Source organism: Pagrus pagrus, assembly GCF_965226575.1.
Source record: "Pagrus pagrus genome assembly, chromosome: 19".
NCBI classification, from domain to species: Eukaryota; Metazoa; Chordata; class Actinopteri; order Spariformes; family Sparidae; genus Pagrus; species Pagrus pagrus.
In genome coordinates, this window is record NC_140203.1 from 5,335,545 (window position 1) to 5,479,723 (window position 144,179).

Here is a 144,179-nt window from a genome sequence, read left to right on the forward strand (position 1 = left end):
GAGTAACATGCACAGCGGCAGAGAGCAGAGAGATTGAGACTCTTGTTCGTATGTTGCATATTGAGTCATAAAATGCAGCTTGGCATTTGCAATTCAAACACAATGATGCCTCCCCTGGTTTATTTCTAAATCAATACTTCCTTTCAGCAGCGCTTTTTGCTGACGAGTCAGAGGGCTGGTCGCGCCGAACCACAGCATCAAATGATGATAAATATCATGACGGATACATATCTGTGCATCTACCTGATTAGCACAAGCGTCAATTCCTTTTTTACTAATGACATTCATTCACATAATTTTCCCCTCAGTAACCGGAGGAAAGAGAGTGTTTGTTCCCATGGCAACAGCAGCTTAAACATCAGCTCTTCTCGGTGGTCAGATGATGAGAGTTTTCATCATTCCAGCACAGACACTCCCATGTTTACATCGGGGAAACGTCACACAACACGTCTGAAGTAATGACAGGGGAGGCCACTTTGCTCCCTTTATGAGCCGCAGCAACAGGCCCGTAACAGAGAGCGGCATTAAATGAAACATGAAAATACTTTTTTTATGGTTTCCTGGCACAAAGCAGAAAATGCCTGACTAGTTGGGCTGACCACATCGCAGCTTGAATGAGTTACAGAAAGTGAACAAAAGACAAAGGAGCATTTTTGAAGGTTGGTTCTGTATACATTTCTGTAATTTAAAAAACGAGCTAGCGCTACCTGACGACAACACAGCAAACCCGAGACAAAACACTTTTTACTCAATTTCAAGATCAAGGGCAACAAGTACAGGTGTGGAGACGCGTCGAGGGATGCATTTGAGATCTGATCACACAGACCACATTCGGAGGTGGTCTTGGCCCGATTGACCACATTCTTTTAGCCGTGTGTGTCCCGGGCCACACTGAAGGACCGCCTGCTCAACTGACGTCCTCCATGAAACAGCATGAAAAAGCCACAACAGGCAGAGTGGATTACACACTGTCTGGCTTTCATGTGGTTCACTGTAATGTCAATTATGTGTTTAGGGTCTCTTAACCTGCAGATGTTAGCAGCAGATGTTTGTGAACGCACTGTCCGTTTTAAACCGATCAAACCACTGAGCTAGTAACCACAACATCCCAGACTCCCTTAACAGATCGCATCATTTTAGGAGTTATCTTAGCAGAAACTTTAAGCGGCTATTTCTAAGTCATTCATGCCGTTCTGTTAATTTGACAGTTTTTACAAAGACAGAAACAACTTAATGTATTGTGTTTAATGTCAGATTGTCGCTGTACTAGTCTGTCTGCTCCTTACCTGCCAACATTAAGCAGCTGTTTGAACACAGTTTCAGTTGATTTCACCACTAAATTTATAAAGGAAGAAGAAATTTTATCGACACTAAACCTGTCAAATCTAAGGAGTAACCAATAAAGACAACTTCTTTGACTCCCCTTCTTTGGGATGGCTGTAGCTCAGGAGGTAGAGCGGGTCGTCTAGTAATCTCAAGGTCGCTGGCTTGTATCCCGGATCCCCCCAGCCGCATGTCCAAGTGTCCTTGAGCAAGATACTAAACTCCAAGTTGCTCCTGAGGAGCAGTTGGCACCTTGCATCGCCAAGGTGCCAACTGCCATCAGTGTATGAATGTGTGTGTGAATGGGTGAACGTGACAAGTGTTGTAAAGTGCTTTAGAAATGCAAGTCCATTTCAAAGTCCCCAGACTCCCTAAAAAAAGAGACTTTATACATGAAATACTTTGTTCTCTGTGTGAAAAACATTGTGTACGTGTGCCCCAGTGATGTACATATTTATTTGCGTACAGAGCAGGAAATGTTAATGCCTTGTGATCAGATCACTCAGGACGGATGTTATTATCAGATCTGAATTGTGTGAATGTGGACGACAGACTGTCAGAAACTGATGCAAAATGTAGGGAAGAGGTGTCAAACCCCACAAGTCTGAGACATTCCTGAGGACCCAAGCGTGAGAGTGTGTGTCTGTGTGTGTTTGCATGTTTATACACATGGTCTTACAAGTGTCTTTGACTGTTTGTGTGAGTGAATCTCTGCTATTGAGTTTACCCCTGTCTCTGTTGTGGCATCCTGGGTTGTGTTTGTCTGCGTGATGGGAGGAGACAGAAGAAGAGAGTGAACGCAGTGTGTTGTGTTTGTGGGTTCGATGGAGGCGTCGAACCACCCAGGGCTAATGGCGGCACAGCTGCAGCAATCTACCCAAACACCTCTCAGGAATTCTCAGGGTGGATTACGAGGAAGGATGAAAGAAGAGGAGAACAACACCATCGAAAGCAGCGGGGGAGATATATTCCTGGCTTCCTCAGCTATTTTGTACAAAAGTGCTGGCTTTGTGTTCACTTCATTTTCAGTCGCGCTGCAAGTCTGCGGCGTTTGTACCTCTGTCTGTGCTGGATCATTATCATGTGCCTCTAACTCGTTTCAGGATGAAGTTAAGGAATTCAGAACCCTGATGTGATATTTAGCCGGGCTGTGTTAAACCAGCACAAAGTGGTTCCCGTAACAGCTACGAGAGGGTGTGTTTGATTGAACAGAACAGGTGGTATGTCTGGACAAATGTTCAAAAATAAGATCTTTTGAAAATGTTGCCTATAGTGCACGAAAAACAAACATGGCTATATGTGCCCAGATCACAAAAACAGATTTTTATTTTACACTTATCAATGATTCCTGAGTGTAAAGCAGGGCTGAAATGTCTAAAAACTACTTTTCTTGACCCTTAATATAAAAGGTTAGTTTAATAAAAGTTAAGTAAAAAGATTGATACCACTCATGTTTGTGAGAGTACGAGCAAGGAAGCGATCAGTACGGCCCAGCATAAAGAGAAGCTCAGGTTAACAGCTAGACAGGCTGTTTCCAAAGTTCAGAAATATGCATCCCAACACACACTGCACCTCTTTTGTTGAATTCGTAAAGTTACAGAATTTAATTTAACATTTTTACAAAACCTTACACCCCCTGCTTTTTCTTAACTAAAGCTAATAGCCTCCTGGATCTATAGCTGCAGTCTTAATGCAAAATCAATCATCTTACCTAACTATCCAAGCTTCCTAAATGTTTCTAAACTATTCTTTTACCCCAACTTTATTAGACTCTGCTTCTTTGTTTTTGGATATTTCCCTGTTTTACCATCAGCAACACAGAAACACAGCCAAAAGCATGTATGATAACACAACATATTATATTAGTACAAGAATTAAAAAACAAAAACACAATAGATTAATATAAAAAACGTGTAAAAAGGAGTAAATGCTGACATCATAGCATTTAACAGAATTACAAAAAAGATGAGATACATTTGGGAAAATGAGCAAACTAGAACAGAACAAACAAATAGGTAGCCTCATATATACAATGATATTCAGAAGTAATAATAGATAATATTATACATGATATTGGAAATATTGCACCTTGTGCACATCGATGGTCTCAGTCGCCGGCTGACGGTGCTCTGATACGACTCTAGTGTGGCATGCAGGGAATGAATGGCATTCTCCACATTACTGAGCAGTTTCCTCAGCATCTCGTTCTGATTTCAGAGTGAAAACCACGTCTCACACCAGGTGTTACAAATCCTTGACTCAAACTCAGCCAGTGTATCTCACAAATAAAACACATTTTTCCATACATGTGTGTCTCAGTGCATAGTCGTGAGGGACTGGCTGCAATAATCATGTGGCATTCCTCCTCTAACCCCATATTGACTGCTGGAAGTTTATTATTCACCAAATGTACCACTTGAAGGTAAAATATAGCCACAGGTATATTTGTGGCTGATCAATGATGGATTACTGTGTGTGTGCACGTTGTTGGGATAGTGTGCACGCGAATAAGAGACAGAGACTTTTACACCAAGCTGTAAAATTGTGCATATAGAATTAATTCAAGGTCAGTCGTGAACATGAAAATGTACTGCAAGATCTGTGATGTCACTACCTCTGTGGTCAGCCAGTTAAAGGGTCCCTCGTGGGTCAGCTTTGTGCTGGGAAACGCAGGTCTTCAGTGCAGAAAAGGGCATTACGTCTGCTCTCCTGCTCGGTAAAACTGTTTACTGGATTTGTAGCGAAACCAGCTCCCACTCTCATTTGTCCTCATTTATTTAGTTTTATTTTCCAATCACATAATTGATTGATTTAAGAACAATTCCCACTGCCCGGGCTACCTCCCAGGCAGCTGCTGTGCCGCAGGCTTCACTAATGAATGTAATTTAAGCGTTATAGAGGATGGGGTTTCATATTGGTGATGGATGATGGTGTTTGGAGGCCTATTTTGTGTTGCGCTGGAGGTGTATTAATCATTATTAAAGACGGCTTAAATGGTTTCCCTATATGCCCAGGTGATTTAGACTCTGGGCTGGACAGTGTGCGTAACACTGAGGGACCTGCTGCTGCTGGTTTTCATAATGAAGCACTCACTCAACCTGCTGCCAAGAGACTGCAAGGTCACGATAAGCTGTTATAGTCAGGCTGACGCAGTTTACGGGCACACTGAAGGGCAAACACAAGTGTGCAGGACTACAAGCACATGCAAAGATCTATGACAACACCATGATAATGCACAATCACACAGGGGTCAGTAACATAAATAACACAATGATTATTTATATTTTGGGAAATACAGAGTTTGAAATGCATAGACTGTGGACGGGGCTACTGTGATATTACCCATTGGCTTGTGGACTGCCATTTTGAACCCTCAAGTTCATTAAGGGCATTATGGCCGTCGCCATCTTGTGTTTTTGGAGCCAGAAGTCACCATATTTGGATGTGAGGGTGGAGCTGAGGAAGGTATCCTGATGTGATCTGAGGAAACGTCGTGGTTTGACCAGAACTTACAAAATGAACCTCATGCTGGATTCAAGAATACATGAAACAAGCAACTGAGACAATAAACTCATTAGGAAACTGATTACTGAGGTAATGAATGAAGTGACAAGTAGGGTCATTTTCTGATAAGCTTACATACAAATGGAGCCCAGTTGAGTCGCCCCCCTGCTGGCCATTACAAAAAACACAGGTGTGAGGCATTTCCACATTTTCAGATTTGGAAGCTCTGTCCACTTATTATACTGATTATATTTCAGAGGAGCCTCCAGCCAATCACACTCCAGGAAGCTACTGCCAAGAAATAGTCTGGCACATAACTCACTGTAAAATATCTCATCGTCTTTGGTGTTTGTATGGTTTTAACAAATAATATATAACATGGTTTGTGAGCTACAGATGTGCTGGTAGGTGGATTTTGTTACCCTCAGCCTTTTCCTCCTGTTGGCAATCTTTGTGCTAAGCAAAGCTAACTGTCTACTGGCTCGCTTCTCATAACTTTTAACATTTTTTAAACTCAAGTTTATTTACTTAGTGTTACGCAACAAAAACTCTCGGTTAATGTGGGGACGTTCTTGTGATTAGGTTAAAAAGAAACCAATGCTGACTGCTAGGAAACAAGAGGTGAGCAGCACTTGTCTTTCCAGAGTGCCTTGAAAGCTGATATACTCAATATTTGTTATCATAGCATTAGCGATGTAACAAATGTTGATGTGAGAGCAATATGATGAACATACAGAGAATAATTACCCAGCTTACTACAGCGTAATGGAGCTTTATAGCACCTCTAAAGTACCTTTTATAAAGAACAACTTCATTATGAGTATGTTTGTTTCACTCTCACTACTCTCACAGCTTCATTTAAGGCTGCAGCAGTTGTCAGGAAACCTGCTGTACTCAGCATGAAACAGCAGATAAAGAAAGTTAGCGACTAGCATGGGAATACAGTGGAGCATTTAGCAGCTAAAGAGCCAGATGTTTTCCTCATTTCATTTAATGCTAATGTTTCTTTGCATGTACTGAATGTGAGAATAAGGAACTATTTGCAAACAAGTTCTCCGCTGATGATATGCTGTTGTGTTCACAGCAATTTACCAATCATGGTAAGTAAATATTTACCAGTTTGGCCAATAAAATTGTTTGTCATTGTGAATTCTTGTGGCTTTAAGTATTGTTGAGAAACCAAGTTGGATATAAGAGCTCTCAGGAAAATCTGAGTTTCTGAGGTAACTGTGGTCACCTCAACCTGACATGAACGTTAGCCAATTTCCAGACGTTCTGTTTTTAAGTATCTAATCTGTATTCCCATTTCAATCGGACCTCTGAATCCATTTCCTTCCATCTAAGTTGAATAAGGCACACTGCGATGCTCCAGCACCGGATGCAGTCAGTGTTAACGAGGGTCTCAGCCTCGTGACCTCCAAGGTCACCGAGGAGTGCTTGTACGTGCAACAGCTATTTTTCAGTCTCCCCTCTTGCCCCGTTGCTAAGCAGTCACAGGCTGTTTCCATCCACGGCGCTGGGACTCTTTGTTTATCAGGAAATGTAATTCATTTGAGGAGGCAGACGGTGGTCCGATGTGTGGGGGCGAGGCAGCTTAGTGGGCCTGATGGATGGAGGGCCACGGGGACGCTGACAGGGTGGCACTACGAACAGATAAAACCTCCAAAGGTCTCATACGGAGATCCGATTTATAAGAACTCTCACTCGATTATTTCCATTTTTACAGTTTTTCAAGTTGAGCGGTGAGAGATTTTAACCACGCACTGATTTCATGTTCATAAATTCAGTATAAGTCTACAAAAATACAAATCACAGTGTTGCGGCTGTTCTGCTCCGTTGCTCAACACTCGCACCATGTTTACAAGAGAGCATCCACTTAGCTCTCTTTGTTAGCTTTCAGAGAACAGTTTTCTGTGTGGTGAATGAGCTGCAGTGCACTAAGAGGGAAATAATGAAGGAGGCACACTGAGCAGTGAACACGAGTACACTTGGCAGCGTTAATGTATTTTAAATCCCGTCTCTTCTCCCTCAATGCATTAATCATCCACTCTATGATGTTTTTTTGAATCGGCTTCTTACCTTCCTGATGGGATCCAACATGAAATCACTTTTCTACAGTTTTGTTTACTTCACATTTCACTCTTTTCACTGTCTTGCTCCTGTCAGAAGGTTTGAAGTGGACTTTGTTGGAAACAGATGATGTTACATACTTAATCCAGCAGCGCAGTCCAAATTAAACAGATTCATTTAGTTTCTTTGTGTTAAAATTTTAATAGAAAATACCTGAAAGTGTTTTTCTACTTGTATTGCTTATTTAGCCATTATTGTTAAAGTTATAGAGACATTTACAGGGGTTGTAGATCATTTAGTTTTTTGTGTGACTTGATGGCCGGCTATTTACTACTGTGAAAAGTGGCTCCCATCTTCACTGCAGCATGAAGCAGCCTGCTGTTACAGCCTGGGCCTATTTTCAAATGAATAGTCACAGGATAGATAGATATAAGGAACCCCATGATCTGAGTTACAATATCCATTTTGGACCTCTCTCATTATGTTTCCAACAGTTCCTGGAAAAAGTTTTTGTGGTGGAAAATGGCCGTAAGGCTGCAGGTTATAGTCTCAAAGGTCAGAGCATGAAAGAACAACAAACTAGGACTTGTAAACAGGAAGTAGTCGATGTTATCGCAGCTATGTTGTCCTGACTTTAATGACACAGCATCACTGTTTGTCTGATCTGGCTTGCAAAGCTAATTACAGATTTCAGGCAGCTTCATTGTGTAGAATTATATTTGTAATGTATTTTTTATATATTTATCTTTAACACTTTATTACTTTGCACCTCTGTTGGTGAGTGGAAGAAGATGAAGTACAAATACTTGGTTACTTAAGTACAGATACCTTAAAAATCTACTTTTATAACAAATATCTGTACTTTCTCCTCCTGTCATTTTCAAAACAGGCTCGTTAATTTCTTATTATCTCACTTTGTCGCTGCTCGGGACGCTTTACCAACCCGAAATGTGGCTGTTTGACGTCCTGGGAATGAGACTCAACAATCAACTATTGTGGTGCATTCAGGAACAGTTCGGACAAATCCTGCTGATTCTACCTTTTCAGTTTAATAGTCATTGAATTATATCAACAAGATGTGAGGTTCAGTTAGCTTTGCACAGAAACAACAGCCGGTAGAAATGTCCTTCTGAGGGACACTTTTTACTTTTATACTTGGAGTACATTTCAGAGCCTGTACTTTATTACTTTGGCAAAAGTAGAAGTACTGATTCAACTTCTTTACTCAAGTCAGTCTTTTTTTTTGCACAAGTATCTGTACCTTCTGCTTGAGAAGAGAGTGTGTTTTTGCCGGCTCTTCTTTACAACTCTTAACAACACACAGGTGGCATCAGTCTGCAGTCACCTACAGTCTAATTATGCAAATGTTAGTTTGACTGTGTCTGCTGATACGATCACAGTATTGGAAATTGATTACAGATACAAATCTGGTGCCAAAGTACAATATGAAGTGTATAGCTAATGGATATAGCTAATCATCAACCTTGGGAAACTTTAATCATTGCCTTCAATTAATTTCAAACCTTGGAATCCATCTCTTTTTTTCTTTCTTCTGTGGTATATATCTCTGTGAAATCAAAAAAAGATATTTTGGAGAGGTGCTGCAGTGTTTTTTTTGGCATTTCAAACCAAAACCCATACGGCTCCTTGCGAGAGGACAGATTGATGGCGCCTTTCAAGTCGAGGTAATTACATTTTTTGCACAAACGCACCATTCTCTCGCTTTGCATTAACGACAGAGGAAGTCGCTGATGTGTCTGTTGATTGGGTTCAAATCAAACAGTCTTTCATGACGCTTCTAGCTGTGTTTGGGTCCGACGCTTGTGTCTGCGTGAATAAAATTGCGCGCCTCATTGACTTGAGGGAAGCTAATAAAGTGACACTCTGTGTGAATGCTCACTTTGAAGATGCCACTATCTTCTTATTATGGGAACTGCTTCACTCTCTGTGTGTGTTACGCCCTGTCTGCACATGTGTGACTGTATGTGACTATGTGCCATCTGTGACTTTGAGAACATTGTTCAGAGACGGCTTTGTGCGTGCGTCTCTGTAATCCTCATGACAAAAATAAGCACAATACATTAAAACAACTGCAATCTGTGCATGTAGCATGTCAAGAACAAACAATACTGATTTAACTCCAGCATAATATCCTCAGACTTAAGTTTATATGACTCATACAGAGCACGTCTGAGTATTATGCAGGAAAATGTTCATGTTTTTTATTAGCTATAACCATGATCTGTCTTTAACCTTAACCAAAGAGTAATTGCTGCCACTTTGATATGTCATACTGTGTGAATACATTTTGAAATTCTGAGTAAATATACTCACTGTGTGGTGCTCCTTTGTTCGGTGAGATGTTGATACCTCAGAGTAAAAATAGCTCCTGGTCCCTGAGGCCTTGCCCTCAGAGTTTGAGTGGGAAGGTTTCTCCAGCGCATGTATTTATTCATCTTATACCTGCCAAACAGAGAAGGTGACCTGGCCTGCTGCTCCGACTGAACCAACCTCGGCGAAGATAAAGAAAGATGAACAAAGCAGGGCTCGGCTTGAAGGTCACTCGGAACCGGCAGACTCTGGACTTCAGCTCTGAAAGAAAGGTCATCGTTTTTCTCCTTGTATCTGAGCTCCCTAATCTGTGGGTCTCACCCCGCCGCTCTGCTCTCGCCTTTTCTGAGTGACAATCCATTCCCGCTCCTCTCTGCCGTCTTATAAGAAGCTCAACCTCTGACCCCGGATTTTACAAGTTCACCTGACACCAGAGCCAGTGGCTGCCGGAGAATACTTTCATTCATCCATATTTCATGAGAGATTTTTAAAGTATGAAATAAGCTCAGAGAATGATTCATTCGGCGATGCAGCTTCGACTACCGGCAGGTTTGACTGAGTCACCCAGCGAGAGCTGACAGATCTTGGTGACATCATCATGGGCTGACCTGACCTTTCAAACTCTGCTGTATCTGCTTCACTTTCTTGCAGTCTCACTGGGAACGGTTGACGTTGCTCTGTTAATAATTCAGCGGCAAATAATAACCATATTGCAGCAAATTACCTCACTGCACCATCCAGCCTTATTACTGGAATCCTGATAATGAAGTCATGGGTTAGATCACGAGAGCGTGACTGTAAATAAAAAAAACATTACATCACCAATTAAAGGGCTTGTGGTTATACACATTTTCCATATAAATGCGTTTGACTGGCTTCTGGCACGTAGGGTAAACACGACAGCTGCAACACTTTGCATCAAAGCTAGCTCGTTTGATGCGATCGCAAACTGGATTTCTGAGCATGAAAACGGGATTCCTTCAAAGCCGTAAATGCAGCTGGCTGGGAGAATTTATATATGTTATTCCAGTGGAGCTTAATTCAGGCAGTTTCATAGCACTCATTTTGAAATCCATCCCTTGTGTGAACCGCACACGAGCTGTTTTATTAGCGAACCGCAGTGACAAGCGTGATAAATAAAAGAAACCACACTGCGGCAGCCAATCGCATGTGGAACAACCTTCAGGAGAAAATGAGAGGATCATTTCTCGGTGCTGTATGAGACCTCTGGCCAGATGGCAGAATGGAGTTGTCAGGAGCCGATTCAAAAGTAGAATTAAATAGATAAATCTCGTCTCTGCCATTACGGAGAGTCTCAGATGCTCCGAGCTGTGCCGCCGAGGTCGATAATAGCTTGAACTACTGTCGCGGCACCTCTGCTTCTGTAGTGATAGCTGTCTCTTTGAGAGACACGGCTGTAGATTTTCGTAAAAGCATCATCTCGTCCATTTAACCTTCCCTCTGCTGAACGTAGCATAAATGCACAGGCTCTGCTTTCTCTCTCAGAAGGGATTATAAGACCAAAAAAAAATGAATAATAAGATTTCACAAAAGCCCAAAGCAAACGCACATCCTCCCTGCCTTTTCTGGCCATCCTTGTAGCTACAGCGCAGACATGTGTGGGTGGTTATTGTTGTTTGATGGAGCTAATTTGAATATGTGGCTGCTGCGCATTTATGCGATTTTTCTCCAAACAATAACATTTGTTTGTGCCGGAGCCGGCGTGACTTTTGTTGCAGTCACACTGACAGGTGACTGTTTTTTTTAATTTTCATTTCACAGCAGAAAATGAACATTCAAGCTCTGACAATAACAGAACCTGCTTCTGCTGAATGCCCACTAATTATCCGCTCTACCTCGCCTTCTGTAATTACACTTCTTTGCTTTTGTGTGGCGTTCGAGAGGCTGCCGAGCCGCTGCATCTGGTAGGGTGTAACATTTTGCAGTAGCCTATTGTACTCTCCTGGTTTTAATACATGTGAGGAATCTAACGACATTGTTTGTTCGAATTCTGTTGAACAGTGCGATGACCTTGTTGTTCAGGTGATTACTTTGTGAAGCGCTGTTTTGTACTTGTTGCCTCCTTCCTGAGTCACATCTTTTATACTTTTATGAGGTAAATTGAAATGTAGAAAAGCAGAGCACACTCTCCTGGACTGCTTATATTTGCTGTTTTGATGCAATTTACTGAATAAAACGGCCAATTTCTGTGACTCAGAGCCTCAAAATAACTTAAATGCAGAAACGTAAACATCTTATGTAAACGAAACATTTCATTTCAAGCTTGTTTCTTTTTGGCTGTACTTTCATTCCTGCTCACCACGTAGATATCAGACAATCATCACTTTGTCACTTCCAGCTGTCAAGTCGATCGACAGTATATTCACTGATTTGCATTGCTGCAGTGTTATACATGTATAGAGACTACTTTTCTGAGGGGCACTATAGGCAGACCGGGCAGCTGAAGCGTATTGGTGTGTGGCATTACATTTTCACTAATGTGCAAACCTTTTTTAAAACACTGTCCTTCCACTCATCCCTGAACTTTTTCATCAAGTCCTCATCAGTCTGGCCCGAAACTGAAACATGAGCCTTCAGCACTGCCCGTTTCCTCTCTGATGACCAAGGCCCAGCAGTTTTTTTTTAAAGAAATGTCTTATATCCATTATTATTATTACTTTAGTCCGACTTCAGGGTTCAGGGGGTGCCGATTTAGGCACCAAAACTACTTGGTCAGGTTTAGGAAAAACCCTAACTCAACAAAAATCACTGTTAGAGAGTTTTTGGTCTGTCTCTCCTCACCCAGCTCATGTAGTAAAAAGAGAATATAAATGTTCTGGTATCCCTGCCCAGTTCATCTAATCCGGACACAGAAGGGTCCTCCTTTTTACCCGCAGTGGTGCAACAGGGTAAGATACCACTTCCAGCATTCCCGTTTGACGGCTTATACAACCATAAACCCTTGAAGAAAAGCAGCCTGCTCGCCCGACAGCTTTGACTTTCCTTACAGAGAAAGTTAGAGCACCCGGGTGTACCATCCAGCTTCTTTTGCAGAACTTCTCCCGAGAGCCATCTTTCTGCAGGACTTAATACGAAAGCCTTTTGTTTTATTCAACAGTCAGGTGTATATTGTTGCAAACTTACAGAAGGAGAAAACAGTATTACAGTAAACCACTGAGAGCCGGTGTGTTGTTTGATATAGAGTTAAAGCCCTCATGCGCTCTCCTCAAGAGCAGGGTTTTACACGATCAGTCGCAGATCAGCGGAGCTCCGGTGAGCTCAGTGCGACGGTGTTATACAGAACAAATCCAGCTCGCCGGGTATTGACTCCGAACCTCAAACTTGTTTTAGTGTGGATTTAAATTCAGCCTGTGTTTGTTAACATCATACCTAGTTCTGATGCCGCTATTGCTCATGTGGGGAATGGATTTGTGTTTCGCTTCAACACAAAACAAAAGGCGTCCTTTTAAAAGAGAAGCCTCTATGGGTCTGAGCGTGTATGTGTGTCAGCAGTGTGTGCTGATTTGCGCATGAGTATGCAGCTGCAGTCACATGTTTCAGCTTTGAAAAGGCTAAATGAGTAAGCGGCGCCTTTGAGAGCGAGGCAGCCAGGGATTTCATTGATCTTTGACCCCGCAGCAGGGAGTGTGTGTTGCAGTTAATGTATTACACGGCGTACACCTGGAGAGGAGGCTTGTCGGTGACGATGCCTCACTCGTTTGGGGTTTAAAACGAGCGTGACAGTGAAATAACGAAAGCTTCACATTAATTTCCCACAGTGTACATTAATGCATACGCAAACAAGATAAAGACCCTCTCTGGCAAGCACACACACACAATCACACACGCTCAGAGTGAAGGTTATCCAAGGACTGGAAGCTATCTGATGCTGTGCTGTGATTTTTCTAACCTCCTTGTTGATTTACAGCAGCTGAAGTGGGCACAAACGCTCCGCCGCGAAAGCAGCGCGATAAACTTATGACCATATCTCATCTTGTCGCCAGGGCTCGGCAAATGAAATGGATTTATCTCTAAATCAGTGACTTATACTTCTAATGCATCATTGTATCCAGCTGAGGCCAAAGTATCTCCATCTCATCACTCATACATTTATGCAACCTCTCCCGAAGGGCAATGATGTGAGAGGAAAGCTGCAGGATGCAGTGACAAGATTAGTCTCTTTGGTCTCAACTTTTTTCAAGGAGTTGTTCGACATTTTTGAGATGCACTTTTTCTCCCTCTTGTTGGGAGGATTGCCTAGCTAGCTTGGCTCACTTGTAATGTAGCTTAAAGGACATCTTTTCTGGGAGTCCAAAGTCCAAAGCTAATATACTGCAAAGCATAATTGTGATACTGTGGTTTCAGCAGGCTATGTAGGCTAACATTAGCTTGATAGCTAACACATAAGTATTGCAGGCTAGATAACGTAGCAAAATACTATCTTGAGTGGAAAAAAACAGCTAATACTTGCTGTTAGGCTTATTTTTGATAGTCAAGTGAGCCAGGCTAGCTGTTTCTGCCCTATTTACTGTCTTTATGCTAAGCTAATTGACTCTTAAAATAGAGTCCGCTAATGCAAACAAACATCTGGCAACCACCACAATACAAGACTAGCCTGACACATAGGCTAGTCCAAAGCTAACATACTGTAAAGCATGTGAAATATATTATATTGTGATTTTAGCAGGCTAATGCTAGCACACATTGATTGAATTGCTAGCAAGTTAATATAGCAAACAATCTTAAGTGGATTTATAACATTAGCTAATATAAAGGTGCTGTAAGACAAGTCGATTTCCCTCCTTACTTCCTGTCTTTATGCTAAGCTAAGCTAATTGACTCTTGTCTCTAGTTCCTGTATTGCCATCAATCTAAAACGCCCCGAAGGTGGCGTTTCCTCAATCCTCGGTGCCATGCCATGTCTCCCTATTGTCAGTAGTGAGAGTGTGCAGGTGCGTGTGTGTTTGTGTTTGTATGTATGTGTGTGTGTGTGTGTGTGTGTGTGTGTATTATGGAGGGTGGGAGGGAGGGGCTTTCTTTAAAATTGTTTTGTCTTTTATGTGTAAAGCACTTTGTGCTGCACAGCGAAGTGTATGAAAAGTGCTATATAAATAAAGTTTTGATTGATTGATTGAATCTTCATCTAAAACTCAGCCACAAAAAAACTTGCATATTCAATGTTCTTCAAGGCCTAATTGAAAATCTATACACAGATGGCATGAAGAGAAAACAGAAATTAGAAGTTTTATGTTTCACTTTTTCAACAAAGGAAGGCAGGTAGCCAAACTTTGCTTTAACTGAGATTGGTTTCCCAAACTGTGTTCCCTTCAGTACTTTCAGCAGCATAAGAAAATATAGAAATTCTGAAACCATTCGTCTTTGTCCACATCGATCCCGACTTTTTTTTATCTTCATAAATCTATAATAGAGTTTTTTTTCTCAAACAAAAAAACACTCCCCGAAGAAAATCCCAGAATAAACAGACCACTTTTTAGCATACAGCAGATTTCTAGCAACCAATCTGAATTGCTTGCAATCAAGACCGCGACTGCAGCAGATGGAGAAGGATGGGTGATGGGAGGTTACGAAGAAGAGAGAGGGGCCTTTTTTCTAAGTGGGTGCATGTGTGACAGCTCTAACCCCCTGGAGGGAGAGGTTTGTTTCTGCAGGACTAAATTGGCTGTCAGAGCTGCCACAGACGACCCCTCACAAGCGGCCCTCTCATATTTCTCCTGTAATATGAACTGGGAGAGAGAATAAGAGAGAAGGGGAAAAAATGCAATTACCACCCTCTTTTCGTATGTCATCTCTGTCATGTATGAAGGCAAAAACACAGAGCAGCTCTTGTTCTAATGACTCCCCCCCAAAGCTAATTTTCCACTTTCACAACAGACACAGGTGTGCAGGATCCTATTACCCCGAACCACACAGAGATTGTCAAAAACCGCTGGACATTATATGCTATTACTCTTCATCCTCCCTCCGTTTTAATAAAACCTCTTCGATATACTGACTCGCCTCAGGCCGCAGAGCTCGAATTACATCACGTCTCTCTTGTCCACTGGCTTTTTGTATTTCTCTCGGCAGTAATAGTCTTTCACTCGGCTTAAAAAGGAGTTCAACGAAGACGAAGCGTACTCCCCTGACATCCTCATTAAAATCATTTAGCCCGATTTAAAGCGACAGAAGCGTTCTATGGACACGAACAGGCCATCAGATGTTAAATATAACTCTTTTAATGCACAGTAACATAATGTGAGCTGTTACAGTAAAGCTCTAGGGCCTGTAAACAGCTGATCCCTGCAAAAAATAAAGAAGCTGAATAGCATCCAATTTTCATAAAGGATGAATCTGCATGAAAATTACATGAAAAACACAATGAAACAGGCTATAACCTGACAGCTAAATTATAACAATGTGTCTGAAATCAAATTATGGACCAAAGCCTTGTTTCCAACCAAGTTCTTTTGGTATAGTACCCTTAATTAATGTACCTGAACCCTAGATGTGCTTTTCGTTTCCACTGCAGACGGTACTCTACACTTTTCAAGCAGTTGAGGAACCACAAACTTCACCAGTAATGGCTCATGGTCAGTCTCCTGAAAGTCTCGTCCGATGATGACTCTGTAATGTTCAGTGTATCTGCTTTGATTTCACGATCCTGTATGAATTGCTTTGGATAAGAGCGTCTGCTAAATGCTTGAATGCGAGGTAGATTGACAGCCGCCCACAGTGACAGACTGCCGTCTCCGCCCCTTTACGGCCCAGATTTTCTCATTAAATTCACCGCTATGACACGGCGGAGGTGATCGATGGCACCGCTCTCTCGTTCTCGTGTGCCCCTGACATGATTTATCATGCAACCTACCCCCATCTCCCTCCATCTCCATCTCCATCTCCATCAGAACACTTCTACCACCTCGAGTGTGGAGAGCAGAGGTAGGTCAGAACGTGTAAATAAAAATGAATGACGCAAATCTTATTTTAAAAAAAGTTTTGGGTAAACGTCTTCAGAGGGTTGAAAGGTCACGGCTGAGGACATTCCCAGACATGACGCCCCCTTTGCAGTGAGTCACTCTTGTGTTTCTCTCCGACATTATGACTCCACTCTCAGAAAGACATTCCCACCAGCTGATAGATCACAGGCAACGCTCTCACCCACAGATTAAATAGGAGGGTCTTTCTTCTACTGCTTTTCCTTCTCCCTCGACACAGGAGGAGGTGATTCACCAGCCCAGGGGAGGTCGCACAGGAGCTGATGACTTGTATGACACATGAACTTCTTACACTCATTACCCATGATCCATCATCAGCACCCAGCTCTCTAATAGCAGCAGTGTTGATGAGTGACCACCAGATGAATCACAATTAAACACTTCTCCCCTCTCCTCTGTCGCCACCCCGCCGCAGCTATATCACCGAGGTTATCAGTGCCAGACAGCCCGGCGTGTAAATTAAACGTAGACAGATACAGGAGCTGTCAGTCACCCTCCGATCAGAGCGAGTGCATCCATCTGTGTCTCTCCACCTCCGAGCCAACCGAGGCACCAAGGACGTGCAGCAGCCCATCACCGTTTCGGGAATAGTTCCCATTTCACCACCTCCTCTCCTCCTCTACTGTATGATTATCATGTTCTTCATGAATAAATTTGGTTTCCCACCGCACCACTGTGCTGCATTCTTCTGTCCTGGGTAAAGACAAAAAAGCAGCCGTTATTAGGGGGATGCAGGAATGCAGAGCGCACACACACACATGTTCTTCCCACTGGCAAACAACTGTCTGTTTGCTGTTTTTCTTAACAAGCTCAAACAGCTGAAATATGTAATGTGTGCCAGGTGGGGATGTACACACACACACACACTGAGAGGCACAACTGCTATTGGATTTCCATACCTTCTTTTTGGTTTAATGAAATGCAGATGCCCTTTGTGCTCCAGACAACACGGCTCGTCTCCGCTCTCTAGCATGCAATCACAGGATTACCATGTGCTGCATGGTGATGCCGGTGCATAGCTGGGTCGTCTGGGTCGAAGGAGGAAACATTCGACACAAAACAGAACTAATGCATAACTCGTTTAACATAATTCATAGCTCTGAGAAAGACATTTATATTTTTTGTTTCAGGCAATAACAACAAAACATATATATTCAAATCCAAAGACACTCACGCACACCGTCACCCACCGGTTTGTGCTTTGAAGCCTTGAGTTTGCCATTATGGCCGCTGCCATCTAGTTTATTTTCAGCCCAGATGTGCCTGTGCCATCTAAATCTACTCTTATTCTTGAACACTTGAAATGAATTGGACAAAATACAGTAAAAGACAAACTTCACATGCACGAGCAGCCTTTACATTATGCAGTTGGTGGTCTGACTGAGCATTATGGCACGGATTACAAAACAAATCTCTCTGGACAAGTTTCTTAAGAGGCCATGCAGTAGTGATAGAATATAGCGAAGTACATATACTCAAGTATTGTACAATTTTGAGGTACTTGCACTTAACATGTGTATTTCCATTTTCTGGTACCTTTGGACACGTTGCCACTGTAACTGTTACAGATCTATCAGCAATAGATGAACATGACCACTGCACTTGCCACAACTCGAGGTTTGACATTGCTGTATCAGTTGTGCTATAATAAGTTTCCGCTCACCTCCAACACCTTATTCTTGAAACTATCACATGTTGCCAAGCAACCGTACAAGACGCTCTAAGCATGCCATGCTTTATTGTCTATTAAATTTACAAAATGAAAATCATACTCTGTTAAAGAAGACTAGAAACTAGTGACTGAGACCATAAAGTTATTAGGAAACTGTTTACTGAGGTAATACATCAAGTGAGAATTGGGGTCATTTTCTCATAAGCTTACATACAATTGGTTTTCTTTAGGAACCAGTGGCGTCTCCACCTGGTGGCCATCAGAATCAGTACAGTTGTGAGGCACGGTCAGCTCCATGTTTTATTCAGTCAGTGAGATTTTTTTTTGTAATGTGGGTGAACCGCTCTAATAAAATGAAGCTCAAACAGCCTGAGGTAAGTCATCCGTGACCAATTGTGTGTCCATTTGTTATTAAATGAGACTCCCTCAGCAAGAAGAGCTTTAATAGCCTTTAACTTCAAAGTTTCTTTCGGGGTGTTTTAAGGGCATCCAGTGAGTGTTAAATGCTTTTCCCTCATTAAATGCCACCAAGTTGAGCGTATACATGAGTCACCGGGAGGGTTTTTTACATCATGCGGTAGCTTACAGCGTGTCGGTCCTCCTCGTGGTAAACATGTATTTAGACTCTGAGCTCATTGCCATTAAATTCATTACAACAGCTACCACTGGAAAAAAAAAATGTTACTGTTTCACACATTTTTTAAACAGTCAGATTAATTAACCAAAGAGAGTCAATAGCGAGATCTTTGACCTTTTGTCACACGCCTCTCGTCAGCAAAAACAAGACCTAACGGGACTCCTCTGCTGCTCTTTCTGCCACTAATTGGGCTCCTGAAACCGCCGCTGGCCTGGTAATTGTGGCATTGTGTCTGAATTTCCACTTCACTGCTTTACCCTTCTGCAATTAAAATTCATACGAGGCTCAGGGGTTAATAGTGTGTCATGGCTCTATGTGAGAGTGTACATGGGGGAGATGCTTGGGCTTCTCTTTCTCATTACACCTGTTTGCGGTGGCGGCAGTGCGGTCGGATCCCGTCCAACAGGACCCGCTGACCACTGATAATGGAGCGAACCGTGTAAATAGCTTCGAGTTCACCTCCTCTTTGGTCTTTTTACTGTAAATAATTGATAGTGAGTTGATGTGTTACGTAAGCAGAGCTTAAACCAAACATAATATTATAGAAAATGAACATCTGTCTTACATGGCCGGCTACCTGATGTGCTTGTTTACTTGATTATTAAGAATCTCACCTGTGGAAGGTATAATGCAATTTCTTAAAGATATAATAAGCAACATTTCCACATTAAAAATGACGAGAGCTTCATTATACATTTTATTTTTGAGTTGTATTAATATTAACTTAAAACTTACATTATCCCAAAGGTTTCCAACAACTTTCCAACCTGGATTTAGTCACTTGTCATTATAACTTCAGATGATACGTCAGAGAGTGAGGAAGGAAGTCGGTGAACGTGACTGATGTAAAGTGTTTTCTCCCCTTGGTTTCTTGCATTCGTTGCCTGCCTTTTGGACTAGAAACACGACAGCATCGGTAGGCTAAAGGCAAAAAAAAGTCTGAAGGAGAAAGAATGAGAAGTGGAACCAAAAACCCAACAGTCAGTGTTGATTCCTTTTAACCTTGGAAGATTAGTTTGGAGGACTTGTTTTTCACATTAATTATACTCTCCTAACCAGCGGTTAGTCGAAAGCCAAACTTTTCATTGTTTCCCCGGCTATGCGGTGTAGAGAGCCTAAATGTTTTAATCTGGAGAGGAAATGAGAGAAAATATGAAAACAAATAAAACATTCGACATGTTGACCGCTGAATCATCTCACAGTGTTCTCCTCTTACCTCCTGAAGGTTTGTTTCTTTTTCCAATACCTCAAATAAGCAGCCTAACATATCAAGTCTGACAAGGCCGTGCAGAGGCTGGCAGTCCTGACCTAGTCTCAGTTTACACTTTTCAGAACATGAGATTTTATTGTAGCAAATGATTCAAGATAGCATTCAACACCCACATCTCGCTGTCTCTCTCTTTACCTGCTAACGATTACTGGCTACACTCCCAGAGAGACACCCACCGCTTGTCTGCAGGGACGCTGGGAAAGATTCTCACAGTTCTCGGGTCATTCCAGTATCTCTCAGATCCCTCTGAGCTGTTCTTCTTCTTCCTCTGAAGCCAAACTCTCAGGTCGACTGTTTATTTTGGCATCCCACTTGTTTGGAGATAAAGCCAAGCATTGTGCACTCTGCTTTTTTCTTTCATTCACTGTATTCCTCTGTTTTTTTTCACTGTTGCAGGGTATAGTAGGTATTTGCCAGTGTCTGTTTCACAGCCCTGTAACACGGCGTTTTGTTTTGATTAAAGACAAAGTATTTGATCAGATCGCTTCAGGCACTTACAGAGTTGGCCTCACACGTTTGAAAAGAAAAGGAACATTGTGTGCTTGTGTTTTTAATGCTGGTTCCCACCCAAGATCATTAATCTACTAAACTAAAACATTCACTGTGAGGTGCCTCGCTGCACATGTTTCCTTTCACTGTGTATCTTAATGACTGCAGGTCATTAATATACTGTTAGACCGCTGCAGAAGTTGTCTAACCTTTTATAAATTCTGCAACTTCTAGACTCAGTTTGGTTGCGTTAGGCAAGAAAGCTAACGGAGAAGGAAAACATTTAGGTTATGTTCTGCATGTGTGTAACTTTACCACGTTAGTATGTTCAAATAACTCACTGCTGGCTCGGTGTCAAACTCTACACAAACAATGGTCTCCTGTGCTTGTTTAATCAGACCATCCACCCTGAAAGCCTCCCTATGAGGACTCTGTCTCTCTTTAAAGTACTTCATCTGACTTCCTCCTTCACTGCCGTAATAATCACTACGTCCACTAGAGGTCGCTGCCAAACATTAGCCTAAATATGGGGCGTTATAAGCTGCATTCACAAGAGCCCTGTATGGCCATTTTTCTGACGAGGACACAGGACATTAGCTAAAATGCCATACGATTTGCAATGTAGCTCAGTAGCTAAGCTAGCAGAAGAAAAACCCCTTTCACACCTGCAAACATCTGGCTTTTGTCTTCAATGTGAAAGGGTACAATCTGCATTTAATCCCATGTGAAATGACTCTGCAGTAGTCGCGGGTAGGTAGATATTTTATCAGCTTCAGATCTGATCAGCTGTGATGGAAACACAACAGCTGGGACACACTAATATTCTCCCTTTTTTCAGGAGGGATGTTATGACATGTGTTTAAAGATAGGACGCTAGTTTGTTAATACTTGAACATCTTCTGGTCTATGCTGAGTTTGAAAGAAAGACTCATGTGAAAAACCCGACAAATCCAGAATGTTATTGATTATGACTTTTTAAAACAAGTTTGGATGTAGTCTGATGAGGTATATGATCAGCTGTTTCTGACTGTTTCCTTTTTTTAAGGCTTTTGTCTTCAGTGGCAAAGGGTACAATAAGCATGACTCTGCAGTAGTCATGGATATCTACCGTCTCAAGACAAGACGAGCTAATTGCCCCGTCGCTGCCATGATGCTATGACACAGGTTGAAGTTTAAGATGCCAGCGCGTAAACAGTTTTTCATCCATCTCTGTATAAGCAGTGCTTGCACATCGTTCAGTTCGCATTGAGTTTCAAAGCGAGACCGAAGTAAAAGATTGCTTTTTACTTTTTTTTTACATTGGTGATGTTAAATGAGACACACCAGAAGATAAAACAGAGAGGCAAACTCATCTACTGGCTATGAGAAAGAAGTCAATCATCTGTCTTTAGCAGATTTTACCCCATCTAAAAAACCACTATATGCATTGTAGAGAGATAAATCAGTATATGTAAGGGTTAAAAAAGAGAATGAAACAAATACGTTGGTTAAAAAACCATAAAAATCACTTTCAATAACCCTCTGAACCACTGTTGCTAGCTCACTGATCTATAAACGCATTAAAAAAAACAGTTTCCGCACTATAAAGCTTTAAAATGTGTTTTTAATTTAACAGAAATAACATTTGATTATTGCCTCGCAGCACAACACTGCTACATCAATCATTTCTGTAGCAGTGCGAACAACAAACAAGCACAGAGCCTCAGTAGTTCAACCGAGGGGAGGGGAAAGCTAATACAGAGAGAGGCTGTGATTTTAAAGCAATTGTTCTGTGATTGAAGTACTCCCCAGCCCCAGGCTATCAAATAAAGTCTGATCCCTCTTCCTCTATACCCTCCAAAATCTTTTAATGAGTCCAAATCCTTTTAACTCGAGCCCTAACTGCCGGAGTTATGGATATAACTGTGTATGTGTCTGTCAGTGTGTGTGTGTGTGTGTGTGTGTGTGTGTGTGTGAGGACGAGCTCGGAGCATTTTTCTTTTCCCTCTGTCAGGGTGGAAAAGGGAAGAGCAGCATTTTCCTCTGGAGGAGAAATCACATCAAAGACATCAAAAGGCTGAAAACACCAAGCGTCAATATCAGGCCCAATGAGTATCATCTCACAAGACCGACCGGAGTCCGTGAACCACGGCTCGCGTAACCCAAATACACTGCCTTAAAGATTATTAGAGCTGAACTGCCGCCGAACTATAAATAAAAAAATTTTAAAAGTCCACTAGATAGCACCCGACAAGACTGTGAGCTTTTTACTTAGAAATCGAGCTGGACTGGAATTTAAATCTATGACCACGCTGTGACCGTGATATAAAATCTTAAATGAGTTTTAGAGTTTTAGAGTTTCCAGGCCGGTGATCCTCGTTAATAACGGGCAATTTAACTCCACCGCAACGGGGGAATTGAGTCGCAACAACTTGAAAAAAACTATTTATCCACAGGAGGAAGTGTCAGAAAATTAATTCAATGTGCATCAGTTAGCTTTAATGTGACAGCACACCCTAAAAACACATGCTAGTAACAAATCAGTGCTAGCATATCACAAGGAAATGTGTTTTACAGAGGAAATGCTACGAAGCAGAGTTGTTTATCATTCAGAAGACACTCTTCCACTTTTTCTGTTACTAATATTAAAAAAGTGTAGTAATACTGATAAAGAACAGTAAAGGCTGATACATGCATGCAAAAACCACCAGAGTGTACAAAGTATATACACCTAAATGCCATCAGGTAATTTCTGCCGTACACGTAGTCTGATGATAATCTGATTAGCTGTTGTCTTCTCTGTTAGCGATGAAAATCTATCGGACGTGACTCAGACAAAAATTGTCACGGGCGAGGTGATGTATTAAAGTGAAATTCATGTTAAGTCACGTTTGCAGACTTCCTACCTCACTCTCGAGTGTATCATCGGATGTTTTCCCAGAAGTCAAGGGAACATGCGACCAAATGAAACGTACCTTTAACAAAACGTTACAAATGACATCTTAAAATCAGGGCTGGGCAGCATGGCTTTAAAATAATATTACAATACTTTAGGTTATATTTTAGGTTATGTATCTTGATTTTTTAATTTTTTTTAATGGCCTCAAAAGCTTTTCATAAATGCTTGGATTGAGCAACAATATCAAATAACACAATATTTTTGACCAAATACCTCGATATCGATACTGCAATAATATCAACAAATATCAACACACTGAGATTTCTGATAAATAATCATTGGTAATGTGGATATAATGACTAAGTGGTTAAAGACAAACTATTAGAGCAAGGAGGTTCAGAAAACAATGTCCCTTTTACTGTAATGCAAAAAACAACTCCTGTATCATGATATAACGGTATCCAAATCTCAGAAGGTATATAGTCTAATATCACAATAACAGTATATATTGTATTTATATTTTGGTCCAGACTAAAATATTACTTATTTGGATGGATCCCCATGAAACTTTGTGACATCCATGTTTCCAAGAGAAAGTCTCCTTTCCTTTGAAACAATAATAATTTCACAACTACTGGATGGATTGGCTAAAGCTATTCAAGGTCCCCCGAGGATAACTACCATTGCCTTTGACGACTCCCCTGACTCTTCTGCTCGTGTCATTAAGGGGTTTAAATTTTTGTTTTTAAATGAAATATCAAGATACAACTGCCATGACATAGACAGTCATGGTCCCAGAAGAGAGAGAGAGAAAAATGTGTTTGTCCAATCCTGCAAAACTAAAGACATTCCCTTCAGCCTCAGCTGTGCTTAGTGTGAACTGCAAGTTAGCAATTGTTAGCATAGCAACACACTAACCTAAGTGTTTGAAACATGGCTTGTGTATCTTTTCATCCATGCGAGGAGAGCGAGACGGAGCTCAGACCGAAAAGCCATCCGCTCGCTGTAAACACAGAGGGTGACATCATTCCACTTACTTTGCAATACAAACAATATGCAAGCTGTCTGTCTGTCGAGCTTCCTAAGCTTAAGTGACGTTATGTTGTCATCGAGTATCTAAATGAGAGGTGGTGATTTCTTTTGTTGCTCTCCATCCTCCAGTTCAGGATGAGTCAGTGTTTGATTAAACATTAATCGCTGAGAAGATGAAGGAGTCTGTTTACCTTGATCCCCTGTTATTAGTCCTTTTGTTTGGCTGATGTAACGCGCTGCTAAAGGCGACACGCGGTTGCATCTCACGCATGAGGCGCACACATAAGGCGTGTAGGCTTTAACCTGTGAGTTCTGGATGTGATCACAGCTCACAGGTTGGATACAATGCGCAGTATGACTAATGATTAAAAAAATGAGCGCCACATAAATCTCCATTATTCTCTTCTGCGTCTTCTCAGCAGCGTCAAACTGAGGATGAGTTTCTTCAGCTGACTGGCGCGTCTATGAACGTGCACGATGACCCATTTGGGCCACTGGTGTCTAACCTGTTTAATCTGCTCTGGCCTAAATAGCCGGTGTACAGAGCATCATTAACTCCATCCTTTCTCAGCTGATCACAGAGCCACCGTGCCTGCGACGAACAGCAAATGACCCCTGTAAAGCTATAATTGTCGCTTCCTTCTTTGTGCCCGGGCGGATGGAGGTGTGGACTGACCTTGTTTTCACCTGTTTTAATGACCGACTGTTCGTCTCTTAGGGCCAGCACGCTCTCTTTTAACTGCCGCCACCTCTGATGTGGGGAAGGACATTATCAAAGGGAAGCAGAGTGAACAAAGGACATTAGAGAGCTCACAGTCCAATGAACAGAAAACGATACTCATTTAGAGACGGATGAAATACCAAGTGCACACTTGCATTCAGATGAGACAACACGAAGGACAACCTGGGCTTTATTTTTGTAGTGTTTGCGATCATTCCCCTTGGGTATAATAACCCTGCAACTGGCAAGTTATTTGCTGAAGTCTGGGAGCATAAATGCAGAGTTAAAGCATAAGACAGTGTAAGAAACATGAGCAGTCGGATGTTCACAGAGGTTTTAAGCACAAAAACAAAACGTTGTTCACCAAACTGTGTGCTGTAAACATCCATCACAGTTTACAGACTAACGTCCTGCAACATTAAGGGTTTACTTGCACTGTAAGTGACGTCGCCTTGTTTCCTCAAAATCTGGTTATTTTAAGATAAAATACTGAATACAGTCACTTCTTTCATTATTTTGTAGAAATCTGTTTTCACTTTGACATTAAAGAGTTTCGTTTTGTATATTGACCATTATTCCATTTATAAAAGCAATAAAAGGGGAAAACATCCAAGGGGGTGAAGACTTTTTATAGGCCCTGTATCTAAGGTCCGTCCTATTTACTGGAGTATTTACTCAAACGTTCAGATGTTGCCAGGGGAATAGAGCTATTGCTTGTGAAATACTTCATTGTTTGATCGCAATAAAGCATGAAAAATACATTAAAAATTAATGGTCTTTTTTTTGGCAAGTGACCAAAGTATGAGCAGGATAATACAGTCTGCACAAAGCCCAAAGGACACTAAAAGACTACACCCACCCCAGCCACAGTCTGTTCACCCCGCTGCCATCTGATAAAAAAGATACAGAACTATCCGCTGCCGTACCAAAAGACTACGGAGAAGCTGTTTTCCTCAGGCCGTGACACTCCTGAACTCATCCTCAACACTCCTTGGTCTAAAATAGAGGATGCACGACTCAAGGACTCAATCATTATTTTGTTTTTTCAAAAATGACAATAAATATTCCTTGTACCTTTGTGTAATGCCCTTCGAGGTTAAGGGAACAATAAACAATAGGCCAGTGTAATTTCTTTCTCTCAATCAAAACAAAACAAAAGACATTTCTTTTCTCTTAGGCAACCATCACTGCTGATGAAACCTGTCTGACGTAACTGAGGCAGAAACGTTCGAAGAAGAGGAAATGTTTAAACTTTTATACGCTTTACATTTGTCACGTTCGCCGACTTCCTTCCTCACTCTCTAACGCAAATAAATGAAACACGCCATCACCTTGAGTAAAATTACAGATTTCTCCAGTTCACAACTCAACAAAATATATATAACAATGGTTTTTTACACAGAAATGTAACATATGATGTTCTTTCTTTAACTGAGCCTACAGCTTAGAGCCCACTCATCACCCCTAACTATCCATTATCCATTACCCCACTCCTTATACAGCCTCTCAACTCCCTCGCACGACACACGAACACCTGACGGTCCTCTATAATTTACAAGGACAAAGCAGGAAAATGAGGGTCCTATAGAGAAGCAGGTGGGTGGGTTGAACTAATGAGTGAGCCTATTGTTGAGGATTACCTCGCTGTCACGGTGCAGGATCACAGTGAACAGCTCATCCCTCTCACGAACACCGTGGCGTGTCACACACTCCTCAAGTGCTGACAGGTACGGGCCCTCGGCGTGTATCGGTACGCCTGGAAAGACCGCCGGCCTCCTCCCCCGAGTGCAAAAACACTAAGACAAGCGGCTAAAGGAGGCATTTAAAGATGGCCGCACACAGTCAAGTCAATCTCTCTCCCTTTTGAAAGGCAGCCGATGCTCTAATGTTACCATTTTTCTTCTCCACAAACAAGCTAACACACACACACACACATATATATTTACACATGCTGCTGTAAAGCTTTTGTGAAAACATCACAGGAACACCTGATGACAGAAAGTGTGGAGCGGCGCTGACAGGGACGGCAGGCGGCGAACACTCTCCGACAGACGCAGCACGTCACGAAAGATGATACACCGTTTGTGGCAGCGAAGCCTCCAACAGGTGGTGTGACAGATGCTGCCTCGCATTCATATAGTATCTTTAAACTTTTTTTTCCTTCCTGTTCCCTCAATTTAAAAAGACAAATCGTGAACATCTCAAAAAGCATGTGGGCGAATCATAGCTGGAGAGGTTTATGCAGATAGGCAAGTATAGACGAGAGGAAGGAGAAAAGGATGGAAGATGCAGTGTTGACAGGGATGAATATGAATCACTTTGTATTGATTTGTTTTCACCCTCTGGCAATATGAGGTGTTTGGAAGTCATGGATTATCGGTTCCGACCCCTTTTGACATACCCTGTCGATGATTTTAATATTAAATATTTCTTCTCCAATAACAAGCAGGAGAAATGTTTGGCAACAACAAGAGAGAATATAGATCTTTGTGTTTTGTCTCTTTCCACTGAGTCATATCTTCTTCTTCTTCCAACAACCCTGAGTCCAAAAAAAGTTGTGAAACGGAAATTAAAAACAGAATGCAGTCACTGCCAAACAAACTTCGACTGTCAACCGATAACAGTTTAAGGAAATGTAAGTAATATCCTTTTTATGCAATCATGTGTTTCACAACGTGTGTTGAACCTCGCCTTTCATACCCGATCATGATACTATCACCTGTTAACAATGAACCTTTTCACCTGTGGAGTCGTCCAAACAGGTGTTTTTGGAGCCTTCCACAACTTTCTCAGTCTTTTGTCCCAACTTGTTTGAAACGACTTGCTGGGATTAAATTCATAACAAGCATATACTTACAGTTAAGTAGATGTGGTTAAACATTAAACATATTGTCTTATTTCAAGTGAGTATATGTCAAAAAATTATTAACAAATGATCACGTTGTCTGTTTTATTCATGTTTTTTACGCAGGGTTTTACCTCAGTCTGGGGAAACTACTGTAGATGTACCTCAGATGTGGCAGACGTGTCCCATCAGTATTTCTGATTAATTTAACATACTTATCACCGGTTAGATGATGAAGATATATGTGTGAAGCTGTTTAATTGGAGTTAAAGAGTGGAAATGGAGCTACACGCATATTTAAACACATACATAATGGGGAGATTACAGCTGAAATCCTCAGTGATTCAAAGTCACATCATTGCCCTTACTTTGTGTAACCAGGTGATCACACAGGCCTGAGTGAAATTAATTTGCAGCTTTTTAAATCAACATGTTAAAATCCTGTGTTCACTGCTTGTTTCCACTTTTCCTAAAGGGCAAAAAAAAAATTGCGTCATTGCACGTTTAACAGATATTTCCTTACTTGCTGCGATGTGATTGTGTTTTACAGTGTTTGTGTTTTGTCCGTCTCCATGTGATATCACCTTCTCTCAACTTCATCTGCAGTGACGCCTCCAACCTCAGCCTGGGAAAGTAGATTCAGACGCACATCAGAAATGTGCCCCGTCAGTATTTCTGTTAATATCTCAGATGATTATTGCCTCCACACTTTGAGGTTGGATGATGAATGTAAGAAGTTACTTGGAGCTCAGCGTTGGGCCTAAATTATATAAAAAATAAACTGATTACGTTGCTGTATCACTTTTATATCCTGCAGGACTTATGTAGGCTGCGAGAAATTTGGAAAGCAGTCTCATAATAACAATGTTGGCAGGCCTTTTGAAGCTGCGCTTGCGTCACACGGAAGAAACATATTTGCCATTTTCCAGCTTGTAAAACCAACTTCCAGGTCGTAACTGGATGTTTTTCCCAGAGCTCTGGTATATCTGACTTGGCTTTATGTAATGAGGAAATGTCTGAAATGGCTTACATCCACCAAGGTAAATAAATCCCAATTAAAACATCATTTTTTTGGAGCTAATAAATTCGGTCTCTGGGCTTATTAACATTAATCTGCCTCTTCATGTGCAGACAAAGGGGAAAGCCAGCCAAAACGCTTTTGGCAGTTTATTGCAGGATCCAACTCGTAATATCATTTTAGGGCCAACTGTTAATGCAAAAAAATTTACTTAACTAACTCATCAGTAAAGAAATGACAGCTTTAATTACCCCAGGCAGAATGGAGTTTGTCTTTAAACGGCTTAACCTTTTTTTTCTTTTGTAGCCTGAAACACCGCCGCGTCTGAGCTGCGTGCCGTAGCTCCCAGGCTGCGACGCCGAAGCCGTCTAATGTGAGAGTGCTGTAATTAGCATTTATTTTGGGGTAAGCAGCGATGCACTTGGCTTTGACACAGCTGCAGGAGATGTGACGAGTGAGACCAATTAAAATCCGGGGTCAAAAGTAAAGATCAGAGGATGTGTCACTTAAAATGTCACTTCAAAAGTAACACAGCATTCCTTTGCAAAAGGGGGAGCGAAGGCTGCACAGACATGTTGGAGATGCTGTTGTTGTTAAATTAACCCTGAAATATTTAGCTCCACCAACAGAGAAAAAAGCCTGGCAAAGTATTGAAAGTCAAGCATACAGTGAGTTGTTAGATTTTCTCCTCTGGCTGCAGTCTGTATAGATATCGAGTCCAGCCTGTCGCTATATTTCACCCCAAGAGAAATCTAATAACCAGTATATATGCTGTATATTGTTCAGGTTTCTCATAAAACGCGTTCCTCGCTGGGATAAGCTTTAATGGCTGTTATTTATATTTGGGCCGGGCAGGTTTATTCTGTGCAGCTACAAAAATCATTACACCTCCCCCTGGGAAAGGCTTCAGCAACGCATGTTTCACCCTGGCGGATGACTCAGCGATAATATGTTTCCCTTTTATCGGTTTTTCCTTATTGGTTACCTTCCACGGGGGTCATTAAAAAGCAACTAGGGGAGATGGACAGAGAGCACGTGCTGCAGCGGTGTTTCTTCACTGTGTAATGAGGGAAGGGGCTACTTCTGATTACTGAATCTGAAGGAGGGAAACACTAAGGAGATATTAAGTATTTAACACTCCCAGCTCCCTGCAACTCAAAAATATGTCTCTTCTTCTTGTTCCTGCAGCTAAATGTTTGAGTTTCACTGTGCAGAATGCTGAATGTGCAGTTTGTTTTTTTTCATGCTCCTCGGCTGAACGTGAAAAGTTTCCCTGTGCTCACTGAAAATCCAGTTTTAAAGAGGCGGGCTTGCAAGCGCAATTTGTGACATCACAAGTACTTTGAAAGCTGAATTCTGGTCCAATATTAACACAAGTGTGATGCTAAAACCTATAATCAGTAGAGCAGGAGCAGCCTGGATATGATGTTACCAGTTAACAAGCCACAGATACGTCCAAGGTTGACATTTGTACCAGACTGGACTTTCGCAGTGGGTGGTGGAGGGGATGGTTGTGGAAGGCTGCCGAATGGGTGACCGCAGATCGAGTCCGTGGCGACGTCTCCAGATGTCTTTGTGACAGCCAAGACCGGGTGTTTTGCACGGGAAGTCGGACCATCTCCAGCTGTTTCTCTGGTGACCAAAACCAGTATTTTAAGCCAAACCGTGATACTTTCTAAATGTTTTTTGTGCCAAAAATTAAGCAGAGCATAAGCACAGTGTTGTGACGAGGGAGAAATAGACAAATTTAACGGAAACTGATGTAAAGTTGCAACACAAAGAAACATTTACTTTGAACTCATCTTCTTGGGTTGGTAGGAGACGTCTCCTGTGAGGTGGTTGAACTTTTGAAAATGACATTTGCATATTCATAGATTCAGAAAATTACATTTTTAGGACTTGAACAAGATAAGAGAACATTTTTGTGGAAAACCATATCAGAAACACATTATAAGTCACAGTATAGTGTTTCATATAGAAAAAAATGTTGAAAGGGGATCTTTAACTTTATACTTTTAGATGGAAAAAGCGATCTTTATCAATAACCTGTCCTGACTTTGTGAAGTTATCAGGAAATGAGAAGCCTTTGTAAAGTTATCAGGAAATGAAAAGCCTTTGTAATGTTATCAGGCGGTGATATCAGAGACTGCCCGCTGAGCTGGAAATACCCCAGATGGCTGATTGGCATTTACATCAGAGTACAAGCGCATGTTAAAACACCTGTCAGACACAAAACAGACAGGTATATGCAGAGAATCAGCTCCATGACATGCATACAAAAAGCTCGCTTTCTAGTAAAAATCCTCTCTTCCCGTCTCTTTCGACACCTCTCTGTCGTCTCTCTTTGTCCAACACAAACACTCCCTCCTCAAACAGCTGTTTGGCGCCTTTGACGGGTTTCTTTTAACCAGAATTCAAAAAGAGGCATAAAGCACAAGAGCATTTTGATTATATATACAACTATTTGGCCCATAACATCGTGGCAAACGTTGCTGCTCATTGAAGCGTACACAGTGTTTCAAAACTCATTAGGTGTGAGGGAGTGCACCTCAGCAGGGACGTGCACAGACGTTGTGAGGGGCTGTTGCTCAACCTTCCACACAAAGGCAACTTAAATCGTTTGGATGCTGCGTGTCACGTGACGGAAGGCATCGCTTTGCGTCATGCTTTTTTATTTTTTACGGCTCTAGGTCGCCCCACCTCTGTGTTCTTCGGTGGCATTAAAAAGTAATAAAAGTTTGGCGCCACGGTACACAGGTCTGACTTTAGCAATTACGGGCTGCTCGCATTAACGCAACCAGAACAGAATACAGAATAACACAATTATTTAATTTTTTTTCCTCCAGAGCTCAGCCACAGAAAGCTAATGGGCTGTTGATCGGGGGAAACTTTAGCTCGGCCTCGTGCACGTCCTCGCACTGCGAGCTCGAGAAGAGCTGACGGAAGAGAGTGTGCTCTTTATTTTAGGTGTAATTGATCCTCGAAGGGCTAATAGAGGTAGAAAAAGAGTCAAACAGCGGTCCGACCAGATCTCTACATGCTCTTTAGTGTAAAAGATCAGACAAAGAAACGGAAAGGAAGGAAAAATGATGAAAATCAAAGTAAAATACATGAGAATATATATATATATATTAGCTAAAAAGATTAAAGTCATAGTGTGGTTACAGTGCAAAAGTAGCCCTTAACTCAGCGAAGCAGTGGTAAACAGAAAACTATTGATTGAGCAGAGGTTAGATTTAGTTTAGTCCAGATTTGTGCTGCAGAGAAACTGAACAACTGCTTGAGTTTATTCTGTTTTAATCCTTGAAAAGAAAAGCAGTCCCAGATGACCTGAGAGGCCCGGTGGGTTCATACCACTGAAGCGGATCAGAGAGGTATTTTTGTTACTGTAAAATCACCCTTGAAGAAAAAAATGGGATGGAAAATGTATGTTTGTTTACATATTCCACTTCATCATTTCAATAAAGAGCTCTATCAGCAGCACTGAATCAGGCGGCCTTGAAACACACTGTTACAGAAATCCAGCCGACCAATATGAATTCATTGTAAAGCTTTCCTTTTAATTCTCACTTTATCTGAAGGGTTAGCCTTGTAAAAATTCTATATTTCCTTTGAATAGACTAAAACCACGATAGCCTTGGTTTGTCTTCAGTTTGGCTTATTGATGCGATTTCAATAGTTTCTGAACAACACTCGAGCTCTGTGGTAGAGAGGAACGAGATGTCGAGTTCTACATTACATTACAATAATTAACAATGAGTAATGAAGCAATTACACTTAAAGAAGAGAGAAACTTGAAATCAGGCAGCATACGGTTGTATTTTCCTTTTTAGTACGGAAAATGGCTGTAAAAATATTTCTTTCCTTGACATTTTGTGAGCTGTGGGTTTATTTTGTTACTTATTAGATTAAGTAGCTAACTTTACTTAACATCTCCAAGCTGGAACTACCGGGGCTACCAGACAAAGTACTCATACTTGTATAAGTAGTAGGAGGCAGGATGGGCAGGGTCTTTGGCATAACATCAACACTTTTGTGTCTTCACACTCTGTCAATGCTGTTTTTGAAAATTTTAAACAAAAACTTTGGTCATGTTTTACAAACTACCCATTTTAAGGTGACAGTGGAGTACATTTTAAAACACTTTAGTCTCGGGATACTAACCGCTCAGTGAAACTGATGTTAAATTGGATTGTCGCCCGCATATCACAGAGTTTGTGTTTCCCATAACTTGAGGTAGAAAGGAGTGAACAGAGGATGTCCAATAACTGACCCCTGAGGAACTCCACTAGAATTTGTTACCAAAAAGTTTCTATCTTGTTAATCCTAACCCAGAATGATTCATGGTAAGTCAGTTCAAAGTAGGTGCACTGGCACTATAAAAAATAAATGGATGGATGGTTATGAGGGTGAGCCACATAAAAAAGAAAAATATGCATCTGCTTCTACTTGTTAATAAGAACCTTTCATCCAGCCCTCATTCACTCTAACCTCATTCATTAGACTGAAGTGCAGGGGCCTGATTAATTACGAATTAGGTCTAATCAAGTCTGAGTGAAATTATTAAAATGAATACACATTAGTATACACGGTAATTAAGACGTGAATTACACTGGATTTCTCTGTAAATGACCTTTTTTTATACAGCAACATTTAATAAGCTACAAATAAAAGGACTGACAGGGAATGAAGGGGGCGTTCGCAAGCAGCACCGCTGTGAAATAATAAGGTGCACATTGTGGGGAAGAGCAGGGACCCTGTCGATCTCAGGCATCTGCTCTGATGTGTAAAAAAGGGAAGCGCGACAGAGACTCAGGTGGAGCATATGAAATAATGCTGTCAGGGAAAAGCCAGGGAGCTCCAGCTGAGGTGTCTCTGTTTTTATTTTTAGCCTTTAGAGACGGGGCTGTCACTGGTGGGAAACCCTATAACCATTAAAGTGCATGGAGACATTTTCCAGAGTGAAATGACCCGCAAGTTTTGGTGACTACCGCGGGCTGTTAATTGCTGCGCCACATATTGTGTTCATCCAATCCTGTTGTGCTCTTTGTGAGGTGCAGTCAGACAGGAAGCCATTGACATTCACGCACCTGGTGTACCACCTGTCACTGCTGGCAACTGAACAGGCAGCTCACTCCACACATCTGTTTGCGCTGTTGGAGACGCTTCACATTCGGACCGGGGCCATAAACCCGAGGTGAGCATTGTGTTTGTGTTTCAACCAGTTTTGTGGTTTTTATTGCGCCGACACCTTCACTGAGCCTCGTTTAATAGCCTCAAGAAAAACACAGCCACCATTTCAAGTTCAATAAAAGTCGTTTTTATCAAGACGGCACACAGGAGGAGGAACTGAACGGAAAAACACACCTGTTCATGTATGTACAATACAACCCTTCACAAAGCACTGAAAAACATTACAACTCTTGGTACTGTAATAAATAAATAGAAGGCACAAACATATATACATGGTGCTAAAATCACAAAAAATACTGCCACTGCCTTGTTGTCCCGTGAGGAAACTACAACAGTATTTAAACCAATTCAGCTTTTATAGTGTCTGTAAAAAAAAAAACATCAAGAGACACCTAAAGCGTTGGCACAGGGAGCTCTTTACACAAATAAATGCCCATGAGAGACAGTATGTAATTATACTACATGAATATTCAAGTGTAATAGTTTAACAAGAGCAAGAAAGTATTAATAAGGCAACTTCATATCGTTCTGGGTGCTTGTGAAGATTATTTCAGAACAATATCTTCCACTTCTTACAGCTTGAATGAAGTAAAGATGGGATTTTTTTTTAGAAAGTCATAATAGAAAGGCAAAAAAGAGAGTCTACAGCCTGGATGTATTATAAGATCTGGATACCGGTTTACTTTGAGGTTCATTTGACCCACAGAATATACTGTATGCAGTAGTGTTTCTCCCGTTTGCTTCGCTCACAAGTTCCCGCCTAAACTTTAAGCTGTGATGACATCACAGATTTTTAAATCGCTTTTCTCAGCTTGAGGGAAGTTTTAAGACTTTGAAACACTCCATGGATCGAAAATTAGGAATCGAAGAGACGGCAAAACTGAGGCGAGGCTGAGCACTGCATTACAACATCCATGGTCTACAGCTATGCTAGTGGCTAGCGGGCCTTTTCCACTGACAACCGTGGCGCACTGATTTGCGTTTGCCATTGCCAGTTTTTACCACGTCGAGTTCAGCCACAGCATGTGTTGTGATACTCAACTCAAATCTGTGCAGGAAACCAAAGAGACATTTTCGAAGCCTCGGTGTGTTCAACTCGTCGTAATTTTGTAGCTTCTGTGGTGTGAAAAGTTTCTCTCCTGCATCCCTGTTTGTACTTTCAGACGTCGGCTGAACTGTTTCACTGTGTGCTCTTTCAGCTGTTTCAGAATTTGTGCTAACTTTTCCTGATTTTGCTGCTTTAGAGTAAAAGCTTTTAAATAACCAAACAATGGGGACTTTTATTATGAAGAATTTAAAGGAAATTAAATGTGTTTACCGCTAAAGAAGTGGAACTTTGTCATCATCTATTCTTCGTTCGTCCTGCAGGGAGAGTATTTACAGCCGCCTTCGTTGACCACTACTCAAACGCCATTAAGAAAAACATGCTATATTATAGATGAAAGAAAAATAAACGATGGCCACAGGCAGTCTGAGAAACATGGTGCTGACGCTGTCACACCTCATCTTTCAATCCTGATGTTTTGTGCTTCACGTTGTGCTCGGCTTGTACATAAACAGAGCCTGTCTGATGAATGAATGAGGGGCGGTTTACTGCGACGCAATCACTCGCTAGAGAGATGCAGCCCGATGTTTTCGCTGATATTGGGCTCACGCTTTTTCTCCTTTTGTGGTAAATTTAATAAATAGAGCGCTCCAGGGACGAGATATGCGGAACCTGAGAGAGGAAGGCAGCGTGGGAGGGACAGTAAATAGGAAAAGAGAGGGGGAAATGTTTATCTGCGGGGACCCAGTCGATAGAAACAGAAAATATAGAGACATCGAGCGCCCAGTGGAGCCTCGAGCTAAGGTGCATGACACATCTGAGATTGAGTCTCAGTTTCTTTATCTGTCTCTCTCTAAACTACACACTTTACAAAAAACAGACCGCAAAAACAATCTTCAAAATATAAAAACATGCATGACACAAGACTGTGAAAGAGAGAAATGCTTTCTGAAGCCACCCCGGGTCGAATCCTGATGCTTCATGAACGTCTTTATCTTTTTTTTTTCTCCAAGTGCTGGGTCGGCTTTTTAGAGTCTGAAATTTATCAACATTCAGAGGTACACGATGGTTTCCTCGCCGCCCTCCTCCCCTCCGCTGTCCGTCTCCAAGGAAACCAGAGCGCTGAGGTCCAGCTGGGGGTCACTGGGATGCGGGAGCACCGGATAAGGGTCAGCTCCGCTCGCTGTCGACGGCCAGGTCTCCCTGATGTAGCTGTGACTGTTTTGATCTGAGTGGGCACACACAAAAAAAAAATACCACATTTATTCGTGCAGTCTGAGGAGAAGAAATGTAGCTCTAGATACACTTACCGACTAAAACTGAGGGGACTTCATCATTTACTAATCACTGGTAAATAATCACCAGGATGGGACGTGCAGCCACTTGTTTAATGAGCTCAGTCTAATTGTTTAGCCCACTCATCTAATCACTAACTGCATATAGATCAACCGCAGCTGCTGCAGCTCAGCCCGCTGCAACCCGAGCACGGGACTGAGGATGACAACAACGAAAAAGATTTCCACGCTATCCGTCATAGCCACTCTACTCAGAGGTGTCACTTTTATCATTATCTTCGTCAACGCGATCGATCGTCATGGTCGGGATTCGATGACATCCTCACACTTTATGGTTAACCAGGAGAGATGAGGAAATGAGGAAACTCAGCTTTCACCCAGATATCATGGGCTCAGACCTGTGAGCTGGCAAACAAACAACCTGCTGGAGTGTTTTTGAGGCTCAAGAACATTATTAGTCAATTAAAGCAGATCTAAAGGAGTGTGTGTGTGTGTGTGTGTGTGTGTGTGTGTGTGTGTGTGTGTGTCTGTGTATGCTTCCATTCTTATGTTTGTGTGCTGTACGGTTGGTGCTGTCTAGCATTAGGGCAGGTGTGCTGTCATGGTAACAGATGGCGTGAACTATAAATTGCCTCATTGTGTCCCTGTAGGAAAGTGTCTCTGTTTGATTAATTATATAAGAGTCTGTTAGAGTGGCTCTGTTAGCCACCATATAGGCCCGGCCTCTGATAGATGAGACATCAGTGTGCAGTCAGACGACACAAACACTCCATCTCTGTCTCAGAGCGTTATCCATGAAGCAATGCGATTTTTTTTTAGCGTTATTAAAATGTTACAACAAAGACGGAACATGTATTCTGTTGTAAAGACGGCAACAAAGCATGATTTATTAAGGCCGTAGGACGTTAGAAGAGAGACTGAATACAGGTGTTATTTTCTGTCCACGGCATTAAAATGTAATTACAGGATAGTAATGCACTTTATTCTATTTCATCTACTGTTAAGTGGAGTTCCTCATTAGTTTTGTCCGATTAGTGGGAATATTAAAATCATGATGATGGTCTGTGCAGTTTTCTTAAGTCTGGAAAACAGGATTTCAAGGCCAGGGTGTCTCTGCAGCATTTTAACATTGTGATCTAGATATTGCACTTGGCCATTCTGCAATTTCAACAATATTTTGATGAATTGTGCAGCCTTAGTGTCACTTATCTTGGAACGTTCACTTACAACAAACTGAATTTCGCTGACAAATGTTGATGTCATGAAAGTTTTTATTACTGTGGCAAACAGAAACCAGTGTGTTGGGGGAAAATGTAGGCCACCAGGATCAATGGATGCTATGTAAAATACAGCTCAATACAGGAAAGGTGTGGTCTGTGACACCTGCGCTCTGAATTTGAATAAATCCCTCTGGACAAGACTATAAAACATGGCTGGCAAACAAAAATATACACAGGGGATTCTTTGTGCTCGGTTAGATTATTAGTAATTCACTGTGCTTATTATCTTTATTCTGTGTCTTTTCTACGATTATTAAATTTCTGCTCTGCTGCAACAAAAAAGGTTTTTGTTATTATTCTGCTCTTATCCAGTCATAATCTCAATGTTGAGCGGTCATTAGTATAATTTAGTTGTTACTGTGCAGGCCGACGCTTTTGTTAAAAGTCACAGATCAGGTTTGTGCATCACGCAACATACTCGGTGGTGAATTAATCTGCATACTGTGAAGAGCACCGTCTCCTTTTCTTCTTCTTTCTCACGACACTCTCTTTCACAGCCTTTGTATGAAAAGGTGAGCAACAAAAAAGCCCGATGCGACTCATCAGATGAGTCGTCGTTTCAGAAAATTCCATCCAACTGGTTCCCCGAGATTACATTGTGCAGGAACAATTTATGGAAATCCTCCGAACGAAAAAAAAAAGGGGTGTGTGTCTGTATGTGCGTGCGTGAGTGCATGAGAAGAAACCTTGAGGATGAGAAGTGAGATCATAGTTTGATCCATGTGACTGACGGAACAATGCTGAATTTGCATTTCAAAGAGATTCCTTTTCTTTGCACACGAAGACAAAAAAGAGATACCAGGTCTCCTGCACACACCAGGCAGCGAGTGATCCGGTATGAGGTCGTAAAGGAGGTCTTAAAACCTGAGACTGCACATAAAACACTGAAATGACTCCATATAGCAATTTTAAACGTAATGAGAAACTATGTGAAGATTGGGGAACATTTTTCAGTGTCAGGGCTTGTGAGGCAGAGTGAGCTCCGCCTCCTCCTGTCTACATGTAGAAGTGGTTGAATCCGAAGTCTCTTATTTTGATATTTCCTCGCTTGGTCCACCATCTTGTCGGCCATCCCAAAGTTTACACGAGAGCAGCCTTCACTAAGGACTTGCAGCTGAAGGCCACCCACGACGAAGAAATAAGAAATGCGTCAGAGAAAAGGACGTCTCATTACTACCTCATTCCTCATTTCCCCTCTCTTCGCATGGTTTTCAAATGAAAAATGTAAATTCAGTTTTTATCAAGCCAACTTAATGCCAATGGAATATCACGCAAAACATGTGGAGCTTCACAGCAAAACAGTTTTGCAGCGCCTCTGCCATAATCCATCCTAAATAGATTTGAAAAGAAAACATTTACATCCTCGAGGTGCGGTCGAGCTCGTGCAGACGGGGTGCGTGACTTTCCATCGTCATGCCAAGCTAACTGTCTCCTAGCTGTAATAACCAAGCTAGCTGTCTTTCCAGTCTTAAACTACACTAACTTTCCCCTGACTGTAACTTCATATTTACTTTCAGTTATAAAGAAAGAGACTTGGATTATGTCCCCATCTTCTTAAGTTGTTTAGCAGAATGCTGCACACTTTTTCTTTCCATCGGCATAGTAGTGAGTAGAAAATGACATCATTTTTGGGTGAACATAGCCTTTAACCCATACTTCCTCATTTCCTCCCTCTTTGGATAGTTTCCTGTGTCTACCCATGTATCCTTGATGGAGGGATTAAGACTCGAGGAAAACACGCAAGTGAGGGAAACTCGGATGCAATTTTAGAAAATCCCCGTTTCCTCCCCAGCTACTGGGATTGCACAAGCCAGTGTGTTCCAAATGGCCGGTCCCAAGCCCAGATAAATGTTGCATCAGGAGGGATATCCAGCGTAAAAAGCCTCCGCCATATAAAATATGCGGATCACAAATCCATGCAAGGTTGGGTGAGGGTTTGCCAGCGAGATAGAGACGGATGAGCCGCTGTAGCGACCCCTAATGGGGAGCAGCTGAGAGAAGAGGAGGAAACGCAGGCCCTCGCGGGATCCGCTGAGGAGTGCATTGTGGATTAGATGTCAACTGAAACACACCCCACTTTGTAGACATGTATACACCCCGGGCTTGTTAACAAGTGACTCAGGTTTCACCGGGGCTCGCGTGTGCTCAATAATGAGGAAAGGTTAATAAGCTGATCAATGTGGAAGAGATTGTGCTGCCTTCTGTAGCAGGTAAACAATACCAGAAACCCAGCTGAGGGACAGGACATGTGTAACCTGTAATTTTCTCCCGCCTGCCACAGATATGACAATGAACTGGTGCGAGAATGGATTAGGAATGGGGATGGGCGATCGTGAGAATGTAGCTGACACCTCGCGAGTGAAACTTAGATTAATACGTGTCCGCATCTCTCATTTCCCTCCTCGCACCCCTCCCCCTCCTCCGCCTGATGCGATGACAAGTCATGCTGTAATGAGTTTTATAAAGATTTTTTCAGATCGATGTCCCAATCAGTCAGCCATCGCCTGTGAACTGTGATTCACATGCCGTTGTCTGCCCTGCCAGTCGATAGATAGAGGAACCATTGATTTTCTTTTCCTGTGGCAGGTGAGGCTGGCCGCCGGTGCAGGTGGAGAGGACGGGAGGGGGGGTTTCTTTGTCAGGAGACACTGATTAACTGAGAGGAAGGACGGACAAGGCCTTACCAGGGATACAGCCTTGAGAGCACTGTGTGTGTGTGTGTGTGTGTGTGTGTGTGCGTGTGTGTGTACAGTACGCTCTCACATACACGGGTGAAACCAGTGCAGGCGGAGGGTTTGTTTACGTTCTCACAGGAAGCAGAATTTTCATTTTACGCTGAGCAGCAGAGACGGCATGATAACGGCGCACTACCGTCCAATACGAGAGGCACTTGAGCTGCGTAATAACAAGCGATTAGCACTGAGACACAGGATATGAAACATAACCACTAATGAAAATCAGTAATTGAGCTACTTGATGCATTCATTAGTGATTTTTCCCTTAACAGATGGTACCTGGTAGCAAAGAAAAAAAAAAAAAGTTAAACAAAATGTTTTTCCTCATTAATTTGCAAATCACTTTTGGTTCTCATTGCTTCTATGTAGTTGTAGTCTCTAACTTTAATTGCTGTAAAAGTTATTGTCTTTACAAAAATGTGTCAACACTAGAGCTGCAACAATTAGTTAATTAACACAGAGGTAATTGTTTGTTGATTTTTCAAGGAAAAACACCAAATATTTTCTATAACTCTGGCCTCTTGTGTGAGGATTCGCTAATCACCTCCACCAAGGAGGTTATGTTTTCATCGTTGGTTGGTTTGTTGGTTTGTTTGCAGGATTACACAAAAACTACGGATCAGATTTCCTCGAAACTTGGATGGAGGATGGTTCTTGGCCCAGAATAGACCCTGTTAACTTTTGATGCGGATCCGGATAAAGGGATAAAGGTCGCAAGATAGGATGTTTTTCAACTTTATAGTTAATCTCTCGGGGAATATAGCATGGATCTTGATAAAAAAAGGTGGCTGGTATCTATGACTGAGTACAATTTGATGCAGATACTAAATGTAGTTATCTTAAATTATGGCTAAGCAGATACGGGTGGTTAAATCATTCTTCAGGACACTGCAACAGGCGACTTATCGAGAGTATAATCAGCAGATTAACTGGTAATACAATAATCATAAATTGCAGCTTTAGACGGACAAACACACATTAATTTATCTGAAATACCATGTATCAAATCTGAGTCCTCATGCTCAAACATGAACTTGTTGGTAATACTCACCACTGGGCGTGTGCTGCAGCTCCAGCCTCCCTGCAGGGCTGTAGAGGTAACCTGTCCCCATCACCCACCCCTGGGCGTCTGACTGAGGACCATGGGGAGTCTTAGCGACGGGGGTCTGTCTGCTGTTGGATCTTGCCAGCAGGGTGTTGAGGCAATTGTGCGCGCTGGGGTCATTCTTTTTGTGGTGGACGTGACGGTTGTTGACGCTGGTGCCGGCGAGCGCAGCCTCATTCACAAACACGGAGCCGTTACCGGCGTGGTCCGTGGACTGAGTCGGTGCCGAGTCCTGAGGGAGAGAAGGCAAATGTCACGGTCGAAGATAAAAATCACACTGTAAATAGTTAAACGTTGACTTTACTTTAAAAAGAAAGAGTCAGGAAATTGATTACAAGTAAAGTAGACTAATAATTTTAAGTTGTTAAAGATTTTCAGCTCGTACAAATAAATAAATGTAATTGTCAACTTTACTTGGTTATTTTGAGGTAATTGGATTTCTCGATTTTTGAATGGTACAGACTCTCTCCTCCTCCCTAATTATGTATTTTGGGAATAATTAATTTGCCAAAAAAGAGATAAAATACACAACAAATAAAGTTAAAGATACATTTGATTGCTGATAACAGCCCTAGTTCCCATTATAAAATATTCACAGTGTGTTCTGTGTGTTGTCCTGAGTAATGTAGAGGCCATTTCTGAAAAACAACCACTTCGCTGTAATGTTTTCAATTCTTTGAGCTCCACAACACATTGTATTTGTAGGTAAAACTCTCTGGATAAGCACAACTAAAAATGTGTGTCCATGTAAAATAAATGTTTTGTTGTTTGGGTGGAGTGACCCTTCAATGTACGGTGGAAGTTCTCAGTGCTGCAGCTCTAAACACCCCCTCTCCTCCTGTCCCATCTTCACTTCAACATGGCCTCCTTTCCTCTGCTGAGCCGAGGCAACACAGCTAGTTAGAGACGACCTGAGAGCTGGTGTGTGTGTGTGTCATTCGATCGGTCTCTGACCCTGTGAACCGCTGCCTCTGGCTAAAGCATTAGCATGGGAACATTAGGACCGCCGCTGCCTCCGCACGCCTCTGTCAGCCCGCTGCTGTTAATGCAGCCTCCACGCCGACCAAAATAGATGAATGGAAATAAATAAAGTCCACAAAGAGCCAGGACAGCCTCATCACGTCTGGCCTGTAAAAAGCCCAAGGTGGTGTGTAAATTAACGAGGGAGAGAGGGAATATTGTAACATGAGTCTGCTCATTTGTCTGTCCGTTCCAGTGCTCCCTGTGTGCGTCTTTTGAACATTTGCACCTGCTGAACTGAGCAGCCGAAGCCGTGCCCAGCAGAGGCTCACAGAGATGTATGCGCTATCCTAGTTTCACCACTGCTGCTTGTGAATGTGAGGTACATTGAGTCTTAAAGGGCACGGAGAACAGTGCAGCCTTTATCCTCCGTGCTTTCCAGCTGCGGGGGACATTTCACTGTAGTGCTTTTCAAACAAAGTGTCGATAATTTAAGTCCTTTCGGACACGATTGATTGGTTTCCGGGGCCGCGTGCCTCTGGTTTTAATTATTTTGTCGGAGCTTTTATTTGCAACGGTTTAATTATCATCAATCATGAAGATGTTTATTGGTGAGTGGAGCTGCCGGAGCGCTAAGACAAATGATGCTGAAATTGCTCTCATTATCGTAGGTTGTACATCAAGAGGGGATTGAGCTGCTCTGTGTAAATGAGTCAACCGGCGTAACTCAGGCTGAGAAAAGCTCCTTTATTAAGCCAAGAAATACTCCATAAACACTTCATTTTTACCTCACACTCGTGTCAGGGTCAAGAGATTTAGTCAGGGAGGGATTACTGAGCCAGAAACGTCTCAGATTACACAGAAGTTAAAGTTGTGTGTCTCCTCTACCTGCTGCCCATCTAGAGGGATGACCATGTGTGGGATCACAGTGGGCAGACTCCTCTGCCGGCCGTGCCTCCAGGTCTCCAGCAGCTTCTGCTGGTTCTCCAGCCGCTCGCGCTCCTTCTCCACGTTCCTCTGGCCCTCCCTGAGCCGCTCCAGGCCCTGCTGGTACTCCTCCAGCTGCTCGTCTAACTCTTCCCTCTCGCGCCTCAGCCTCTCCGCCTCCAGGTGGCACTGCCTCTCCCTCTCCTCCAGCCTGCTCTCCTGCTCCCCCTGCTGGCTCTCCCTGGCCTGGCACTCCCTCTCCCAGCGCTCCTTCGCCTGGCGCAGTCGCTCCTGGAGCCGCTGAGCCGCCACCACCTCCTCCTTCCGCTTTTCCAGGTTACGCTGCTTCTCCTGTTCCTGCAGGGTGCTGCCCCGGATGCTCGGAAGGTGCGGTCGCTGGGCGCGGGGGGACGGACGGCCGCTCTCTTGGAGTAGGAGCCTCTGGACCTCGTAGCAGCTGTCCTGGATGGTCACCGCCGCCTGGCATAGAACAAAACCACTTTAACCACAAGTGCATCCTCACAACATGCCGTCGGAGGAGGTGATTTGAATCGCAAAATGAGACGGAAATGATGTGTGTAGGCACCAGCATTTCTTTACAAGGTGAAATGATGCCACTGCCACAGGTAGAAGTGCAGGTTTCAGGTTCATGTACAACAGCTTTGAATATGAAAATATCATTGTGATCAAAGCATAAAACTCAGGTGAGGTCATGCAAATACACACACATGTTCTCCCTGCAGGAATTTACATTTTATACCAAAGACTGAGCCGTGTGTGTGTAAACAGTGAAACAAAAGACCCTCGTATGTCTCTCAGCAGAAAAAAGACCCGTGGGATTCTCACTCACGTCGCTTCCTTTGGTTTCAAACACTGCAGACTCGGTGCTGCGTATGCAGAAGCTGGAGTGTGCAGGTACACTAAAGCCTTACATGGCATATGTGCATGTTCCCTGAGAGAGGAAGAGGTTTGTCTGTTTGCTGAAATGCTGATCGGATTGCAGCATAGACGAGGTCGATGAGGAGGATAAGAAGAAGCTGTGTAAAATAATCAGAGGTGGAAGTAACTAATTACAGCTACTCACATTACAGTATTTTTTCTATCTGTAACTTAGTCATACTTAAGTATGCATTGCACCACGTAATCTACTTAGTTACTTTTAAAATCATAATTGATCACTGAGCACGATATCTAAACCTTTCATTTGCATTTTTGTAGCCAATAAGCACACAGATCCATCTTGTGTATGTAGCATTTCTATTGTATTCTATCTTGTTTGAGTATATTTTTATATCAATACATTTTTCTTTTAGTCAGTTCCTATCTTGCGTTGCTACTTTTTGTAATTCTTTGCACACTGTTTGCTCCGTTGTGCTGCTGTGTCAAATTTAGTTTCTCCTACGGGGGCTCAACAAAGGTACACATCATCTTGTCTCATCTCAAGGCCAGTGAAAACCTGACATACGGACAGAACAATACAAAACTCTGCGGCAGGCTGTACTCGTCCTTGAGCACAGATTTTCAGTGCTCTTTCCACCATTCATAAAAATGCACTCACCTGCAGACTGTAGAGTAACTGGGTCAGGCTTTGGACACTTTGAGTAACCTGTCAGTGGACAGAATCACACACAACATGCAGATAAGCAACCTTGCTTTGTTTTTAAAAGCATGATTTTGAGCATTTCTTGTAAATACCCTGCTACATTATGAGTCACAGTTTACAATCTACTCACAGGGAAGTCAAAATTGTTCCCCTGAAGCTGCATTCATGCAACATTTGCGCCCCCTTGAGGCCACATGCTGCGCTACCACACTGTTTGGGCTTAAATGATCACATTGCAGTCTATATAAGAAAAGCATAACCTCTTATCAGAGTCATTTACCTCACAGGTCACAAAAAGCTGCAAACGGTAGCACAACTGTGGCACGGTAATTGGAATATGTCTCCATATCCATTTTTAATGGCGCAATACCATCGGGAGCTAAATGGACCTCTTCCTTTATTATGAGCTTATCAATGATTCATCACATTAAGACTGAAATGTAATTCTAATAGGCTGCACTGAATTATTAACACAACTGTTGGCAATCTTGAGCCACACATCTGTGAAGAAATGGAGAGAGGCGAGGTGCAGATGCAGCCTGTAAGAGGCTGTAATGACCTATAATACCTCCGCAATACAGCTGTACCTCCACCATCACCACCACAGTAATGCCAAAGACATTACATCACATTGCTGCATCAATATTTAACTCAAACACACCTATTAATTCACAGTCTTTATTTATATCATAGGGCCATGAAGCTAAATAGATTCTATATACCAGAAATGAGCTGTACCTTGAAGTCGATGTCATTCGTGTCCGGTTTTTGAGATGGAGTCGGGGACTCGAGCACAAAGGCATCATTCCAACTTCCCTCTGCGGCTTCAGGGGTTTCAGGTGAGGTCTCAGAGTCTGAGGGGGGCTGTAATGGTGTCGAAGGGCTGACAGGAAACACAGAGTCGGTGTCCGAGTCCGAGCTCTGACTGGATGGAGAACAGGCCTTGGACGACAGCGTGGCTTTAAGGTTCTCAGCTAGGAAACAGAAAGACATGTGAAACTGAGTATGATTATCCATTGAAACAATTACAACTATTAAATGTTAGAGTGGGAATTCTGTTCTGGACAAACATATAAGAATATTTTGTGACATCCTCTCTGAAATACTGCAGGCAGTGTAGTGAAAAATGGTCGTGACCCTTTTTTTCTTATTTTATTGAGATTGCTGAAGAGATAATGAAAATATTAGGAATAGAAGTTGATTGTTCTTTTGTCACCATATACCTTAAAAAAACACCAGATACATTTTAACCACAGGTTAAATATGTCCTTGAAACACTTGTGACTGGACTCCGATTGTCACTGATGTAAATCTGTAATGACTGCAGGAAAAAACTGACCTTTATTAAGATAACTACATGAACTAAAGGTAACACTTTCTAAAAATCATTACAAATGTTAAACTGGGATGGGTCTAATTTCTTTCTCACGTTTTGTTCGGTGTGTTCAAAATACAAAAACACAAACAATCTCTGTATGACTGTGTTTGTTCGTGCAGTGTGCAGTACATGTAGGACGTCTCACCCTCTTGCAGAGCTGCAGCCAGCAACACGGTCGCCTGGGGCAGCTCCTCTGAGTGCGGCTGGACGAGCAGTCGCGGTTCGACCGGCGAGCCGTCCGGCCGCCCACTCAGAGCCGAGAGCTCCGCGTAGACATGCAGCTTCTCCTCCAGGCTGGAGCAGATCTGCTGGTCCCGGCTCAGCAGACTCTCTGATACACAAGTTCACCGGGTTCACACATTATGTACATTGTTAACTCCGAACAAAGAGACAAATATTCAAGACTGTGAAGAAAAGAATAACAAATAAATGACGTCCCAGGTTGTGAATACCTTGGAGCTTGTGGATCTTCTGAATGCGAGCCTCAGCAGCTCGTTTCTCCTCTTCAGACTCACTTGTGTACTCCTCCTCTTCCTCGGGACAGCTGAGCAGAGAAAACAGTAAAATATCCTCCTCCTCTTCCTCAATTTATACACTCATATATGTTTATATAACACAGACTTGCACACACCTCTCTACGGCCTCTCTAATGAGCCTCATCCAGGTGTTTCGCTCCTCTTTGGATGATGTGTGAACCTCGTACATTTCCGGCCCGGCGGCTGACGCGCTGATAAGAAACATCCCTCTCTCCTCGTTTGCTACTTCTCGCACTATTAACTTCTGCAGGGCGATGACTGGAGGCTTCTGATCCTGAAGAGCATTAAAAAGTGCGAAGGAATAATATATATCACGATGTGATAACGGCCCGGGATAAAACAGAACAGTTAATAAGGTGTGACATCTGCTGATTGCTGTTGCAGAACAAGATTAAATATAACTGTGATAAATGCATGCGTACCACAGTTGCAAATGTATATTTCTGGTCTTTTTCTTGCAGGAAGATGAGTGTGTCTGTGAGGAGGAGCGCCAGCACGTCTATGGAAGTGAGGAAAAACAAGAAAACATGTTAAAATGATGCGATAATAACACATAGATTGAAAAACAAAATATAAATCGTCCTCACCTTTCAGTCGACCGGTGGCAGTCTTCCACAGCAGCAGGCCCTGGTGTTTGAGCGTCTGCCCCGGCCCCATCATGTCCTGCTTGCGGAAGGTGTGGCCGTTCTTCAGCTTGGCTGAGCTGCGGTTCTCTATGCGGTTCCACACTTCCTGTAACCTCTGCTGTCGCTCGTATTCGCTGACGCTCAGGTCCACGGCTGCGATCACCTCTCGAATCTGAGCCAGAGCTTTGGAGACGTCGGCGTGCTCCTCTGTTTCCTCTGAGGAGGCAGGAAGGAGACGATATCTTGAGTTACTTGGACATTTTTCAGCTGAGATACTTTCTAAGATACTGTGCTGTGATGACCTAAATGTAAGGAACATGGGTGTGCTCTTTCACACCAACCTCACTTTTTGAGAAACAGACTAACAAGGTCACCCAGTTATGTTATCTGAGGAATACTGCTCGTTTTAATGACACTCAGACATCATTCGTGCTTTTATTTTTTTATGGTTGGACTACTGCAATGGTCTGTTAACAGGTATAAATCAGAAATCAATTAAAAGACAATTGTGCAAAATGCAGCAACAATACCTCTAAAAAAAACACACAAAAAGAGAACACATCACTCCAGTTTTAATGACCTGCACTCGCTGCCCATTTAAATAAATGTTAAGATTTAAATTATCAGCTTTAAAGTTCTTCATGCCCAGGAATATTGGCTGAAAAGATAATTGAGGGGTAAAAAGCTCATAATACAATAGGTGTTTGGCCCGTGACCCAACATTAACTTTCCGCTCTGGCCATCCAAGGGAAACAGTTTGGCCACCCGTGAGCTGGATCTTTCCTGCACATTTTGTTACACTACAAACATTTTCTTACATAATCCCAAGATGTTTCCAACAAATCCGCGATTTAACTGCATGTTTCATTTAGTAGCCTGTCGCTATGATTCATTTTATGAGTCAGAAAGAGAGGAAGGACGTCAACGAACGTGAACAAATATAACATGAATAAAACTTTGAAACTTTACCTCGTCTGTGAACTTTTCTTAAGTCTTGCACAGCTCAATGTGAGGTTACAATGTTTATTAATCACCCAAGCCTGCCTGCTTATTCATCAGTACTGTGTTTATTGTTGTGTTTTATGTTTTTTTGTTGTAAAGCACGGTGTAACGCTTAGACTTTATCATTATCATTATTATAATTACTACGACCATGTGAGGGTGTAGCCAGCAGAGGGCAGCAGAGGACTGACCCTGAGTGTATTGCAGGATCCTCTCCAGCAGCACCGGGTACTTTGTAATCCTTTGGGTCACCAGCAGGATGCACTCTGGGATCTCCCTCCGTCTCACCAGAGAATTATTACCTTGTTGCTTGAAAAAGAAACATCAAGAGTTATTGAAGAGTTCATTCTAGTTTGGTTGACAGCAGGATACATGTATGAAAGGGATGCTCAGGTTAAGTACCTTAATGAAGGTCTGAAATCTCTTGTTGTGCTGCTGGAGCTCTTTGAAAAAGCTGACCGCTTCGTTGTGATGACTGCAGAAATCTCCGTACACCTGCTTCATTTTTTCTTTATTCTCATCTGAAAACTGCAGAGAAGCACACACACATACAGTGATTCGCACCCTCACTGGTTTCCATCTACAGCTGAGTGTAAAGTAGTCCCAGCAGGCCAGCAGCTAACCTGTTGGAGCAAGACGTCTCCTATTCGCTGGATGAGGTAGTTCCTGTGTCCCTGCGGCCGGGCCGAGCCGTGTCGCCGCTCCTTCATGGCGGCAAAGAAGGCGTGGTGGAAGAGAAGCAGCTGGTCCAGACAGGGGAAGACCCGCTCCACCGCTTCCGTGTCCAGCTGCACCTCCTCCTTCATACCTCGCCGGAAAACTTCGGCCATGATGTGAAGCGTCTGGAGGTGGTGGAGCTCAGTCTGCATCAGCTCTGCGTCAGAGGTTCAAACATGCAGCGTCACAAAAACATAAATCTCTTGTGTTACTCAACCAGAGCAATTTTCTGACAGTTATATGTGTGGTGACACTGGCAGAAAGTGACACATTCCAGTGGTTTTCTTTCCCAACTCTGACATCTGCTTACCATAGATTACATCCTGCCGCTTGACAGCTCGCTTGTCCTGCTTCTTGCAGAACTTGTGCTCGACTGTCAGACTCCACGACTCGGCCTCGTAATCCACAGCGTCAGCCGACATGTCGCTGTGGATAAACGCATCCACGCAGTCTGAAGAGAGGGAGAGAGGTTTTATTAATCCATGTTCGTAACATTTACTGGGAAGAGACTTCGCAGTTTACGTCTTTATCCATGAAGCTAATTATATAGAGAGAAATTAGACTCAATACTGGTGACGAATGTGTTTCATGATTCACACATACTGTAAAAACAAGAGTCACAGATGTGTATGATGATTTGTGACTTTTTGCATTTTTCCAGTCTACAAGAAAATTTCAACACATTTTACAAACACCCGGCTTCAATAAATGTCAGCATTCTACATATGTATTTCTAACTTCAAGTTAAAATCTATTAATGTTTGAATTTCAAAGCTTCCTGTTCATATTAATACATAAAATCAACTGTGTTACATTCGTGTGTGATCTTTTGAGACTCCTTATACAACCTTCCATCCACAAATACATGTTGAACTTAAAGCTGCTACATTTGTATGTTTTGTTTATCCTGGCTGGCCCTTTTCACAAAAGATGATGATGACGATGATGATGATGACCACCAGACTAACAGAGCAGCTTCCTCCCTCAGGATGTGAGATTCCTCAATTTTATTCTCAGCCCTTCATAAAAATAGTTTTAATTTTATGACTTGTGTAACCTGTTTCAGAACCAGTTAAAAGTTCCTTGTGGTACGTTTAAGTGCTGGTGGTAAAATCAGATGGCCATTTTTTTCCCACTGCAAGAAAACTTACTTTGAATATTTCCAGTGTAACGTGGCTTTAATTTTAACACAATATGAACTTAGTAAAAGTACTTAGGGAGCCTGTGATGCATTCTCAGCAACTGGGTTGGATTTCTTTGCTTTCGTTCCTGTTATCTGATGATTTTCTGAGCTGCGCTGGTTGCAAAAGGACCTTGTGCCTGGCTAAATTAGTGAGAATTGTCCCTCAGCAGGAAACACTTCGATATCTGGATGCATGAGGACACGAAATCCATGTAAATATCAGAAAATACTCTGAAAATGAGCTTTATTCATCTCCTACCTTCTCCAAAGGACGAGTCAGTGGAGGTGGATGACACCGGAGTCGGCAATAGCTCTTCTGATCGGCTGTTCACCTTCGAGACATCAGACTCCGTCTCTGAACTCTCACTGAGTCGACTGTTACGCAGAGAAGAACATGGATAAACATCATTACCCCCATTTTTTCTTTCTACAAATGTCCCCACATCTTAATATGTGATTTATAAAGTCTGTATGACCTGTCACTGTTGGGGGAACTCCCAGAGAGAGGGCACGACTGTGTCGCAGTGTCTTTCCTCTCCTTGGGGGCCATGACAGGTAGAGAGGCAGAGCTGGGGACGACACACTGAGGAGCAGGACTGTCTCTCACTGTGAAGTCTTTGCAGGAAGCAAAGAGAATTAATAATTATCATCACCAGTGAAGCCACAAAGCAACAGGATGTTTCACACACAACACGGTGAAAAGACGTCGAGGCGTCGACCCCTCGTGCTGTAAACTCACTCTGTGGGAGGGATGCTGTCCTGTTCTTCACCATGGTGACCGCATACTTATCCTGAAGTTTCTAAGTAATACAAACGAGAGAGGCTGGTTACAGAATATATACAAGTGACACAAGGACGGGCTCCGGTAGGATTAAGTGGTTCAAGCGAAGGTTGTCACAATAACAGAATTTTTACCTTTGGTACAATACTAGTATAAAAAAAGATGAGAAAACGTTCCTAGACACACAAAATAGGATTTCTTTCCCGTTTCTTTTTTTATTAACAACCTTCACTGAACACATATCAAATCATTTCTAAAAATCCAAAAAGTGACAAAGAAATAAATCAATACTTTTGACAACCTCAGTTGAAACCATTGTTTCCCCAGTTTCCCCAGAATACTCACTTTCAAACATGGCGGCAGAGATTCCTTACAGCCCTTATGGACGATAGCAGTGCAACCTGGGAAGAAAATACATTTTTTTAAGTTTATGTACAGTACGTAAAGTAAAAGTACTTATACTACTGTACTAAGTAAAAATACAAGTCAGTATAGCAGGAATTATCATTACTGCACTGATGTAAAAACAGGATATTACTGCTGTTGTTGGTTCAGGTTGAGTTATAAAAATTATTATTTTCACCATGGATTAATTTGTTGGTTATTTTCTCCATTAAGTGATTGGTTTGTAAAAAATTCGAAAAGTAGTAAGAAATGTCAAATACCCAGACCCAAAGTGACACGTTCACAATGCAATTTTGTCAAAACAAGTGTTCAAACTTCAAAATCATTAATAATAAATTCAAATAATTGAAAGAAAAAGAAGCAAATCTTCAAATGTGTCATGCTGGAAACATTAGATGACAAATGGCTAAAAAATCCTAAAGGGAGCTGTGGAACTTTCATCTTTTGTTGACTGCCGGTCGTTTTAAAATGGGGTCCACTTAAATAAACTAACGTTAGCTACTGTTGCTCTCTGTTAGCGAAGCGGAGAGAGGTATTTAGATGAGTCACTAGAGAACGTGCATAAAGTCACATCCTTTGGGCTGTCGCGGAAAATCTGACCCGAGTCCTTCACAAAAAATTCCACAGTCAGTGAAATAAAGGAATGAAAACGTGTAAGTCAAAAGTCAAAAATCTGACAGATAAATGTAGTTGTAGAAAGCACAATAGCTCCATCTGATATGTAGCCTAGTGGAAAAGACAACACACATTTGTACAGCACATTACTTTAGTAATTCTACTTAGTTACATTCCACCACTGGGATATTACTTACTGGAGCAGTGCAGCAGGTCCTTTCCAGATGCCGGTTTGTTACACACCACACACACGGTGGGGCCTAAACAGGCGCCCGTGTTAAACCGATGTCCATTCAGCTGCCTATCCTTGCCGTCTCTGTCCTTCCCCTTCCCCTTTGAAAACCAGGCCAGAGACATGGATGTAAACAAAGAGGCCATACAGACGAACAGACAGAAAACGTGACCGACAACTACAGCTCAAGACGTCTGAGCCAAGCAGGCCTCAATTCATGTGTTCTGAGGATCTTTGTCAAGTTCCTATTAGCAGAGTAAACTCCCAGGTGTAAATAAATATGAGCCTGGGAGGAATCCCCCCGCCTTTATCTCTCCAGACCGCAAGAAAAAGTCCACCGACGAGGAAATGGAGCGTAGCATAAACAACAGATGCAGGTCGGGGAGGGCTACACAACAGAGGATTAATCATTAAGAGGAAAGAGGCTGGACACCATGTTTGGTCTGTCACTCTGACCTTGAGTCATTCCCAGAAACATTTCCTGCTTGTGTCTCCCACAGAGCAGGAAGACAAAGTCACACGTTCTGTAACTGAGTCTGGACCTGTGGATGTACTTTATTTACCACCATCAATACTTTGATCAGCATAAAGAGTCAATTTAAATTTAGATTTGTGCACTGTCTGTGGTTTACCTTGGTCTTGTTGCGTGTACTGGACATCCTGCTCTTGAGAAAACTGAAGGTGCGAATGACTTTGTACTTTTCTGACTCCACCTTCGTCGGGATGTTGTACTTATCCAGCTCCTCCTCTTCAATTCTGAAGGGAAATTAAAACACTATCAGCGCAATTTGTCGCCTTCCGGTCGTGTTTTTATAACTTAAAAGAAAAGAAAAAAAATCATTGTTAGTTCGCAGACATGTGTTACGCCATCTTGGTCTTATGTTTGCTGAGTCTACAGGACAACGGAAGCAAATACGAAAGGCAGAGGGTCCAATGTACAGCTGAAATCTTATATGCTTACAGAACACGAGCATATAACGGGTTCACCACCTCCAGAAATATAATAAATAAATGTTGGGGAAAGAAACGTAAACACAATTCTGTTGACAGAAAAAATACTTTGTTAGTCACTAAATGAGGCGTAACAGCTTTTAGTTCATTCTCTGCAACTCTGAGCTGTAAAAGTAAATTAAAATTAGTAGAGTAGAGGATGGATACATGCAACATGACAATGACTTTCAGTGCATATTGTTATTAAAAGACAATAACAACTTAATCTTTGTTCCCCTGTTAGAGAAGGAGAGGAGACAAAGACAGGAGAGGAGAGTAGGAAGAGGAGAGGAGGCGAGGAGAGTATAGGAGTATAGGAGGGGGAATAAAGAGAGGAAAGGAGGTTAGGAAAGGAGAGAGAAGAGGAGACTAGATGAGTGAAAGATGGGAGAGGAGGCGAGGGCAGTATAGGAGAGAAGGAAAGTAAAAGAGGAGGAACAAGGAAGGAAGCGGTGGTTAGGAAAGGAGATGAGATGAGACAAGATGAAGAAAGGCAAGGAGAGTAAAGGAAGCAAGGAAAGGATAAGAGGAGTAAGAAGCAGAAGAAGGAGAGGAGACGTAATGGCACAAGGAGAGGAGGCAAGGAGGGCAGGGGAAACAAGGAAAGGAGAAGAGAGGGTACAAGAAAAGGAGATGAGAGCAGATGAGAGGAAATTAAAACAAGGAGAAGAAAGGAGTCAAAACAAGGAGAGGAGATGAGACCGCACAAGACAAAAGGGAGGAAAACAACAAGGAGCTTGTAGTTGTTGTTGGACGTGCTGTCAGTTTCCGTTAAGGTTAGTGTCTGTCAGAGTTGAAGTGGATGGTTAAGGATGCTAGAAACAGTCGAATGGGGCTCGACCCCCTCCACATACTCTTTGAGGAACTCAGACAGGGTGAGATGTTGGAGGGACTCTGCCAGCTCCATGCTGCCCTCGTCATCAGCTGACTGGGCTCGCTTACGGAACCTAATCTCCCTGCAGAGGACAGCGCACACACACGGACACACACGGACACACACTGATGTTTTAATACTGACGAGAAGCCAAAAAGACCCGTCGGGTTGATCACCAGGACGCAATAAGAGGTAATAATGTTTGCCGTTTGCCTTCCACACTTTCTTTTGTCCCTGATTCTGTCCACTAGGGGGAGCTACTGAAGTGCGGCAGGTCAATTAGGATATTTATACATGAATTGGCAGAGGAAGTTCAGTATCAGTTGGCATCAGTCTGCTGCTGATTAGAAAAGGAAGAGGGAAGGATGTACTTTTTTTTGAATCAGCGTCCCTCTCAGAGCAGACAGAGGCCAAGTACAGCAACACTGTCAGGTTTTGTGATTGTTTAACACACGACTCACTCTTTCAAATCCCAAATCATAATCTGCAAGGAGCGAGATGACACTGTCGGCAACTGATGATAAACAGAGCGAACGCAATGTGCATTACTAAAGCAGGGCTGGAAGTATCTCAGGGTCACACTGATATCTGTGCGTCACTAGATAAAAAAACAGAAGGGATAAAAACACCAGTAACGCACAGAAAACCAGCTCTTCTTCACAAGGACAGAAGAGTCCCCGGCTGTCACCAAGCAACCCAGTCATCATGGTTACCCACATATGTTGCTTGGGATTATGTATCTGACTAAATGTACTCTCATTTTAATGAAGAGTGAATGAGGAAGGCTGAGTCATTTCATAGAAGGGCATCTGGAATACAGCGAAATCCAAACAAGACTCAAATGGGTTGAAAGTGAAGCATAAATACCTTTTTTCATGGGACTGCTCTGATATACTGGAGGCTCTTTGCTCTGTGACAGAAAGAACGAAGAGAGAGATCTTAAAGTTGTAGTTCAATAACCCAAAAATGGTCAGGAAAAGCACTTCCCATTTAAAATAAAAGAAATTAAATCAGGCAGCAGAGCAAATCGCATTCAATATGACTGGCAACAAAATTGAGTGAATATTTTATATTTACATACAGTATATCTCATGTAATGCATTAAAAAAAAAGCCATTCAGGTTTCATTTACATGCGAGAGGTTGCATCTGACTAACACCCCCATTGTTGTGCAAAGTAACAGAGATGATCCGCAGGTACGTAACCAAGACAGCACAACACAGAAAGCTGAAGCACAGACGGGCACAAAGCGCTGACCACCAAGAGACACACAGACATACATGCAAACATATGCCACGGTGATTAGTTTCATGATTTTAGCTGCTAAATAACCTTGACCGCCCGCACAAACACACATACATCATATAAGCGCCGACACTGACAGCGGCATGCTGGGTCTATGCTGGGTCTTAGCGCAGTGCGACGGCTGCAGGTGTCCGGTACTTACTACCAGGGTGGAGCAGAGACAGAGATTTAGACAGAGAGAGGGCCTGAAGGAGAGATCGGCTGTGGTTGACACTGTGGAGCACGGCATCTACGGGGCACAGTGGACAGAGTGGCTGCTCACACATCAGCTACAGTCACCACGTACAGTCAACTCCGGACTGAGAGCTCTCTCATCACTTTTTCATGCAGGGGTGTGGGCTCGTTGTGAATATTTGACGAAAGCAAAACTAAAAATACTGTTAAAGGAATAGTGACATTTTGGGAAATGGACTTATTTCTTGCATCGTGTATCATGACAACCTTAGGCTGAGGACAAAACTCCAGGATGTCACTTCTACCAGCCAAGAAGCAGAGTGCCACATAACCACTTCTCAGACCATAACTTAGTTAGTTAGCTTGTAGTTGGTTTGGTCACCTCTTGACAGAGCTAGGCTAGCTGTTTCCCCCTGTTTCCCGCCTTCATGCTAAGCTAAGCTAACCCTCCTCTCGCTGTAGCTTCAATAGAGTGGAATTCATCTTTGCATCTAACTCTGGCCAACAAACAAAAAGGATTATTTCCTAAAACTGAGTTACTATAGCTATAAACATTTATTGGGAGTTGACTGCACTTTATATTAGTACGTGAAAAAAATCGGCTTTTGCACCAACCGCTCCATCAGTGCCACCCAAACGAGTGATGTTAGTTAGCTCATGGAAACATTGTTAGTTATGCGTGACTAAAAACTACGTGAGGGAGTGAAAAGTCTCAGTGTTACTGACCGGGGCCGATCTCTGAAGTGTGGTTGTCCCGGGTGAAACGAGCTGGACGCAAACTGATTTTGGAGGAAGAGTAGGAATACGAACGCAGTCGGATCCCCTGGTCACCCAACTCCTAGACAAGGACAACAAAAATAATTGAAAACAGGAAGATAAGACTTAAAACGATACTTCTTGTGGCATAAAAATTGATGCGTGCAAGCCTGGGATGGTGTTTTTACTTTTACGGTGGGTTCACATGCTGAGGCAGACTGGCTGCGAGTGCAAGGAAGGTCAGGGGAGGGACGAACAGTTTCCATTTTGTCTTCACTTTTGTCGACATCTGACGAGAGCGGGGAAAGCGGAGACTTTGGCTCAACGCTGTCCTCTTCACTGTCCACTTCCAAAGCCACTAGACTGTGACGAGAGCAACAAAAGACACGTTAAATACAGCGACAAACTGGCATTCTGATTATAGAAAACGTAAAGACATGTAATACCTGAGGTCGCAGGTGTCCATGGGCGGACTTTCTCTCTGATTGGTCAAATCAGAGGAGGCAGGACAGGTCAGCCTGGCGAGAGCCTGGTCAGCGGGGGAGATTTGGGGAGAGAAGAATACAGAGGGAGGGTCGAAATCTTCTGGATACGGTGGAGGAGTGTCAGTGGCTAGCAGGAGAGCTTCTGAGTCCACAGCGTCCCATAACCTGCCGTCCGTCCCCGTGCTGTCTCCGGTCACTCCACTGACGCTGTACTTGATGTCACCATCTTCCGCCTAAGATAAAAAACAATCAGGGTGTCTACAGCTATCAGGCACTTGAACTGATTGCATTTGGAGGCCTTTCAAGATAATCATATACACATTTTAAGATAGAGATTTTTGGACAAATAATCTTTTTCTAGTTCAAACTCTAATGCAAGAAGTGTACATGTACAAGTTAGGGGAATCTATATTTTGCAAACAGGTTAGGTGCAAGTATAATTTCATCAGAAATGTCTCTTTTCTTGCAGAAGAGCTTGACTCATTTCAACAAAAGACATTAAAAGAAGGATAAATTGAATCTGAGAACCTTTTTGTCGCCTCACAAATTCAAATTTAAGATGATTTAATGACTAAATTATCTACTCATCCTCTTGTCGATGGAAAGTCGGGTGAAGCTTCATCGTCCACAAAACATTTCTGGAGCTTCACAGCAAAATAGTGTTGCAGCATTCTCCTAAACAACTGAATCAGATGAGGACCTGCTTTACTTTTTAAAGCAAGTCCTCATAATGGCTATAAGAATAAAATGGCTCCTTTCATCTCGTCTGGCATAATCCAAGTCTCCAGAAGCTTGAAGCCCCCAAATAGAAATGTTTTGTTGACTATGAAACTTAACCCGACTTTCCATCGGCATGCGTTTGAGTAGATAATCACTGAATTTATATTTTCGGGTGAACTGTTCCTTTAAGGTCTAATATACATAAAACTGAATTTAAGACTTTTCAAGGACCTGCAGACAGCTCGACAAAAGCCAAACAGAAAAGATTCAGTAATAACTCTGGGGTTTAAAAACAGGATGATTTATGACCTGTGTCTGATCGCTGCTGTTGATCATGGAGAGCGGAGAGGCTGCAGCACTCTGGATGATCTGGTTCTGGACTCCACTGGACCGCATGGGATGCCCATTTACTGTGATAAAACATACAGCACAATCTCTCAGTATGGCTTCGGTGTAGTTTATAATAATTCAAACAGACTGCTTCTCTTTGTCTCCTACTGTCAACTACTCCACAGTTTTGTGCTCTAAAAGATGTCTACCAGGAATTTGTTTTTATTCCACCGGATGATTTACCGTCTCAGAACACGGTGAGGAGCCACGTTTTATTACCATTAATCATCCTAACATCAGCCAGATACTTAAATGTCTGGTCGAATACAGAGCAGCGTGAGATAACCAGATACCAACATTTTTCTCTGTCTGACACCGGACAACAAAAACACACTAACAACCATTTAATAAAGAAAACACAGCCAGAGCCGAGAGAACAAACACATCACATCAGATTGTTGAATAATATTTCCTTCGGTTGTGATAAGCCCTCTGTTTTCCTTCATTTCTTAGTCGACCGCGGAGCCATAATTCATTGATCTTTCATCATTTGAATGTCAAGGCTTAGATTAAAGACAGGAAAATGTGATGAGAAACGTACTCCCCGTGTGACCTTTAAAGGTTTGTTTTCATAGAAAGCTCCACATATCAGCCTCACCAGCAGGTCGTCTGTCCGCTGGAAAATAAGCAGTTTATTGACTATTGTTGAGTCATGCTCTCTTTTATTTGCCTAACATTATTTTTGTACACCGTCTCTATGTGACACTGATAAATAGAATAAAAGGAACATGATTTTCACACCGGGATTAGGTTTGAACCCTTTAACTTTGGCTAATTAGCTAACTAAGTTTAGCCACACTAGCTTACATAAAGTGTAACTGTCTCATTTCATGATGTTATTTCAAAGTGTATACATCTATATTAAAGAGCATGTTTAATGCTGTCATATCTCATTAAAACAACACTTTTACCAACTTAAGGTTAAAGAAGAGACCAAAGACTAAAGAAAAAATGACAACTGAGGAAGTTACTGTAAACAAACATTGTGATTCGGTCTTTAACGTCTTAAATTGTAAAGTAACTTGTAACTATATATTACACATGTATAGTGCCATTAAAAAGCACAATATTTAACTCTGAAATGTAGTAAAGCAGAAATGCAAAGCAGCATAAAGTAAAGTAAAAACACCTTAAAATATTACTTCAGTACTGCGCCTGTGTGCAGTATATTAACAGTTATTCTGTAGGCTATGTACCACTGCAGACATGGGTGGTGGAGGGTATATCTGCTGCAACAATGTGGAAAAGTACCTCCCCTGATGAGGAGCCATTTTCATAGCTCTCTGTGCTCTTCCACCCAGACTTTGATGTCTGGACCAGCCATGCCTGCACTAATGTAAGGGAAATCCTGGGCATCACAGAGGCATTTCCTCTCTGCTGCTCTCACACAGAGAAGCCATTAGCACGGAGCTCAAACATACCAGGCAGACTTCTTACATATATATTCATCTTGTCCTCCTGCTTTGATCGCCCAAACCGTCTGTGTTTGCAGCTTTGCACACAGATACTAAGAAATCTGCTTTCCGTTTAAAACCGGTGACAGATTAAAGCAGCACCAGGCTCAGCTGGTAGACTAATTGTCACGTCGGCTCGCTCCAACAATAACCGACACGTGCTGATTTATGTCGGTGACACCAGAGAAACCGTTTTTACGATCATTTCAACAGATCTGGAAAAAACAATAACTCTGGATGACAACTTTGTACCACAGTGGCCTCGAGTCGCTCTCCTCACGACCAAAATATTTAGCTGAACAGTAAGTTTGAGCAACACAGAACAATCTGCAGTCTGTTTAACACTGGGATTAATGCCCTTGTGTTGTCACTCAGAGCTACTTCATGAAGACTTATTACCATACACACACTTCTGTTTACGGGCTCCACTCAGCAGCAAGAGTTTACAACAAACCGCTCCTCCTTCCACAACAAAAACACAGGAAATTAGCTTTCACAGTATCCGTGGCAACACCTGAAACACTTGTGCATCCTCCTGAAAGTTTTTTTTACAAGCCAGGGAGTGTTTGTGCCAGCTCAGCTTATATAATCCTGCGTGCACGTGTGTGGTTAAAGAGACTTCAAGCTTAATGCATGTGGCTCACCTAAAATGTCAGCTTTTCTACAAAATTTGAGCTTGTCAACATCCTCCCCTCTCGAGTCCAGCACAGAGCTGCACTGTCCAGGGGGGGAGTCGGGGGAGGGGATGGCAGGGCGACAGGCCAGCTCAGACAGAGTTTGAGTAGGACAAGTCTGACCCCATTCCTGTCTTTGTCCTGGTGACAGGGCAGATTCCTGGACTCTCAGACTGCGTCATGAGTGGAAGCCGCCGGGTAAAAGACCGCAACCTGCACCGCCCGGAGACAGGCTGCAGGAGGATAATACATCTATTTAATGAAAGCAAACTGCTCATCCACCTCGAACAGAAGTCTGAGAACTAAATGTATTGATTTCCTCTGATGTGATTCAAAACAGAGCTCTGCGGTATTGTGCCAGCATCACAAGAGAAAAGATTCCAGTCATTATGCGATGTTCCCACACCCTGCTGTTCAGTACAGCCACAAATATGTTGTTGTGTTTTGTTTTTTTTATCGGTTGCTGCTACATCATTTAAGCCACATGGAGCTCCTTACTAATGCCAGTGCAAAATAAAAATGTGTAACCAGTAGTTCATGTTTACTCACACTAAGACTACTAAGACCGCAAACAATGATTATTTTCATTGTCGATTAATCTGTCGATTATTTTCCCGATTAATGGATCAGATTTTACTCAAAGCCCAAGATCACGTCCTCAAACGTCTTGTTTTGTCCACAACACAGCGATATTCAGTTTACCGTCATAGAGGAGGAAAGAAACCAAATAATAATGATCATCTATCATCGATCATCAGAATAAGGGGAAGACCAATAATCAGCCTGGCCAATAATTCAGGTCAATATTCAGCTTTTTTCCGATAATTGGTATTGTTGAGGGGTTTTTTTGTCCAATTGCCAATGAAAAACATTAATTCACCATTGTGAATACACGTCAAAAGCATGGCTACACCGAGGGAAATCTGGATACAGCGTCAGAGGCAGAGCCCCATTCGTTCCTATGAAAGCTGCTCAGTGGCGCATGAAACCAAAACACTCCCTGGGTCCAGAATTACCCGGATCGTCCGTGCTGTGGGGCAGGTAGAGCGTGCGCACTAGAGACTTCCAGCAGCCAGGACGGCTTACTTCCTGTTTCGCCCCCCATCTTACTTGAATAGATATGATCTCAGCTCTTCTGAACTTTCCAAATAAGTCCGAACGGCTCAAATCATGACAGTGACACAAGTCATTTCGCGGTTGTTGTGATGCTAAAAAAACAAATTCACCGTTTTACAGCCTCGTCTTTCACAATGTAAGCTTATGGGAGAATGTATTTTTGGGCCGCAGTGCATGGGTTTCAAAGCCTGGCACGCTTCTTGAGGGCAAGTAATAGCCCATCAACACTGAATAATCTGAATCTGAAAAGTAACTAGTAACTTAAGTTATCAAATAAATGCAGTGGAGTGGAAGTATGAAGTAGCAGAAAATGGCAATGGAAAGTAAAAGTACTTGAGTAAATAGTAGTCGGCATTTAATGTAATAACTCACGACTAATCTTTAATTGCTGAAGCTCTAAGCAACACCCTGCACCTCCTCTCAACAAGAGTCATGTTGATAAAATCAGGTCCTCTGAATATGACTCTACTACGCAGCAATGGAAGCCAGATGCTTGAATAACTTAGTACAGAAACAATATTTCAGTCTGGAAAAGTTGCTATAGTGCTTGCCAAGCCAAAATGTTGAGCAAAATAAATAATTCCTTTATCTTGAATCCTCGAGGTAGATAAATAATTTGACAGTGACAGATCAAGTGAGAGGACTCACCAGATAACGAGGACGGGTGCTCTTCTACATCATCGTCGTCATCCAAGGACAGAACGAGCTGTTCCTCAAAAACCTTCAAACGAACCCGACAAACACACACAGGTGAGGCATGAATTCATGTGCTGTTTCCTCCAAAACTGCAGAAACACGTGAAGTTGCATGCAAGGACTCGGTAACAAACTTAAGAGGCAAATCTATAAACATTTGCAGTCACACACAGACCCACATATGTAACTGTATATATACTCACATTGTCCACCAGCCTCTGCTCTTCCACTCGGAGCTCCTTGCTAATGCCTGTGCAAAATAAAAATATTTAACCAGAAGTTGATGCATGACATACTCTCCTCCTCCTCCTCCTCCTCCTCCTCCTCCTCCTCCCAACAAAAAGTCAGGATCTCTGGATATGACTCGACTATCCAGGAATGGAAAACTGGCCAATGGGATGTTGTGCTCGTGCAAAGCAGCAGGTCCAGAGGAAGAGCACAAACTCCCCACTGTGAGGTTGTTATTTCGAGAGGATTAATGGACGGCTGCTGAAGACGGGACAGGGTTAAGGTCAATACCGAGGTACACTTCCTGCTTCCCTTTATGAGTCGATACTGCCATGTGCCATCTCCATGGTAACCAGAAACAGTGGCCCACAGGTTAAGTGGGAGCTACCAGCGCATGACAGGGAGAGACAGGCAGAAAAATAAAAGAGGCGGCATTGAAGGATCGCTGTGTGTGTGTGTGTGTGTGTGTGTGTGTGTGTGGTTGCGTGCCAGCCTGAGCAGCTCAGGAAAAAACACACTCTTTTGTCTGTACTCTCAGAAGAAAGAAGAAACACACACGAAGGGGAGAGTGCACCTTTTATGGTGTCTGTCGGGAGTGTTTTCTTGGTCTCTTTAGGTTGTAAGTGATGGATGTCGGACCATACAGATGTTTGCTCAAGTGGATCTGCAGCGGTTCGTTTTCCACTCGCATACCGCCGCACGCAGTCAGACGGACAGCAAATAAACGCTGTTTGTGCATGTAGAGACCAAGTGATGGTAATACACGGGCTTCAACTAACGATTATTTTTATTATTGAGTAATCTGGTGATCATTACGTGTGACAAAAGAGCAGAAACAAAGGCCAGCAGTAATTTCCCAGAGTCAGAGATGACGTCTCACCTGATTTGTTTGTACAACACCTGTTTCAGCCTCTTAACATCGGCTCCCCGGTTCTTTAAGGATTCATTTTACAATCTTATTGATTACTTTTAAGGCTCTTTGTGGCTTGACTCCAGATTATATTTCAGACCCTTTAATCCTTTATGAAATTTTGCATAGTTTGAGATCCTCGGACAGTGGTCTTCTGTCAGTTCAAGGTGGTTTTTAATGTGTTGTTTATAATCCAAGTCTTACATTTTTCTTGTATTTGAGCATTCATGTTGGCATTGTATTTCATTTTTTCAAGCACTTGCTCTGATAAGTGCTCCATAAATTTTTTTGTCTGACAAAACAACAGTCCAGACTCCAAATGTATTCAATTACGACTGACGTTAAACAGAGAAAATCATAATTGAGAAGCTGCTTCATAGATTCACTAAAAGATTCATCAATTATCCAGATTTGTATTCATTTGTTTTCTGGATGTACTAATAATTTAAGCACAGGACACGACTACACATGTGAGTCTTTGTATGCTTATGTCACTGAGTGTGTGTGTGTGTGTGTGTGTGTGTGTGTGTGTGTGTGTGTGTGTGTGTTCATGTGTCTGGCTTTGTGCATGATGTTTGTTTATTCGCAGCTCGTGTTACACAGCTGGTACATCCATGTGATAGCGAGCGGGCGGCACACGGGGGAACGCAGGTGATGTCATGTGCTGGAGTGCCATGGGTAAACACGTTTGTTTACAAGTTGTATTTATTTACAATTAGTGTAACTGAATACTGTGCTGAGATCTAAAATCAGTATCTCTATCTGAAAAACATCTTGTGATGCGTCCTTGCCTCACTGATAACCAAACCTCATTATCAGATGACTGGAAATAAGTCTAAAGGAAATAAATGGGCACATTTAATTTAAGAAGTCGCCTCACCTTCATCACGAGGGAGGAGTTCATCTGTTCCTCGCTTGTCTCCTTCACTATCAGCTTTGAGCACATTGATCTGGAACAAAAACAGCCGAGCAAAAATGATTTCATTATACAATTTTTTGGTAAAACTGTAAGTAGCTTCTGTGATCAGATGTTTCAAAACATCATGCAGCCTCATTCTGCACAAGCTACTATCACTGCATCCTGACAACAGCCCCACTTTTTGTGGACGATGAGATATATGCCGATGTTAGGGAGTAAAAGATTCAGATTTTGACATATCGGCCAACACATTTTTTGCACAGATCCCTCAAATGTTGTTATCAAACACTTGTGACAAAGATATGTAATGGAGGCAGGATATTTCACAGTTAAACAATTAACTTTATTGTACAAAGACGACATCAATGCCGGGGGTGTCACAAATTCATACATTCAAAATCAAATGCAGTATCAACAATCGGCATAATTCCCGCTTGGCGAGTAAATCTCGTAAGACTCTCCACGACTGTGACAGTTTACACCAAACTAAATAAACTAATACAAAAAGCTCTGCTGAGCGTCTCTGCTGTTTCTCTTCATAGATTTATGTCGGCTTCTCTCCTCTGCTGTCTGGATGTGCCGGGGTCAGAGGGACAAATCCACATTGTCTCGTACGACAATGGATATATGTGCCAACAGGAACGTTATGGTGCGTTCAAGTGCACCTCATATAAAAATGTAGTTGACAGCTGTCGGATGGTGGATATGAAGAATCGTGACACCCCTAAGCGATACATATACAAAGTAAACTTCAATGGGAAGTCTATATTGTAAATTACCCCAAGCATCTCATTCTGCATTATAATCTCTAAATAAAATGTCTTCATATCAGTACCTCAACATATAGGCCCATACTAATATATATATGATAGGCTGACTGATATATCGGTTGATCCTGACCTGTCTGTCCTCTTCATGCCCTCTGATATAAATCTGCAGCGTTGTGTTTACGCTCACCTGCTCCACTCTTATCAAAATGTCCGACTGTACGTTAAAGGCTGCAAGAGTCGACGGTTTTATTGCCATTTACTCAAGCCAGAAAAAAACCTGTGCAAATGGCCTTATCTCCACACCAACAAACATCACATCAGGCACAAAGACGCCTGGGGATATGTATCAGCCTATATCCTATATGATATGATGTGATATACTAGATGTGATAACAATATAGATTTCTCACCAGTTTGAGGATGCGGTTGTCTCCCAGTCTGTCTCGGAGGATCTTGATGCCGTCCTGACGGCAGCTGCTGGGTGTATTCTGCATGGTCAGGGTCAAGGAGTCCTTCCCGGGACAAAACCTCAGCATGCTAGAGCTGTCGGACCACACGCACCACACACCTGGGACAGGGCCGGTAACAGGACCTGGAGGACTGATGAGGAGACAGAAAGAAGCACCTACAATCAGACTACAATTAATAGGAAGTGAGGTTGAACTAAAGTTAATTTAGTGAGAGAGGAGCCTCCCCTGTGTCATCTTCATTGGTCTTTTTATTGATATATTATAAATGACATATATTATAATAAACTTTTCTGCAAACAGATTAGGGGTAAATAAAAATGGAAAATATTGAAAGATAGAGAAACCTGGGCATGAACAAAACGAAAGAAGACGACAAAAAGTATGTTGGAAAATCACCTAATAGTAGATCATTTTATTATTTATTACAGCCCCGCTTCTAAGAAGTTGGGAAAGTTGGAACAGAATGTAATGATTTGCAAATCCTTATCAACCGATATTCAATCAAACTCAGTGCAAAGACAAGATAATTAACATTCAAACTCGTAAACTTTATTGTTTTATGTCAATATACCCTCATTCTGAATTTGATGCCTGCAACACCTTGCAGAAGAGTTGTTTCCAGGGGCATGTTTACCACTGCGTTACATCACCTTCTCTTCTGACGAGTGTTTTGGAGCTGAGGACAGTAATTGTTGCAGATTTGAAAGTGAAGTGATTGAACACGAGCCCCCGAACCCCTGAATTCCGCGGAAAGGTGAAGAGTTTGCATGCCCGACTACTTAAAGCTCCTTTTATCTTCTGACAGCTGTCACGTTTTGAAATATGACTGCTCATCACACCTGAAGCAACTCAACTGCAGCGCAGTCTATAAACAGAGCCGATTTCTTTTGCTGCTTGAGTGGATTTCTGTCGTTGTATGCGAAGAAAAGTTATTTCAGCAGTCAGTCATATATTTTCCTTTGCTTTTTAAAGTGGATTTTTGTAAGTTTGTGTGTTATTTTTCCAGCAAAAACAGTGTGTGCATGTACGTTTTTCTGAAGAAGTGGTGGGCCTCCCTGAGCTGATAATAATGTCAGAGTCATGACTAACATGGTGTTGGATCATGTGTTGTTTATAGCAGCTTATTAATATAATAAGGAGCTAATAGCATGAGCTTCACTTGCAATTCAGAAAGCCTTTAAACACCTTAAATAGTTCAAGAAACTCTTTTTAAAAAAGCCCCTTGAAGCAACAGAAGAGGATATATTATTAAGAAGAACATTATTTTTATGTATGCACGATGAATTACAACACACATTCCCACAAATAAGAGAGACAACAGATCGTATCCTTACGCTGCCAGCACTCTGAACATGTCATGTTGTCCGTCCTTCTGAGCCAGCTGGAGCGGCGTGTCTCCCTCCTGATTGGGTAAGGTCAGCGCCCTCTGGCCTCTCGGTTGGTGGATCAAGAAACGGCAGAGATGGACCAAACCCAGCCGGACCGCGAGGTGAAGGAGGGTTTCTTTAGGCTGAAGCTCCGCAGCTAGAGAAAGAGAGCAAAGAATGAAGATGGGATGATGTGCAAGCAGAGACAAACTATATGTACGGTAGATTTACAACATGAAGTTAATGGAGGAGTTGAATTACAATAGATTTTCAGCAGGCTTTTGCACAACCAAACTAAGTTTCAGGTAATTAAGAAACAATATTACAACTGCCTAGTTTGTAAACCAGGGTGTCTTGCCATAACTAAAGTAGCTTAGTAGCTTAGCTTGCTTACTAGTTTGACAGCATAACTTAGAGAGGCAGAATCTCATAACTGCAAGTTTAAAAATAGCAATTAAACGATAAAAAGATTGTAATTCATGTACAACAACTTCCTTAAATAATGTCAATAAGCAGTAATTAGGCGGTTATGGAGGAACACTCTTCGTTAACGGTCTAGTAGTTAAAAAAACATGGTCAAGCAGAATAAGGCATTAATAAGTGCTTTATAATGAGCCAGTACGCTACTAATATGCATGCCAATAAGCAACTAGTTAATGCATCGTGGTCACAATTCTCTGACTTGTGTAAAATAAACCTTTCCATCAAATCGAAGTATTGGACACCTGCTCTCTCAACTGTGTACAGATGCACAGATGTACAGATCATCTGCTGCATACTGTATGTACGGAATGTGAGACAGAAGCAAACGGTGCAGATGAAGGAATGAAGGACTCCGGGTCGCATGAGGTCTGCAGTATATCAATGATATTACTACCTAGAAAAACTGGATGCTTCACCGAGCCAACACCTGCTCTAAAACAGTCGCTGCCTTTTGCCTCGTGTGCAGCGGAGCATAAGGGAGCATAAACAGTAAGTATGAGGGCGTACGATAAACTGTGACTGTGAATGATGCTTCTGATGCAGCAGCACATGGTGGCACCAGCCTGGCCTGAATCCTCCGCATACACCCTTGTTGTTTTGTAAGCACAGGATGAAAGAGAGGACCAGAGGTACTTTATCTCTGGGCCTCCGCTGTAAGTGTGGGTGAGAGCCGAAGGTTGCCATGGCTCTATCTTTCGAACCCAGAAACAATGTGGAGAAGAATTCAACTCCTACTTTCTCTTTTTCCCTCCAATTTGTCGCCGGAGCAGCCCGTCACTTCCACAATGGCGCCGTTAATTGTGACCCAGTTTCGACCGGCTGAGAGAGGAGTGAATGCTGAACATGCTCTTCATGCAAAGTTCAACAAACAAGAATGTCATTGTCGAAAAGGCCGGTAAATAGTGCACTGAGCGACCACGGGCCGACACCTACTTTGCATTTGCACCTCGCCCATGTTTTGCATGGATGTTTACTTTTTATAAACAAATCATGTACGCACGGAGGCCTGAAAGGGACATACATTTCTTATGCATCTAGTGATTCTCTAGTCTCATTTCTTTTTCCTTTCTAAGCTAAATAAAAAAAAACAGTCTGGAGCTGTAAGGAGCCAATAAACCATCTGCACCAACTATACTTTCCCATACTAGAGCCTGTGATCTATTAAATGTCTTTCGATGTAATTGAAAATACGCCTATGTTCAAAATATAGTGAAACTTTGGCATGCTTTAAGTGTTTCAAGCTCATTTCCTAATAATAAAGAGAGACGTCACTGCTTTGAAATAATGAAACACCATAAATAAAAACTGAGGCCGGACGCCAAAAACAACCCTGACACAGCTGCAGTGTGAAGGAGTGGGAGCGCAGTGCAGAGAGGAGGATTGTGGGAGTTGATTTAATAGACACAGAGGTCTGCAAGACAACTCTAATCTGACTGAGGAGGAATAATGGCAGTAATTGCTCCCTCTTTGGAGCACACCGGCCTCTGCCCGGCTGGCTGGCTGGTCCTGCACATCATGTGATGAAAGAGTTGGTCTGTGCAGTCAGATCTCATGTCGGGGTTGAAACCTGCTGAACACCAGAACACCGCTGCAATGATATTAACCCGAAAGACTAATATTGTTTGTTCGGGAAAGGGTCAGTTTTATTGGTTACTTTCGTTATGTGTAAGCTTTCCAGTATTCACTGTGCACATAACAAAACAGTGGTGATAAACCAACTACCTCAGAACAATTTATATCAACAACTGCCGGCCGAGCTGTTTGATTTATTTTGATTACAATTATTTGAAAAATTAGGTCTGCAATAGGCCTAATTAAATTACCCTTCTTCATTGCTAGCTAACATTAGCTTGCTAAATAATGTTACAGTAGTCATAGATGAACTGTAGCAGTAGCTAGCCAGCTTAGAAGCTAACAGTTAACACTAAAAGTTAAATGAAATAAATATTGCATCAAATAAAATGCTTGTGTGAAAATCCAGTAATTAGATGCCTAATGCCTAGCTTAGTAGTTTAGCAAGCTTAGTATCTTGATAGCATAACTTAGAGAGATTGATTTTAAAAGTGCAATATCTTCATATTAGATCATGTGATGATAATAGATACTTTCCATAATGCTTTTTTTGAAATCAGGTCATCAGTTTGAGCAAAATCTTTGAGGGGGTGACAGGCGCTTGTTACAGGTTTGCTGCAGTTGCGAGACGTCACCTCGGCCCTGCTCCGGAGCAGGTCCATCGCCAGTGTGGCTCAGTGCGGCTTGGCTCAACTCGGCGCAGTAAAACTTATGATGTAAGAGCAAATCAGCACGGCCAAAAGGGCAAGTGGAAAAACGGCATACTGGTCATTTTTGGCCCACTTGTAGAGGCGAGAAGGCCAGGTTGGAATGAGTCATCTTAGGGTTGAAAACTTCAACATCAACCTGCCTTTCTAGAAATTGTGTCTCACATCACACAGATCTCAGTATTTACACTCAAAGGTGCCTTTTTTCCAGTTTTCGCACACCTCATGTTTTTAGACATCTCATTCAACTTGCATTCTGAGCTCCTGAACCAGCTGGTGGTACTCCCAGTGATTTCTCCTGAAAAACATGCCTCTTACTGCATCAACTGCATTCTGTCTGGCCAGGCTCTTACTTTGGATAATCAGACCCAAGTATGATCAGGTAACTAGTTTCTACTGAAGAAACAGGCTGGAGATCTCAAACCCTGAGCGAATAACACCAAATCTGTGATTAGATAACACTACTAGGGACGTTTCCAGGATGTACATAACAGCAACAACAGCAAAAAAAAATCTAGACAAAAAAATTTCCAGGAAGTTGAAGTGTCGCACTTTTAAGAGTTTTCCTCATATCTGCTGAGCAGAGGGGAATCCCTGATATTTGACCTCTATGGTTTTCTATGATCCAGGAAGTAGCGGAGCACAAACTAGGACGTGAGTGTGCCAGAAAGCATCGATGTCAGGCAGGGACTGGAGTGTAGACAAAATGACCTCTGCCAAATGAAAACCTACAAGACCGCAGCTTGTTCGGTTGCACTCTCACTTCCTATTTCATTACCTTCTCTAGGCTGACTCTCAGTGTTTTCCCACTGCTGAGGGTAATCCATGTTGGCCATAGCCAGCGTGATCTTCTCGTCCAGCTGCCTGAGACCAGCTTCGCCACCTGAGCATTGTCTGAGCCGCACATCTTCCTCACTGCAGTCTAACCCTTCAGCAGAGAGCTCCTCGTCAGCTGCCCAGGTGGAAAACCTCTTCAGGACCTCTAGGTAGCTCTGAGGGCCGAGGTGGTCCCTGTTTGCACTCAGGTACTCTGCAGCCTCCTGGGCAACGTCCCTGAGGTATTCAAGACATGCTTCACCCTCGCATGGCTTGACTCGGTCTTCTGTGTAAATGTAGGATGTGACAGTGACACTTTCCACACGGGCATGACCTGTGGGAGACAGAGAAACTCATGATACAAGGCAGTGAGGCAATGAAAGGCAAAGAGAGATCCGAGTGTTGTTAGAGGTCGACATACCGGGAACTGTGAAGCGGAGCGTCGTCCCGTCATCTCCTCTTTTTGCTGCAGTCACATGCGAAAGCGTAGAGCCTTGTACAACCACATAAAACTTGGCATCCTCAGGAGCTTCGGCTTGTAACCTTACATGGGCCTCCACCTGTCCCTGAAATAATAAGAAGAAAATGCCTTTACAACACAACCAAGATAAATATGCACTAAATTATTAAATTGGGTGCAGAGCCAGGCCTCCTGGAAGAATAAACACCCAAAGTCACATCGGATTCTGCTCTGATCAAGATTTATTTTTTAACAACCGCTACTGCTGATAAACATCTATCTGACGTGACTCAGCCACAAATGTTCACAGACGAGTTAATAGTCTGAAGTTTTTTATTCAACCGCCTCCTTCCTCATCTCCTCTCCTGGAAGTTATAGCGACGCGTGACCACATTAAATGTACCGTTACCTTGCAGAAGTGTTACCTCTAATACCTTAAAGTGGAAGTAGCAAAGTGGAAATTACTAAGAGCCCTTGATATACAGCTTTCTCTAGAAGGAAACCTCCTTTGTTATCAAAGTGCTGACACATTCACGCTGGGCTCACAGTACTGATCGTACTGGATGGAAGGAACAAAAATGGGGCAGCGGGGAAGAAAAGAAAAAAGACACCAGCTCTTTCCTCCCAGTGGGGGTGAGCTGCACCCTACCGAGCGTCTACTTCATCATCCACCTTCATAATGAGATTATTAATTTCTGTTACATCACTGACCTCATCTAAACTCTGCTTATTCCCGCATCATCACGAAGACACCCATACTGTAAATCCCATGACTGTCTACGATCCGCTGATGACATTGAGGGCGATTGTGCGTGAACGCAAACCCCAAACTGCAATTCACCGCATCCGATACGTCTCCGCAGCGTTTAACCACTGATTGCAGGAATGTCAAAGCATCGGGTTAGCGGCGCAACACGCTGGGAGAGTGAAAGTGGAGCCTCTTAGTCACTGACAAAACAAAGTAAATGTTTTTCTCCTCATTATCAATATAAATTACCCAAACACAAACCACAAGATTTACTTCCCCTCCCCAGTATTATTTTCCTCCGCAGACTGACCTCCACAAGAGGGGTTAGCTCAGAGTGTGTCTGTCACGTTCAAGAGGGATCACATACTTGGGAGTTTCATGCTTGTGCAATATCCTTATCTTGTGTTTTCTTGTGCTCAACTTATCTTTTGATTTATGGGGTCACCCTTAATCTATTCCTATTGTTAATACTTTTGTCTGAGGCATCCATCATGTTAAAAATCTATTTTTAGGGCCTCAGTTTAGCTTTACATGACCATTTCTTCTCAAGTCACCTAACGCTGCATGTTGTGGCTTCACAATGCTGAGTCTGAGTCTTCATCACTGTAACGTTGCTCAATAACAAGGGACTGAAGCACACACAGCTGATAATTACAGTTAAGACTGCGAATGGATTAAATGTAATCTGCTTCATTATGTGTCAACAAGACTGTGAGTCTACTGAAAATCTACACAAGAAACTGTGAGCCTGATTCTGCTGACATCAGCATGCTGACATGCTCACACAGCCAACGCCTCCATGCTGATGTTTAGCGGGTATAATGTTTACCATGTGCACTATGGCCTCTAGTTAACGTGCTGACAGTAGCAGATAATTAGTACTATAGACAGACTGATAAATACATAAGATATGGTAAATTGACTTTGTTGTCCACCTCGGAGGAAATTTGTTTTGCCCTGATGATGGCACTAGACAAAGTAACTTATTTTATCAACAATCAGATTAAAAAAAACAGATTCCAATGATCAGAAATGCTGAATATCAGATCTGATAACTGGCCAGACAGTACATGTAAATATATGTCAAATTTAACTTTATTTAGACTTTTGATACTTACGTATGTTCAATATCAAATACTTTAAGACTTTTACTTGAGTACTATTTGTATGGGTCAGTTTCCCTTTTATCAAAGTAATATTTAATTTTTTTTTTTTATTTTCTTTGGGAGATTTTTCTCTAAATAAGTGAAAACTTGGACCTGCTGGTGTCTCTTAATGAAAACTTATTCAAACACCAGTCAGTACATCCTCTGGGGACCATGAATGTCTGAATTACAACCTGACAATCCATCCAGTTGTTGAGATTTTTCAGTCTGGAGTAATACACGACCTCACAAAGAAACCAGTCACTGACAGGTTCAGCAAAAAGTCAACAACTCTGACTGAGCCCTCAAACTCATATCAGTCTCCCCTTTCTTTGCTTTGCCCCGAGACTCTCTGAGCTTTCAAGAGTTGCTTCTTGAGTCCAGTCCAGAGTGTTTCATAGGTAGAAATCTAACTGACCTCTTGTGCTAGCATGCTGTTGGTTTTGACTGATAACAAGAGGTCTGACTCAGACATCAGCCAGTTTCTCAGCTTGCTGTGAGTCGCTAAGTGGCTTTAGCTGCTGTACCACTTAGTGAACACTTAACCGCTGTTACCGTTATCGCTGATTGTTTTTCCACCACACAAACCGATAAGATGTGGTTTGTGCAGCCTTTCCTGTTTTCCTACAAGGATAGCTAGTCAGGAATAAAAAATCTTGCTATTTTCAAAGTAACCAAGACATTTTATTTATCTTTTGCAATGGAGCGACTGTTAACTGATATGTTTTGGACAAAGATCTGAATTTTTTGTCTATATTAGCATCAAGTAGCTTTCTCCAGTCTCTATCTTTGGTGTTTTATTCTGTTAAAATTGCCCTTCAGCTATTAGACCTAAATGTCTTGTTTCTAATATCTTCTGATGTTGTTTTCACTCCTTCAGGGAGGCTGTAGTTTCCACTTAATCCTCCCAACCTCAGATCATATTGGTTTACACAGGCACAATGTGATCAGACTGGATTGTTTTTTATTTTTTATCCCATCTATATCTCCTTTGTCTTGGGGAGGAGGAAGGAGGATGGCTGGCTGGCTATGCGACGTCAGACCAATGTGATCTATGGCCTTTTCTCCATGGCATTATCACGACACAACCTGATCCGGTAACAATGAAATATTCAACACCTCGTGGTTTTACCTCATGCCTCCCATATGGGCAGGTTTCAGGTCAGGCATAATGTGTTAACTATTGAGCATAAACATAAGGAGCTTGGTATAAATCTAAAAGACAATCCTGCTGTGTGATTCATGACAAAATAAGAGGAAGGTATTAATATTTGTTTTTATTAGAACACCGAATCCAAGGATACACCGCTGACATTATTTTATTATCTCCTCGTGTTTTTGTCCATTCAGCTGGGAAAAACAACATCAGATCTGCTGCCTGTGGTCTCCAGGAAACCGGCAGTCATCAGCTTTAGAGCTCTTTGCAATGATCTCCTGAGTGCAACACGTAGGTGACGTCAGGGGAGCAAGATCACTGCCACTTCAACAACAAAAACAGCTCCAATAACAGTCAGTCTCCTCGGTGAGAAGACAGCCTGACGTCAGCGGGGATGGAGTATCTTTTTTAAATATTAACATGTTGAGAAACCGACACAAATGACATATCGTCTCATTAAGAGGAGAAGTGTTGAAATCCTCATATAAAATTACAAAAACGTCCCTATAAATCATTATAAATGAACGCGCTAGCTTTGATCAAAACCCAACAGAGAGCCGAGGAAAGCCGTATGTTTGGATCCTTCTACAACTTTCCACATGCTCAATCGATTTAACACAAATCTAAACAAGCTAATACGTCGAGAAAAGCCTTTTTCAAACTCGTAAGAGTGTTTTAAAGTGAAAATACTTTGAATATTTCTAAGTCAAAACGTACCAAGGTGACACGTAGGGCAGGTACGGTATATCGGAGCTGAAAGAAACTCAGCAGACCAGAATCTCATCGGAGTCTTGAGGGTGACAGCGAGAACTGTGCTGTAGGCCTTTTTCTCATACTCAGCTGACACACATACCTCTGATTTAATCTGCTGTGCAAATGAGACATTAATAACTACTCTACATGTCAGATAATGCTGTCAGTAAAACTGGAGGGCTGCCACAAACATTTCATTTCAAAGGAAAGGGAGGAAACAGACTCATTTTTTTCATAATAATAGCAAGAAGTGTCTGATTTATGTGTAAAATGTTTAGTGAAATCGCTTCGACTCAGGGTGATATAGTTCTGCGATACGGGAAAGCACATGTCTGTTTGTTCAAGCGAAGGACTTTTTTTTTTTTCCTTTTACAATTGACTGGCTTATCAAACGTCAATAAACAACTGGCAGGGTGGGGTTTTTCTGTTGGTCGGACGTGTGAAAAGCTTGGCAAACACATTTACCACAGCACTTCCAGGGAAAAAACCATAAACCTTAACAAAGAGATACTCACTTGGCTAAAAGAGCACGGAGCTAACTATCACTATCACATCATACTCGCACATGAACAAACATGGAACAACAGGGATACAGCTAATCTATCTCCATTTATGAACGTGACGTCGTGCTGAGTTGAGGTGATAGCTGCCACACAGACAGAAGACTGTCTACAGTCATTCAGGCATAGAAGTGTATTCAGCAAAATGCTAACATCATGCTAACATGCTCACAACGTGTTGATTAAGCAATATGTCATATTTACCATGATCATTATTTAGGTTTAGTGTGTTAGCATGTTTGTTCTTGTGTATGTCAAAGATCTTGAAGGTTGAAAAGGTCAAAGTTCACACCAACAGAAGCTCCCACAGAAAACACTGCTTCTGAAACGCCTCGTCAGTAGTCCCGCCTTTAATCACGTGACTTTGTGACATCACACTACGTCACCATGTCACACATTTGTATAATTAATGACTCGCCGCTAATTTGGCATGTAAGAAATGATTAAGTGCAGCTGCTCTGTTGTTGTTAGTGGTGCTGGCTCAGGCATGTATGAGCTGACCAATCAGAGGAGACTTGGTTTTCAGGAGGATGGGGTCTTAAAGAGACAGGAGCTAAAACAGAGTGTGTCAGACAGAGGGGGAATACAGAGCTGCTGCACTGGACAGTCTGAGAAAACTGATGTGTTTACTGGGCACTAAAGCATGTAAACCTATTCCAGTAATAACACAAAATAAAATTATGAACCCTAAAAAAAATGTGCATGATATGTCCCCTTTAAAGCTGAGATTCTTAAGATCAACCGAGCCGATGTATGTAAGGTGGACCGATAATCAGTATTATCAGTGATTTTTCTGTCGGATTGCCGGCAGAATAAACTAATTTAAAAATGTGCTACTTTGGCAAAATCCTATGGCAATCTATCCGATGGTTGTTAAGATATCTTAGTCTGAACCAAAGCAGTGGACTGTCCAATAAGCTAAAAGGCCAGTATTACCATCCCCAGAGCTTTGCCACAAGGGATGGTTGAAAAATGAGAAACCTACTTGTTTTTTGTATATTTCTCTCTTACAGCATATTTGGACCTCTCCCATTTCTTCTCACCAACATGTTCACACAGTGTTCTTGCAGGGGGATAAATTGTGCAGACACATACACACCTGGCTGAACAAACTCCCTTTGACGTGAAATCCTTGCACTGGAGCTCAATAAAACCTTGTCAAACACAGGAACTCCCGCACAATTCAATGCAGCCATTTATCCATTGGTCCTGCCTGACAGTACCTGCTATGGGCCTGACACTGTGTTGCATGTGTGGAGGTGCACCATAACACTTTTCTAAGGGCGTTACAATAACAGCCTTTATATGACAGCAGTGTGCCGCTGCTTGCCCGCACAAAGCCCGGCATTGAAATCTGGATCTCATTCAGCGAGTGAGAGTTGCTCCTGTTGAGCTGTGACCTTCGAGGGTGGAGACTCCACTTCCTCTTAATGGAGAGAGGTGTGTGTGCCAGTGGTAGAGCTCGTAATGATTCACATGCCTGGGTTTTTCAGACCGGTCCTCAATCAGCCTCTATGAGCGAGTGGAGGCTACGGTTTTGGGAGCCCTCCCCCCACCCCCCACCCCCTCTGAAACTGGTGACACAGCAAAACAAGCAGACACTCTGCTTACCAGAAATCTGGCAACGCTTCAGTGATTGGCCCACCCAGGCTTCCACACACACGGGAGAATAGGGGTGAGAGAGAACAGAAGGAAAGAGAGAGAGGTGGAGGATACAGAGGAAGGGGAAGACAGATGGAAGAAATGAAAGTAGTTGAGAGAAAGTGGGCTCTAATATGTCGAAAAAACAATAATTCAAACACGCAACATGCTTCCAGAAAATGTGTGTTTATCAAATTCATACACTGGTCTCATTCTGGCTCTTGTCATTTGGCGAGCAAGGCTCTGTAAGGCCCCGGCTTCCCCAGGGACTGAAACCCTCCTGGCTTGAGTTTCACCTGCGACACAAGGCTTGCCAGTCAACCAATGCACAGAGGGAGAGCCGGGACCGAGAGAGAAAGAAAAAGGGGATGGCTGGAGGGAAAGACTAGAGTGCTCTAATTCTGGTGAGAATTGGGTCTAAAAGTGGGAGAAAAAATATCCAGATAGACGGTTCTGTGAGACCACACACACATCACACACTCACAGACTGGAGGAAAAACATACAGGCACTTACATATAGAGGCACCTCTCTTCTGTTCACCTCCATTTTCTCTCCATCCACCGCAAGTCTGCAGAGAAAACAGTCATATTACTACAATTTCAGGAAAGTAAAAACAAAAACGTTCAACCTTTTTAATTGTTTCACCACATAGTTCTTCACATTGTATCGATTTCCTGAAATTGTTTATAAAATCTCCAACAGTTTGCTCGAAAATGTTGAAAACTTGTTGTCACTTATAGCCAGAAAAATGCTCAATGCTCTCAAGTGATATTCGATGATTTTTAAACAGTGAAAACAACAAAACCTGAGGTCACTTCCCGGTGAAATCTAATATGTTTATGCAAACAGCCTTCAGGTGACTGAGATATAGCTTTCTGTACAGAGGAAGCTGCAATAACTAGTACAGTGTCCAGTGGTTGGGGCAGGATGCAGCAGTGGAAGAGACGGTAACTGTATCATCAGCACACACCCGATCTGCTGTGACTTCACTCTCAGCTGTGAATAGTGCATGACTTCAAAGCTGAACAGTGGTGTCTGTCAGCTCTGCAGGTTGTCCAGACGATCATTTGCATGAGCTGGTGCCACTCAGACAAGCTGTGACTGTTTTCATTCTGTGGCTCAGAGGGAAGTAAGCACAAATCTTTCCACTCAAAGGTCCCAAACACTGTAAGAGTGCAGATAACAGTTAGTTTTATTGTCGACTGATCTCATGATAGTTTTCTCTACTGATCAATTAATCATTTGGTGCACATCACACATTCTAGCCCAAATGAACAGTCTTGAAATGTGTTGTGTTGACCAGCAGTCCACAAAAATACATAGGGCAGAAGATCAACAGAGTAACTGTTATTCTTTATACCCATTGTTGTATCTATCTTAGGATGTAGCTACCGGCTGCTGTTGGCTAGGTAGCTATGTTAGCCTTGCAGCTAGTGTCTCTGTTAGCTGCCTGGACCACGACCCTAGAGGAGTCACCGCAGGCAACTGGGCTCAGCAGCGACCCAGACTGATTTCAGATATCAGTTTGAACCTAACCTCACCTCTCCACACACGGGAGAAAAATACTTAAACAATGAATCAGTTATCAAAGACATTATTCAGCTCTGATCCCATTATTCTACACAAAACTATTTATTCCACAAGCAAAATAAAACATCCAATGATTTTTTTCACTCTGGCTCTATCCTCTCCGGTTACTCAGGGGGAAACCCCAGATTATTTTATATCTAAGAAAACAAAACTATAAAGTGACACAGCTGACGAACAGGATCAGGATCCAGTGTCTTAACAGCGTGTCCAGTCACGTTATACTGTAATACACCAACTGATGTCCTCTGGTTATATCTTACAATAATATCACTGCCACGTTTGCGTGCTGTAAAACTGTTTCCAAAGGACATCTTATCAATAGAAGAGCACAATGCCACAGGCCTGGGCGTCCAGCTCTGCTTTTAATCCTGCTCTTATCAATAGGGCTACACTGTGAAGTGAAACTAGAGAAGGTTCACGTGTCATTTCGCGGGATAAACATTGTCCTCGGTTGGCAGGTTGCACCCCATTACAGCAACAAACATAAATATTGTGGTATGCTTGTGTTTATGCAAGGTTTAAAGACTAAATCTGAATCCTCAAAGAAAGAATGATTCTCGATTTGAGTTTCTTAAGTTCAAAAGTGAAAAACAACTTGTGAATCATCTATGAGCAAACAACAACTGACCTGAATAAGGAAGTTGTAAGGACAAATATAGATGAGAGAATTGGTGTCAGTCATTGTCCTCAGCCTGACTTCAGCCTCTGACATGTTCAATGTGAATGAGAAACCTGAGCTGGCTCGTGGCCACGCACTCCAGAACAGAGCGTGAGAAAAGAGATTACACATAACAAGAGAACGCACGCTGTCACAAAGCATCTGGGAAGCTCGTTTTGACGTCTATGTATGCGATTCACATATTTCTGAAACATGGGCGAGTTGATCGTGTTGTCCTGGACATTTTTTCAGGTGATGCATGATTGAATAATTTAATTCGTCTCACATGACAAGCTGAAATGAAAAGGTGCGTTCCTGCTCTCAGACCTTTAGTACACTTTGACATGCGAGTTAAAGTTATAATTTGGTACACGGAGATAAATTTAGCACCACAGAGTCACTACTGAAACTTACACAGATACCACAATAAGCAACGCACTCACTCAGCTGGTGTCATAACTTCATGTGTTAAAAATGTGAGAAAACTTTCTTTCAGATGCTTAATCATAGTCATACTAACAGAAATACACAGATATTACATATGAAACAATAAACTACAGCCACCTTTACGGTGTTAAGTACTGTACTTAACTATAATTAAGTGGTATTTTTACTTTATTTCAATATTTCCATTTTCTGCTACTAAAACTATCAAATGAATGTGAAGAAATAAAAGTTTGATGTTGTGAGATATCTACTGAAGTTAGCATGCTAACCAGTCCCAGTCCAAGTGGTGTAAACATTGACACTACCCCAGTGCTCCGAGCTCTGGTTTGAGACTGCTAGCTGCACGGCTAACTGATCTAACTAGCCAACAACAACAGCTACACATAGCAGCAATTAGCGGTTGCACGACCAACGGCCACCTGTTGAATTCATACTCAAGACAAACAGGGGGAAGCACATCACCAGAGTAACTGCTAACTGCTGCTAAATGTAGCTGCCGTTAGCTAGTTAGCTCGGTTAGCCATTCATCTAGCGGTCCCAACTGGGAGCTCAGTGCACCAGGGGAGTGTTGGTGTTTACTACAAGCCCCCAGGAGGAGCGCCAGGCTTTGAAGCCAGTTTTCAGGGGCCAAACCGTGTAATTACATCGTCACGTGATGCCCTGTGGCCCCCAAAAAATGTTCCCATAAACTAACATTGTGAAAGAAGCGTCTGTAAAAAATGACTTGTTCCACCATCATTGTCACCGTCATCACGTCCTTGGTTTACGCCACTAACACAGAAGCTTTAGACATGGACGGGCTGGTGCTAACTGGTTAGCATGCTAACTTCAGTATATATCCTTGCAACACAATACAGAGACATCATTACAAACAAAAACGTTGATTCTTCACAGTCTGTTGATACTTTTACTTAATTTTGTGAATGTTTTTAACTAAAATTCTTACATATTGTACCTTTAAAGGATGTATTTGTACAAAAAGTTAGATTTTTGAGTCTCACCTGAACGCGTCTGACCGCTCTGGGTATCCCAACTCTTCAAAAACTGACACTTTGGGTTTACAAATAGGACCTTTAAGTGCATTTAATATCAGATACTTTAAGAAACAAAGTAAAAAAAAAAAATAATAACACCTTTACTTTTACTCAAGTATTACTTATGGGTACTTTTCAGCATACTGTTTAATGCATAAAACAGGGGGAATAAAGCCTCTCTGCTGTCACTGGATGGACTGGTCTCTCCTCACACAAGGAAATGAAAACATTATCACTATTCAAACATTTAATACTGCAGGAACAATAAATGACCTCTACTGCTGTTCACCGGGAAGTGAAACTCCTGCAGGCAAATACAGTCCGTAAACGCACCAGAGCAAAAAAAGAGAGCGTGAGGGTTTGAATCGTCTTTTTTTTCTACCTGTGAACGCATCACTTGATCGTCTATAAATCAATAAAACGACATAATCAAAAAGTCAAAGTGAACATTTTGGCGGTAACAGTACCCACAGTGTTGTTTTCTTCTCGCTTTCATTAAAATACATCAAGTTTCCAGCTGTAGATGAATAAACTTGCCATTACCTGCTGTCTCCTCTCAGCTCGCTCTCACTGCTCGCTCCGATCTGCTGTGAGCTCAAAACGCACGACTCGTTATCTCTCTGAATAAAAAGTTCATCTGTCGCTTCTTCCCGCTTAATAAGCACAAAGACTTTTCACACCCTTATCCCGCATTACTCCTGTGTTTGTTGTCTGCGCTTCATCCGTGTGTGAGCTCGGTTTGTTTGCAGGTGTCGTCAGAGTTGTGTCTCCTCTCTGCAGCAGCAGTCTGCTCCTCTGGTCCAGCCCCCCTCACACCGCCTCTCACCGGGGCTGCAGGGCTGGAGCCTCTCAGGGAGGCAGGGACACTCACATGACAGTATATGTGCTTATATTATTATCCCTATGCATTTAAAATCCTATAAAGAGTGAGTTTAAAGTGACATTGCATGCTGTATATGCTGTGCTTTATGCTGTTGTATAGCCTTTACATCAGGGTCAGCTGTAAGTTCAGTTTCCTCCAATCAGAGACAAGTTGGAGTGATGTCACTGTGACTTTGGGCCAGTTGAACTCAGGGCTGCAGCCAGGATTTTTGACCAACTGAGGTCATGCCCCACAACCCCACAACCCCACTGAGAAAATGTTGAAGACTATATTATAAATCTGTGCGTTTCTTTGCATTTCTGACAGGACCGATAATCGTTTGGGAAATAAAATCAGTGCCAGCAAATAGAGGGAAAAGAATTGAGTCGTGCTGGCTTCGCTTCACTGGCTCCCTGTACGCTTTAGGATTGATTTCAGGATTTTATTGTTCACTTAGTTGCTTTTGTTTGTCCCCAGATCAAGTTGAGCCCCGAAAATCTGCAAGGAGTTGCCTCGACATGTTAGGCTGTCCTCTACACTGCCTGCTTTTAAATCCCATCTCAGAACACATTTTTATTCATTGGCTTTTGATTCATGAGGGTCACCTTTCTTGTTTGCAGTCTTTGTGTTTTATTGTGCTCTATAAATACATTTGGATTGGAAAAGTAACAAATATGGCCAATTTTGACTTAAATTTATTAAACCAAATTCTTTGCTTTATAATAACCATCATGAATGAATAGTAAAGATTATTAGAAGTAATTTCTCTGTTAAGAGACAATGAAATGGTTCATAAATCAATTGTAAAAGTTAAAAACATCTCTAATGGCGTCCAAATTATGTTTATAAATGAACTACACAGTATTTATTAACCATGTACAAAGTATTATGAACATCAATTGCAACTTTCAATGAACACTTGCTAATAAATAGCTTATAAAGCGTTTCATTGCTTGTTCACAGTGAAATAACTATCAACAAACGTTTAATTAACTATAAATTTGCCTTTTTTATATTATATATGCTTGTTTATTTTAAGATATTAAGATATCAAAGGCCGAAGACATGACCTCAGTGTCCTCAGTCGTCACTGCGGCCCTGGTTGTATTGTATATTGACTCTGCTTGTAAACAATAAAGTGACTAAGTAGGCTATATTTACTATACTTATGCTTACTTAAAAGGTAAAGTATCATATACACCTATTTTTTTCCACTTCCTTCACTATACATAAGAGTTGTGTTTACTTCTGACGTATGTTTCACATTATTATTATCTCTGAGTCACACATTTCCTGAGTCAGAGACCCTGAAAGGTCTGTGGTGGACCTGGTACTCAGAGATGTGACTCACACTGTTAGTGGAAGTGGTTATATTACAGTTTAAATACAATTACAATTGCTATTACAAGCAAAAGTCCTGCATTAAAAATTCTACTTTCACCTTCTTAAATGTGCATAAGAGTACTATTTACTTGTGCACATCTTTCTTTAGCTGTGTTGTCTTTATTTTTAGCCGTATGTCTATTTCTATCTTCCTGTTAATTCTTCTTTTAACTCTGCGTACGAACGTTGTGAGTAACTCAACAGCAGAGTCAAATTCTTCTGATGCTCAGACAAAAAAAGGTGAACTCAGTTAGCATTTCTGTGCATCCAGTTCCCTCTGCTTCATTCATCGGTTGAATGCCTGAAATAAGGTCTGTGGTTACCGCAGGCTCAAGATGTTCACACAATCTACTGTCTTCTGTCTATTCTACACGTAATCTAATGTCTCACAATTTAATTAAAAACGGTGGTTGCTAACAAGCGGCTAAATGAGACTACAGAGGTTGTCGGGGTCATTAAATGTCATCGTGCTGAACATCTTCTCACTAGTCCGTCTTTACAGGCCGACCCCTACTTCTTCTAACTCTAACTTTACTTGTTCATTGATCAGTTTACAGAAAACGTGTAACATAATGTGTAAAACATGGCAGAGAGTTTCTACGTCCAAGTATATAGCTGGAACATGTTATTATTAAACTCAAGGGGTGATTGTGCTTAATAAAGACTTTACTCTTCATACTCTAAGTTTATTTTGTTGATAACACGTCTGCACTTTCGCTTGGCTTAAGTAGAATTTTTTTTATAGTATTATATTTAAACTATGACAGAACCACTTCCACTTAAGTCACATCACTTAGTACCGTTTCCACCTGTGACTTTTTGGTGTTTCTGACTCAGGAAATGTCTCACTCACAGATAATAATAGTATGAAACATTCGTCAGAAGTGTGTTCACAGGTGTGTGCTGTTCATAACATTATGTAGGTGTTATTATTATCTCATGTCTATTTATGCTGTCGAAGTATTTGTCACCGTCAACATACAGATGAAGTGTCTTCTTGCTTGGCTGAAGATAAAAAAGATTTGCTTGTCCAACAATTTACCGTTGCATTTTCAAATACGAGGGAACTCTCAAGAGACGTGTTTTTAAAATGGCCACACTATTAGCAGCAGAGGCTGTGATCCTGACTTTAATCCGTTGAATGGGTTGAGCTTAAAAGATGCCGAACCCTACATGTAACTCTAAAAGGTTCATTTCATTAGGTCTGTTGTTTTCTGAATGTCCATGTCTCGAAAAGCTCCACACTTTTTAGTTTGTAACACAGGCTTCCTGTCAAACATGTTCAGTCTCAAGGTAACCCTGATGACATCATCACGGTTTTAGGGCTATTCTAGCTACAAATCTTCCAGAAGACAACTGACAAACTGTTTATTCACAGTTGGTTGAATTGAACTCCTTGAGACTAATTAACTAAACTTGACCTTATAATAATAAATAAGTGGACTGCCCTTTGTTTGGAGCTAGCCGTCTGGTTAATGTGTACAGTGATACTGGCACATTGAACACATAACTATATTCTTTATTGTCTGTTCTGTTGACCTTGTTTTCCTTAGCATATGTTTGTAAAGCACTCTTGTCTTCTAATGTTGTTTTAAATGTGCTGTAAAAACACATTTGACATTTTCCCCTTACAAATCAATTAAATTATAAGCAATAAAACACAATCAGATACACACACATCCCTCAATCAGTTCACTACACTCGTGGGTTTTGCTTTGACAGCCTTACTTGGCCTGGTGTGACCAGTCACTCGTGGTGAAGGCTATTGTTGGCTGATGTTAGCAACATTTAAGCTCAATGACTTAATGACTCTTCTCTGCTTGAGCTAAACTATGTTTAGCATGTATTATTATTAAACAGGCACACTTTAACTGTACAATCATAGAGCTAGCCGGCCTGCTGATTGTATCATTATAACATAGATGTAATTGCGATGCTAAGCGTTGACATTCAGCAGCAGCTTACTTTGAAGTATTAAAGGTGCACTACGTAGTTTTGGGGAAGAGATTTTAATCAGAAGAGAAAGATCTTCATTGACAGATTTTTTTGACCAAATGAACACATTTTCATGTTTCACTTTCAGAACTGAATAAACAAACTGACCTTAACGGACAACACAGTTTCATACTGTTTTACTTTGTTTATATGTGGCGGACCCTGCCACCTTTCCAGCTTCAATCGGTGTTCTGGGGACCTTATTTTCCTCTGAGAACAGCTTGTTTAATCAGTTATGGAAAAGTAAGTATATCTGAGTTTGAATTATTACCTCATTTATATTGTAAACATTCAAATTCTGAGTTTGAATTTCTTCTCCAAAACTACACAGTGCCCCTTTAATTAGATCCATGACTCATTATGTCATTAGATAAGTTTATCTGGGATTTTTTTGTAACCTATAATATAAATAATTTCTTTTTCTAATCATAACTGATCCATTGCTAGTTGGACTTTTTAATTCAAACAAGGATGTGAAGCATCAAGTATAAATGACTTGTGTATTGAGGGAGGAAAAAACAGCAGCACTGTTTCCTATCAGTGTTCAATTTGCATGAAACACTTCCTAATGCTCTGCTGTTGGATAGAGATCTTTCAGGCCTCAGTTGGACCATAAACACACACAGAAGACACACAGACGTATGACAGGAAGCCAGAGGAAGACTTTCCCACCCTTCCTGCTCCCACACTTATTCCACTGACTGATAATGAGCAGCAGATTAAATGTCTGAAATGAGGTCACAGCTGACAGTCTGCAACAATGCAGTCTTAAGTTGAACACAATCAGCAGTCTGAGTTAATTTAGACTTTCTCGCGGACAGTTTTGTCTCGTGTAATTGGCGAGATTAGAGGATTATAGACCATTTGCAGAGGGAACAGAGCCTATCATATGTACCGCACTGCATTCAGCTCCTGTTAAACTTTGGCGACCTCTCCTGGCAAAAGGTACGAGACAATAAAAAGTGAATGAACTGACAATGCTGCCATCTTGTGGAGGTCAACAAACAGCACATCGTCTTGCATCTCACACTTGTTTCTCTAAATAAATTGCACAAGGCACCACAAAGTTGTCTTGTTTTTAATGCATGGGATCCAGATGTCCTGTAGATCATCCACAGGTGCACGTGATCTTGATCTTGACCCTTGACCCTGACAGATCACGACCTTGACCTTCTTGTCAGAGACTCCAACAAACAATCAGACAGCAGCAACCACACAAAAAGAGACCTCAGCACTCTCATCCCTGTCTCTCTCTGCAGTGCTTGGTGGTGTGAACCCAGCACAGCCGCCATCAGACTGTTTCAATCCGGCCTTTTTTTGCTGAAAAGAAATTCCACACACAGTCCAAGAATAACAGCTTACGACTCGCTGTGTGGTAATTTTTACATGAACAAACTGAGCCGCGAAAAGCTCCTCCTGACCTCTCGAACACACCAATCGTAGAAATTTAGGCCTTAAGTTGAGATTGAGGGATTTGAATTTTGCAACACACGGCCCTCATTCAAAGCAATGTTTTAAATTCTTTCTTTGTTCTCTTTGTTCTTGCTTTGAATGAAGGTTTAATTCCCACAAAATGCCCAATTTCCTGTGTTTTCCCTCCCGGTGAGTGTCTTTTACGGTAAAAAGTCAATAAAAAAGGACATGAAAAGTCATTTAAACTTTTTATTTAGGAATAATAAGGGTTGTAAATACTCCAATCCATTTGAAAATCACCACCTTGCACCTTTCAGGCCCCAGAGTGTCACATCAAAACAAGTAGGCCCACATGTGAGGCACTGTTGACCACTCACCTCCCTACCTCCCAATTCACAGCAATTAAACAGAAAGAAGGCTAATGCCATGTTTATACCTTTCAATAGAGGGATTTGAGCAATTCTGAGAAAATAGTTGCCGTAACCTCTAAATCAGATTAATACGTTGGAACCTTGAGCAAAGAAAATAACCACTGCTGGAGCGAATTTGTAATTCCCCGTCATTAATGTGGTAAAGTGATCTAATACAATATCAAACAAGCTCAAACTCTTTCTGCTTTGCTGAACTTTTCCCATGTAAGCCCCTTCCTGAGGGTACAGTGTCGTTATTTGATTATTATTCAGAGCATCTGCTCATCAGTGGTCAGTAATCACTTTTACACAGCCATTAGTTGGATTTAAAGACATTGAAGGCATCAGGACATGCCAGATAATACTGGATCGGAGCCTGTAATGATGTCAGTTACTGATATACATAATATGTGTTTGTACTGAATCTTCCTTTTTTGTTTCATACTGAATCTGTTTCTTTGGTTCCTTTTCATTTGAGTCTGTTTTGTCCTTTCCTGAAGCATATCTGCGATTCCATGTTCAACACTGGCTGCAGGAAACTTTGTCCTTCAACATAAATGCTAATCTTTCTCTTGTTTGGCTGTAAAAAGTACCCAAAAGTCAGTTATTTAGCAATTTTCTGATTATCAGAAGCAGTGTTTGTTTTTTTAGTTTTTAATCTGACCGCCATTAAAACTATCTAAAGTTATCAAATAAAAGTAGTGGACGAACATTTGCCTCCAAAATTCAAAGGAGTGTGAATAAAGTAGCAGAAAATGAAAATAATCAAGTTGAAGTACTTAAGCACAGTAGTTGGATAAATGTACTTAATTACATGTCATCACTGGTAGAAACGGCATGCAGTCATCGATCCATGCTTAAACTTATAATGTTATTGCAGACTGATAAACCAAAGATTGTAAACTAGGAGCATTTTTGAGTGATGTTTCTCTCTCTTTAAATAACTTGGCTTGTGATGGGAATCAACTCTGGTTGTTTACTATTGTACCATTGTCTTGTTTCATATGTGTACTGCACACCAGGATGTAATGTTCAAGAGTAAATAAAAAATCTGAATCTGAATCTGTGCTGTATAGGAGTTAATTTGTCTTTTAAAAAAGTGACCCTATGAGCATAATCTGACTGCATCTTTGAATCTAAGATTCAGAAAAAATGGACGCCCAAATATGAATGTAGGATCTTGAACTTTTCATTCAACAATCAGATTACTGTTTGTTACGACACAATAGCAACAACAACAACAGCAATTAGCTTGGTTTCACTTGGTAATCATTTGGAAATCAGTTTAGATTACGAATATCCTTAGACCTACTTAACAGGGCTATTTGGCTCGATATGAGTAATGGCTTCTATGTAATTATTGGCCTGTGAATTAAATTTGTAAATCACACACAGGCTAAAACATGCAGTGTAAATGTGTTAACATGGTTACATTGAAGATCTAACCCTTTATTGCGCTCTGGGTGAAGTGCAGCTGGTGCGTTTTGACGCATCAGCTGCTGCAGGAGTCATCATCCATCATCTGTCTCTCACCCGCTGCTGCGCTTCAGTCACAGAGAAAGGTGACGTTTGACTGAGGTGACATTCATGACAGTTAATGTCTTAGATACCTGATCAACTAAAAAAAATCTTAATTGAAACAGCAAAACCTGCTGAAAAATGGCTTCTAACGGACCCCCTGTGGTGGAGCACCTGCTGACCAGAGTCAGACGGAGGATCATTTATTTTGCAGGTAAGAAACCTTTTGATGTCATACATTTTTAATATTCAAGAAACTATAAGTACTGCAATTAGCATCTTATTAGCGTAAACTGTCGATTGTTCAGATAGAAAGTATTTAATTTGTCAATGTAAAACACAGTTTAAGTGATAACCGACCTTTTCTCGTTGTAAACTAAATGTACTGAAATGTCTCAGCACTGGTGAAGAATGTGTCAAAAATTTAGTGATTGGAAAACAATTTGATTTGTTTTTTTATGTAAAAATTTCCGAATTTGTCTCGAAAATTGAGTTGGAAAAATGGCAATTGGGCCATTTTTTGGATAAGATGGCGAGTAAAATGTTTTTTCTCGTGCGTAATGCAACTTTTCTGCGCAAACATCAGGGTGCAGCACGTGCGTAAACAACCCAAGGCCTGTTCATGTATGGATAAGCTCCTTGTGATTGCTGAAGTTTAGTTTGGAAAGAAACTACACACTAAATTATTATTATTATTTTCACTGTACAGAATTTAAATCACACAAGACTTTTATTTTGAAAGTTGCTTACAGAGATGAAACCCCTTCTAATCAGGTTCAACTGAATATTTCAAGATAAATGACTATTCCCACTCTTAAATACAATATGTGTGATGAATCCTGTCAAAATTTAACTCGCCCATCCTCAAGGCTGGTAATAACCTTGATCTTGAAACCAGGCAAACCATCTACAGAGTGTTCCTCACTTAGACCAATAAGCCTAATTGGATCTGACACAAAAATACTTTGCAAAGCCCTAGCAACAGACCCCGGGTCATGGGCAGGTCCCAGGGGGCCAAGCCATTCAGCATTTCTGCCCTCCCAAGAGAAATCAGCATTACTATTGTTATCAGCTATCCTGTGACATTGGCGTATCATGTTTAATATCATGTTTTTATTGCGGGATGAATGTCTGAAAAATATTGTGTCTGTGTCTGATATGATCAAAGTTGACCCTCTGCTGGTGATCCACTGGGCTGGTTTTAACATCAGCTTCTTGAGATTTTTGCACATTTGTTTTTAAGGTCCCATATTTTCACATTCTTTAATGTTCAACACACATAAATACATTTTGTTTCTCATACTGACCATTGCTGCAGCACCTCTATTCACTCTCTTCCTGAGTGCTCAGTTTTAGCTCCTGTCTCTGACGTCCCTCCAGATTTACATTGCATGTGAATGCATGAACCTGTGGATTCTTGTCGTAACCTGGTAGCAGCTAATGCGAATTTGTGCTTATTTTCTTCCCCAGAAGCCTGGTTTTGGCCTTTGACTAATGAACCTTCTGATGCTGAAAGGCGTCATGATGACCCAGTTCCCCCTGATGACCATAATGAGGAAGATATTGGTGTTGTTGAGCTGGATGATGTGAATCGGCTTCAGGAGGCTCAGGTTGACCCTCGTGAAGGTAATAGAGAAGGTGAGGGGGAAGAAATTGCCAGAAATCTCACCCCTCCTCTCCAGCAGCCCTGCCACCACACTATGGGATGGAGTGGCCACAACAACTTCATGCTTTTCCTTTTCCTGTTTACTACCCTGCTCCCTATCCTGTGCCCTATGCTGTCCCTCATGTGTTCCCTTTTGCTTATCCTTATGGTTTCCCTCATGCTTCTCCTGCTATCCCTCATGGTTTTCCTTTTGCAGATCCTTATGCTTTCCCTCATGCTGCTGCTGTCCCTCGTGCATTTCCTTTTGAAGATCCTTATGCTTTTCCTTATGCTGCTTCTGCTGTCCCTCACGCTGCTGCTGCCCTTCATGCTGCTGCTGTCCCTCATGCTGCTGCTGTCCCTCGTGCTTTTCCTTTTGAAGATCCTTATGCTTTTCCTTATGCTGCTCTTGCTGTCCCTCATGCTGCTGCTGCCCTTCATGCTGCTGCTGTCCCTCACGCTGCTGCTGCCCTTCATGCTGCTGCTGTCCCTCATGCTGCTGCTGTCCCTCGTGCTTTTCCTTTTGAAGATCCTTATGCTTTTCCTTATGCTGCTCTTGCTGTCCCTCACGCTGCTGCTGCCCTTCATGCTGCTGCTGTCCCTCGTGCTTTTCCTTTTGAAGATCCTTATGCTTTTCCTTATGCTGCTCTTGCTGTCCCTCATGCTGCTGCTGTCCCTCGTGCATTTCCTTTAGCTGATCCGTATGCTCTTCCTTATGCTGCTGCTGCTGTCCCTCATGCTGCTGCTGTCCCTCATGCTTTTCCTTTTGCTGATCATTATGCTTTCCCTTATGCTGCTCCTGCTTTTCCTGGTGTTGACCCTGATCCTGTTCCTTACACTGATCCTGGTGGTGCTCTTCAACACCTGATTGCCATGTACTGGCAAGAGCAACCTGAGGAGGACGAGTTCTACGATGTCTTTGAACTTTAGGACGAGGATGGCATTGAGATCCCTCAACCTGATGTTGTCGGTGGTGGTTTTGTTGAGAACATCGGGCCACTCTCCCCTGAAGGTTCTCTTGACGAGGTCAGTTTTAGTGGCTTGTTTTCCTCTTTCACAGGGACCCCTGAATCACCCTCAACTTCTGGCATCAGCTGCTCCTCAAGGAGATGCAGGGAGGAGAGCGATGGGGAGGAGGCTGCTGCTAAGAGGCCGAGGTGGTCTGATGAGAGCGACTCAGATTGACTGGACAGTGGCTGGGCTGACAATTCTCCTGAATGAGCTTCTGACATGTAAAGAAAGTGACTTAGGTTTTATATAAAGACAGAGAATGTATGTAAATGTGTTTACTAGTTACAGTACCTAGCATGTAGTAGTTTACACATATGGTATGACATATTCAATAATTCAAGTTTATCTTACTGACCATTATTTCTCTTTTTTCCCACTCTTATATTTTTCCATCACCTGAGCAACTGGACTAAAAGGTAAGTATGAGCTTTTGACTTGTCAAAAAAGTCACACAAATATAAATAATGATTGTGAAGTATGTTCATGGAGTATGAAGAATGTGCATGTACAAACCTTATTATGCATTAAACCATACTTTCTGTATATGTGAATAGGACATACTAGGAAATACAAACTTCATCTCATTAGTTTCAATTTTATTACACAACACAAGATTGTATAACTCAACTAGAGGTGTAGTCCCTTTATGCTACTGGAAGTCATGGAAATAAAACTATTTTCATGGTGGAGTGTGGAGGATGAATTCAGTCGTCTCACAGTAGAACATTTCATCAAAACTTGTCGTTCGGTTTTCATTGTAATTCAAATCCATGAGTTTTGTGTCCAGTTAAAATAAAGAACCACTTTCATCTTCAGTGATACTGTGTTCTGTGAAGTCATTTACCATCAGTGATGTTGAAGCAACATGAAGTTTCTTGAAAGGTGATTTTTGAACATTTGATTTTAGCAGTTTTTCTTAACGTTTTCGACACACAGCCAATATTAAACATCAGCACAACATCTATTTATAACTTTAAGATCAGAAAAGCTTGTTGCACTTTCCATTTTATTCAGCTTTCCACACTTTTTATATGAAATATTAAGACCACAGTTTACCATGTGCATTACTTTGTCTTTAAAGAGTGCGGCAACATCTAAGATTGGTAAACATGGGTCGGGATAGAAGAAACCATTTGTTTAAAGGTCTTTCAAAACATTACATTTAAAAGATGTCCCATAGTTGGTCCCATAGTGTCATAATTCATCCCCCCTGAGGGACGGGAAATCTATTTATGTCTTTTGTGTTCGTGGGGAAATGAAAACTGAAGGATGAATGCATCAATTCTAAGGGCTTCAATGGCCCAATACCTATATTGGAACTGTGATAGATTACAACAAGCTGCCTTTGCCTAAGAATAAATGGATAAAAACTGTTATTTTACCTGCAAAGGACTGCCAAATTATCTTGCTGTGTGAATTATGGGCTCAGTTCCGACCTCAGGCTTCTATTTCAGTTCTTCTTGAGCACTTACAGCACTTTATTCCATCTGTCATTTTGTAACGAGCTTCAGGTTTCATTGGAAAATAATTTGTGTGGGAATTACTGTTTATCATTGGAATCGATTTGGGGGGATTGGATTCCCTGCACCATTAAAAAAGCAAACGTGTGTGGGTTGCCTGACTCATCGACATCTCTTTTCATTGGAAAATAGCCCTGAATGTTGAAGACTGCCTCATTACGTCAGTGAAAATATCAAGAACAACTTATGTGAGCACTTACTACATATAAAATGAATTATTTGTTTTAAGTTACTATTGATATTCTATATAATTATGCTGTTGTGATGATCACATCATGGCTTCAGCTGTCACCATTTCATGTCTGTTTAAAGTGAATTATTTCTGCTAACATCGCTGCTAATCTTGATGGTAATAATAGTGTGTTAAACCTAAGGTGTCATCAACATCATACATTTGGCAACTGGTTGTATGAGATATTTTATCAGAGTTTAGGAATTAAGTTCATCTGTCCAGCTGCTGGGCCCGGAACTAAAAAAAAGGGAGCCTAATAGCGGACGGACCACATTGAAGACGCGAACACTTGCGCATGCGTACATCTGTCAAAACACCGCTGGAATAGCGGTAGCTACACGAGGATATTCAAGTAAAACAATGCCTTTTCGAGTAAGAAATGTCTTTATTTTTATGTTATAGCCTTTTTTGACGTCGAAGCTTAATGTGTGTCCATGTTCATACATGTTTGTCACGGTTAGAGAGTGTGACTAGCGAGGTTACGATAACAATAGCTAGCATGCTAACTGGTAGCTAACAGACAGTTGTGAGACATTTAAAGACTGTGTCAGCGTCGTCAGCTAAAGCAAGCTAACTTAACGCTTAAAGTAGTGTCAGTTGAAACAAAACACCGATTTGCGTTTTCAATACAATTTATCTCCGCATTTCAGGCGTGCAGTAGCCTCAGTTCAACCTCAGTGTGACGGTTCAAGTGTGTAAGCAGAGGATGGACAGTGTTGCAATGTCAACCTCGGATGGGACATCCGAGTGTCAGCTGGGCTCTGAGGACATGGAGGGGATCTGTGTCATGCCGGATTTGGGTGCCATCAAGACTGAGCAGTCGACAGGAGATGACCCAGGCACCCAAAATGTGGCCATGGGCATCAAATTCATCCTGCCAAACCGCTTTGACATGAACGTGTGCTCAAGATTTGTCAAGTCGCTGAACGAGGAGGACAGCAAGAACATCCAGGACCAGGTCAACTCTGATCTGGAGGTGGCTTCTGTTTTATTTAAAGGTCAGAACCCCGTTAATATGGCTCTAGAGTTACAGTAACTCTAAATGGCTTTGGCATTTTACATTTGGTTATGTTGTTTTAATGTTGTCACTAACAAAATGTTTTTCTCTCTTTCAGCTGAGTGCAATATCCAGACTTCACCTTCTCCTGGGATACAAGTGCGTCATGTTTACACGCCTTCCACCACCAAACATTTCTCCCCCATCAAACAGTCCACCACGCTCACCAATAAGCACCGTGGCAATGAAGTCTCCTCCACACCTCTTTTGGTGCACTGTAAGTACCACAGTTGTTCTGACTTCATTTATTACAGTGTTTCCGACAGGAATCAACATTTTAATCAATATATGCATGTTTTTTTCCTCTCAGCTTTGTCAATTCATCAGCTTGCAGCCCAGGGTGAAATGGTGTTTCTGGCCAGCAGGATTGAACAAGGTAGGCAGCCAATACGGGTAGTCCAACAGGTATAATAGCCGTATAATAATAACCACAGGTGTTTAGGGCTGCAGCGGACAAATTCTCTTATCACAGATTAAAGGATAATGAAATGGAAATTGAGTCATTATCTACTCACCCCCATGGTGATGAAAAGCTGGATGAAGTTTTGTAGTTCTCAAAACATTTCTGGAGCTTCACAGCAAAACAGCGTGGTATTATTCTCCTCAGCAACTGAAGTAGATGGGGACTGTAGCTGATGCTATCAGCTTAGCAGCTACAGTGAAGAGTTCAGCTTCAAAATGATCAAAATTTATTTTAAAATAAATTTGGGATCTCAAGGCTTCTGGAGACTTAGATTATGCAGGACGAGCTGTATGGAGTTATTTGATGTTTTTTGTTCGGTTGTTTTTTTGTTCCCATCTACTCTTCAGTTGTTGTTGTGTTGAGAATGCTCCAACACTGTTTTGCTTTGAAGCTCCAGAAATGTTTTTTGGACTACGAAACTACACCCGACCTTCCATCGATATGGGGATGAGTAGATAATAATTTGATTTAAATTTTTGCTTGAACTTTTCCTTCAATTTAATATTTCGCCAAAAAATTTCAAAAAATAGTACCAAGGGGACTCATCCTTTGTCAGACCAACAATCCAGAAATCAGAGGTAAAGAGTTTGCTGTTATGCAAGACAACGAAAATCAGCATATCTTCATAATTAAGAAGCAAATGTTGGACGTTTTAGCTTAAAAAAAATGACTCAAATTATTATTTGATTATCATAATAGTTCTAATCAGCTAATCGTTTAAGCTCTAATAATCTTAAAATTTGAAATAAATCACATGCTAAGCTAAAAAATGATACTTCATATATAGTATAACAAGAGTAATATCATGTTATTATATATTAATAACTGTCTGATAGTGTTTTCAAACACCCAGAGAACATTATGAAGACATAGAGTAATAAACAATAAGAGAAAAAGGATCTTTATTGCATTGTAGATATTACAGAAGTTCATGAGTCTCGCCCACTGTCAGCGACAATCCTGCAAGGCCTAAGTGGATATAGATGATGGATGGTGATGAAAACATATGTAATGATTATGATGTTTTATCTTTTTATATATCATTCTCATAGAAACTGTGATCAATCTCCAAGATGAGGAAGGCTTCACCCCCCTGATGTGGGCAGCTGCACATGGACAAATCGCTGTCGTCGAGTTTCTGCTCCAAAATGTAAGGAAAGCTGAACTTGGTGTATAATTAGTCTCTGTTGGTTTCATTATTTTAGGGTGTGACCTTTTGATCTACTCTCTGGTTGTCATTCTGTATCATTCTCCACTGTAGGGTGCTGACCCCAACCTCCTGGCCAAAGGGAGGGAAAGTGCATTGTCCTTGGCCTGCAGTAAGGGATACACTGACATTGTGAAGATGCTCATCGACTGTGGTGTTGATGTGAATGAATATGACTGGGTAAGAGTACTAAACTTTTATCACACGTTCACACAGAACTTGTTTAGTGAAAATGCAACAACAAAAATTAGATGGGGAAGATTCTGTGCAGGTGGTTTTATTGTTGTTGTTGCTATCATGAAGTCCTGTGGAGGCGTCAGTCTGTGTGGCGGCCTGTTGTGATGTTCCTCCTGTGGGTTTCAGAACGGAGGAGCCCCTCTGCTGTATGCTGTCCACGGGAATCATGTACGCTGCGTGGAAATCTTGTTAGGTGAGGACACATTTTTATACTGGGGTCATTTTATTTTTTATTTGCACACACATATGGTTAGATAAAATCAGATGATGGAAAAAACAGTAACAGTTGTATAACATAATTTGGAAAAATACAAGAAGTGCCGAATATCAACATAAAACACACAAACAGAAAGATTTAGAATACATAGAAAACAATACAAAGAAAAAGAAAAAAATATATACACACGCACAAGAAAACATTGGACTTCATGAAGTTAATGTGTTGACAGCTTTCTTTTAAAAATTTGTAAAGACTATGAGCTCTTAACATGTCTGGCATATCATAGCACATATCTGATGAATATTTCTGTCATACACTGAAAGAATGAACCCTGAAAAGGGCGGCAGATGCCTCACAAGAGTTTGAGGAATTTGCCAATCTTACAAAACGTTTCTGCAGTAAATACAGTTTATGTAAAGGTGTGTGTTTGCTCAAACAATATCACCATAACTCAACTGGGGATAGATCATGGAATATATCCACCCATGGCAAAAAAATGTTTTTAAGAATAAACATAGCATTTTTTGTGTTTACGAAATGTGTTGTGTCCAGCATAAACCTGTAAAATGATAAAGTTTTGGTATCTTTGTATGTCCTTCAGAAAGTGGCGCTGACCCTACTATTGAGTCGGATTCTGGATTCAATGCAATGGACATGGCCGTGGCTATGGGCCACCGGAATGGTACGTGTAAAATGAGCACATACTTTGAGCTGAAAATCATGAAGCTACCCAGGTTTAGAAACAGATGTTTTTAATTCTCTTCTGTTTAATTTTATCAAACTGTCTCATGATCCCTTGAAGCAAAGTCAGATAGACTCATGACCACCCACCGCACTACAGGCAGCATATGCAGAGTGGTGAATGGTATCAAACAGTGTACATAATGTCTAAAATTACTATATTTCTACTCCACTTTACACTGAGTGACACAGTATAAATGTAGGCTTCAACAAGCTGTTTATTCTGAGAACAAGACATTCATATTAGGCTTCTTACAGCCAACTTCACAGTATTTGTACCTGAACGGATTCATATTAGGTGTCTCATAGGTAACGTGGTAGTAATAAGCTGCTAACTCTTGATTAGCAACTTACGCCACAGAGATGTCCTTTGAAGCTGCATTCAAGCTAGTAAAATCATGGATAAAAACATTTGATATTTGATAATTTGGAAGCTGTCTTGAACGTACCACCTGTAAAAAAAAAAACACTTACCAACAAAAGAAAACTTTTTAAAGTATTTTAGCAGAATTTATTACAAATCAAAATGCTTTCTGTACACATAAGTTTGGCTTATTAAGTGTCAGTGTCCCAGTTTTCCTCTTCTTCCTGCTGATGCTTATTGCCCGTATCCACTCTTGTCTTTTAAGGCTGAGCAGATTACAAAAACTTAGTTCTGGGTTCTTTAACCTGTTGATAGAGCATCCCACCACAAAGCAGATTTTAGGCATTTTTCTGTTCTTTACATGGATGGAAATGACAAAAAGGTACCATCAGGCAACACAGAGACAATGGAGAGTGATGAATTGTTTCCCCTTCTATTCACTCAGAAATGACACGCAGCTCTGGTCAGTAAATTGCTGTATTTATTTCTGTTTAGTTCAACAGGTGATGGAGGCACACTTACTGAAGTTACTGATGGGGATCAGAGAATAAAACTGTGACACTTGAGGAAAACAAATACCGAAGGCACACCGCTGGGCTCTGGACAATCATGTAGCTCGCCCAGGCTGTCGCCCAACGGGGATATTTAGTCCCATTAAGTGACATTTCAACAGCATTGCATCATTTCGCATCAACATCACGTTGTTGGAATGATGCACAAGAAGGTTCGTACTGTGTGAATTTTCATTTTTACCCCCCTTAAAACTATTTTACTCTGCACTTTTTTCACTTTGAATGTGGAGCAGCAAATCGGATCTAGACGCGCTGATTCTGAAAGAACAGAAATGTCAAGTTGAGTTCTTCACTACAACCCAGCATGCATTGCACTCCACCTGTAGTCAGCTGCCAAATGTGCAGTGCAGTGTAGATAGTGATAGATTTAGCTTTAACTAAGCATGGAGTTTTGTTTTGAATCTTTTAATATTGTATATTGAATTACAAGCCGTCATTGGCTGTTGGATCGTTTGTCCCATTATGGCAAATGTTTTTCAAACCATCATAATAAGACATTTTTAAGAGTAAGTGTATTAATGAAATACGTTGAATTGCCTCACATGGCACAGACCGTGCTCTCATGACGCTGCCAAGCTGTTTGTTGATCCTGAAGATCTTTGTGTTGCTTGTTGAGTTTATTTATTTGAATATTTTTAAGATTGTGTCGTGATAAAATTCTCATATTGATGTAAATCTGTTTTGTTTTCTCTGTATTGTGATACTAATGTGCTTTGGCCTCACACCTCATTTTAATGTCCCACAATGTTATTGTGGTGCTGTTTGCCACTGTATAAGGGTGCTCGTGTTTTATACCAGTCAAACTGTTAAGTGGTGTATCACAAAATAACTTGTAATGACCTCAGTGGCAGACTTCATTCTGTACAGATATTTATCTGAATGCAAGTCAAAAAGGTCAAATTACTGTTTATAGTCACTGAAATGAAGCTGTTATTTAATTAAAAGATCTTTTTAAACTTCATTCGACAGAGTCACAGTGATGGGGAGAATACACACTTGTTTAATAGCTGTTGGGGACTGAAGAATCTTATAATAACTTGTCCTTTCACAACTGGAAGTTTAGGCTCAGTGCTTCATTGACAATTGTGCATAAACATGTTATTTATTCAATACTGAATAAATAATACATTTAAAAAATAATCATGAATATAGCCATGATTGTAACCATGAAATAGTAAAATCTTTTTAAAAATTGTATTCATCCTGCATTTTTATGCAAATTAACTCTCTAACAGTTCATTTTTATTCCAAAAAATGTAATTTTTCCAAAGTTGAAACAGCAGCTGTAAATGCAATGAAAATGACCTGCAATGAGATAAATTGGGTTAAAAAGCATGATGCAAAAACATTTTATCATTTGTTGAGTCCATAGCTATGCCAGCAGTTCATAGGTACTAAGTTATTATGAGCTCATTTCTAACATAAGCATGCCAACATGCGCTCAATGACAATGCTAGCATGCTGATGCTAGTATTTCCCATGCTCACCACCTTATTTTAGCTTGTTAGCAAGCTAACATTTGCTAATTAGTGCATGAAACAATAAGTACAGACAACTGGCCAAATACCTGCAAAGCTAGTATTTAGTTTTGCAGGTATTTGCTTAAAACTGAAGTACTGGACAAAGTGAATTTTTTTACAAATCCTCCGGAGGACATGAATTTCTGTACCAAGTTTCATGGCAATCCATAGTTGAGGTGACACACAAAAATCCACCAATGTCAACCTCACTGGAGGAAAAGTCAGGGGATCACCTCAGTCTGCAGGACTCATCCTCGGGGGAACAGAATTTTTTTTTCCAGTAAAAGCTTTATTTTTCAGAAAAATCATGTGTTTCAGGAAAAAAAAATTTCAGGAGAAATGTTTTCTTTTTCTGGAGAAAAAAAAATCTGGAAAGTATGTAATTTCAGGAAAAACATGTTCAGAAGAAAAAAAACTTTTTTCAGGACATTTTTTTCAGATTTTTTTTTCTTTTCAGGAGAATCCTTTGTGACACAAAGTGGAAAAAAAAAGTGTTGAAAAGTTTCTCTTTTTTTTCAGAAGAAAAGAAAATCATGGAGAATTTTTTTTTTCCCCAGCAAAAGCTTTATTTTTTAGAAGAATCATGTGTTTCAGGACATTTGTTATGATATTATCACGACATCTTTAGATAATTAAAAAAAGTCAAGTCCATCTAACTTTTTTCACTGTGTGTTTTGTCTCTTCTTTGGCAAATTACACTCAAAATGTGTCAGGAGGTGGAGTGACAGTCTGTAACCATAACTGTCCAAAAAGAACAATTACACTTAAAGAATTTATGTTTTATGACGAGTGTCAACCAACACAAGGGGGAATAACCACCACCTACTATGACAACGTGAGATTGGAAAGAAACGGAAATTAAATAAGAGGATGTATTTTCATCGATATCGGAAGAAGAAAGACAGAAATCTGGGCTTTGTATTGACAGTAGCAAAGGTTTATTTCCAGATATGGTGGTTTGAGCGAGGCCACAAAGAGTTAAGGTTCAGTAACATGGAGGAAACAGATGTACAGCAGGAGCCTTAAAACACCACATTTTACACAATCTCCCACTCTAACTGGACAAACAGACCACAGAGCACAACAAGCATGTGGAGGGTCCGATGGAGAAGGAGAGGAAGTGGAATGAGGGTTAAAATACCGTACGCTTAAATACTGCTACCCCCCGTTTTTAATACTTTAGAGTACTATCCTACAAAATTACTCAAAAATAATTCACTTAAGAGTATGCAAGTACTGTGTTCAAGTGTTGCAAATTTTACAGAATGCTCACAGCCAAAAGTTGACAGATCTTCTCAGGTACTTCACTGAACTTTCCACCTCTCGAAATAGCCAGAAAAACATCTTGTGCCCCACATGGTCCTGTCAAGTTTTGACACTCCACGGAGTCCCTTTTTCCTCTAGTTAGCCTCATCCTTGGATGCTTCATCAAAGTTCTCCACCAGATCTGAAACAACAAAAGATTCAGTGGTAAATTGATGGAGTCAGGGGGGGAAAAAGCCTCTCAGAGGTGCCAGATCACAATTCAGGAAAAGTGTGTTTATGTGAAACATGATTATAGGTGTAACGCGATCCCCAATTCTTCGCTCATCCTTGTGCTCCACATCTGAGGCCCCTCACAACTACTGAAAGCAGCTGTAAAAATTATGTTGTAAAGCATCAAAAAGTTGGCTTCAATTACTCCATGAAATGTGAGAAATCTGCCTTCTCCCAGTTTTGGCTCCAAAGGTCAAAGGTTAAACTGGAAACAATCCAAAAGGTCTGAATAAACATGTTCCTTCAGCGAGAGAACAAAAAGGAAACTTAACTCCAATAACAACATGATGGCAGTGGCTGTTAACCCCGTGCCATCAGGCTTCGAGCGCTCCTATAGCTGACTGCATGTGTAATCGTTTGTTACATTAGTGAGAACCGAGGCTACGGGCAGAGAAGTGCTGGGAAAAGCTGAGATTGTTTTAATGGCAACCTCATGTGTTTGGTCCGTTTTGCTCACAAAGAAAAGCAAACTGGATCTGAAGATCTTATAAACAATGAGCATGAGATTCAAACACAAAGCCCTGCGTTGCACCATCACGTAGAGTCATTGATGAATCCCCTTCGTATGACCCCAAATTCACAGGCCAAAAGAAAACAAACCTGCCGTGATTGTTTAACAGAAAGAAAGGGTTTAAAGTCTTGCCCATTAATGGACAAGTTTAAAGGAGTATTTCCAAATAAGACAGCAGAGACACGCTAAAGAAATCTGCGTTTCTGAAAGGTGGAAGTGTAGCGCAAAATTAGACAATTAAGCCTCGTCCACACGGATGAGGATATTACAATTGTTCTGACCAATACCTTTATCATAAATGCCTGCGATGCTGCCTAATGCTGGATCTGTCTTGAAGAGCGCATAAAGTCTGATCCACTTATACATAATTGATATATCAGAAACAGGAGTCTACTTCTTCCCAGCCTACTTACAGATTTTTCCTGAACAAGTAGCCAATATCCAAAAATGGTGAGCAACGTGTGTAACCTCAAGCACATCCATAACACAACATCCATACAAGGTTAGTAGTATACAGCTGCTGAAGAATAATAATATATATTGTATTTATTAAATTCACTGGTATCAGATTCAGAAAGGAAAAACATGGTTCTTCTTCTCTCAAGAATATTTTGTAAGACAAACATTTCTCTTTTTTCTAAACTCCAGCTCATGTTTATCCATGTGGACTTAGGAAGCAATAACATCATCGCCTCAATCTGTGCATGCCCACTGTTGTTTTGTGTAATGAGCATGCACCTGAAACAACAACAACAACAACAGACAGACCGGTTTGTTTATGTTTGTTTAGTTCTTTGGTAGCTTTGCTCGTTGTAATCACAGGGTTACAACGTAACCTGGTGGTTTTCTACAGTTTCGGATCATTTACTCAAAGTGAAAACAGACAACGTTTCCTCTTTGTTGACAGTGAAATCACTTTCGGTTTCCTGGTAGCACCTACCAACAACACTGCGCAAAATTGGAGTTTATGATTTCATGTAGCTGATGAAGACCTTATTGGCACCTACCGGCCTGGCATGCCTGTTTGAGCATTTAAAATTGTCTTTGTGTGTACAGAGATATTTTTAAAAATGTGTGAACTCACCTGGAACGTCATCGTCTTCCTCTTCTACTGTTGCAATCGGCGCTTTTCCATCTGCAGCTGTAACAACAGAAAAGATCTGTGAGAAACTTGACGAGTACTTTATTTTAGATCAATTAGATCATATCTGAGGAGCAAGACTAATCTCTTTAAACAATTTTTTAAAGAGTAAACTTTAAGCACTTTTCCCATCCTATAAAAGTCGATCTTTCTACAAGTTGTGCAAGTGCGCCTTCCTTTCTGTGGCTTCTCTCCAAAGGACCCCGCCATTATAACCTTATTCAACAATAACTTCACTGACCCTGCTTGGGCAGTGCCTCTGCGAGTCTCCTGAGGCTCGTCAGACTGTCGGCTCCCAGCTGGTTCAGGATGCCCGGCAGCATCTCGGTCAGCTGCTTGGTCTCGGCGTGGCCAGTGATGGTGAAGGTGTTGGCTGCGAGGGAGGCCTGCACTTTGGGATTGTTGAAGTGGATGACTGTCCCTTGATTTGTAAACATGTTAACCTGTTAACAGAACAAAGTTTTACACCATTAACAACAAAACAACAGGCAGTGCTGACACAGACTCACTTAAGATCACAAGTGAGACACAACAGAGATGAAAGGTTATGCCTACCTCCTCAATACCAGAAATATTGTTGACACCGAGTTTCTTTAAGGAGAACTGGAGCTTCTTGTCATCTGCAGTTGCTGTTCTGTGTACAACCTTCTTCTTTCTGCGAGCACTGCCCTATAGGGACATTAACACAGACATACTGTATTAACCACCAGTTCATCAGAGCATCATCTTCTGTATGCAACATCATTTGTAGGCTGGATGCGACACACTGTTGCCTAAAATGACTGCTGCTATGCAACACAAACTAGAGATCAAATTGCCATCTAGACACACAGTACGTCAGGTAACCTCTCTTCAGTTGGTGTAATTTTCTCTCCATCTATTTTAGCGTCGTAAATTATGTTGCGACTGGTTTCACTTTGATTGCCAGGGTAGCTGATGGGTAATAGTTTTGACAACCTGGTGCTGAACCCTGAAAACTAAGTTGCAGTACAGGATTCAGAAATAGCAGAGAAGGTTGTGCGTTTTGCAGAAAATCAGGCATTTCATGTAATGAGTGAAAAAAGCAATTATTTTTTCACTTACCTTTCCGCCGATGCGGACTTGTGCCTGTAGTTTAGCTAGTTTTTCTTGATTCATTGTTTCTTTCATCTTTAAAAAAAAAAAAAAAAAAGATTATGTCGGCGCCAGCAGCAAAGTTGATCTTAACAACAACTGTTCAACACATTTTGGCTTTTTAGCAGTGAAATACAACCACAAGATTCTGTGTATTTAACAAATATTTCAAACTTTTGACAACATGAACAAAAAAGACAGTCAAGGCAGAAAAACGCGTAAAAAAAATGTTGCAGGAAGCAGCAACCAAGACACAAAACATACCATGCAACACACTGAAGATCTTTGTTGTCTGACATCAAATAAAAAAAATGTTTGTCATGTACATTATTTTGTTTTAATGTTCTGTGTTAATGTTCCCGAGCATCTTATCATAGTTTTTTTAATAGTAACTGAAGATTATTTTAATTGTTTGGTCGATTAAATGTCAGAAAATGTATAAAATGTTAATCAGTGTTTCCTAATCCCAAGATGACGTCCGCAAATGTTTCACATTTAAGAAGCTGGAATCAGAGAATTTTGACTTTTGTCATTAAATTACTAAAAGCGATTAGTCAATTATGAAAACAGTTTTAATTCAACACCTGACAACTAATCGATTTATTGCTGCAGCTCTAATGTGATCAACTTTAACAAGCCTGTGCAGAGCTGCTGCAGTAACTGTAATATGTAAAGCTAAACAAATTCATGAATTGATAAGCCAGATGACGAACAATACAGCATGTGAAGGACATTGTAAAGATAAAATGGTAGCATGGTGATAAAAATCAGGTGACAGATCTATGTCCTGTACCATGACTGTGTCTCTGATCCCAAACCTGTGTGACAACATGAATTTTGGTAATGCAATCACACCTGTTTGGTGCAGCTGCAATGTGACATGCTGTCAATTGCATTTTCCCTTTAAAAAAGACGAGTCTTGCAGAACAGGTTGTTTCGTTTTTGGTATCGCCAGCAGGAGAAAGCCTGAGGTGATCCACCATCACCACTGATCCTTTATTACTAAGAAATGTTGTGTGCTTTTCCCTTTTTTTGAAAGATTATGCACATGTGCACACGTTTCCTTAGCAGTAAATAGATCAAATGCTAAAAAAAATAACCATAAAATAATCCATCTCTAACATCATGATATACATGTTTACATCAAGAAATACACCGTCTGCAGGTAACATGGCTAGTGCCTCACAAAAGCTTACACATCCCAGTGATAAACAAGGTGTAAACAAGTGATGAGCTGTTCGGAAAATGCTGCTTCGTCGACACACACATGTAAACACACACAGGCGGGGAGCAGAGGCGTCGGTGTGGGTGTGGTGATCGGCGGTTATGATATTTTCAAAGCGGTAAAAAAGAGTTTAAAAGCCCAGTGAGGAGCTGTCAGTGCCACAGCCAAGTGCGCTGAGTTAGGTCCATTAGCCACAGAGAGCTAGCTAACAGTTTAGCTTATTTGTTATCTGTGTTGTGGTCCCAAGCGAAGGCGGCCAGATAAGAGATAAGAGACTACACAGAATAAGACAAAAGGTAACGCCGGGTGGATTCAAGCTAACATTTGCTGACTAACTCGGCCAACCATTGTGCCGAAACAAGGTGTGGTTTTAGCTTTTGTGCAACAACTTGTTCGGCTAACTTTAGCTAGCTTGCTAGCTAGCCGTGGACGGCCTGTCACTCACAGCCTCTCACACAGCCACACAGCACCGCGAGTCGCGTTAGCGTCAAACCGCGGCGGATTTCAGCCGCCCGGTGAGAAAAGGCTTTCGTTTACCTCTTGCCGTCGGATCGAGGGGAAACAGTGCAGGGAAGAAGGTATTTAAAGCTCCTCACTGACCTGTAAACTAACAGCAGACACATGCGGGGAGCAAGATGGAAGCGAGAGAGGAGGCAGGAAGTGACGTACGTGCCAAAAGGCGGAATCGACCTATGGGAGTTTGTGCCCTGAGCTTAGCCTCACAGGCAACGCTTTCTCTCTCTCTATTAGCTCTTACATTGTTTCTCATCATCAGTCTTTCATAAATATATAAACACAAAATAAAAATAAAAAATATAAAGGGAAATTTAGTAATCAATTATTTAATGGAGCCTGACCGATACTCGATTTCTTGGGCCGATACCGATAGCGATATTGAGGAGTAAAAGACTTGGATATCAATATATTGGCCAATATGTCCACACTGGTTAGATTTGAGGGATAAACTGGGACAGAGATAGATACTGGAGGCAGGATATTTGATCAAGTACAGCTTTTGCACACCTGAGGATGTCATCTAAAATGACATCAACATTAGACTTCACAGGGATAATAATGATAAATCACCCCAAGCATTTTTTTCAGCATTATAATCTTGAAACAAAAACTTTTCACATGTCAGACAACATATACCCCGGTTGCGTTATATGTGTGATATGCCAATATCGGCTGATAATATTTCAATGCAGGCTTCATTATACAGTAAAGGTGGGGGTGCATCAGCTCCCAACTGTCATTATTAGGCTATATATGAATATAATTCAATCAGTCTGATTAGACACCTTACTGTCATCTCCAGGAGTGAAAGTCTTACTATGCAGCACAAGCAGGTGCACAAAACAAACAACACAAGGATGAGGGATTATGATGAGGTTCTCTTCAGGTTCATTTGCAATCTATAGGATTTCAAGCAGGAGGTAAAGGATAAATACCTGAGAGCTGAAGAAGATCAGCTGATGGGTTAGGGATGGAGTAAACTCTCGCCTCAGGGGAAGTTAATCCAAAATCATACGACTGAGGAATCTTTCAGATAACTTGTTTATCGTCTGCTGATGCAGCACAGGAGGCTCAGGCAGTTGTTAGGCAGGTGTGGACGAAGACCAGTACATGCTGAGTGTGCTGATGAGGCTAAATTTATATTTTGCCCTGCATTGTTTTTGCATGATGACAATGCCTAATTACCAGAGACATTTTTTTTTAATGAGTTTTAAGTTTTAAGGTGCGCTTTGTAGTTTTGTGGGGAGAAATTTTAATCAGTTTTTCATTAAGTGATCGATTTTAATGCCTAAACAAACTGTTTTTGTTTTCATGATGAATAAACTGAATAAACAAACCGACCTTAAAGGACAACTAAGTTTCATACTGTTTTACTTTGTTTATATGTGGCGGACCCTGCCACCTTTCTAGCTTCAAACAGTGTTCTGGGGACCTTATTTTCCTCTGAGAACAGAAAAAATAAATATTGTATATATACTGTATGTAATATTATAAATCCTAAAAGTCTGAGTTTGAATTTTGTCTCTAAAACTACATACGGCCCCTTTAGCTGTGAACTTGTAGCCTACTTTGCTCTGAGTAGACCCTATGTAAGCCATTTACAGTTTTTTCATGGAAGACGGAGAAAGATTTTTACACTAAATTATTGTAATTTATGGGATTGCGTGTCATTCTATATCAGATTTCAAGTTTTAAAATGCTCTAAAACACCGGTATGGTCCTTTAACATGAAAAACGTGGTGTGACTATGTTTCTTTTTGTGGAAATAACCATTTAAACTGTGTCTGTGATATTCAGATGTGCACGTGGTAACGCTCCTCACCTCTCCTCACCGGCACGTGATCCCTTCACCTCTGATCGTTCAGTCTGAGCTCGTCTCTTTGCAGCAGACAGGGTGAAGAAGTTTTTGGCTGTGCTGCACTCGTTGAGTCACACAGCAGGCCATGATATCAGTTTGCGAGCTCTCTTTGAAAATTCACCTCAAATCATCTTTAATCCGGCGGATCAGCCTTCTGTGAAGTTTCAGAGCACTCCAAGAATTATTCTGAGGCTACAGTATGTGCTGTCTTTTAATATGTGTGTGAGTGAGCTTTTAATCTCAGCCAGCTTTGACTGCGTGTCCTTCAGGGAGCAGGTTTTCAAGGAGTCCAGCTTTTTGGAAACAGCAGAGAGCTGTGGAAGGACAAGACTTGGGTCCTTTATCTTAAACTCCACCTGTCGTGTGACCATATTGCACTCTGGTCTAGTGAGGGAGCTGTCTGTTGTGAAACTAATGAAGATTGCTTTCTGAACATGAAAATAAAAAAATCTAGACAATCTGAAAGAAGCATTTTCTCTTGACATAAATGATATGACAACATCAACAAGACAAAATGTGAAACCAAGTTAACATACAGCTGTTTCATGAATTAAAATATAAATAAAAGGTATGCTAGGGGCATGCAACAAGTTGTTTTCATAAAAATAATGTGTAAAAAACCTACAAAATAATGAATAAATGAGGCAAGCTACATTAAAAATAAAAATAATGACATTTTTCTTTCTGTCAGGCACCTGCACGCCCCTCATATACCTTACAGGGCACTGAAACATGTCCAAACAATAAATATAGAAGCAAACACGACAAATAAACCCATTTTCTACAAAGGTGTGACCATAAATCTTTAGGGAACATGCCTACAACAGGCATAACAGGAAACATATAGGAAATAACACTAATATTCATTAATAGATAGGAAGTATAATATACAAATAATAATGATGTAGTTGCAGTTTTAAACCCATGTTTGCACCCTCATGATGATCACATGCTTTCCCCCCGTAGACCCCGAGGCTGTATCAGGAGCCTTTGGTGCAGTTTGAGGAACTTTTAGAAAATGTTTGTCTTCGTCTCCAAGTTAACGTCCTTTAACGTCCCTCATGTGGAAATCAAGAGTGTGAATTCATATCTAAATTAATGAATGCCCCTAAAAAAGTTCAATTCTCTACCTCACAGTGATTGAAAGAAAGGAGAAGCATCACCTCCTCTGATTGCTGCAGTCTTTTGTGTTTCCTTTCCTTTGATGCTTTCCCCCCGTAGACCCCGAGGCTGTATCAGGAGCCTTTGGTACAGTTTAAGAAACTTTTTAAGGGTTTTAGAAAATGTTTTCTCCAAGTAAATGTCCTTTAATGTCCCTCATGTGGAAGACAAGAGTGTGAATTCATATCTAAATTAATGAATGCCCCTTAAAAACTTCTGTTTTCTACCTCACAGTGATTAAAAAAGGGTAGAAGCATCCTTTCCTCTGATTACTGCAGTCTTTTTCTGTATTTCCTTTCCTTTGACAGTCACATACTTTTCTCCCGTAGATCAGGAGCCTTTGGTGCAGTTTAAGGAACTTTTTAAGAGTTTTAGAAAATGTCTTCTTGTCTTCGTCTCTGAGCAAATGTCCTTTAACGTCCCTCACGTGGAAATCAAGAGTGTGAATTCATATCTAAATTAATGAACGCCCCTAAAAAAGTTCAATTAGTGAGTTAAAATCAGTGACTGATGACTACAGCCTTCCTTTCCTGTCACAATTAGAATATTTAGGTGACACATTTCTTATTAAGCAACTCTGAGTTTCAACATTTTCAGGAAAACTTATGAAGATATTGAGACCAGACCAAAAAGTATGTGCAAAAATACAAACATGCAACATGTTTTGAGCACTTTATGTGTATTTCTAAGCATTCACATTTAGATTTAATGCAATAAAAACAACTTTAATTAACAAAAAACAAATGAATGGCTTTATTTTTTATCTCCCCTCTCCACTCAGTGTCTCTTACTGTGTCTGGCCTTTATCCTGCATGTGATCCACATTAATCACATGCCCCCACGGACCCCTCACTACTCTCTCTCCCTCTGTTTCTGCCTGGTTTTGGTGACACTCGGGGGGTTTTTGTGCCGGAGCAGGAGGCAGGCAGGGATTGCGTTCAAACAGCTAAGTGCTTTCTTGGTACCCCGTGGCACGGAAACACCATCGGATCGCAGAGGAGGGAATTTAGAAACACTTTAGAGGTGGTTTACCACACATGCGACTGCTGCTCTCGTAAGTGTCGCCTCGAAGAGAATAAAAAATACAAAAAAAGGCCTGGTGTTCATTCATTTAATTCATTTAATGCTTCTTTTTTTAATGATAGTGTCACAGCCAACACATTCAAGTGTCTTAAATCTTGATCTGGCTCCACAATATTCAGTTTAAATGTAAATAAAATGACTGATAACTACATAAAACTAAATGTTTAATGTTTTCACCATATGGGTAATAAAAAAAGGGAATAAAGGTTGGAGGCACCTCAACTTCCTCAAATGACTTTTATTTGTTGAATCCATGATGGATTAGTTTAGTCTGCTGTCACTCCTGCAGGAAACACAGGCCCACAGCACACTTTAGATCATCGCACAGCCAATACAGGCTCGTTATTGATTGCTGAGGTAATAGCCTATCAGTCAGGTCATTGGCTAAATCGATTAAAATAGCATCAGTCTGTGCATGAACGACTCCTGCCCCCTCTTAGCCTGCCTGCATTTTATTTTGAAAAACTGATCATCAAAAAAACATTATGAGGCAAAGATAACTTTCTTTGTCAAAGTTTTATTTCATTTTATCAAATTAAATGTGGTCCATAAATTAAAAACAAATAATTAGAGTGAAGTATTTACATTTTATTGTGTTTTTTAATTTATTATATGGTGATGAGCAGACTACTCTGTCATTTTAAACATTCAAAGTGGGAGAAGTTATGAATAATAAATGAAAAACAGCTCTCAATAGGTTTATTACGTTCATTAAAATATAAATATCTACCAGCAGCCACTGACAGATAAACGGTCTCACTCAGCAGCCTCTCAATACCAGGCCCAAATCATTGTTCTGTATCTGATATCAACAAACACATCCATATTGTATCAGCCTCAGGCTGGTGGCTGCTGCTCATTCACACCCTGATAACAATCAGTGGAAAAACAATTTACAGGAAATACTGTTTGTGTTTTTCCCATCAGACCTTATTCATTAAGTTTCCAACAGCTCAGTGACGTTTATTAACCTGTGTGTAAAAATAGCTTATTATTCATAAAGGCCATGTACAGGTTAGAGCTTCATGCTGGAGCGATACTCTACACCAAACTCTGTAGTAAAAATGAGTCATTTAAGGGAATTTAGTGCTGTAGTTCTGGTTGTGACACATCCAGCATGCAGGAGTTTGTATCTGTGTTTTAAATGTGAGGCAAGTTCACCGCCAGAGGGCGCTGGTCAAATAGAAACCTCTGAAAAGTTAGTGAGGGGCCACACAGAGTACATCTGTAAGTTTGACATAAAAATCATAATAAACCAGAATTAAAGTTTTTATTAGAAGCTTAAAAAGGTGTTTGAGGCCAGGTGCATTCATGAAAGTTGGTTTTATTTATGGAGCAATAAAAAAAATAAAACAAAAAAATAAAAACGAGCAGTAAAGTGCAGAAAAAGTTTCTGGAAAGTTGTTTTTTACTTTGATGATTTCACTAATCTCAACACAGAGTGATTTTTTAGGGTGAATTTTCTTGTTTTGTTTGTTTTTCTTTTTAGCTACAATATTTATGAGCATGTCCGCTTCAGTCCCTGAGAGGAGATGGAAACCAGGAACGAAATCATGACCAACCAAACACATCAGTGACAGACACATGTGGAGGCAAAGCTGAACGGCAGAGAGAATAAAATCACAATAAAACACAATATTTATAATTTATTACCTCACTCATGTTTGCTGATTAACAGGCGAATGACTTCACGGCCTGGAGCGCCAATAATAATAATAATAATAATTAATATTTTTATTAGTGTTATAAAATAATAAAATAAATGAATGAACACGTGTTTTACTTTTAATTTAAACATTATATATATTATGTATTATCACACTTGCTGAGAGGCCTACACACCTACACTTTTCTTTTATTCTGAAAATCTTTTGAGATTTTTTTTTTAAAACACAAAAGAGTGAAATTTATAATATTACTTCCTTGCTCCAAATATATATATATATATAAACAATAAAATAAAAGAAATACAATAAAATTAACAGAGCTATCTCCCCCCACACACACACCACCACCTCCACCTCCACCACCACACACACACGGCACCGTGCTCCAGACGCACGGCAGTCAGAGGCCTTATATGTGGGGCTTGCATGCTCTGCGTGACCCGTGACTGATTCGAGTTAACAGCTGACTCTTTTCCATTACAAATGGCTCGCGGATAATCTAGATAACTACCGGATCACGCAAACATGAGCTGCCTGGATACGGTGCACCAGGCTCGGGCACTCCACTGCAGAAGCCCACTCAAACATCACAGGTGTTTATTTATTTTATTTGCCATTATTTTTATATTTTTATGCACAAAACATTTAAGTCTGAGTATTTTTTTCCCCCCTGCATCTTTAAAAATATTAAAAATTAAAAACGCACATGCGCTCTCCTGCCGCCTCACACTCGTAACTAAGCTTAAATAAATACAACGGTTTTCAAAATATCCGCTTCGATCCCACACCAGCAATTAGACTTTCCTAAAGATGTTTTTTTTTCTCTTTCTTCCAACTTCTATTTTTTGCGCAAAAAACACCGGGCTGGAATAAAAAGCTTGAGCTCAGTGCGGACTGCAGGCCACCATGAATGACCACTAAAAAGGATGTAGGCCACACCAAACTTTTTTTTTTTTTTTCCTTTAAACCACTCACAGTTAATTTTCAAAGACCCTTTTTTTTTGTTGTTGTTATTTAATTTTTTCTCTCTCTTCTCATTCGCCTCGGTGACGTCTCCTCCCCATGTGACCAGGGCGGCGGTATAAACACCGAGGCAAGGTCCGCCCCCTCCGTGAGTCAAGGTTTGGACCTTTTGCAGGTTTCCCGGCACATTTCTCAGCCTGGCATCGACGGGGCCGCTCGTCAGTGGGGCGATTTAAAACGATCACCCTCGCAAACATATGGAAATAGCGAGAAAACAGGGGGACATCTCTCTCTCGGCGACACGTGCTCCTCTCCTCTCCCCCCTCCTCGTAGGAGTTGTTGAAGAGGGAGGGCAGGGCAGCCTGCGCGTCTCATCGTCTTCCTCATCTGGCGTCGGGAGGGCACAGCCGTGTGTGTGAGCCATGACTCTGAGCTCAGAGATGTCGGATGCCTCCATCCTTTCGGAAGAGACCGACATAGACGTGGTCGGGGAAGGGGAGGATGGGGACAACCAGACGCGCTCCTACGTGGACGAGGTGGCACAGATGCACGACGGCATCCTCCTGGACGGCTCTCCTCCTCCGTGCCTGGACAGCTCCACCTCCTCGAGGGATGCCTACAAGCCGGCGGGCAAGAACACCCTGGTGAAGCCCCCTTACTCCTACATCGCCTTAATCACCATGGCCATCCTGCAGAGTCCCAAGAAGAGGCTCACCCTCAGCGAGATCTGCGACTTCATCAGCAACCGCTTCCCGTACTACAGGGAGAAGTTCCCGGCCTGGCAGAACTCCATCCGGCACAACTTATCCCTCAATGACTGCTTCGTGAAGATACCGAGGGAGCCCGGGAACCCTGGGAAGGGCAACTACTGGACCTTGGACCCGGAGTCTGCTGATATGTTTGATAACGGGAGCTTTCTGAGGCGGAGGAAACGCTTCAAGCGGCAGCAGGCGCAGGACCTGCTGCGGGAACACAACAGCTTTATCCCCGCCGCCGCTGCGTACGGCTACGGACCGTACGGCTGCGGAGGATACGGCATCCAGCTCCAGTCCTACCACACACACTCTGCACTTTTTGCTTTCCAGCAGCAGCAGCAGCAACAGCAACAGCAGCAGCAGCACTCCAGGCATTCACACTCACACACGGGAACCATTATCCCCGCGCCGTCTTTGATGCCCACCACCACGGACTTAGCCCGGAGTAGGTTTTACCCGCAGCTCAGCTCCAGTCTGGGCTCAGCCAGCGTGCAGGCTGCAGCCCCGGCGCAGAAGTCCAGCTCTCCGGTGCAGCGGTCCCCCTTCTCCATAGAGAGTATCATCGGAGGGTCACTGAGCCCCTCCAGGACTTCTCCGGTCGTTGTCCCGGTCATACCGTCCTCTCTGGGGCCTGCAGCGGCCGGCCAGCCGCAGAGCGTCCACCCCGGAGCTGCTTTACACCCGGTTGAAAACTTTCCCAACAGAGCTGTCTCCGGCTCCAGCGGCTGTTAAATGACTCAGAACTTTTTCTCAAGAAACTTTTTTAAAAAACAAAAGAGACAAAAAACGCCCCTCTTTGAAGGTAGGATTATTTTTGTATGTTTGTTTGATAGCACGCAGCTGAATGACGGACATAAACACTATCTGTGCCTAATGTTCATGCTGTTTTTTTCTTTAAAAAAAAAAGATATATTTATGTTCATTTCTTTCAGTGAGAATCAGACTTTTTTTTTTTTTTTTTTTGGACCACCAACTTTTCCTTGTATTTTCCCATAATTCGTTCCCAGTCACTGTTTAGGGCGTCTCAGGATATAACGACTTAATGGACAGGTTATAAATGATCACATGTTTAATAATAATAATAATGATAATGAAAAAAAATAGGCTAATAATGTATTTGTGTCAAACACATCCATGTTTTTTTTATTAGTTTGGCAAATCAAAACTTTTTTTTAAAACAGTTTTGATTTTGAACTTTGTATTAAAACAACACAGAGAGCGAAGTCATACATTTATAATAATAATATGCAGTGTGTGTTTATTTCAGTAATAAAAAAAACATTGTACATTTTTTTTTTTTTTGGGGGGGCAAGTATTGTGTAATTGAGGTGTGATATTTTTACACGGTTTTGTTTTTTCAACCAGAATAAATTTCGTTTTGCAGAAAAAAAAGAAGAAAAAAAAGGAAATGTTTGGAAATAAATTTATTAAATAAATAACAGGAGCCTCCTGGGCCTTTACTGCCACCTCGGGGTTCACACTGAGGAGGGGAACATGCTGAATAATGTCGCCAAAAACTTAAAAATTCAAAGTGTTGGTAACTTTTATGGGTCTTAAGTCACATCCATCCAAACAGGCCACAGGTTGAAAGGTGTGTGGTTTTGGTTAGAGGTGAAAAGTGACCAAAAAAGAGGAACTTTACCCATCCTGTGATAAAACAGTATTCAGATGGCACCCACTCTCTTGTTATCAGTGTTGGAACATGCGCACATGAGTCCTGCGTGTCCACCTGACCTCTCTCACACTCATCCTCGTAATTACGGTGAGCGGACAGGAGGGTGTCAGCGGGGTGACACCGGGGGTATTCCTGCCTGCTTCAGGTCGCTGATTACACCGGTGCTGCTGTCAGACAGCTGGCCCAAACGCTCCTCGTCCGATATTTCATTATGTGCTCTTATGTGACGGGGTTTTTTATTATTACGCACAGGAAAATGAGATGTTGTGGTGCGTGGCGCCACAGGGTGGGACAGAGATGTGGAGGAGGTTAAAATCACCTTCACCCACTCAGCGTTTTTTTTTTTTTTTTTTTTTTTTTAGTGTTTACTCACCTTTAATTCTGGCCTTTTGTTGCCCCACATTGGAAGCAGCGTGACATTTGTGATATGCAAGCAGCCGGTGGCACAGAAGGCCGAGTGGAGTGCAGCTTTTTACGCATAAACACAGAGAAATGAGCAGATAATTAGAGCCTGTGAGGAGCTGAAGTAAGACCTCTACTTAATATTTGTCAAACTTCTTCCTTTCAGCACCTGTGTTTGCGTGTGCCAGACCCCTCTTCCCCTTTAATTCTTCATGAGCTCTGCATGTATGTATGTATGTAGGCGAGCCCCCTCGTACTGTACAGCCGCGCTGCTTCCGTGACTGGATGTGTGCGCCCGGCCGGCTGCGTGTGTCTGCCTCCCCTGATTCAAAGCAACGTGTGTGTGTGCGCGCGTCTCTGTGTGTATGTGTGTAGTAGATGGCTAAATTGGTGCAGCGCTTAGAGCCAGTTCACTAGGCCACGGGAGGACAGCTATTGCGTGATGATGTAACACGCAATGAGAGACAGACAGGCGCACGCACGCACACACACACACGCTGGAGAGAAAGAGGGAGAGTAGCAGGAGGGAAGGAGGTCAGTTGTACTGTATGGGCTTGTTTACAAATAGAGAAGGTTAAACAGGGGAAAGGCGAGAATAATTCATCCAATAAGACGCGTTATAATACAGGCTGGACTGTCAAAATAAGAGTCCTGCAGGGGTTTAACATTGTGCGTAATGTATTGTGTTTTTATGGCATCAGTCTGGGTACACACTGCAAATTGACACACTAAATATTGAGTATTAAGCTTCTTATATTATTTAATATTGGATACTTTCCCAAACACTTTAGTGTTTTATCCGGTTTGGAGTGAGAACGTGTTGGTTTCATCTCCAATATCTGTCCATATGGTGCGTTTACGGCCCTGTGATATTCTGTAGGAGTTCCCCAGTGGAGAAAAACCCAACCTAGAGTTAATCCCGCCGTCTTTATAACCTTTGTTATCTGTGCGTAATTGCTGATTTGGTCAAATATTCGTTGGGGGTCGATGATGCTACTACGCACGCGTCCAAACGTATAGGCCAGACTATCCCGGGCTCTAAATAATTTACAAACCTCGTTTGCGAGACAGTTTTTTCATTCATACCAAGCGTCCAAAACATCACGATGGGGTGAAGAATGGAGGTGTTTGAAATAGTCAAGCTCGCTTCTTTATGGCTCTCAGGCCTCGTCTGTGTGATAATGTGTTTTTATGTAGACGTGGTAATCTGCCATTTTGACCAGTCGCTCTTTAACAAAAAAAAAAAGAAAAGATGCAGCTCAAGATACTTCCTGGTTTAATTCAGGTTTTAAAAAAAGACGCAACACAGAAAAATAGAATAAACGCATGCGCAATTGGCGATCGGTGACGGATCTATCTATCTATCTATCTATGGTACAGGCTGAAAGCTTTGGTGCACTAGTTGAGATGATTATTAAAGTGGTGTAGTGCAGTTAAAGGGTAAAAACACATTTCCGGGGTGCTCCAGCAGTTGACCCGTCTCATAGCCTGAATAACAAACGTATAAATCTCGAACTTAAAGGTGCAGTATGCAGTTTTGTGAGAGACATTTTAATCTGAAGGAACACAATTTGCTGTGTTACTGTTTTTATTTGCAGGACCCTTCACACAGTTTCAATTTATTTTCCAAAACTACGTAGTGCACCTTTAACAGCATCTTTCTCTGATTTTCTTTCAGAGAAAAAGTCGCCCTATACTCAATTATTTATCACTTAAATAGCATTATTTATTTCATTATTATTACTATAAATACTTAGTAGTAACATTAAGTATCATTCAAACCTACAAAGTGCTCTAAAATAGAATTAACAGATGATTAAATAGACTGATCTGACAATGTGGTGCCTCATATTTGACATAAAGAATTGAGAAAGTAATCAGGTGCTGATGTCGTTGAATTCACCCAGAAGAAACCAGACGAGTGCAAATCTTTAAACCTCATACTGAAACGTCCGTCCTGATCAAGTAACTCATAACTCGCTTCATTAGCTGTTTTGTCATGGGCAGCAGTATATTAGGTAGTCCTGCAGTTTGGAAAAGAAAAGGGGTCTTTTCATGAAAATGTCATGGATCATGTGGACATCAGCCTTCTTGAGCATGACTGAAGCTCAGTTAGCAGTTTATCCTGCTGGGTCACAGGTCATGAGGAGAGGGGATAAAGCACAACACTCAGCCCATAAAAGACACCGGGCTTTGGGTAAATGTGTCGGCGCGTTCGGGGCTGTGAGAATAATCTATATTTCAAAGGAAGACGTAAAGACTTTGGCTACTTTAGTTTTAAACTCAGGGCCGGTAAACAGGTCATGCGGGCCACCTTCGGACACCTAAATAAGTCTCATACTGACTTCATCGGCTTTTGACTTGATGAAAAAGCAGAAGTGTTTCTGTAAAGACAAAAAACTGGCAACAGCTACTGGGAATAAAGCTGATAGCTGTACCAGCTGGACTTGGATAAATGGGGAAAAGAAGTTTCCAGGCTTTAAATGCGTTCAGCTATTAAATAAAACAGATGAAAAAAAAAAAATGCACAATTGTTTTAAAAATAAAAAAAAGGTTGTATATATTTGTGGCTGTATTATACAAGTTATATTAACATCCATCTGTTCGTTTGATGAGCTTTTATTCTTGAATAAATAGCATCAACACAGCTTAAGTGCTTCAGCTTATTTGTGACCTCATGCGGCAAAGTGTAGGATTTTGTTGGAAAAAATTGTTTTTCCTGCATCGAGAAATATTTCAAGGTTCATAAAACTACTAAAAACGTCAACTTTTTTAACCCTTCACTCGTAAATAATAAATGCAAGTTGACCCGAACGATCACTGAAGCTGAAACAGTTTACCAAAACAGTGTAATAGTATTAAAAATGTTATGTTTCTGGCCTTATAAAGCCTCCATAAAATGTTTCACTTATTCATAAACTCATGCAGGTGCATGAAATGTAGCTGGAAGTCCTCAGTGAGGTGAAACAAGCTGTTTATAATTATTGTTTTTCTCTCTGATAATAAAACTCAACATTACCATCATAATCATCATTATTTATAGCACATGTCATACACACTAACTCAATGTGTTTTAAACCTTATTAAAGATAAAAAAGTGAATATTTACATTTTTAAAAAGTGTGAAACTTTTAAAACTGGAACAAAAACAAAACAAAAGGGAACGATAACTCACAAGAAATATACATTAAAATATTCTAAATATAAGCACTTTAGACACAATGAGTAAGTTTTAAATATGCCCATAATTAGTATTTTTAGGTTGCCTATACATTATAATATGTCCGTATGGTCAGGAATGTCTTTTTATTCAGAGTTTCTCATATTTGATTCCAGTTAAAGACCAAAAAAAGAGTAAAATACAAAATTACAATTAAACTTTAAGTCAGTCTTATGCATTGTTAATAACCGATTTACAGAAACAATGTAAACATGCCAGTGTTGGCCTGAAGACTGAATTTCAACCCTTGGATCAGCTTATAACAGACAATAATGTGTCTAAAACCTTTGAACATGTGTCGATGTGAACATATCAGAAAAAAGAGAGCAATTGTAAAAAAAAAAAAAAAAAAGAAAGAAAGAAAAGTACAAGGAATGAAATAAAAAAAAAAAAAAGAGTAAAAAGAGTGAATACCTCCCAGGGAGGTGCAGAATCTCTCCATCTGCTATTCAGCGTATGGAACGAGCGCTACACTTATCCCCTCTCTCTAAAAGGAGCTCCGCTTTCCACCCCATTAAAAAGTTTGGGAACTAATGCCACCCCTGAATACTAGCCTAATTAGAGGCTGCTCACAACTGCAAGGACCTGCTACACAAGAGTGGCTTTGGGATGGATTCTGCTTTTCCCCTTTTGTAACGCCATCGTTTCTGCTCTCTCTTTTTTTTTTGTTCTGACCCATTACATCTTTCTTTCTTTCTTTCTTTCTTTCTTTCTTTCTTTCTTTCCCATTCGTGGTTGAGCTCATGCACCGTCTTCAGACAGAGTGCACGCTCATGTTTTTAGCTTAGCAGCTACAGAGAAGTTTTCACCTTAAAAAAGGGTGTATATAAGGTCTTCTTAAGATTTGGGTTTGGGTTTTTTTCAGTTGTGTTTTTTTATGTTTTAAAACAAGTCCCCATCTGCTTCAGTTGTTTAGGAAAATGCTGCAACAGTGTTTCAATGTGAAGCTCCAGAAATGTTTTGTGAACTACAAAACTTCGTCGACCCGAGAAGATAGTGGCTGAATTTTCTTTTTTGGGTGAACTTGTCCTTTAAGATCTTTTTCCTATGAATACCAGCTTTTCAAAGACACTTTATTACAAGTAAAAGTCCTGTTTTCAAAATCTTACTTCAGTAAAAGTATGTAGGTAAGTCTCATCGAGAACATTTACTTAGATAAAAAGGACTTAGTCTGTTGCCGGATCAGCTCTTTAGTTTTTACATTACTAAATGTTATATTTTAACAGCAAAATTATTGATGCAACGACATGTACGATGAGTTTTAATGTTAAAGCTGGCCGTAATAAAGCAAAATGTTTTAATTTTTATACTGTTAGGTGGTTTTATTTCTTGTGTAACATTATAGGGAGAAGTAGAAAAACATAACTAAAAGTCAAACTTGAGTAAAAGTAAAGATATTGTGTTAGAATATTAAGAATATTAAGTTGAAGTGAAAGTTACCTTCACCAATAGTACTTGAGTAAAAGTCCCTAAGGTGTCCTTCCTTCCTTCCTTCCTTCCTTCCTTTCTCACTTTCATTCTTACTGTCACTTCTAAGCCCTTCCTGATCCACCCTTCAGAGACAGGCCGATGGTTCCTACAGATAAAGCAGTGATGAGCACAGGCACGGTTACAGTAACAGCTGTACAGATGTGCCGCTTGACAGAGGAATTAAAGCCCCTGGCTCGGGGCCACCTCGCTCCAGACGGGCCGGGGAGAAACACCGAGCTTTCACCACTCCATGAAGTGCAAGCTCATTGCACATAATTTATTTAGCTGAAGACTTTCGGGGGTGTTTTTATTTGTTCTACATCTTGCTTGTCTCACCTCAGCGTGAACTCGCAGATCCGGGATCTGCCGCAGAGTTATGTTGCTGCGTTTTTCACTTTTTTAGCCCTGCACGTGTTTGCTTTGGCATGCTATCCGCTCATGCAAACAACTGGGGGCCCGTAGCTTATCCATCACGCTTGTGCAGAATGTGATGATAAAATAACAGGCGGCCTGAAACAAACCATTTGTTACAGCAGAATTTATTATTCTGTCCACTTGAAACAAAGTGCAGAGGTTACCTAGACATCTCCTACTTAGGTTACAACAATAAATAGAACAAAAAAAGTCCCACATCCTGGTGACTCCAAAGGCTCCTGACTCCAGCAGCAGCTGCGTGATGTCACCGCAACATCCGCTGACCATTTGCATCCTCCGCATCATTAAGCATCATCGCGTTACTGTTCAGAAGAAGCCCTGCTTGCGACTACCAGCTTCAGGCTTGATTAGTTACATGCAACAACGCCTTTCGGTCATAAACACTTCATCGAGGCCCAGCAGCCCGTTCATCATCGTGACACCCGCAGGTAATGCACACCAGCGGCTGCAGCTGACACAAGGCAGAGCCCAAACATTTCCTCCGAGCAGGACCGGCTCCTAAACACAGACTGCCAGCCACCTATACAGCAAAACCAGGAAAAACCAGGAGATGAGAAGCTCTCTGTGTGGGTGGGTGTGGGAGGGAAGGATATTAAAGGAAAAGTTCTCCCAAAAATGAAAATTCAGTCATTATTTACTCCCCCTCATGCTGATGGAAAAAGTTGGTTGAAGTTTTGTGGTCCACAGCGTAACAGCATTCTCCTGAACAACAGAAGGAGATGGGGACTTGTTTTAAAAAGCAAATAAAACTGAAAAAAAAAAAGGCTCCATAAGGCTTGTTTGGCATGATCCAAGTCTCCAGAAGCCCCAGATGCCATTTTGATTTGAAAAGATATTATGACTCATGGTCGAGCTCGTGCACAGACTTTAGACAGGGTGAAATGTTTTCAGCTGAGCAGCTACAGTGAAGTTTTCGCCTTAAAAAAGGGTGTAAATAATGTCTTCTCAAATCAATTTGGGATCTCGAGGCTTCCAGAGACTTGGATTCTCCAGGCTAGCTGTATGGAGCCATTTTACTAATTTTTAAAGTTTTTTTCTAAGTAGTAAAACAAGGGCACCGGTATTTTTTAAAAATGCTTTTTTTTCCTCCTCCGGTTTATAAAAAAAAAATCCTGTCCACACCAACTATATGAAAACGTAAAGGCAGGCTATCAAGCACAAGTCAAAGTTACAGGTGGCGATATAACCTCTACTCCAAGGTCACATTGGCCAATTATTATTATTATTTTTATTATTGTTGATGCAGTGACGTGTAAAATGCATATTAACATTGTAGCTTACTGCAACAGAACACATTTTATCCATCTTCTATACTGTTAAGTTTGATTTAGCATATAACAATCCACTGAATTTCATGTTAAAATCTTTATCTGCATAGTAACTAAAGTCATCAAATAAATGAAGTGAAGTAGTAAAATGTAGAAATAGAAAGTAGCATCAAATTAAAATACTCAAGTAAGGTATAAGTACCTCAAAATTGTACTCATGTACAGTACTTGAGCAAAAGCATTGTTGCAAAAAGTACTCAAAAGTCACATTCGAGTAAAAGTAAAGATATTGTGTTAAAATATCACTTTGGTAAAAACGAAAGTCACCCATAAGATGGTAGTTGAGTAGAAGTATCTGATAACCAATGTACTTAAATATCAAAAGTAATTTTGTGGCAATAAAAGTACAAGTAAAAGTAAATTCTGTATATGTTTACATGTATGGATGTTACCTGAATAGTTGAGTATAAGATACTCAATGTATCAAAAGTTATTTTTTGGCAATAAATGTACACATAAAAGTAAATCATGCATATATTTACATGCGGCTCTGATGCAGTAACTAAGTAAAGTCATCAAATAAATGTGGTGGAGTAAAAAGTACAACATTTGCCTCCAAAATGTGGTAGAGTTGAAGAATAAATAGCAGGAAATGTGCCTTAAAATTGTGCTTATGTAAAGTACTTAAGTAAATGTACTAAGTTACTTCCCACCAACGGTGTCTGGATGGCTGGAGGGTGAGTTCAAACTCTGTCTTCCTCTGGCAGCCTCCAGGTTTCAAACTTCAGTCTGCCTCCTCTGCGTTATGTCATCGATTTCTCAATGACGACGTTGCTGTCACTCAAAGGGAGAAAAAAAGAGAAAACGTCAACAGTGGAAGCCACCCATGTAGGCCCATTCACTCCTCACTTTTCCTTCCCTAAATATCCTTCCCCTCTCCTCCTCCTCCTCCTCCTGAAACATTCCCTTCTGTTTGTATATTTCTTTCCCTCCATCCTCCTCTTTCTCCAGCTCTCCGCCTCATTGACTCGACCACAAAGTGTCTACGGCAGATGATCTCTGAAAGGAGCGGGGAGACGGTTGAGCAATTTAAGTGGTCGGATCGAGCCACCCCGCCTCTTTCCCCGTGCGTCTCTGTGTCTTCGTTTGGAAGTTCGCCCCGAATCTGTCTCGATATTTGACATACGTGCTTCTTCTTACACAGCAACAGAACGACCCACAATTAGATCCAGAGATTTTAAGGATGCAACTCTCTGGATGCTGCCAAAATGTGAGCCACATGAAAGACTAAACCATGACCCTCTGCAACACATTAAGGATCTGAGCTTTGATTTCCCGATCACACGGCTGCATGGTTATGTATGACATTGTCGAGGTGAGGAAAATCCCTCAGAAAGGACACGCTCTTAAATTGTCTTTCCTGTGAGTCATTGTGCCTGGAAGAAGAACAGTTATTCGACGGGAAAAAAGAGCGACAGGAAGTAAAGTGAGTATCTGAGTGTCAATTTCCTCACATCTACTGTGTGCATGTAGCTCACTGTGGCCTACAGGGGTGATCACCCACCCTGGTGCCCCCATGTTCGAAAAAGACCATCTTGGATGCCCGTATGGTCGATAAAACATGATAACGTGCCCTACAAATAAAAGTACAAGTGGTGCCCTTTCTATTTTTTTGCCCCTGCCCCTCAAGCATCCTGAGTCCGGCACTGCCTGCAGTCAATCTCACTTTAGAGGAATTTTCTGGAGATTGATGGACGTTTTTTTCCCCCAATCCCTTCGCCATCCACTCTTTTTTCCCCCCACAGGTTTGACAAAATAACAAAAGAAAACATACACCTAGTGTGCAACAACAATGTTGACTCTCTCAAAGGGAGGAAAGAAACCGTAAAAACACTTTATATCCTCGCGAGGTCCTGCTGAAAGCCCCCTTTTGTCTGATAGAAAACATCTAACTGGCACCAAAGTGGAAGAGAGATGCTGTTCTATTTGATACTTCCTCCCAGGGCAGTAGGCACTTCCTGTTCCCCGTCACAACATTTTCAGGGGCCTCTATCAAAGTATAACTTCGGCGCAGGGGGTGTCCAGCCGCCCCTGCTGCGCTTCAGGGTGGTCAAGCCCGCCAATTTCTGAGCGGATCTCTGTTGGACGTGTGAAGTGGCTCCGCTGGCAGGTAACTGGATACATATTCAGGGCGCAGCAGGGTGCTGAAATGCAGCCTGAACTCCAGCGTTTAGCACAGGCTACATTTACCAATTCTCCTTCTAAATATACCCGATCAGGAACCCAAAAAGCTGCACTCCTACTCCGCTCACACGAATTGCAACAGTTCACAGAGTGGTAAAGAGGTCCATCTTGTGTGTTTACTGAAGTTCCATAATCTGATCTCGCTTCACGCTGAAGCTAACAATCACTCTGGTTACAGGAGGGGGTTCACATGTTTTATCTCCGATGCTTAGAGTGGCTCACTTATGCTTCCATTTTTGCCCTCTCGTACACGGCAAAGCTGGAAAAGTGGCTTTTACACACCCACATACCCTCAGTGCACACACACTCTTAAATGTGAACACCAAGACTAATTACCTCCATCCAATAGTGGTAATTCAGCGAGATCATTATGCAAGCGGAGTTCTCCAAACAGCAAAATATCTGTTTTACCACGATTTCAGCGCTGCTACTCTGACTCAATGATACTGATGATGTGGCAGCAGTTGACTGTTACAAACGGTGTTGTTTCATTTCATATTTACGGCGTTGACATTAAAGGGTTATAATCAATTCTGTGAGCGATTTAGGACGAGGGTGGAGCCGTGGAGTCAACATTAGGGGGGGACCAAACCTGCCTGCGGGGTCAGCTGACAGTGGTGTGACCTGTGTAACACGAACATTACATCCTGGTTTTCTACTTTTTAAAAGGTTTGATGGTAATGAAACAGAGTGAGATGTTTGACAGTGATCATGCCAACGGTCTCTGCTGGGTTACGGCAACACCATTTGGACAAACCACACACAGAACAGTAGATGCAGTACATGATAGGAGAAGTGGAAGTAATAATCATTAATCATACCAATTTCTGATGTTTAGTTATGATTACATTTGTGAATGGTTATTTTGGATGGCTGTTTGTCACAGCACAGCAAATATCATTTTTTTATATCAATATATTTGGGATTTGGGACAATTACGACCCTGGTTTAGGAGTTTAATCAACCTGAGGAGGAGTTTTGAAGGATGTTTTTAAATAAAATATCTTTAAATTTGATCGTTTTGTATGTAATCTATACTGTATATTACATCTTTTGGTTATTTATTATGTCTAATTCATGTTTTAACATGTGGAATATTCTTTGTCAAATATTTGTGATATTTAACATATTTGTGAAATATCCAAGAATCACATGGCTTTATGTTTATGTATAGTTTCTCATCACACTTAGATTTTTTCGCCATGTTTTTCCTCTCACAGAATTACAGTCCTGGCAGTGCAGAGGAAGTTTCAAAAACCGCAATTACAGTGATAAGATTAAATGAATTGGTGTAATTAAAATGGAAACTGACATAGTCAGAAAATCTTTTTATAGCCAGTCAGAAATTTCCAAAGAATGCTATACTCAATTTTCTAAGCCATTGTTTTCAGTTTATAACAAAATGGATTTACAATTAATTAGAAACTTTACTGTCCAAGGAAACTCAGACATCCCAGATCTGCTTTTGAATGGCAACCTTATAATGCAAGAAACATTTTGTTTATATTAGCAGCATATTGACACATGTTTAGTCATTTTAAAGCACTTATTAATGTCTTAATCTGCATGGAAATCTTAACTGAGAGTTTACCCACAATAATCTCCTAATGACTGCTCATTGATAATGGGTCAGGACGTTTTTGCACATGAATTTCAAATCATTCTCCCTTAATCACACTATGTACAGTATTTTCTCATGTAACAAATCACAAACTACATGTATTAATAGTGTCCAAAATCCCTCTAAAATAAGCCTCTCTCTCAGAATATGTTCCTCATCGGGGTCTTGCTCATTATTAATTCACTAGCAGCACCTGTGTGGGTTAATAAATGTCAAACTGCTTGTGAATTAGTTATGAGCGAGACCTCATGGTGATTCATGTACAACAACTTCTTTGTTTACTATCAACACGGACTAGTGGGGAGGTTATTGAAGGAAAACACTTCATTAACAGTCTTGTGATTGTAGATTACAGTCATGCAGAACGAGGCATCTATAGTGACTCATAAAGAGTCAATATGCAACTTATATGAATGCAAAGTGACTAGTTAATGGTGAATATGTGTAATCTAATATAAAGTGTGGCTGTATTGTCTGTGTGGGTGGTTTGGCACTGGGGAAATCTGGATTTGTGACTTCAGTATGTCTAAAAAAAAACATGGGTATAGCCAACATGTAGTCTCTTAGTGTGTTCTGGTATCTCTTTATAATGAGAGTCAGCAGTGAAATGAAACATAAAGATAAAAAGTCGATAGGTCAGCTCTCCTTTCATGTGCAGTGTTTGGTCAGGTGTTTCCTCTGCGCTCTCTACTGTATTCTCCCTGTTTCCTTTCAATTAAGCAACCAAACACCAAAACGCCAAATGAATGACAACAACTCGAACCCTACCTATATATGGCATCTAAGACATTTTGACGTCTTCTCATCTTCCTTTAACAATATTTTCAGTCTGAACCTATGCAGTGCTTTGCTAATTGTGCTCCGCTGTCCTCGCAGCCTAAGATAACAACATCTAAATTTGTTTTAAATGTCTGTATTTGTTGCCTCAGCCGAGGAAGTTTCTCAAACGATGCCCTGGACGGTCTTCAGTGGCTGTTTATTCTTTGGTGACTCATGTACGGTGCTGCTGCCCGTGCAGCCAACTCAAACACGATAGAATAATACATTTGGAAAGTTTCAACAGAGCGGGATTACAGAGTGGGTTCTTGTTTTTAAAGCAAAGATATTAGGTGCCGGATAAACTTATTGAGAAATCTGATAATGAGTGAGACAGCTTAAAGGAAATTAGCTTTGAAAGGAGCCTGGTCTATTTCCTGAAGTAACCCACCGCCATGTGTTCATTAATGAGAGAGGCTGCCCTGCTGTGAGTTAAAGGGAATGAGACACTTAAAACTACGTAAAATCACAAAAGAAACAACAAACCCACAATCCCAACTGAACGTCATGCAGACAGGATGCAGACGGTAGCAACAGCTCTGACAGCTGGGGCTCCTCTGCCTGCCTGCCTGCCTGCCTGTGCGCCTCGTTGTTTTTACAGTAGCTTAATTGATTCACTGGTCTCCTCTTCTTGATCTCTCCATCCTCTCCCGTCACTCTGCACTCAGGTGGAACGAGGCGGTAGGGGGTCCAGGGAGGACGTGGCTCTCGGTCCAGCATCAGCACATGTGCTACACAGATCAGTGTGTTTTCCATTTGTCTGCCCGTCACCAGAGGGGATTGGGTTACCGTGTGCCGATGAGGGAAGAGGGGTGAGCTGCAGTGCTGGTTGGATGGTGCCGGGATGTCACAGAGCGAACACATAAATCTGTGCATCTGAACGCTGGTTTGTTAGCTGAGGGACTTTTCCTCCCACATGTACCTCATATTTATCCAACTCTCCTCCTGCGTATGCAACAGGGAATTTAACTTTTTTTTTAAAAAATACACAGCCTCTTACTTTCATTTGCTTCTAAACCAAATGCTATCCAGCTCAAGATCTTTACCACTAGAGGTGGCGGTGCTTGTACCCTTTTTGTCCACAGGGGCCGCCAGAATCAACAAAAATGGAGAAGTCCTTGTAGCAGCTTTAAATGCCACACACTGTTTGCTAGTTATTTTGGGGGGTTATTGGATGCTTAGCATGAAGATCAGAAGTTGGGGGAAGCATCTAGCTTGGCGTCTAGGTTGCACAACACTAGGGAATGAAAGTTTGTTGCACCTTCATGCTACACAAACATAGACATACAGTACATATACAGTTATTGAAACTTAAAATGCAAAATTTGTGCCTAGGTGAATGTTAACAGTGGCGACAAGATGGTTTACATTAATAGTTCGACATCATGGTAACACTGTCCGTCAACTTCGACTGCGTTTGAGCACCAAGCATCGATGATGTAAACACAGAGTCCACCTCTCTTCGTCCTGGGCCTCATCGGCCTGGAACACGGTCCACCCGTCGAGTGAAACAGCTTGAACCGGGATGATGTGGTGGAGACAGGTCTCTGATTTTCTGTTTTTTGGCCAGCCCGAGTCCAGTTTGCCCATTTCATTTCCCTGCGAGGACGGCCAGGAACAAGCATCAAACTCTCCATCCGAGCTGAACCAGGAAGTAAGAGAGCATCGTCTACTCTAATGTAAACACATTTTAGCGTCCAAATACATTCACTTTTTGCCACATTTTGACCAGCTGACGAAGAATCAAGTGTCCTTTTACATTTTGACTTTTATAAAGATGATCAAGAACATATTCATTTATTGTTATTTACAGGTTAATGTGTTTATCATTGAACGTTCTCTGCAGGATAAACGCACTTTCCACTGTTGTTACCTGATTTCCGGGCTCAGAGTCGTTCAAGCTGACAGTTAAACAGCCTGACAGATTCACACTCTCTCGTTAATACTTAATGACTTTCCCTGTCTAAACAAATAATCAGTCTCTCAGTAGCAGAGCAGGGGGATTCATGGGGCTATCAATTCACTCTTCAGTGGTGTAAGAAGGGAGGGATGAAGGGAACAAGGGCTGATGGCGGTGGAAGAGTGCAGACGGGGTTTACCGAAGAATTTATCCTCCTTGTCTTTGGCTGCCACGAGGGCGGTCAGTGTGGTGACCTCTCCCCGGTAGGAGGGGTCCGCCGGTGACCCCTGTATTCCCCTGCATCCCCTTCCAGCCCCGGCTCAATGCGGGCCATTCATGAGTGTGTGTTTATCCTAGTGATGCTCCGCAGGGACGGCCTGCTATCCACTGCCATTTTATGGAGCCTGAGGGGCAGGAGGAGAGAGAAAAGGGAGAGCAATGGAAGCATTTAACTACTTAGCTCACACTTACTCACAATAACATTTCTATTCACCCCTTTTGTTTGTTTTTCTTCTGCTTGCCTCGAAAATGGCGTTATAATGCACTTGATTCCAGATATTCTTTCTTTCAGCGAGACACCTTTTGGCTGCGTGAATGTAGAAGGATTGATACGCACTGAAGAATAACACAAACTTTCACTCTCTCACACTGCCTTAGACAAACATACAGTGGAGGCGCACCCACCGAGAGTGAGAGGGAGAGAGCGGAGGAAGTGTTGAAATATGTCTTACGGCGCTTAACCAAGTGAACCTTGAAGTTATTTAGCTTCCTTCGAACCGAGCATCTGGATCCCTCCTCCCCAACCCAAACCCGACTCCTGCGAAACCCCCCCCTTCTCACCAATGCCGGCCTCCAGGGACCTGCCGCAGGACAGGGCGCGGAGGAGGAGGAGATGCGTACACGCTTTGTTTTTACAGCTGAGGTCATTAAAGTTGTACGTGCAGGATTAGACAAAGAGCAGAACGCGCTCGGTGATGTTCTCGAGACGGATTCACATCCATAGGAAAGGAATGTGCAGACTCATGACATGCGAACAAGCAGCGTGTTGTGGGTAATCTACAGCATGTGTGCGACTGCTTGCATGCATGCGGCATGCTTTGTCACGTCTCTGTTCAAAGGGAGGTGTGCGCCTGACTGAGGTGTGGCGTTCACATCGACCACCCACACTCTCCAGCACTTGCATCAGGATGAATGTCTCCCACATCAGCTATAATGTACAGTGCAGGTGATTTAATGTTTGGATAGCCCCGGAGCTCTACCAGTAACATCACCTCACATGTCTTCAGCTCATCATGTTTCACATACTCTCTCTGACCCTCCTTATTTAGAGTGTGTGTGTGTGTGTGTGTGTTGCCAATTTAAGCTTGAACCATCCACCTTTTTACAGATACTCCTGTGACGGACAGGAGCGGTATATCCGAATTTATTAACTGAGGAGAGATTTGTGTCGTATTAAAGAGGAAGTGTGCTGGTTTTAGACATCAAAGTGTGTTTACAGGTCTTAGCAAATGCTATGTGAGAAGGTTAAAGCCTTTTGCAGCTCTAGACTAGAGGGAGCTCTGCAAAGTCTGACATCTCTGGTTGCGGCTCACATCTCAAGGCTGCATTTGCCACTACAGGCACAGCTGAACTAAAGATATATTATGTAACATTTACACATACAATGTAAATAAATGCTCATTTTCATACAGTTGTGTATTTACATTATCAAAAATGTCTTCCAACCACCTTCAAACGCAGAGAAATGTGTTGTTCTGTTTGTGGTATGGTGCGTTTCATATGGTCACCAGTCACTGTAACTTCTGAGTGACCGCCAGATGAATCATCAGAGGGTGAGGAAGGAAGTCAGCAAACATGACTAAACATTACATAAACCTTTAAAACATGACGTCGTCTGTGAACCTTACTTCTCCCACGAAACTCCCATGATCCCACACTTCCTCACCACCTCATCGAACTACTTTTATTCTTTTGATTGTTTTGATTGAGGGACCCCTAGTGGCAGAAAATACATACCATGCATTTAACGGTCTGACTCTGGGGAATGGTGCCGGATTTTAATTTCATTTATTTATTCAAGGACAACACGCAATCAACATTTGTGTAAATGTGCCGGCGTTTGCTAGCTGGCTAATTTTCAGTTACAGTCCTTCAGCGAGATGTTTTGAAAGAACTAGGGGTTTAAAGTGCGAATTTCAGCCCCATGTTTGGGGCCATCTCCGAGCTCGGCCTTCATTTTGATCTCATACACCTGTGAAGCTTCATAAGTGCATCTTGATACCTTTACCTGCCTGACAACTTCAGTCATTTAACACCTGAGGTTGCATTCATTCGACAGCCATGTGAGGATACTTACATTTATATTATACACTTGAGGGATGTCATCATGAAATCACAAGTATGTTACAATTTAAAAATCATATACACGTGATGGATTTCTCTGTTCACTTCTTGCATGATATCCTTCAAAATTAGAAATCGTGCAACACAATTTGTTTTTCAATGCTAAAAATAAACTGTCTCGCAGTAATTGGATAAGGTCTGAGAACACACGTACACTGTGACAGTTAAAGCATCAACAGGCTGAGTGCATCACAGACAGAAGGGTGTAAACGCTTCGGGACAGGATGCTGAAACAAACACAAAAGATTTAGGATTTCCTGACACACTCCATATATTATCACATTTACAGAAGAGTGCACAGTATTCTCACATTGACTGTCACTATGTGAAATATCTGCGGTCATCTCTCATGTGGTGCAGTTTGATAATGCTTCGCTCGAAGGCTACAATACTAACCGTAAATTTAGTTCATGTCTGCTGCTCTCCAGTGTTTAAAAGTGCCTTTTATAGCCTCAACGCCAGTCCAGATGTCGGTCAACACATAAAGTATCGGGCGAATAAAACAGTATCTTCAGGTCTGACTCTATCTGATGAGTGAAGACACTCTCCGGTTAGTTCAATGAATGCATACTGTTAAGAGTACTGGAACCAGGGAGCCCACACAGTAGGTTGCAGTTGCTGTTTTGTCGTTGTCAGTCGTGCTTGTGCCGGTGTGTGTGTCCTGGAGATCACTGTTCCTAATAAACAGAAGACATAAGAAACAGCCTGCTCGCATTAGTCTCGTTCCACTGGCTCCCACGCTGCATTAAAATCAATTTGTTTCATCATTTTAATTACCATTACTCAGCAATGCCACACAGCACATTATGTCTGTGGTCACCTGACTCAGGTCTCCCAGTCGTCTCACCAGGAAAACTTACGTTTAAAAAGGAGGTTTTAAACTGCTTTTTGCTGTTGATCCCTCTGGATTGAGTTTGTGCTGATGGTGCCTTGATCATTTTATCTTGTGTTTTATTGTCCTGTTCAATGTTTCCATCGGCATTGTGTCGGTTTTTCTCACATTTCAACAAGGAAGTTCCTTTTTTTTGTTGATTCTGTCGGCCTATGTGGACAAAATCTGCAAGAGCATCACTACCTCTGTGTAGATTGCTTATATGGACATAGTTGCATAACCAGTTCTTCTAGATTATTATTATTTTTAAGATGCAGTGTAGTATTCAGTATCAAGAAGTAGTAGCAGTAGTATTTGTTGTTGTTGTTGTTGTAGGCGTGTTGCCATGTTGTTTCTGCCACATAATAAAAACCGTCCAAATTACCACCCAGCAGTGGGTCAGCTCTGCGGGAGTCATCATGTCACACAACTGATGAGTCACAATCTTCCTCACAGCCGAGGAAAGAAAACACGTATTTCCACAACTGAGAAGGTACAGCACGAGGTGAAACTAACGGCACTTACAGCTTCGGTAAACATAAAGTAGTTTCCTACAGTAAAAATCCAACAGATGCTCTTAAAAATCAGAGAGAGAGAGTGCTTCGTATGAAGGTACTGCGGTTTGAACGATGCCTGAGGACGTTTGTTTTAGAAGCCCCATAAGTGAAGCCGTCGGACAACGACGAACCACAAGCAAAGCAAAGGAACCTGCACTTTGAGGATGTTAAAAAACCAGATGAGAAAACATCATACGCAGCTATCATAACGAGCCCAGCGTAAAGTTTGGAATTTTGTTTTAACTTCTCGCAACGACTTCAGAACGTGATGATTTTGTTTTTCCTCCTCTCTGGTGTTCTCCTTCCCGCGGGCGTCCTCTTCACAATACAAACTTTCATGCAGAACCGCAGCCGGTTTTGCAGAATCACATAATTAGAAGGTCGAGCGTCCGCGATTGTAAAAACAATGCAGCAGATCTCATATTTTCGGGTATCTATCTGAACAAATTTGAACTTATATGTATGTCTTTGTTGCACACATGTATTTTATGTGTGCTTTACAGCGGTGCTATCTTTAGTTCCTTGGGAATATCACAAGAATGCCGAAGCTGGCCACTTCCATAAAACTCCTGCTATAGTCCTCCCACTCTGAGGTTTCTGGCTTCGACGTGCTCTGACAGACTTCAGTAAATATAATTTACTTTATTTTTTTATGATTATTTCTATAACAAGCCATGTTCTTCAAAGGTTTTAAATCTCTTTTGCTAACCCCTTTTCTCTCAGTCGTTGAGCGTATTGCCAGGGAGCCATGACGTCATGCTGTAATTTCAGTCTAATTCCATTTGGTGGGGGGAAACTCGACGGAGCAGGCCTCTTGATTCGAGACCAGAAAGGTTAAGAAACGACCACTGGCTAATAGCAGAGGTAGGGATGCTTAAGAAAATAAAGATCACTTTTTGACCTTCTTTACTTCCTCTTTCAATTGCGGCTCTCAATCATTTTTCCCTCTAAACGCTCGGCTGCACATGTTTTCATTTATGGGAGATTATTTTGAGGACGATTCTGCTGCTGTTCAGTCGCTGTGAAGTGAACTTTACTCATTTTCGCTGCATCCACACAATATACACCTTCGAAGAACACTTCAGAAAATTGGCGTCTTTGCTTTTCTTGCTGTAAATAGACAGAGAGAGAGAGAAGACTGATACCACTTGCATGTCTGTACAGTAGATACGAAGCTACAGCTGCCAGCTAACTCTGCTCAGCACAAGAGTGGGAACAGGAGGAAACAGCTAGCCTGGCTCTGTCCAAAGATAAAATCCAACTGCCAGCATCTAAAGCTCACAAATTAACACAGTTAAAGGGCAAATCTGTAAGATAGTTGATCATGAGTCTCATTCCCAACTCGTCAACGTTTTATAATTGAGCCTAAAGAATCGTAGAGTTACAACGTATCCGGTTTGCATGAACGTTTATTCCAACAAATGGCTTGCTAAAAGAATAGTTAACGCGTAAAATCCGTCTCATGTCTACACAATAAATAGTATGCTACCCCTAATTTAGCTTTGCAGGTCTGGAAACAGGGGTAAAAAGCTAAATCTTTTTACGCAGTTGCCAACCAACGAGGGGAGACTCCAGGAAGTAACCGGTCCAAGCCAAGAATAAGTCAACAACTTGTTTTTCTACATGCAAATTCCCCACCAGGAACTAGTCTGCAACATGAAACAATAACTTGTTTTTACATGTTTATTTCTCATCTGGAAAGAAAGCGTATGACCATATTTCTCCTAATATCTGTTGAGTATGAGTTTACACTATTACTTTAAGAGCCATGACTTCTACCGATAAAACAGTGACTCCATTTGGAAAATTCAGTAAACTGTAATGTGCAACAAATTGATTCATAATCTGTTTCAGAGGGACCTCCTGATCCAGACTGATCTAATTTTCAGGGTTCAATTCCAACTATTTTGTCGCAGATATATGCATATTTGTTCATTCATATCAGTTGAGCCAAACTGGCTGTTCAGCAGGACTCTGTGTGCTACTTGGACCTATGTTATTTCCTCTGTACATGAAGTTTATGAACACGCTATTCCATTTTTTGAGACGTTTATTAATGAGAACTTCCTCCTGATCTCATAAACTAATCTCAGCTTTTATTACTCTGCACTTTTCCACTTTAGAGACGTAAAAGCTGCATTGATAAATGTTGTCCTACTCCGGGTAATGAGAGGAAAATGTAGAAATTCACCCCTAAAATGGGCCTAGCCTGAACTGCTGCAAAAGCAGGAGGAAGGGGCGGAAAGAAAAGGAGATACACGTACTGTGTTTCCCATTTTTCTTTAACAAAATGCACAAAAGTAATGCAACCTAGTGAAAATGAAAAGTGCATCGCAGAGAGGTCTCAAACCATCTTGGCACAGAAGAGGAGGAGGGCGGTCTGAGGTGTACAGGGTTGAAGTCTGGGTGTCAGTCTGCTGTAACTGACTCAGTGGTAATGAACCCGCTTGCTTGGGCAAAGTGCCAGTGAGCCACCAGGCAGCAAATCATCCGCTCTGGACCAAAACTGTCATCGGAACGAGCCAAAAGAGACACATTTCTTTCCCTTTTCAAAACACTCTCTATCAAATATTTCATCCTCCTGTTGTTCATGTCTGCAGGAGGCGTCCTCAGCTCCCCTCTGAGCGTTGTTGTTTCCCTGGTGTGAAACTCCTCCAGGGTTGGACTGAGGGCTCGTGAGTCATCGCTCGCCCCCCCACTCCTTTTTACTCCAGGTCTTCTAACCTCCCTTTAGCCCCCAAAATCACATCTGTAATCCCACAATGTGTCTGCATGTCTATTTCTATCACACGTAGCCCTTCATGACACAGCCCTCCTCCCCTCTGCTTTCGAGACAGCGGCTCCTCCTCTCCCACGTCCATTCATCTCAATCCTTTGTCGCTGCCATTTCTCATGCTGTCCCCCTCGTCCAACGCGTCAGGTGATAATTCAGGGCTTTTATCAAGGTGTAAATAAAGGAAAAGTCCCTTGAAGCTCATTCGCACGGTGATCAAACGTATCTATTTTTCCAGGATGTGGAAGATAAACTGGCAGAGAGAAGACGAAGCAGTCGAGACGGTGATGCAAAAATGTTATGTGAGGAGGAATTTTACATCTGAGTTGTATTTGTGTACAGTGTGCGTCTGCGTGGTCAAACAGGAAGCCCTCCCATATACGAGCCATCTCGTGCGGAGAGCACTCGGGGACACTAAAGCCACACGCAGCGTTTGTGAGAGATTATTAGAGCGAAAGATATCGAGTCTGCCGCTCTGGGAGGAGGTTCCTCGAAAGATTGAGCCAATGAATGGAGATGGAGCCAGTATGTGTATGTGCACCATAGGGTGGAAGTGTGTGTGTGTGTGTGTTTGTATAGTGAAGGGGGAGGGGCTCAAGTAATAGTATTACTTGGCGTTCAGATATATAACAGTAACAACACATGTTTCCATTGTGACAATATTATGGCAGTGATAGATTCAGTGCCATTATACTACGTAAACACACAGCTGATGCTCCGATAAATCATTGACGTGCAGAGCGGCGCCTGCTCAGCTTCAGTCTGGAGAGCCGTCAGAGTGCAGAACGGCAGCTTCATCGCTTTGTTTTTAACGGTTTTACATTTGAGATTCAATTTTAGCAAAATAAATAAATAAAAGTATTAAAAGACCGATTACAGGCCTGTGCACATAGGCTAAACAGCTGATCAATAAATGTTCTCACCGCCTTTGTTATGAAGTTTATATTTAAAAATGTTTTTCTCCTTAAGTGCAGGTTTTCATATACTGGGGTCATTTGTCCCAATCCTCCTGATCCAACCAATCCAACAGTTATTTATCCAGTCAACTGTTCAAGGACACATTTTGTAAATGTTATTTTAATATAAATATGAATTTTTGGTAAACAAATATCTTAAATTATGGTTTACTTTTTAATTGTGTTGCACCTAACTTTAAAACTAACTTAAAATTAGGTAAGCTCTAACTTGTTTAAATCTAGTTTTGCTAAACTCTGATTAGAATGAATCTTAGAATAAACTTTATTTAGACCTCAGATGTTTGAACATGTTCTTCTTCAACATATATACGAGTAGATAATGACAGCGGGAAAACTACATTGGAAAATGAAAATAAAATGTATTTAATTTAATTTGTTAGTTAACAGTTTCTCCTGTGTTAAGCTATTTAATCCACAATTATGCTTTTTTAAATTGATGGGGATAAAACTGGTCATTTAGTAAAGTGGTGGAAACTTTGTCCCCAGTGTGAATTAACCCTTTGATTAAAACCAGTGTTGTATAAAGTACCCAAAAGTGTCTGATATAAAATGTTCTTAAGTATCAGAATACATTTTCTGGTAATTAATGTACAAGTAAAACTAAATTCTACATAAATTAACATTAAAATTAGCATTTTTTAAAAATTATTTTATAATCAGTGTGTTTTTTATCTTTAAAAACTTATACTTTGGCTCTGATGCAACATGTAATCTGCAAAGTAACTAAAATGATCAAATAACTGTAGTGGGGTAAAAGGTACAATACTTGCCTGGAGAATAACAGTAGCAGAAAGTAGCAGAAAATGGAAATACTCAAGTGAAGAATATAAGAGTACCTCAAAATTTTACTATAGTACAGTACTTGAGTAAATGTACTCTGAAGCTGCAGAATAAATGCAGCAAAAGTAAAGAGTATAATATTTTCTGCTGATATTTAGGTTTAGAGTTTATAAAAAGTATTTTGAAATGTACTTCAAGTAAATGCACTTAGTTACAAAGTGTTTTAATACCTGTGTGTGAGCCACTGTCAGACTTTTTAATAAAAAGTGTCTCAGCAGTCAGTTGTTACTCCAGCTGGGAGACTGAAAAAGCAACACTGCAGAAACCGAGGGAAAAGTACATGAACAACACAGCTAAACATACAAAAACAGCCTTTGTCTCACACACACACACACACACACACACACACACACACTGTCAGCACTGTTCTCCATCTGTTCATGTAAACCTGCAAAATGTTTGTTTCTCTTGTTACGCACAGAACAAGGGGTGGGTTACAGAAGAGGAAATGCGACCATGAGACACCTAAATCTAAAAACAAAAAGGGAAGAGAAGGCTGCAGAGAGCAGAGCTAGATAAACCCGGAGGAGGGGATGGAGGTGGCTGGGCGGGGTTTATACGGCATGAGTGAAGGTAAATGACATTGGAAAGCCCAGTCTGATTCTGAGTGCCCCTGCTTTGAAAGTTTGCGTGAGGCAGCTTAACGGAACGTCGGGTTGTTTTTCCGCTCCACTGCTTTCTGGACTGAACTATAAACTAAAGACGACATCCTCTCATTAGTCTGCCCTCTGTAGCAAAGCCAGGCCATTTAGTGTACCCAAAATCCCATTGTTTAATTGTGCGGGTCAAGTCAAAGGTCAACCAAAATATTGATGAACTTTTTTAAGGAAGGAGGGGGGGAGCAGTGAGGCTTGAAGCGGCGGGGAGGCAGCCGAGGGCAGAGGTGCAAGGGCCACAAACACAGCTGTACTGCAGCGCACACAGAGCCGGGGGAACTGGGAAAACACAAGCACACATTTCACATTCAAAGCTATAATACAGGTGTGCGAGTGGCAGGGGGGGGAGCACGGTTTCACGTTCACAGACGACTAAACTCCCGTTTAAAATTCTACTTTATGGCGTGAAATTACGGCGTGAACTCGCTCCAGGACAATAAAGCCCGTGAGCCACTCGGAGAGACGCAGTCATAACAGCAGCAGGGCTCATAACCTGAATGAGATGGTGTGCAACGGCTGAGTGTTATGGATTACACTGTTTGTTTAAATCCATGTTAGGTGGATTATGCTCCTTCACTAAAGAGGGCTGGCTGGGGTCAAAGGCCAGTGAGGCAAAGGCTGCTAAGAAGGTCCTCAAAACACAGCTTTCTCTCTGACCTGAGGGAATTCCTGCAAGACACCACTCTTTGTACTCGTGACCCAAGTTTTGCTGCGACTTAAAAAAAACTGCTGGAAAAAGATGGAGGTGTGCGATTCAGACCAAGAAACAAGTTATGAGTTCAATGAAATCTGAAGAGGAAGAGGCTGTTTTCACCAAGGCTGCTGCAAGTTGGTGAATACAACCAATCTGAAACCTGGAGGCGGCAAAAAAAGAAGATTAGTGTTCAGGGAAATCTACTCAAATCTAAACTTAATGTCAATATTCATACATTTGCTTCTGGATTGACTCATTTTTTATTATTTTCACGTGCACTTCATGTGCCACAAGACACCACTCCTTGTACTCGTGACCCAAGTTTGCTACAGTTTAAAAAGTGCTGGAAAAAGATGGAGGCGTGTGATTCAGACCAAGAAACAACATTTAAGAAAAATCTGAGCAGAAGTGGTTGTTTTCTCTGAGACTCCTGCAAGTCGATAAAACAACACATTTAAAATGTGAAGGTGCCAAAAAATAAGAAGATTATCTTTCAGGAAAGTCTATTAAAATCTAAACATGCATGTGGTTTTATCCACCAGATTAACTTTTTTTTTTTTACTGTTTTCTTGTGCAATCCAATCAAATATTCCTCATTAAGCTCCTCCGCTTGCTGCAGGATGTCTAAAAGCTGCATTACGAGGTTTTGGGGGATGAAATTTTAATCAGAAGAGAAAGATCGTCATTGACGAATAAATATTTTTTGGCAAAGATTTTAATTGCAATGTGCATCCAGAGTAAACCAGTATTGATTAAGTCAATACGGCTCATTAAAAGTAAAAAAACAAGAATTTCTTTATGGAGTTTGGTTTGACCTGAATGCCCCCTGCTCTCCTGTTGATACCCCAGTCAGTGGTTGTAACTGAGAGGGATTCAAGCACACAAAACAAAAACAAAGATGTCTATTAATATCTTCTATATACTGTATTACTATATTACCTCATTAATACTGTAAATATTGAAATTCTGAGTTTGAATTTCTTCTCCAAAACTACATAGAGCCAATTTAAGTGTCATGGTTTTTATGATAATTTCATACATTTGGACCTAAAAGAAAAATTAAAGAGTACTTTTGGGTCAAAGTTCAATAGATAGATAGATGTAGATATAAGGATGAATTAATATTTGTTTGCAAAGATTTTAATTGCAGTTTGCATCCAAAGTAAACCAGCATTGATTAAGTCAATACGGCTCATTAAAAGTAAAAATCATACATTTCTTTATGGAGTTTGGTTTGACCTGAACGCCCCCTGCTCTCCTGTTGATATCCTCAGTCATTCGCTGTAACTGAGAGGGATTCGAGCACACACAACAAAAACAAAGTGGTCACTTTATGCCCCAGGCGCGTTTCTGGTGACATTTAACAGCAAGGAAAGCTATTTCCTTTACCATTCAAAGCCAAACGCTCTTAATTGCACGAGAAGTCTGCAGCAGTTTGGAAAACACTTTGTGATATCCCTTCAGCTTGATCTCTTGCGGTTCACTCGAGTCTGTGTTTATTCCTGTGCGGAGGAAAATTGGTTTACTCGAGTTGTAATTTTGATATGACACTGAAATATTCCCTTGAACGCGCACCATTTGGAAGCCTTTGTAGTCCTAATGGCCATTCATTATGGTTTTCAAGATAAGTTTATGTTGTCATTAAATGTGACTAAACACAGAAACAAACATTTCCCAAACGCACCTTATCTTTGCAGTGGTGGGGGGAAGCAGGCGGCAGCGGTGCGGAGAAAACGTTACCAGAGAGCCTGAAGGCATCACCAGGGCTGCGTCGACCTCGATCATTTGGCTGATAACAGTCTTGGGAACAGTTTCTTTTTCTTTTCTTTTCTTTTTTTTTTTTTTTTTGTCTTGCAAACTTTTGCAGCACATCGCTTCTGTGAGGCTCCCACAGGGGAAAGTGGAATTTCCTCAATGCTTTATCACAGCCTGAACATCAGCATGCATGAAGGAAGAAGAAGAAGAAGAAGAAGAAGAAGAAGAAGAAGGAAAAAAAGGCTCCACGTTGAACTCCTGCAGCAAAAAGAAAAACGCTCACTTTACAAGTTATTTTAACCTCTTACCAAACTATTTGAAACAGGAAGAAAAAGCGAGCTGATCGTCGCTGATGTCATTTTATGTGTTGGCGAAATTAGAAACAAGTGTGCGACAAATGAGCGGAGAAACAGACAGATCGGCTGGCTTCTGTCAGCGAACACCTGGTGACACTTGATGAAAAACTCTTAAAACTACCCAATTACCCAGCGTGCAATTAAAGAAATATACTTAAACTTTATTCTACATGCAACCACGTTTTTAAAAGAAAGTATTTATTCAGAGTATTTATTCAATTAAGCAACTTAAATTTAGAGTTAAATCAAATAAATGTGATGTCTCTGCAGTCCTGTCATTTCTCATGATCCTCACAGTTTCCATGTTCAGATCATGTGTTGAACAGGGTCCAGATGAGAAGGCGGAGCAGCCACCGGGGCTGAACTGTACCGGACCCACAAGCCCCCTTTTAGTTCAACTGAGGTAAACCTGCTGACTGGAGGATTTCCAGTTCAAACTCTGCAAACTGGCCTGATTAGCAGGAGTTTAGCAGGTCTTAAGTGAGTGGAGCCAAAGCGGAGTTGTGATGCCTATTCCTGGACTCGGTCCCGAAACGGCGGATAAGAGCCCGTTTCTTCCCCTGCAGGCCTCCCTCAGCTCAGGGCTTCTTGAATGAGTCTGATCTGATCTCTCGCTCCACAAAGTGAAGCTTAAAGTTAATATAAAAGAAGAAGAAAAAAAAAAGGTCAGAAAGAATTTCGTCAGCTCGTCTCAGCGACTCATATTTCATTTAAAATCAGAGGAGTTATTAAAGAAGAGCTGATTTCATTCATGGCGGCAGCGTGATGTCATTATAACACGGACATGTACGCACATAATAACCGTATCCGAGTAAAAGTAACGTGGCAGTCAACATAATGCATAATACTTGAGTAAAAGTCTTAAAATACCTGATATTAAATGTACTGAAGCATCAAAAGTACATGCAAAAGTAGCTTAAATAATAACACATGTTTACATGTATGTATATAAGGACAGGGATGAAATGTAACTAAGTACATTTACTCAAGTACTGTACTTAAGTAGAGTTTTGACGAGCTTTTACTTGAGTATTTCCGTTTTCTGCCGCTTTATACTTCCACTCCATTTAGGAGGCAACTGTTGTACTTGTGCTCCACTAGGTTTATTTGATAACTTTAGTTACTAGTTACTTTGCAGATTACATGCATCAGAGCCAAAGTGGTGCATTTTAAAATTAGAACATTTTATCAGCAATCAGATAAAAAAATTAAAATACTGATTTCAATAGCTGAAAAAAATGCTGAATATGGGATCTGATACTCTCGATAATCAATATGCATATATGTAAATTTATGTATAGATTACTTTTACTTGTACTTTTGATACTTCAGTACATTTATTTCCAGATAATTACTTTTAATACTTGAGTAAAAGTATCTGATATTAACCGTACATAAGTACTACTCATATGGGAGACTTTAACTTTTTCCAAAGTAATACTTTAACAAAAAAATATGTTACTTTTACTCAAGTATAACTTGCAAGTACTTTATACAACACTATACTCCACACTATGGGTCAAATGATTATCAGCCTGGCCGGTTATTGGATCTGATACTCAGGATTCTTCTGATTATTGGGATTGGGGTTTTTTTTTTTTTTAACCGTTTTATCAGATTACTCTGATGCAGCAAAGTAACTAGTAACTAAAGTAATCACATACATGTTGTAAATTATACAATATTTGTATAATTATTTGTATTATTTATCAACCCAATATTCAAACATTTTCCAATTATGCAATCAATTTTTTTATTTTTTAAATCCAATTTATCACATTTAGCTCTGATGCAGCATGTAATCTGCAAAGTAACTAGTAACTAAAGTCGTAGTGGGGAAAAAAACAGTACAACATTTGCCTCCAAACTGTTGGAGTGGAAGAGTAAAGAAGCAGAAACTGGAAATACTCAAGTAGAGTATAAATACCTCAAATACTACTACTACTTAAATATAGTACTTGAGTAAATGTACTCAATTACATTCCATCACTGAATAATCTTACATTTTATAATGTGTAACTGCGTACATTTACTCGGGTATTTCTACTTTAGCCCACTTTCTACTATTTTCACTTCATTCAGGGAGAACTGTTGCGCTGTTTACTGCACTACATTCAGCTGTAGTTACTTATTGTAATCTATTACATACATACAAGATGAGAGTACGATATATTGATTATAGATTAACCAACAGTACACAAACATTGCAACAGTAAAACGCTGCAGGATGCGTCAACATGGAGTACTTTTAATAACTTAAAGTACTTTTTGCTGGTGATACTTTTACTTTGCCAACCTTTCCATGTGCTTGTAATCGAGTATTTTTCACACTGTGGGATTAATTGTGAGTATTTCCTCCTTCTCTTCATAAGTCGATCGCTGTGTATGAATTATTGATCGCTCACAGCTGCTTATGGTTTATAGCTTGGCATTAAAGCTCAATGCGCCTCAGCGCAGCGCGGAGCGGCTCTTTCCTGGTGTCCCCTTAAGCAGGATTGTGCGTTTGGCCTCTAATTATTCATAATGCCCTCTGTGGAAAAAAAAAAAGAGAGAGAGAGAGAGAGAGGGAAAGAAACAATGCTTTCCGTGCAAGAGGATTGGGGGAAAAAAACAAAAAAAACATGTCTCACTATAATAAATTGACGAAACTCGCCACCTAGAGTGACTGGACAGATTTATCCAAACACATCTGAGTCACTGGACTAAACTGTGCAGCTTGGCTTGGACCATCACAAGTAAAATATTAATGCCGAACAGTCAACGTTGATGGAAAAATGTGTTTAAAAATGGATGTTTTGTTTTCCCATGAACTCAACTAAATATGTGTTTGCGCGCGCGTGTGTGTGTGTGTGTGTGTGTGTGTGTGTGTGTGAGGGGAAACTCCATGTGAGGCTGAGTCGTGGTGGGAGGTTTTAGGCTAATTGATGAAAGAGACGAGTGTGTTTCAGCCCCCAAAGCTAAAAGGAAGCTGTTCCCCTTTTCTCTCTCCTCTCACCGCCAAACACACGATGTGAGACGCACAGTTTTTTACATCAAAGACTCAGTGAAGGCTCGATGCAGACACAAAACACCAGAGCTGCAGGTCTGCGAGCTCAAGGAGCACAGATCATACAAGTGTGAGGAGGATCATATTATCATCAGGGACATTTTAATATCATTAAAGTTCATTTACAAATCCAAACCATCATTAACACACTGTGCATTTATAGTTAATTCAACTTTAGGTGATAGTTATAAACAAAAAATACTTTAAAAACTGTTTATAACTTTATAATAAACGATATGAGGTGAAATAATATGCACTAAAGTTTAATTAACTAAATATTAACCATGTTTTATTGGTGCAATGCATTGCAAACAAAAGGGCGCTATGTAGTTTTTGGGGAGAAAAAATAATATTTACAGTATTAATGAGGTAATAATACAACAAACTGAATAAACAAGCTGGTCTCAGAGGAAAATAAGGTTGGAGCTGGAAATGTGGCAGGGTCCGCCACACATTAACAAAGTAAAACAGTGTGAAACTTTAGTTTGTTTAGGCATAAAATTAATTTAAATTCCTTCCCCAAAGCTACGTAATGCATCTTTAAACTTGCAGGCAGAAGGTTTAAAGCAGACCTGCACAGCTGCTGGCTTCATATATGGTTGAAATTATTATTAAATAAAAATGTTTAGTAATCAGATGAGCTGAGAAACATGTTTTTGATGAAGGTGACACTATAATAAATGCAATAAAAGGCTGGCTGATGCTCAGGTGCCCCAATAATAACTTCTCAAACCCACAGATGTTTTGAAAAAGAGACAGTTACCAATTACTTGTCACTGTGGAGAGGAAGAATGGAAGGTTAGTTTATTTATTTATTTATTTATTTATTAGAAACTACAAGAAAAGAAGAAGCTTCGCATCAAGTGAAAGGGACAACAAGTTCAATTAAATGAATGATTTTCTTGAAGGAAATGCACAACTACAAAAAGAGTTTAGGAAATCATCAGAAGAGTTTTGTTTTAACTTAGAAAAAAACACTTAAAAATGTGTTTTTGAGAGAAAGAATTAAGACTTTTTTTTACATTCATCTGCTTAAAGAGGAAAGTTTTCTGAGTGTACATGAGATGATTTTGTGACATCACAGCGGGTCTGTGAGCCGTCAGTCCTGGATCCGGCGTGTGCAGCTTCTACATATTTCATATGGAAACTTTAAAAACCTCCAGTTGCACAAACACTGAGAGGAGCTTTCAGTGAAACAGGAGACACCTTGTGTCCAATAATTCAGCTTCTGAAATGAAAACTAGATTCTGATTTGTTCAAAGGTGAAGAAAGAGTCAATTAAATTATAAACATTTTAACTGATTCTTATTTTTGTAGGGAAACACACACACACCAGCGTGGAGAGTAACTAAGTACATTTACTCAACTAAGTCCCACTTTGTGAGTTTATTTTTCACAACTTAAAGTATTAAGTCTTGCAGTTTTACTCCACTACAATTATACACTAACTTTAGTTACTTTGCAGATTCTAATTAATAATATAAGTAATCATTTTAAATGAGTTAATTTATTGGGAGATTTTAAAGTAATTTAAATGAGCTCTATCTCCTCACAGTTATAAACACATTCATGCATCAATAATTACAATCCAATAATATAATATATCTTATTGTGCATGATGAGTAGTTTTTACTTTTGGTACTTTAAAGTACATTTTGATGCTCATACTTCGGTATTTTTACTTAAAATTTTAAAAACAGAATTTTTACACTGTTGTTTTGCTACTTTTATTCAGCCAAAGTAATCTGAGTACTTTTTATATAAAAATTAGAGCATGTCTTTAAGCTGTGTGATGCGTTTAAGGTCGAAAGTTAACCAAAGTAACTCAGT

General features: G+C 41.2%; 4 protein-coding genes across 5 annotated transcripts; 2 read left to right on the forward strand and 2 right to left on the reverse strand.

Annotated features, from left to right (window-relative positions):
• Window positions 1-34,089: 34,089 nt before the first annotated feature.
• On the reverse strand, window positions 34,090-81,256 carry arhgef28a (Rho guanine nucleotide exchange factor (GEF) 28a). The gene is made up of 36 exons (XM_084383916.1): window positions 81,015-81,256; window positions 77,256-77,310; window positions 70,700-70,844; window positions 70,241-70,612; window positions 66,668-66,857; window positions 65,274-65,463; window positions 64,055-64,124; window positions 62,240-62,286; window positions 61,990-62,062; window positions 58,017-58,117; window positions 56,949-57,220; window positions 56,691-56,865; window positions 56,473-56,584; window positions 55,715-55,801; window positions 55,135-55,177; window positions 54,248-54,349; window positions 53,036-53,159; window positions 52,369-52,504; window positions 51,497-51,552; window positions 51,110-51,170; window positions 50,847-50,985; window positions 50,630-50,745; window positions 49,498-49,638; window positions 49,094-49,344; window positions 48,873-48,998; window positions 48,662-48,779; window positions 47,430-47,684; window positions 47,265-47,341; window positions 46,938-47,116; window positions 46,759-46,850; window positions 46,452-46,637; window positions 45,667-45,902; window positions 44,884-44,931; window positions 43,287-43,805; window positions 41,385-41,670; window positions 34,090-36,251 (listed from the first exon to the last, which is right to left on the reverse strand). Exons 2-36 carry the CDS (start codon window positions 77,286-77,288, stop codon window positions 36,076-36,078), a joined length of 5,334 nt encoding a protein of 1,777 aa, XP_084240042.1. The 5' UTR covers window positions 77,289-77,310; window positions 81,015-81,256; the 3' UTR covers window positions 34,090-36,075.
• An 11,492-nt stretch (window positions 81,257-92,748) lies between these two features.
• Window positions 92,749-98,282, forward strand: ankra2 (ankyrin repeat, family A (RFXANK-like), 2). The gene is made up of 9 exons (XM_084339698.1): window positions 92,749-92,832; window positions 93,111-93,458; window positions 93,576-93,734; window positions 93,828-93,893; window positions 95,033-95,130; window positions 95,242-95,367; window positions 95,551-95,617; window positions 96,246-96,326; window positions 97,245-98,282. Exons 2-9 carry the CDS (start codon window positions 93,167-93,169, stop codon window positions 97,298-97,300), a joined length of 945 nt encoding a protein of 314 aa, XP_084195824.1. The 5' UTR covers window positions 92,749-92,832; window positions 93,111-93,166; the 3' UTR covers window positions 97,301-98,282.
• Window positions 98,283-99,756: 1,474 nt separating this feature from the next.
• On the reverse strand, window positions 99,757-105,063 carry btf3 (basic transcription factor 3). 2 transcript variants are annotated; one of them, XM_084339700.1, is made up of 6 exons: window positions 104,968-105,063; window positions 103,113-103,178; window positions 102,585-102,698; window positions 102,271-102,472; window positions 101,973-102,029; window positions 99,757-100,288 (listed from the first exon to the last, which is right to left on the reverse strand). In XM_084339700.1, the coding sequence occupies exons 2-6, from the start codon at window positions 103,176-103,178 to the stop codon at window positions 100,242-100,244; spliced, it is 486 nt and encodes a 161-aa protein (XP_084195826.1). In that variant the 5' UTR covers window positions 104,968-105,063; the 3' UTR covers window positions 99,757-100,241. The 2 variants fall into 2 exon arrangements, with proteins under 2 accessions (XP_084195826.1, XP_084195825.1); XM_084339699.1 differs by having other exon boundaries at window positions 104,905-105,043.
• A 6,442-nt stretch (window positions 105,064-111,505) lies between these two features.
• Window positions 111,506-113,800, forward strand: foxd1 (forkhead box D1). The gene is made up of 2 exons (XM_084384033.1): window positions 111,506-111,580; window positions 111,725-113,800. Exon 2 carries the CDS (start codon window positions 112,038-112,040, stop codon window positions 113,100-113,102), a length of 1,065 nt encoding a protein of 354 aa, XP_084240159.1. The 5' UTR covers window positions 111,506-111,580; window positions 111,725-112,037; the 3' UTR covers window positions 113,103-113,800.
• The last annotated feature ends 30,379 nt before the right edge of the window (window positions 113,801-144,179 follow it).

Bases quoted from the DNA above. Each gene is read 5' to 3' on its own strand.
- arhgef28a (XM_084383916.1), bottom strand. From the start codon at position 77,288: ATGGAGGTGAACAGAAGAGAGGTGCCTCTATAT. The intron at 50,746-50,846 runs GTCATACAGACT...TCTGCGTAACAG, and splicing joins AGTTCCCCCAACAGTGACAG to TCGACTCAGTGAGAGTTCAG. The intron at 43,806-44,883 runs GTGAGTGCATTT...GTTCTATGCCAG, and splicing joins AGTTACTCTACAGTCTGCAG to GCGGCGGTGACCATCCAGGA.
- ankra2 (XM_084339698.1), top strand. From the start codon at position 93,167: ATGGACAGTGTTGCAATGTCAACCTCGGATGGGACATCCGAGTGTCAG. The intron at 93,894-95,032 runs GTAGGCAGCCAA...TCATTCTCATAG, and splicing joins GGCCAGCAGGATTGAACAAG to AAACTGTGATCAATCTCCAA. The intron at 95,131-95,241 runs GTAAGGAAAGCT...TCTCCACTGTAG, and splicing joins TCGAGTTTCTGCTCCAAAAT to GGTGCTGACCCCAACCTCCT.
- btf3 (XM_084339700.1), bottom strand. From the start codon at position 103,178: ATGAAAGAAACAATGAATCAAGAAAAACTAGCTAAACTACAGGCACAA. The intron at 102,699-103,112 runs GTAAGTGAAAAA...ATGTCCCTATAG, and splicing joins AAGTCCGCATCGGCGGAAAG to GGCAGTGCTCGCAGAAAGAA. The intron at 102,030-102,270 runs GTCAGTGAAGTT...CTGTTGTTACAG, and splicing joins AGAGGCACTGCCCAAGCAGG to CTGCAGATGGAAAAGCGCCG.
- foxd1 (XM_084384033.1), top strand. From the start codon at position 112,038: ATGACTCTGAGCTCAGAGATGTCGGATGCCTCCATCCTTTCGGAAGAG.